A 121,896-nucleotide genomic window follows, 5' to 3' on the forward strand; every position below is an offset into this window, starting at 1 on the left:
TTAACAGGGTTTCAAAACTAGATACATTCATGGAGGTTAGGTCCATCAATGGCTTTTAGCCAAGATGGGTTGGAATGGTGTCCCTAGCCTCTGTTTGTCAGAGGCTGGGAATGGCTGAAAGTAGATGGATTATTTGATGATTCCCTGTTCTGTTCATTCCCTCTAGTGCACCTGGCATTGGCCACTTTTAGAAGACAGGATATTGGGCTAGATGGACCTTTGGTGTGACCCAGTATGGTTGTTCTTATGTTCTTACGTTCCCCCTTCCTCCATACACTGCAAATCTGAGCAGTGGTATTCTTCCCACTGTATTTCTCCTTCTCTATAGTTGGCCCCACCTACTCAACCATTTATAATTAGGGTTAACAGTACTTTGCAATTATTTATTTTAATTAATTTAGTTTAGTGCATCTAGCCATTGGGCCAGAACATCAGCTGGCACAAATTGTCATTAATCTATTGATGTCAATGAGGCTGATTTATGTAGCTGAGGATCTGTCTCACCAACACTATTTCTGGCACACCAATGTGCCAGCTGTGTTGCACATCCACACCTACTGTGCTGCTTCATACAGCCATTAAAGGTTTAGAGAATATGACCTAAGAAGCCAGGCTTCATGAACTGGGCTTGTTTAGTTTGGAAAAAAGAAGATTAAGGGGGGACATGATAGCGGTTTTCAAATATCTAAAAGGGTGTCACAAGGAGGAAGGAGAAAATTTATTCCTCTTGGTTACTGAGTACAGGACAAGGAGTAATGGGCTTAAAGTGCAGCAGGGGAGGTTTAGATTGGACATTAGGAAAAAATTCCTAACTGTCAGGGTGGTCAAATATTGGAATAAATTGCCAAGGGCGGTGGTAGAATCTCCCTCTCTGGAGATATTTAAGAACAGGTTAGATAGACATCTGTCAGGGATAGTGTAGACGGAGCTTGGTCCTGCCTTGAGGGCGGGGGGCTGGACTCAATGACCTCTCGAGGTCCCTTCCAGTCCTATGATTCTATGATTCTATATACATACTTGCGGAAAGACCCCCATGCACTTCAGCGGGATATGAATCAGGACCTATAGGAATGCTGGGTAGCTACCGAGCAATGTCTCTGTTGTTCACATTTCGGTCAGAGAACGGTGGATGTTTTGTGTCACTTCACATTCTGGGAAAATTAATGCTCATCTCAGAATCTGTGAAGTGATGATAAGCATGGCTGGGACTTCCAGCATGGAGGCTGAGGTGGCAATTCATGCTACTGTGTAAAACTTCCCCGATGCTTCTCAAACATCTTTGTAAGTCAACAATCCGACTGCTGTCCACGAGCTGCTAACAATTTGCCAAAGTGATAAATCCTGTCTCATATTAGGAGCTAACACATTTTTAAACACTACTTCATTGAAATATGGCAGCTAACCCGCATTTCCTCCAGTTTAGACAGGATCCAAAAGTGGAGAGGATAGGTTGGATTAGCAGCGCCCAGGGCCAGCGGGATTACTTGCAGGGCCTAGTTCAAAAGGGGCACTGCGGCCTGGAGCTCTGGCTCTGCCTGTGTGGGGCTGCAGCATCTGCTCCCCCAGCTATGCAAAGAGCTCCCAGGCCAGCAGTGCAGAGGGGCTGGGCCGCTCAGGGCACCTTCACCACTGGCTGACGCGGCAGCTTCTTCCTCTTCTCCTGTAAATGGAAGGCCATGCGTAGCCTGCAGCTTTAGGACATTCGACAATTGTCAATCGTAGCATGCAGTTCATTATGAAATGACATGCATCAGGGATGATGATCCTGCCCACATTCTCTACCATGTGTGCCACGTTCAACTCACTGCCATAGCAGCTCCTGCTGGCCAATCTAGGAATTAGCTTTTTAGCCTCAGAGCATCCCCTGCTGGCCAGTGTTGGTCCTCTGCTGGGGCAAGAGAGAGAGAGAGAGAGAGAGAAATACAATAGGAACAATACCACTGATCAGACTTTGCAGTGGAGGGAAAACAATGCTTACCTGAATCCTCTTCATCAACTGGCCAAAATAACAAGATCATCAAATTATCTGGATAAAAATATATGATGAAACATATATTTGGGGTTTGTTTTTATTAATTAACTAGTGCATTGGTTTATTAAAATATTCTTCAATGGATATCTACAATAGGCTTGCTGTAGTAGAGAAGCATTTGAATGTTTTGGTGCTGAGTGCATTATCAATTTAATTAGCAGGGGTTTGGTCATTAAGCAAACCATCAGTGAATTTCTCTCCTTAAAGATACAGTCCTTGTAGAAACATGATTTTTTCACTCCAGTTAGCAATGAGAGGCCTGACACAGCATGGACTGAATCCTGTACGTATTCACACAATGTTTCATGAATGAGAGCAGCTATTATTAATACAATAGTGAATGCCCATAGCAACTGGTTCCAGCTGCAACAAGGAGCAGACAATATAAATCGGCAAAATCCGGCTTACTTATACAGGCAGCGTTGCCCTGTGGCATGACTGATACAGGGGATGGAGCTAGGACTTGTTTATCAAGCACTTTCCATAACAAACATCTCACAATACTATGGGATGATCTCTCCCAAAGAGAGAAGGCCATTAGAAAAACTGTCTAGCCCATTTACACAGAAATGGTGTTGCATTCCCATGTATACAGGAGTAACAGAGCACAATAGTAATACAAACACTACTGTACAGATCAGAATTAAAATATTATTTTAATGTATGGGCTGTAACCATAGCAGAACCATGATGTCAGAGTTGCAATTTATATTTGTTGGCAACTAAGTTCTAACTTAGTGTGAGAGGGCATATCAGCTCCACACTGGTGCACCAAGAGTTGACCTTTCTCTAGCTAAAGAGGGCTAGGACCTCTCAGCTCTGCTGGGCATGCTCCAGCTGACAGCTGGAGCAGAAGGAGGTGTGATGCTAGCTCCAGGGAATGAGCTACCTGCATTCCAAGACAGGGAGGCCAGTTGAACAGGAACAGATTCTGACATACAGGCAGGGAAGTTCACAGAGGATTGAGCAAATGGAGGATCACAGAGACCAAAAACTCACGGAGACTCTGGTAGAAAGTCACCCAGGAAAACTTTGTGGGGAAATAGTGATAGAACCGGATAAAAACTTGGTGTGTTTCAATCAGATCTCGACTGAGCTACTGGCAGGTGAACCTGCCATGGACAGGGCCCTGGGTGGGACCTGGCGGAGAGGGAAGACCTGAGGTCACTCTACTCTGGCCTCCACCTACCCAGTGGAGGTGGCCCATCCACTCTATTGTATTGACTCTGGCTGTTGGGCCATACTGCTCTGACCACAAGGGCTAATTTAGTGACTCTAGCTGAAAAGCCTCACTCTCCTTCTATCAAGAGTGATATTAAAGGACATAGTCCCTGAGCTGCACAGCCTGGAGATGGGGGGGGGGGGGGGAGGGTGCTCCTTTGAACTTGGCCATGGTGATTTTGACACACCTCTTCCCCACCCCAAAGGCTGACAGGGTATTTCAGCACTGTGATACTTGATTATACCAAGGCTAAAAGCTGCTGCGTAGATGAGGCCTGTGACTCCATTTCTCACACATGCCCAGTCCAATAACACTGTAACTTTTCCATAGCTCACTGCCAGCATCCCAGCAGTACAATTCAGTTTATGGAAAACTCATATATGTATTTTCTTGAATAGTGGAGCAAAGTACAAGTCTCACAAGAAGCAGACTGTTTGCGTTCCAGAAGTTGTTCTGTATCAACAATACTTTCTGTGTTGGAAAGTACACACAGGTCAAATGACATATTGTATTGACTAAAATATCATCTTTAATCATTTTGGAAAATGTTGTAGAAGCATCTACTATCAACAATATTTTATTGTTACAAGTGGTTACAGTTAACACACACTCAACATTCATGGCTTCTAAGGAGAGCTGGGCTAGCTGCCCTGAGCTCTGATCCTGAGGGTTGGATGAGCTTAAGAACCCATGCTGCTGCCTGAACCATAATGCTAGTGCTAGTTAAAGCTCCATTACTGTGAGTCTGTCTACCCAGGCCAGGAGACTCTCTCTCATGCTACATTTGTACTGGGAAAGTTTGGCGATGAACATGCTATTGACAAACAAAAGTTGCCAAACGTGAAAACCAGTCAAACCAGTTTCTCTGACTTGTTGACTTTTCATGGCTACATCACTAACATCTTGTTGACAGAGCAGAGCAATGTGGATAACCATCCCACAGTGCAGTGTTGTGGGAAGGCAGAGCTGATCCCTGCACTTCTTGCAATTTCCTTATAGCTCTGTGAGCTCTTCATGATAAGGAATGTCAAAGCAGCTCAGCAGTCTCACCAGGACTGCCCACTCCCCACCCCGCAGCAGCAGTCTGCCTGCCACGGCATTCCTAGTGCAGGAAAGAACAGAAACATTCCAATGATTTGTTCATTTGTTCCCAGATGGAGCAGCTCATTCAGCTGTCAGATACTTCCTAGAGCTTTGAAAGATGTGGGTGTTTGCCTGCAGGGCAGCAGAGATCACAAAGCATTGAGTAAGGCCATCAGGGCAGGTATTGCGGGATACTGGTAAAAGCCAGTTCTCTGGACAAAACAAACAGTAGAGTCCACACAAGCTCTTTGTCAACAATAAGGGGAGGGGAAAAGACCAAAGTCTCTCCCAGGACTGGAAGTTTATTGTTGCCAAAACTGCGTTTTTCCTGACAAAATTGCATTGCAGTGTAAATGCTCTCACTGTCTTGTTTCCAAAAGGCAGTTTTTTGCTACAAAACATGCCAGAGTAGACAAGCCCTCAGATACACTGTAGACATGTTAATTGAACATAGCACTGACCATTAGATGGGGATATAAACGTTCCCATTTATCTTTCTTCAGCCAGAAAGCATATGTTTACAAATTGCACGGGATATAAGAGTTTTGTTTCTTCCCCCTCCACCCTAAGATAACAGGAGAGTTATATTATTCTTCTTTTAGGCTACAACTACACTGCACAGTTATTCCAAAATAGCTTATTTCGAAATAGCATGCCTACACCGCAAAGAAGCCTCAAAATAAGTCTGAGGCAGGCTTTCCTAATGTAGATGTGCTATATTGATTTAGAGCCCCAGGAGGAATAACTTAGAATGGCCCTTGGTAAGGGGCTATTTTGAAATAGTAGAAGTGGCATGTCTTCATGCGCCTTATTTAGAAATAGCTATTTCAGAATAGGTGTCAAGTATCAGAGGGGTAGCCGTGTTAGTCTGAATCTGCAAAAGCGGCGAGGAGTCCTGTGGCACCTTATAGACTAACTGAAGTGTTGGAGCATAAGCTTTCGTGGGCAAAGACCCATTTCGTCAGATGCATCTAAAGAAGTGGGTCTTTGCCCACAAAAGCTTATGCTCCAACATTTTGGTTAGTCTATAAAGTGCCACAGGACTCCTCGCCGCTTTTTCAGATTAGGTGTCACTCTTCATAGACTGAGGTTTATAGAAGTCAGAATAAGCCATCTGTTATTTCGAAATTATTTTGAAATAAAGGAATTGCTGTATTGATGCTCGCATAATTATTTCGGAATAATGGCTGTTATTCCGAAATAACTTTGCTGTGTAGACACACCCTAATTAAAATGAGTTAATTTTAAACAATGAAAATAACTGGTTAGCTTCCATACTAATCTCTGTTCCAATTTATTAATATTGACCATTGTACATATCATTGCAGATACACCGAGAGCATTTAAGTACATTGACTGGTCATAATCATCACTTTAAATACAGAAGAAATAACCATTTTTATACATTTGCCTTCTTATATAAACTAAACATAATAGGATCCCGTTCTGCCACCTTGACTCATGCTGAGTAATACCTTGCTCCATGTGAAGTCTCATTGAAGTCAAAGAGGTACTCCTAGGGTAAGATACTAATCACTATGCATAAGGGGGAGCAGAGTTATTCCTTCAGTGAAAAACAAAACTGTGAAAACACATGAGGTGTATTTATAAGCCAGTAAGTATACTTAAAATAAAAACCGATCAGCATAGACCAAGTAGGGATCTTGAAACCAAAGGGTATGTCTACATTACATGCCTCTGCCGACAGAGTAAACTAGGCTACCCGACATAGTCAAAGAAGCCAGGATTGAAATATCCCCGGATTCATTAAAATAAACATGGCCACCGCGCTGTGCCGGCTCAGCTGATCATCGGCACAGCACGCAAGTTAAGATGCAGATCTGTCGACAGGGGAAGCCTTTGTCGACCGCTCCCTTATGCCTCGTGAAATGAGGTTTACAGGAGCGGTCGACAAAGGCTTCCCCTGTCGACTGATCCGTGTCTAGACTCGTGCTAACGATCAGCTGAGCTGGCATAGCGTGGCGGCCATGTTTATTTTAATATTTAAATCCCAGCTTCTATGTTGGGTAGCCTAGTTTACATGCCTCTGTCAGCAGAGGCATGTAGTCTAGACATACCCAAAGTGACTGAACTGGAGGTGCTATGTGAGACAGAGGAGAACATAGATTAGACTTTCTGGGACACAGAGGGATTCCAACCACAGTCTGACAGCCTCTGTGCTGATGAGAAGAAGGAATGTCTTGGGGAAGGAGAACATCATGCTGAAGGAGATGGAAATGATCCCATAGTTGGGACTTTCCCTTCCAGCTGATGTCATGGCATCTCCTCAAACTGAGGATACCCCTCTGCCAAAAGAGGATATTTGCCGGAAATATTCCTGCTGTACTCTTAGCCGTACTCTCACTAGGTTGAGAGAGGAGGTGCGGGCTCTCGGGTGGGAATGAGGGATTTGAGTGTGGAAAAGGGCAAGAGGTTCAAGCTCTGGGAGGGAATTTGGATGCAGGAGGACGTGGAGAAGGGGATGTCGGCTCTGAGAGGGTGCTCCTGGTTGGAGAATGTTGGGGTCAGATGGAGGATTCAGGTGCTGAGCAAGCCACAGGCTTTTGGAGGTGAGGGAGCAGGAGTTTGGTTTGAGGTGTGTGACGGGCTCAGAGCAGGGAGGTTGGGAGTATGATGGACTCAGGACACAGATCTTCAGTATGTGAATTGTGCAAGAGTGTTTTGGCAGAAGACTGAGGATGTGGGGCTGCAGGAGTGTGGGGATGTGAGAGGCTCAGGACAGGAGGTTCCAGTGTATGATGGACTCAGATTTGGGGTCGGGGTACAGGAGTGTTATGATGCTGTGGCCAGGTGAGGGCTTGGCCCCAATTGTGGTCTTGTTGGCCAGGCTTCATGTTTAAATAAAATATTATGTCAAACACAAAAGGTTTCAGCATTGTCTTTATTTATGAGAGGGGCGGGGAATCTGCTTTGAGTCAGGGGTCACTGATCACAGAAAAGTCATTCAGGGCCATACAAGTGAGATACAAAAACACAACCCTTCCAAACCCCTCAAGCTTCACTAATGTGGCCCCAAATGTGCTGGTGGGGGTGGGGGACAGGATGCTTGTGGGTGCTGGGGCAGGAGACAGGTTGCCAGTGGGTGCTAGGGCAGGAGCTTGGCGCAGGGGACAGGGTGCTGGGGCAGGGTGCTGAGGCAGGGGACAGGGGACAGGGACCAATACCTGGGGATTCTGTAGCTGCGTGCCAAGGCCCAGGAAGCACTCGGGTTTCTCCCCCATCTTCCAAACAGTAGCGAGGTACCTGAAATGCTGGTCCGTCGTGCGCCTGCTGCCTTCTTGAGCAGGGGGAGGGGGAGTCCTGGATCATGCCAGCTCCAACTGCTTGGGAAGCGCATGCCTTGCTCCCCCATTCACCTCAGCAGTGTGCACTGCCTGAGTAGTTGGAGCTGGCGCAGTCCTGGACTCCCACTCCCTGCCCATCTACTTCCCCCATGCGCAAGAAGGCATCAGGGGAACATAGTCCCCAGCATGAGACAGACCGGCATTTTAGTTACCATGCCGGCTGTTTTGGAGGGGGGAAGAGTAGCCTGTACACTTCCGGGACCTGGCACGCAATTGCAGAACTCCCCCCCCCCCACACACACACCTTGCAGGAAGCCTGTACTACCTCCATTGTCCCTGAAGGTAGCATCAGCACAGCATTCACCTTGGGGGTGAGGGACAGCGAGTGAGGCCCCCCGAAAGCCTCGCGATCGACTGGTCAAGCCCCCAGGATTGATCAGTCAATCATAATCGATGGGTTGGTGACCACGGGTCTAGAAGGTTCTGACAGTCAGTGGCACTGGGCAGCCAAGAGAGTTAAGAGGTAGGAGCTAAAAGGCAGCTGAGAGATTTGTAGAGAAGCAGAGCTGACTGTGAGAAGTTGGAGGCCAGGTTGGAGCGCTGACAGAAACTGATAGAGAAAGCAACAGCAACCGAATAGAACTACAGAAGTGAAGTCAATGGACAAAGTAAGCTTGTGAGCCATAATTTTAATTATAGCATAGTATGCTATAATGTAGTATAGTATTTGTATGTGTGCATATGTCTCAAGATGTATGAGTGTAGGGAAACAAGTTTATACATGTAAAATTTAAAGTATACTTAAAACTTGCTTTCAGTGATCTGTAAGCCCTGGTCTACGTTAGGGAGTTATTTTGAAATAACTCTTATTTGAAACGCCCCTTATTTCAAAATAACAAGCAGAGCAACCATACTACCAAGCCCTTTATTTCAAAATAAGGGGCTGGTTATTTCAAAATAATAACTCCTGTTTTCTATGAGGAATAACACTTATTTCAAAATAGCTATTTCGAAATAGCAGCAGTGTGGCTGCTCCACTGCTGCTATTTCAAAATAACTGCTACTCACAGTCATTCAAATAATTACTCCTCAGTGCTTCCTGGAGCTGTAAGTCGAGGTAGCATGTCCACATTAAGGGAGCCTGCCTCAGACTAATTTTAAGGCTTTCCTGTAGTGAGAACATGCCATTTCAAAATAGTTATTTCAGGAGTTATTTCAAAATAAGTTATTTTGAAATAATTTCCTAGTGTAGACATGCCCTATGTGATTTTTCTGGTCATCACCCAGCTATTTATATTCCTAATAACTGACTCCCCCATTAATATTACCTGTCTTTTCCTAATACAGGTGACCCCCACATTTACGACCTAATTGGTTCCTGGAGAACCATTGGAAGTTGGGCCATCATAAGTTGAAACTTTACTGTCCATAGGGGCAATGTTATGAATGGGGGTTCTGTTTCTAGTCTGCTTTGCCTTCTGGGAGTTGTTGTCTCCTGGAGCCAGTGGTGCGAATGGCACCCAGAGCCGGCCAGGGGCTGTGCCAGACAGTAGGCGGTCCTGCAGCGTGGCACAAACAATGCCCTGAGCCGGCTGGGGGCTGTGCCAGGAGGTAGGTGGCCTCACAGCATGAATGGCACCCAGAGCCAGGGGCTGTGCCAGGCGGTAGGTGGCGCCATGGAGTGGCGTGAACAGCACCCAGAGACCTCTGGGGTCTTTGCCGGGTGGTAGGCAGCCCCACAGCGCAGTGCGAACGGCACTCAGAGCTAGCCAGGGGCTATGCTGGGTGGTAGGCTGCCCTGCGGCTCCCGGAGCAGGGCCGCCATAAACACAGGAGGTCGCAGGTCAGGTGGTCGTAAGTCGGGGGTCACCTGTAATGGGAGTTTGGAGTCCTTTTTTGAAGAAGTATCCTCAGTCTAGATGGGCCAAATGTTGGAAAAATCTTTTCCAACAGAAGGATCGAAAAAAGTGGCAGTGTAGCCGTACCCTGAGAGCATATAAGGGCCGGGGATAACAAGTGATGGAGAGAAGGGGAACAAAGAAGGTGGGGCCTCAAGGAAGGGGTGGGGTGGATCTTGGCTTGTCCTGACATTTAAAAAGTGATCCTGAATGTAAAAAGGTTGGAGACCACTGTTCTAGACACTTATCTCTACTGTACATGCTCACTATCAAACATTCCACTGGCTACCCATTTTTATCCTCCAGTCATAATTAGCAATTCTGTTAATCAGTGTTTACCATTTTCATGACCACGCCTCCACCTGTAATCTAATAATTGCTTATTTCATGGTGTTATGATCTTTTTACCACTATGACTTTTAGCCTACCTTTAATAACTATTAAACCATTAGCTTACTTTTGACAATGTTTCATGCCGCTTCCAATGGGGGTGTGGCTTTTGCTTATTAAATATGAAGGTCAAGAAAACAAAGGGGAGGTTGGGATGTCTTTGCTATCAATCCTGTCCTCCCTTTGATAAACATTTCCAGACTGGAGCCAAAGGTCAGGCAGTAGAATGCTTTGCCTACACTAGCATTGTTGTCTGCAAAACTTTTGTTGGTCAGAATATAAAAAACTACCCCTTTGATCAACATATCCACCAAGAGAAGCCTGGGTTGGGTAGTGCTGTGCAGGCAGGTGTCTCTCTCCCATCAACATAGCTATAACCACTCATTTGGGATGGTTTAATTATGCTTGTGAGAGAGCTCTTTCCTGCTGGCTGTAGCAGCTACTCACAAGAACTTACCGTGGTACACCTATAGCGGTACAGGTGGGCAGTGGTAAGATCCTTAGTGTAGACACAGCCTGTGTGGCAGGATATTCCCTGCTGTTTTTTTCTCACCTGTTTGTGGTTTCTTTGTTTCCCTTTTTGCTTGATGTCTCTGTTATTCTTAAATAGAAATTAAGCAGAGCATATATTTATTCCTTGCTTTAGGACAGACCTGTTTGCCAACTGCTGTTTGGAACATGAGTTACACTGCAGAGTGGAATCTGATAATTTCACAGTGTTGCCCCACATTTTTTAATGACCTGCAAATTATGAGTGTTTAAATGATACCTCACAAAGCATGCTTTGTACAAAGATTATTGCAATAGAGCGTAAAGTGCAAATACAGAGGTACATAAGAACATAAGAATGGTCATAGTGGGTCAGACCAAAGGTCCATCCAGCCCAGTATCCTGTCTGCCAACAATGGCCAAAGCCAGGTGCCCCAGTGGGATTGAAATGAACAGGTAATGATCAAGCGATCTCTCTCCTGCCATCCATCTCCACCCTCTGACAAACAGAGGCTAGGGACACCATTCCTTAGCCATCCTGGCTAATAGCCATTAATAGACTTAACCTCCATGAATCTATCTAGTTCTCTTTTAAACCCGGTTATAGTCCGAGCCTTCACAACCTCCTCAGACAAAGAGTTCCACAGGTTGACTGTGTGCTGTGAGAAGAAAAACTTCCTTTTACTTGTTTTAAACCTGCTGTCCATTAATTTATTTTGGTGGCCTCTAGTTTTTATATTATAGGAACAAGTAAATAACTTTTTCTTATTCATTTTGTCCACGCCAGTCATGATTTTATAGACCTCTATCATATCCCCCTTTAGTCTCCTCTTTTCCAAGATGAAAAGTCCCAGTCTCTAATCTCTCCTTATATTCTGTCATGAAGTAATACTAGGGTACAAAATATATAGGCATGGCAATGTAAGTCACACACAGGGGAAAGTGGCACTATATTTGAAAACATAGAATCACAGATAGTAAAAATCCTAAATGAGTCGTGGTGCCAGTGAATCTCTAGGGACAGAAATTGTATAATTAGAGTATAGTAAAAGGAACAAACTACTGACCACCTGGTCAGGATGGTTACAGACAGTGATTATGAAATGCACAGTTAGATTAGAGAAGCTACAAAAACAAAAATCCCTATAATAGGGAATTTCAACTACAGGTTGGACCTCTCTGGTCCGGCTTCCTCAGGACCTGCGCTCTCCTGGACCAGTTGACTTTGCCAGACCAGGAGAGGTCAGTTCTCTCCTGCTGGCTGCCCTGGGTTCCTGTCTGTGGGACTCCCTGTCCTATTGCCGGCCCCGCTAATGCTGACCTGGTAGGGCTCCCCACCCTGCATCCCATCTGCTGCTACAGGTTCTCCCAGAGTTCCCCAAGGGGGCTGCTTGGCTGCTGCCAGCCCCATTGCTGCAGGGTGTTCCCCAGAGTTCCCGGCTGGGGCCGCACAGCCACCCCACCCCACTACCTCTAGGGCCTGCCTTGTGGCCACTGGAAATTCCATGGGTTCCCCGTCCACGGATACCCACTTCCGCCAGCCCCAGTCACAGTCCACCAGCCGAGACTGTCCAGTCACCCCGATCCCACTGCTATCAGGGTTTCCCAGGGTTCCTGGCCAAGGCCACCCGGTCACCGACAGTCCCACTGCCGCCAGAGCTTTTCCAGCAGGGTGGGAGCTCCCCAGCTGCCACCTGGCCTTGGCCACTACCAGTCTCGGGGGTTCCTGGACCAACGCAGGGGCTCCTGAGAAGTTGCCTGGCCCAGCTGGGGCTCCCCAGCCCGTGTTGTCTCAGCTGGCTCCAGGTTCTTTGGTCCAAAAACATGCATGTCTCTGCCGGACCAGCGATGTTGCCGGACCAGAGAATCCTGGATTTGTGAGTTTGCACCTGTACTTTAATGTTGACTAGGTAGTATATGCCACCTCAGGATGGGATGCAGAGATAAAATTTCTAGACGCCACTAATAACTGATATTTGGAGCAGCTAGTTCTGGAACCTACAAAAGGAGAAGCAATCCTTGATTTACTCCTAAGTAGAACACAGAATCTAGAAGTGAAAACAGTTGAACCACTTGATAATTTGAATTACATTATGGTTGAAATATTAACATTTTTTTTTCCTAGGGGCAAAACACCAAAGAAATCCACCACAATAACACTTAAAAAAGGGGAATTACACAAAAATGAGGCAGCAAGTTAAATGGAAGCTAAAAGGAACAGTCACAAGAGTGAAGTGCCAGAAGACTGCATAAAAGCTCTCTTAAATCATCATAATAGAGGTTAAAAGTATGTGTATCCCCAGATTTAAAAAACAGTAAGAGCTAAACATATTCCACTGTGGTTAAACAATAGAGCAAAAGAGGTCATTAAAAACAAAAAGACATCTTTTAAAAATTAGAGGTCAAATACTACTGAGGAAAAAAGAAAGGAACATAAACATTGGCAGGTCACTAGTAAAAATATAATTAGGCAGGACAAAAAGAATTTGAAGAGCAACCATCAAAAGATTTTTAAAAATTGCTTATAGGTTTTGTAAGTTCATCAGAGCCAGGAAGCCTGCCAAACAAACTATCAGTGGGGCCACTGAAGGATTGCAGTGCTAAGGGAGCACTCCAAGAAGACAAAGATGTCAATGAAAAGCTAAATTAATTCTTTTCTTTGGTCTTCACTGCAGAGGAACTAAGGGAGATTCTCACATGCGAGTCATTCTTTTTAAGTGACATACCTAAGGAATCATACCAGTTTGAAATGTCATTAGAGTAGGTTTAGGAATAAATTGTTACATTAAGCAGTAATAAATCACTAAGACCAGATGATATTCACCCAAAAGTTCTCTGAAATTGCAAAATGAGTAACTATGGTCTGTAACCTGTTACTTAAATCCACCTCATGTGATGCCAATTTTTTAAAAAGGCTCTGGAGATGATCCTGGAAGTTACAGGCCAGTAATTCTAATTTCAGTATCAGGCAAATTGGTTAAAACTTCAGAAAAGAAGGGTATGTCTACACTACAAAGTTAATTCAAACTAACAGCCATTAGTTCGAATGAACTTTAATAGGCGCTACACATACAAACCGCTAGTTCGAACTTAATTCGAACTAGCGGAGCGCTTAATTCGAACTAGGTAAACCTCATTCTACGAGGACTAGCGCCTAGTTCGAATTAAGTAGTTCGAATTAAGCGCTGTGTAGCCACTTAATTCGAACTAGTAGGAGGCTAGCCCTTCCCAGCTTGCCCTGGTGGCCACTTTGGGCACAACCAGGGAAATTCTTCTGCCCCCCACCCAGCCCCGGAGCCCTTAAAGGGGCGTGGTCTGGCTACGGTGCCCGTGCCAGGTGCAAGCCTGCCAGCACCCAGCCAGCAGACCCTGCACCTGGCATGGCACGAGCCAGCCACCCACTGCCACCCAGCCCTCCGCCACTTCCCGGGACCAGGCTGGCGGCTCCCAGGAGCCTGCCCGGGGCCGCAAGAGGTGGGTGCCCGCCTGGTCTAGTGCGGAGATCGTGGATCTCGTCCAGGTTTGGGGGGAGGCCTCCAACATCCACGACCTCTGCACTAGGCACAGGAAAGTGGCCGTTTAGGGCAGGATAGCTGCCAGTCTGGCCACCAAAGGCCACATGCAAACCCAGGAGCAGGTTTGCATGAAAATCAAGGTGGTCCAGTGAGACCCCCGACCCTGAGCCCTGAGCTTAGAACATAAGAATGGCCATACTGGATCAGACCAAAGGTCCATCTAGCCCAGTAGCCTGTCTGCTGACAGTGGCCAACACTAGGTACCCCGAAGTGGATGGACCAAAGACAATGACGAAGCCATTTGTCTCGTGCCATCCATTTCCAGCCTTCCACAAACAGAGGCCAGGGACACCATTTCTATCCCCTGGCTAATACCACTCCATGGACCCAACCTCCATGACTTTATCTAACTTCTCTTTAAACTCTGTTATAGTTCTAGCCTTCACAGCCTCCTGTGGCAAGGAGTTCCACAGGTTGACTATTTGCTTTGTGAAGAAGGACTTTCTTTTATTAGTTTGAAGCCTGCTACCCATTCATTTGATTTGGTGTCCTGTAGTCCTTCTATTATGGGAACTAATGAAGAACTTTTCTTTATGCACCCTCTCCACACCACTCCTGATTTTATAGACCTCTATCATATCCCCCCTCAGTCTCCTCTTTTCTAAGCTGAAAAGTCCCAGTCTCTTTAGCCTCTCTTCATATGGGACCCGTTCCAAACCCCTAATCATTTTAGTTGCCCTTTTCGGAACCCTTTCCAAGGCCAAAACATCTTTTCTGGGGTGAGGAGATCACATCTGTACACAGTACTGAAGATATGGCGTACCATAGTTTGATACTTCCCCTCCTCCTTCTTCCCCTGGCTTCCCCCTTCCAGCTCCCTCCTCCCAGGTTTCCCCCTCCCGTTTCCCACCCTCTCTCTTCCCCTCTCCCACCTCCTTTTCCCAGTCTCCCCAGAGGCTAATTCCTCCCCCCCCCCCAGTTTTGTTAAATAAAGAGAGTTTCTATTTTTGAACACACGTGTCCTTTATTTTCTACATCAGGAAGGGGTGGTAGAGAGGGGTAAGTGGAAGGAGGTGAGGGAGGAATGGGGTATGAGCCCCCGATGGGGAGGACTGGGGTGGCTCTGCGGGCTCCTCGGGGTGGAAGCTCTCCTGCAGCCCCGATTGACCCCCCAGATGGCAGCCTGTGGCAAGTGCAGCCGGGCTGATGGCCGAGTGCTGTGATGTGCCGAGTGTGGGCACTCATGGCACTCCAAGTCAGGACTGCTTTGCTGTCCCTCATCGAGGTAGACAAGCAAGCGGGGAACTCTGAGAACTGTCTGTCCGGGGTGGGGGTCGGGTCCCTTTAAGCACAGCCCTCGGCTAGCCTGAGACAGCAGCTCCAAGCTCTAAGTCCTAACCTGATGCCCTGCCGGCACTGATTCCAGCCAGCCTTAACTTCGGTTCAGGGTCCCCTCAATGTGGACATGCTAGTTCGAATTAGCAAAACGCTAATTCGAACTAGTTTTTAGGTCTAGATGCACTAGTTCGAATTAGCTTAGTTCAAATTAACTAATTCGAATTAAGTTAGTTCGAATTAGTGCTGTAGTGTAGACATACCCGAAGAGTGTTATCAGACACATAGCTAAAGATGTCAGAAAAAGTAAGCATGATTTTTGTAAGGGTAAACTCATCAATCTATTAAAATGACCAAAGAGTCTACAAACCTGTGGACAAGAGTGATCCAGTGAATAAAGTGCACTTGAATTTTGAAAATGCTTTTGAAAAGGTCCCTCATCAGAATTTTTTCACCCAAGTAAGGATAAGAGAGAAGGTGTTCTCATGGATCAGATATTGATTGAGAGATGGGAAACAAAGGGTCAGAATAAATGGTTTTATCTTAACAATGGAGAATAGTGAGGTCCCTCAAGGATCTGCACTGGAACAAGCGCTGGTCAACATTCTAATAAATGACATGGAAAAAGAGGGAAAAGTGAAGTAGCAAAGTTTGCAGATGCTACATAACTTCTCAAGACAGTTAAGTCCAAAGCAGACTGTGAAGAGTTACAAAGGGATGTCACAAAGCTGGATGACTGGGCATCAAAATGACAGATAAAATTCCATGTTGATAAATACAAAGTAATGCACATTGGAAAACACAATCCCCACTGTACATTAAAAAATGAGGTTTAAATTAGCTGAAGATTTTGAACTCATTGTTTATAGTTCTCTGAAAATATCTGCTCAATGTGCAACAGCAGTCAAAAAAAACCAAACAAACAGAATGTTAGGAATCATTAGGATCAAGATAAGCAATAAGAAAAAGACAGAAAAATATCACAATGCCACAATATAAAGTAATGGTACATCCACATCTGGAATAGTGCATACAGTTCTGGTAACCCCATCTCAAAAAAAACAAAAAACAAAAAACACAGAATTGGAAAAAGTACAGAGAAGGCAACTGAAGTGATTAGGGATATGAAACAACTTTCATAGGAGAAGAGATTAAAAAGATAGACAGTTCAGCTTGGAAAAGAGATGGCTGAGTCCAATTATGATAAAGATTTATAAAATTAAGAATGGTGTGGAAAAAGTGAATAGTGAAATATTATTTATCCTTTTACGTAACACAAGAACTAGGGGTTACCCAATGAAATTAATAGGCAGCAGGCTTTAAAGAAATAAATGGAAGTACTTTTCATTTAACATATAGTCAGCCCATGGAATTCATTGCCCGGGAATATTGTGAAGGCCCAAAGTATAACCAGGTTCAAACAAGAATTAGATGCATTAATTGAGGTTAGGTCCATCTATGGCTATTAACCAAGATCAGGTCTGGGCAAAATATGGTCTGCAGGCCGGGCAGGATCTGGCCCACTAAGCCACTAGATCTGGTCCATGGATGCAGCAGAGAGCCTCAGACAACCTCTCCCGCCCACAACACCACTGAGAAAAGTGGCTGCTACAGGACCCTGTTTGAATAGTTGCGAGCCCTGGGGAGGGGAAAGAGCTTCACATGCTGCCTCTGCCCACAGCACAATCCCATTGGCCAGCTTCTGGCCAGTGGAAGCTGCCTGTTGTAAAGCACCCTCCCGCATTCCCTTGCAGCCAGTGTGGGGGCGGGACAAGCAGGGTGTCTGCCTGAGAAAGCTGCTGGCCAGGAGTCAAGCAGGTAAGTCTCCTGGCCAACTCTGTCCCCGCACTTCACATAACCCAAACTCTCTGCTCCCACTCCTGCACTCAAATCCCCTGCCCCTTGATCACAACCCAACTCCCTGCCCCCCACCCTAATCCCCTGCCCCTGGTCACAACCAATCTGCCCAAGGTCACAAACCAAACTCCCACAGCCCAGTCCCCTGTCCCAGGTCACAACCACCTCCTTCACCCAAACTCCCTCCCAGACTGCACACCCTCTTCTGAACCCCAATCCCTTACTGTAAGCTCCCTTTCTGCACTCAAACCCCATACCTTCTCCATTAATATAATGGAAGAGTGTGGCCCTTGACCACTTTCCAAAATCTTGGCGTGGCCCACCCAAACAAAAAGTATTGTCCACCCCTACCCAAGATGGTCAGGGACTCAACATCACACTTCAGTAGACCCTATACCTCTGGCTCCTAGAAGCTGGGACAAGATGACATGGGATGGATCGCTGGATTAATTGCCCTGTTCTGTTTATTCCATCTGAAGCATCTAGCAGTGGTCACTTTTGGAAGACAAGATACTGTACTAGACTGAGCATTGGTCTGGCCCAGCATGGCGGGGTCTTATTCAGAAATTTTTTAGAACACACAAGTAACTTTAATTAATCAAGTTTGCTGCCAAGATTCAGAGATTTTGGGACAAGATGTTGAAGTTAATACTGAGAAAGGTGAGGCAGAAGGGGGGGAACCTCCAGCATACTGTCCACATATGGTTTGTCCAGGTTAGCCACGGTTGAGCCCCCAATCACTTTGTTTACCTGAACGTCCTCAGACACAGAGCTCTGCAGCTCCCAGTGGCCTCAATCTCAAAGCACAGAATCTTCTCTCCATAGAAGATCGACAACTACAACATGTTCAGTGGCAGTGCAACATCCCCCTTTCTACTAATGAGTCTCACTTCTTGAGGATGTTTGACTTATGGTTTGGTAACTAGCTTATTCCTGTGTCATTCAATGTACATCCAAACTATAAAAGCTGTTTTAGAAAGCTGCATTTTAATGACATTTTTGATCAAGCACTAACCATCATCTCCTGCCACATAAGTCACTGAAAGTTTACCAGATGTCTATCAAAATGCTTTTTGATTTATTTTTTTTAACCAGGCTGGACCAAGTTTAACCAGTGACCTAGAGCTGAAAGGCACTATGTGCAATTACAGGTTGGACCTCCCTGGTGTGGCACCTTTGGGACCTGAGCAGTCCCAAACCAGAGAGTTTGCCAGATCAGGAGAGGTCAAGTTTCATCTCTGGCCCCAGGGACTCCCAGGGTCAGACTCCTTAGGCTAAGACTCTCCAGCTGCTGCTAACTCCACTGCCGCTGGGAATTGGTCCCCCCACTCCCACCCCGGTTGCCACCAACCCCACTCCCACCAGGGATCTTGTTTGGGGATTCCTCTTGACAAGTTCTGGTTCCACTACTGCCGAGGTTTCTAGCTGGTATTAGAGATCCCTCTTGGCTGCTGCTGACCACCTCCCACTGGAGTTCCCGGCTGAGGATTCCCCAGGCCAGCACTGGCTTTGCTGCCACTGGGGTTCCTGGCCAGGGCCGAGGATTCCTCCAGGCCGCCACTGGGACTCCCCAGGAAAGGATTCCCCAGGGCTGGGCTTCCCACTCATTGCAGGACCAACCCTTGCTGGCCTAGCTGGAGTGCCCCAGCACCTGCAGGACTCCTAGGTGGCTCATACTTCTTTCCTCTGGGGCTCTCTGGTCCGGCAACATTGTGGACCTTCTGGACCAGGACAAGAAAATCATGGATATGGGAGGTTCAACATGTACTCTTTCCCTAAATTCAACTCCTTCTACAAATAATAATTTCATCTCTTTATATGTCTAATCTGTAAAACAAGACAGCCAATTGTCTGAACTGTTGCATTAGACAGAAGTAGTCAGAGAGAGTCTGGTCATCCACATGGTGGAATGTAGTACATTACTGTGGAAAAATAGGGCCAGATCTTCTGGCACCGTAAATAAACATATAGCGTCATTGAAGTTAATAGGCTATGCCAATTTATACCATCTGAGGATCTAGATTATACTGCTTAAGAGTTAGCACATCTCGAGGATGATTTTGTGTTTCAGGCAGTGGGCTGAAGTGGGAAAACGTACCAAAGGTTCTATTCCTCGGTCTATCACAGATTTCCTATATAATAATGGACAAATCACATAACTTCTCTGTGCTTCAGTGTCTCCATCTTTAAAGCGAGGATAACAATCTCCTACATTGCAGATAAGTTGCGAGTTCAAGTCATTAATATTGTGGTGTATTTTCAGATCCTGTGAAGGTACGTTCTACATACATGCAAAATATTACTATTAACATATACATAAGAATATAAGAACGGCCGTACTGGGTCAGACCAAAGATCCATCTAGCCCAGTAGCCTGTCTGCCAACAGTGGCCAGCACCAGGTGTCCCAGAGGGGGTGGACCGAAGACAATGTCTTGTGCCATCCATCTCCAGCCTCTGACAAGCAGAGGCCAGGGACACCATTTCTATCTCCTGGCTAATAGCCTTTTATGGACCTAACCTCCATGAAATTATCTAGCTTCTCTTTAAACTCTGTTATAGTCCTAGCCTTCACAGCCTCCTCTGGCAAGGAGTTCCACAAGTTGACTACACACTGTGTGAAGAAGAACTTTCTTTTATTAGTTTTAAACCTGCTACCCATTAACTTTATTTGGTGTCCTCTAGATCTTCTATTATGGGAACTAATAAATAACTTTTCTTTATTCGTCCTCTGCGCACCACTCATGATTTTATATACTTCTATCATATCCCCCATCATTCTCCTCTTTTCTAAACTGAAAATTCTCAGTCATTTTAACCTCTCTTCATATGAGACCCGTTCCAAACCCCTAATCATTGTAGTTGCCCTTTTCTGAACCCTTTCCAAGGCCAAAATATATTTTCTGAGGTGAGGAGACCACATCTGTACACAGTATTCAAGATGTGGGCATACCATAGTTTTATACAGGGGCAGTAAGATATTCTGTCTCTTATTTTCTATCCCTTTCTTAATAATTCCTAGCATCCTATTTGCCTTTTTGACCGCCGCTGCACTGTGTGGGAGTTTTCAGGGAACTATCCACCCAGTCACTTTCCAAGATCTCTTTCCTGATTTGTCATAGCCAAATTAGCCCCCATCATACTGTATGTATAGTTGGGGCTATTTTTCCCAACGTGCATTACTTTACACATCCACATTAAATTTCATTTGCCAGTAATAATAATAATATCCAATGCTTTGTGATTTCTCAAATTGATGACTCATATATTGTTGAACTGACTCATGTGGCTAGATGTTTCCAGATGGACCTGTTTCCCTATTCTATCATCATAGTATTTTATTACTCTTATGTTTCATCACTGTGTTCCCAGCATCTATTTCCCATATGTGCTTTTGGAACTGCAATCCAGTCTGAGTACCACATCTAAGCAGTTTTCCCCCTGCGTTTATAAGTGCAGATTATTTGGCACACACTGAATTTTATATAATCTAATGATGCTTGAACAAAGTTAGTGGATGTTCCTTACCTGTACGTTTCCATCTAGAAAGGAAATATGGTGAAATGATAACAGTTTGTGCTTTTAGAAAACAACCCAAAAGAACAAGGATGGTAGAAAGTCTATACAGAAGGAATGCCATGAAAAAGTCAGAAATTGGCAAAGATGCAAGTCATCTGGACAGTTCTGTGACAATTAAACAGATTGATTTAAAACGTGTTTACATCCTCATTGATTTCTAGGAGTGCAGTTCACATCTGTCAACAGGACACACATCAAATGTCTGGTTTTTGGTGGGGTTTTTTTTTTAAAAGATTGCAACAAATATGTGAAAAAAGAGAATATGTTATGCAACAAAGATATAATGTGGAAATATATTTGTAACCATATGTTTAGCAATGTTGCTTCAGGAGACTTCTAGATATCTGTCATTTCTATTCTCACATTTAAAGACAAGGAAAGTTATGGGATAACCCAGTCTAGTATTTCAGAAAGAAAGCAAGACCACACACAAATACTGCCCAATATTCAGGAAAAAAATCTCTCTCCCTTTTCTCAAAAAGTGGTGTTTACTACAAGAGTGGCACATATGGAAACACAAGATACCATTATCCACAGCCAGTTCTCTGCCTGGAAGAGTTCTTTCAAAAGATTTAATTCTATCACAGCATGCAGAAAAGAATCAAAGAAAAAATAAATTTATTACTGCATGGTAATCTAGAAATGGAGTACAGAAATGGATTACCTTCAAGGGTTAGAAATATCAGGATTCCACCTTTTCATTGTAGTTTACAGGTCTCACTAATTGGGGTGTGTGTACTCTGCACCACTCTTTCAAAATAACAATGCGAGTGTCTACACAGCCATTCCGTTATTTTGAAATAATTTTGAAATAACGGATGGCTTATTCAGACTTCTGTAAACCTCATTTTACAAATAATGATGTCTATTCCAAAATAGCTATTTCAAAATAAGGCATGTGTAGATGCTCCACTGCTACGATTTCAAAATAGCCCTCACCAGGGCCATTCTAAGTTATTTCTCCTCAGTGCCTCCTGAGGCTCTAAATTGAGATAGCACGTCTATATTAGGGAAGCCTGCCTTGGACAATTTTTGAGGCTTCCCTGCAGTGCAGATGCACTATTTTGAAATAAGCTATTTTGGAATAACTTTTCTGGAATAGCTTATTTTGAAATAAGCGTGCAGTATAGACATACCCATAGGGAAGTGTGCTCATTTTATTTTCTTGTCCATTCATTTGACAAAGTTATTTTGGAGAACAAAACACAAATGAGTATCTTCTTTGTATCATTCCCACCTCCTGAAATGAAATGGCTAATTAAACCTCAAATTACATTTACAAGTTACATAGTTGCCAATCTAGTGGGGTAAATGGTTGCAATATTTCATTTCTCTCAGTGTTTGGATATAGTAAACACAGCATATTTTAACATAAAATATGTATGTGTTCACTTTCAACTATTTATTTGCTGGACTACATACAAAGATACACAGAAATGCAGGTTCAAAATCTAGGCAAATTAATGTGCAACTGATTTTTATGTTTTAATGATGAATGAGCTAAGGGAATGTTAATACTGTGAGTAATTCCAAAAGATAGCAGTTGAAAGAATTGAATGTAAAATGAAAAATTCTTTAAGTAGATAAATTAACCCTCTGTTATTCGGTTAGGATCTGACAGTAAACTCATTGTGTTAATGACTTCTATTGGAGCTAATTGAAGTGGAAACTCTAGCAATACGGTATGGTGAAGGAGGGAAGAGGGACACCATGTTATGGACAATCCAGCCATTCAGTTAACTAAAGTCTTTACATAGTAGTGTTAACTCTTTAGAACCTAACTCTAATTGACTTGTCTTTAAGGGTTAAAATTATAGACAGTCCTAGAGGCTACATCTACACTGCAGTTATTTTGGAATAAACTATTCCGGAATAGACATTCCAAAACAGCATATCTACATTAGGGACAATTGCCTTGGACAATTTTTGAGGCTTTCCTGGGGTGTAGACGTGCTATTTCAAAATAAGCTCTCTCAATTTAGAGCCCCAGGAAAAAGAACTTAGAATGGTACTAGTGAGGGGCTATTTCAAAATAGCAGAAGTAGAACTTCTACACACCCCTTATTTCACAATAGCTATTTTTGGAATAGGTCTTATTCTTCGTAAGTGGTCCGTTATTTCAAAATTATTTTGAAATGACGGAATTGCTGCATAGATGCTCACATGATTATTTCAGAATAGTGGCCATTATTCCAAAATAACTTTGCTGTGTAGACATACCCATCCTTAGGGAAACAGGAAATGAGTTGGCAAGAGGCCAGGAGAACCAATGAAAATAGAGTAGAGGCTTTTGAATTGGGAGCAGCCCTTCCTGTTCCTGCTGTAGCCAGAGCAGAGCCCCTGAAAGCACCTGTAAAGAGACAGGGAACCAGGCATGGAAAATTCAGTAGCATCCACACCTAGGGAAGAACTAAGTCATGAAACTACAGATATGTGAGTAGAACAGGGAATGTTGAGTTATATGCAATCAAGTTATTTCCTTTATTTTTCCTTTCCTTTGGACTTCTCTGTGCTGCACACATTTAACTGCCCTGTAACACTGTGACTTTCAGAGTCGAATGCCAGGGAAGCAATTCTCTGTGTTTTAAATAGCTTTTTTGTTCACTTGTTGTGTAAAACTTAGAAACCAACCAATGCTTCACCAAACGTATTTTTCTTTAAAAAAAAATTAGAATCACCCTTATAGGAGCAGATTCCTGTGTCCTAGAAGACAGGTAGTTCAGTGTACACCCCAAGAGATGCCACTGAATACACTTTTTCAAAAGGACTGGACAGTATTATGTGCAGGAAGGCAATATGGATGTTATTACTGGTTATTGCTAGATTGCCTTGCATTTATACTAGAGTGGTAATGGTCCTCCTGACAGACTCAGGTCACAGTTTTCAGTCATTAGTTTAATACCTTTCTTTGGGAACTGAGTAGTGCAAGATAGGCAAATTAAAACCTGCAATATATTTATTTTGTAACATACACCTTTCATATAACACAATGTAATTTTCTCATTCAGAGGTTTTGTGTGAAGAGTTGGGTAAAAGAATTGAGACAATACATTTATATGGATATAATATCTTAGGCAATGTCTACACTCTTGGGTTTTTTATCCCGGAAAAACTCTGCCACATCCAGAGAATATGTCTGCTCTTCCGCTCTTCTTTGCAGAAGAGCAGACGCACTCTTTCGGAAGCCCCTGTCTTCCTTCTTCCGTGAGGAAGAAGGGCTCTTCCAAAAGAGGAGTTTTTTCTGAAATTTGGCCCAGTGTAGACAGGCCAAATTTTGGAAAAGCCTTTTTTGAAAAAACTATAGGAAAATGGTACACAAATTGCAGAGCATACTTTTTTCCGATAGATCAGTGTAGTTTAGACAGAGCCTCAGCTATGTAGATGTGTGGGGACGTGGGGGTGGGGGAAAAGTCATCAAATTCCTTTGTTGCCCAGATTTTGTAATTTTGTAAACTGGATTTAGGTTTGTTGTGTAATTTACCAAATGCTTGATATAAACTAGTTAACACTAATAAAAACAACCTCACAAGAGATAAAATTTAGGAAAAAATTACGAGTACATAAAACCCTTCAGAAGTAGGGGTGAAAATAACTTACATTTCTTACAGGTATTGTCCTAATACAACCAGCCTCAAGGCAGGGGAGTGAGAGAGTTGCAATATGATAGTACGTGTAAGAAATTTAAGGGTGGGTGAAGTTCAGGGGGCTTAGGGAAGAGAGTTGGGATATGGGGGGGTGCAGGAGTCAGGGCAGGGGGCTGGGAGGTATAGTGGGAAGTGGCTGGCGCAGTCCTGATTGCTGCTGGGTTACCTGATTGGTGGATGGGTCCCTGCCTTGCTGCTCCTGTTCACTGTGCTGCCACAAGGGATCTATAGGCCAGCTGTATGGGGGCACTGCTGCAGGGAAACTGGTGCTGGTGATGCAAGAGACCCCTGGCCTATTACAGGAGCCCAGCTTGGAGCATGCTCACATCCCCTACCACCCGGCCCTTGCCAGTCTCTTTCGCACCTGCCTGCCTCACCTGGCTGCATGCATGGGGCAGCCAGCATCACCCTGTAGCAAGACCCCTGGGAGTTCAGCTGAAAGAGTGCACCACAAGCTGCTTCAGGCACGCCTACAGCAGCACCCCCAACCAGCTCTTGCCAGAGCAGTGCACTAGGGTGCACGACCTTATTTTCTACTCTGGTCAGAGGTTGTTAGAAGCAATAAGGGATGATTTCAAATTTCTAGCTCCAGTTCCCACCCTGAAACCTGGAACACTGCCCTAGGCACCCTTGATAAGCAATACTTCTTCACTTGCAAAGAGAACATAATTAGGGAAGAGAAAGGGGGGTGGGAGGGAACAACAGGAAAAAAAATCTTAAGAAAACCAGCAATTAATAAAATCAACAATATATATAAGTTAAGGTTCCTATGCCCACCCTGATGGTATCTTAACAATAATCCCAACCTAATTTCAGTATTCCTCTTGCAGTCGTGAGTGGCTAATGTCTTCTAGCCACTTTCCTCCTCCTCCTCAGTACCTCACTCATAGTTTGTTGTCCAGGGTTGGTGGAGTCCAAAAATTCAGGCTGGTTGGTCTCCAGTCCCAATGGGAAATGCTGCCTTGGTAGCTCCAAGGGTTTTACCACAATAGCTAGCTGAAGAGATTTCATATTTGATTGCTGCGTCTAGAGGCCCACACAGGAGTCCTTCAGGTAGGCCTTTGTTCTCTGTGGCTTTGATCAAAGCCACCTAAGAACCATCAACTGCCTTGGTGCTGTCTCCCTGCTCAGTTCAGCTCTGTCTGCATCTCAAAGCCACCTCAGGTCCACTGTGTCTTCATTTGAAGACCACCATGACTGTCTATTGCCACAAAACCTCCTCAGCTCAGCCTGTTGGTTTAAAACCATCTACTGCTATAAAACTACCACTGTGCTGAGCCTGTGGAGATTGTTTAGTGTCAGATAGAACTTTGTAAAGGGTCATCAGGGAGGCATTCCCATCAGAAAATCAGAATACCTCCCCCTCCCCCCACCCCACTGATACATTGTCCACTCATGACTACTTTACAGTGCCATACCCCAGTCTCAGGATGACTCTTCACCCTCAACATATTTGGTGCTCTTCTCTTGTCCTTTCATTTCCCAAAAGGGGCAACAGCACTTTATTGCACCCAAACTCAAAACTTAACCCTAATTTAACCAAAATGCTCCACACTGTCACAAGTGAAATTCAGATAAAGTCTGGGCTATTCAGTCATTTCCCCTTATTCACCAACAGAGCATTCCTTCCATTATAGAAGCCCTGCCCAAATAGAAGTTTCAAGAAACACTGGGTTATGTCTCTCTCTCATTTCACCAACCAGAGTCAGTAGTGAGCAGAACTCACTATTCTCTATTTTAGGGCTTCCAGTCATAAAACTTACCAAAGTCGATGGAAATTCTTCCGTTGATTTCAGCGGGCTTTAAAGCAGGCCACGGGCATTAAAGAGATGAAATTCTCTCTTTTTCTATCTATGCTTTGTAGTCCTTCAGAACAATCAGAAATTCAGCTAATGGCATAGCTGAGACTCCCAAATGAGTAAGAGCACACATACAAAATTTGTGGATGATACCAAGCTGGGAGGAGTTGCAACTGCTTTGGGGGATACGATTGTAATTCAAAATGATCTGAACAAACTGGAGATGTGGCCTGAGGTAAATAGGATGAAATTCAATAAGAACAAATGCAAAGTACTCCACTTAGGAAGAAACAATCAATTGTATGCATTCAAAATGGGAAATGACTGCCAAGGGAGGTGGACTATGGAAGGTGTCATAGTGGACCACAAGCTAAATACGAGTCAACAGTGTGACACTATTGCAAAAAAAAAAAAAAAAAAAAAAAAAGGAGACATCATTCTGGACTGTATTGGAAATACTAGGCTAAGCAAGGCACGAGAAGTAATTCTTCCAATGTATTCTGCAGTGATTAGACCTCAACTGGAGTGCTGTTTCCAGTCTGGGTGCCATACTTCAGGAAGCATGTGGACAAATTGGAGAAGGTTCAGAAAAGAGGAACACAAATGATTAAAAGTATAGAAAACATGATCTACGAGGAAAGATTTAAAAAATGGTTTTATTTAGTCTGGAAAACACCATAAGGGGTCATCACAGTTTTCAAATACCTAAAAGGTTGTTACAGGGGGGCAAGAGAGAAATTATCCTCCTTTACCTTTGATGATAGGTCAAGAAGCAATGAGCTTAAGTTGCAGCAAGGGAGGTTTAGATTTCACATTAGGAAAAACTTTGTAAATGTCAGAGTGGTTAAACAGTGGAATAAATTGCCTAGGAACGTTGTGGAATCTCCATCATTTGAGATTTTTAAGAGCAGGTTAGACAAACACCTGTCAGGGATGGTCTAGGATTAGTGTTCGGTCCTGCCATGAGTTCAGAGGGCTTGACTTGATAACCTCTCGAGACTCTTTCCAGTTCCATTGTTTTATGATTATGATTCTATGATTCAGTAAAACTCTTATATTACAAACCTAAGTACCAAAAGGGTATCAAATTTCCTTAGAAAAGGCACTTTGCCTCCCCCCTCTCCACACTCACCATGGCAGCAGGAAGCGGAGCACTTTACTTCCTGCTGACATACTGAAGCCAAGCACAGCAAGCTGAGGGAGGGCAACGGGGCGGAGTGGAGCAGGCTGCTGGGTCACTCTGGCTCCTGCCACCACAGTGACTGCAGGCCAACTCCTGCAGCTGTCTAATGCCAGGTCCTCAGTAATCCCCCAGCCCACCTGCATAGGATGGTTGAGTAGCCACTGCAGGTCCCCCAAAGTGTGGAGCCTGAGGTGGCTGTCCCACACTGTTCTGTGGATGGGACGGCTTTGACAAACATAACCCCAGACTTACCTAAATTGATTTTTTCAGCCATTTTGCTCTAAGCCAAGCCCCAAATTCATACAGAACAAGATTAGAAAATGATTTGTCTGCAACATAGATTGGGCCAAATTTAACTCATGTGCATGCCCATTAAAGTTAATAGAATTACACGGGGTTTGCATTTATGTCCTTTATGTCTGGAAGAGAACTTCTATCTGGCACTGTGAGTTTAACTAAAACAAAGAGAGAATGGGATTTATTGTTTAAGCATCAAGTCTGAAATATGATAGCTTCACGGAACTATAGCTTAAAATCCTGACCGTGCCAACTTGGCCTTCATTCTTCCAAGATAGACAGTTTGGTTCTACATAGTTTACTACTATGTTTGGTAGGCATGAGAGATATCTCATGCATGAGATATTAAAAACAAGGTTCTGTCTTTATGAAATGGATATTAAAGATTCTGTGACATATTTCACAAAATTAGAACTTTATTCTTTTGTCCTTGCCCAAAACTCTCCCTTTATGGCTCTACGGCATTGTATGCATCTGCTTTGGGATCCTTCAGGATGAAGTCATTCTATTAATGCAGGGTATAATATGAAGGGATTTGTAAATCCTGCGTAAGTTCTCTGGTAATGTAAAAAATGACAACCACAGCTAAAGTGTAAGCCAGGGAAGCTACTCTGTTTAGAGCAAATCAGTTCTAATTAAGAAGCAATACCCAGCTGTTTATATTTTAAGACTATAACAAACCTTAGCAGTACAAATAACCCAAGAGTAGAAAATGAAGCACTGCAATATCAATGAGTCATATTTTAGTGTGACAACTTCTGTTTATCTTAATGTTCTGTGGCTTTAAAAATGAAATCTAAAAGGAAGCAGAAAGACAATTTAGTCTTCAAGAATAACTGGCGTGAAAGGAAGGGAGGTTCCCTTTACTCTGTGAAAAGATAACTTGCAGAGTCTTGTCCTTTTTCAAACTGTACTTTAAAACATTCGTGGTAGCTTACTAAATATCCTGACACTGAAGTTTTTAAAACAAAATATTTATACCAATAAAAGTTGTGTAATAATTTTAAGTATATACTATTATGCATGGTGGAATGCTGGGCCACTGTGCAGTGCAGAATTTGGACAGAATTAAATGTTCAGTGCCACATTTCCTCCCCCCCCCCCCCCCGCCCCTCCCACATGCATATCTGCTGGGCACCGCTAGGGGTTGCTGGACCTGGATGAGCCCAGCTTGCTAATACGAGATATTGCCAAGGGGGAAGAGGAGGGAGCTGGAGAACTGGCATGTCCTGAAGGAGGGATGATGATCTCAGCTTTTGATGGGTGGAGACAAATCTGGGACTTCTGGAGTTAAATACATCCGCCTCTACTGCATGGAAGGAGGGGACGTGCAGAAATTCCACTCAAACCTAAGACCTAGCTTTGGGTTGTTTTCTCTCTGGATCCCTGGAATCAGAAAGGATGAGGAGAGTGTGAGTGTCTGGGCTGGACGCTCTCTCACGTTGGCCTCTGCCACTGGCCTCTGGAAGGAAGAGGGGGTGCAAGTGTCTGGACTAGGAAGGCCCTGCAGTTGGGTTTGGGGGGTTAAAGGATGTGAGTGTCTGGCACCCTGGGCTGGGCTGGGCTGGGCTGGGCTGGGCTGAAGAGAAGAGAGGAGAGGCCAGAGAAACAGGAACTGGGTTGTCTTAAGAGGTTTTTAACTCTCTATTCCTGGGGGAATTTGTGTGTGCGTATTGTTACAGACAGAGTTGCTGACAGATATTTTGGAATAAATACCAAAATAATTGAAATTGACACGGTTATATAATGTTGTTTTGACAAATAAAATGTGCAGCATTTAAAATTTCTGCACACGCTACTTAAATATTTTGGCATAGAACTCCACAGGAAGTAACATAAGGCTCTGTTTAAAGAGAGGCTCCAGTGACAATGGGCAAGGTTACAATACATAGCTCATACAAATCTGGAGCTATTTGATGGAATTACATGCATGTGGATTACCTGATTGCTTTGCAATCCATTTTATATTATCATCTGTTTTGACTGGAAATTTTCAAAAGTCATCGTTGCTCTAATGCGTCATACGCTCAAACAAAGGATATACATGTATTTATACGTCAAGATTCATGGTTTTAAAGTGTATTACATTTATCAGTTTATTATCAATTTCTTGAAGAGCAGATTTATCAAACGCTTCAGGTAGACAATTATGCATATGGACAATTGTGTTTATTTACATGAACAATAGCAATAGGTATGAATGTGTTTTAGGGATTCAGCTTACCACCTACACTTTCAAATCTCACTAACAATATCTAATTAACTAGTATGTAACAGACTCACAAACACAAAGTCAGAGTTATCCAAAGCATCGTTCCCTTCATTATAATAAAAAGTTGTACATTTGTGCTAAAGTTCAACTCACACATTTATTCTCTTAAGGGTATGTCTACACTTGCTCCCTAGTTTGAGCAAGGGATGCAAATGTAGGCAACTGAAATTGCTAATGAAGTGGGGATTTAAATATGCCGTGCTTCATTAGCATGATCTCGCCGGTGTGTTACTCAGCTCAACAGCTGTTTCGAAAGTGAAAGCGCGCGCCAGGACGCTCTAGTTTGAACCAAACTCCTTGGCTCGAACTAACATTACTCTTCAAAAAAATAACGTTACTCCTCATTAGCAATTTCAGTTGCCTACATTTGCATCCCTAGCTTGAACTAGGGAGCAAGTGTAGACATACCCTAACTGATCAAAATTAAGACAGCAATTTCATCAGCAAAATATATCTGAAAGAAGATTTGAGGCAACTTTCTAATAGCTTTGCTAAAACTCTTCTCAGAGGGGAAGAAACTGTTTTGCTACATCAATACCATAGTTACGCTGAAGACATTTTAACAGTACCTGAGAATTGATTCAAGTACAATATAACAAGTTGATATTATCATGCATGCATTTGATAGCAACACATGGTGTGAAAACAGCTTTTTGCGGGAAGCAGGGTGCTCAGCACAGGGCTGGGAATCCTGCAATCAGCATTCTGTTCCTCTCTGTCACTGACCAGGTCCACACTATGGGGGAAGGTCGGTTTAAGGAATGAAATTCCAACTATGATAAATAAAGTCAACATACCTTAAGCGGAACTTCAGTGCCATCCTCACAGAGGGAGGTTGATACTCACATCCACTTTCCTTACTACTCGCGAAGTAGGAGTACCGGCACCAATGGTGATATCTACCTATGTCATTTAAATAGCTGTAGCAACCTTAATTCATTAATGCATTGTAAGGTCCTCCAATGGCCTTGCTAGTTCTTTCTTTATGATAGACAATATCTCCCAGTCAAGGATCATGGAATCATACTAATGTAGAAGTGGAAGAGATCCTGACAGTCACCTAGTCACTTCCCTGAATTGAAGAACTAAGTATTAGACTACTCCTGCCATAGCTATTTTTTGTCAAGGTCTATGTATCTTGGTCAAGGTTTATTCATGGTCCTCCAGACACCATCTACTACTAGAGAAGTTAAAGTTCAGGAAGGTGAAACATCAAATCTAGGCAGACACATAGAAATAGCAAAGAAAATTAGAATTTGGATTTGGCTAGGTGAGCTCTAAATGTTCAGTGCAGACACAAAACATGTCTGCCACAGTGTCTGTGTGGGGAAGTACGGGCAGCCAGCTTCAGCAATTTTATGGCATCAATCTGTGTGAGCATGCTATAAAATCATGACTGGTATGGAAAGAGTTATTTACACATTCCTATAACACAAGAACTAGGAATCGCCTAATGAAACTAACAGGTAGAAGGTTTAAAACAAACAAAAGGAAGTATTTCTTCACACAATGCACAGTCAACCTGTGGAACTCCTTGCCAGAGGATGTTGTGCAGTAAAAGATTATAACAGGTTTCAAAATAGAGCTAGATAGATTCATGGAGGATAGGTCCATCAATGGCTATTAGCAAAGATGGACAGGATGGTGTCCCTCCTAGCCTTTCTGTCAGAAGCTCGGAATGGGCGATAAGGGACGGCTCACTTGATGACTGCCTGTCCTGTTCATTCTCTCTGGGGCACCTGGCATTGGCCTCTTTCAGGAGACAGGATACTGGGCTAGATGGACCTTTGGTCCGACCCACTATGGCCATTTTTATGCTCACTACAAACCAACCATCAAATCTGTGGGAAAGGGGGCACCTGAGCCTATATGCCCTTCCATGCATTACCTCTTGCTCAGAGACAGGACAATTAAATTAGTACTCATTATATTAAAGAATCCACCATTAATTCCTGCTGTGAGCTGTAAATCAGAACGTTGCATATAAATTGAGTTGCCTATTTGATTCAGCCAAATATTAACTGACACGAACAATTTATTGAACTAAATTGCCAGTCAGTACTGAGAGTTTTCAACTGAGAACATTGGTCTCCACCATAATTAGTGCACAAATCTGAACTCAGGCAGTTGTCAGGACTCCTTTGAGCTATTTTTTAAGGCTCATTGAGTAATGGCAGCGATATATACACAGAGCTCACTGTTGAGGATAGAAGGCATTGGGGTTTTAGAAGAAAAGGTAGAAGAGCCCTAAAAGGAGAAGCTAAGGGTGCGTCTAGACTGGCAAGATTTTGCGCAAAAACTTGCCAGCTGTCTACACGTTAAAAGTATTTCTGCAAAATCATGCCAGTCTAGATGCAGCCTAAGAGTAAATGGTGGCAGAGACTTCAGAAAATGGGAGGAAGTTAGTAAAATGACAATATGACAAGTGAGATGGGATCATGAAAGCTAAAAAGAAACCTGAACAAAGGATGCCAATCATTTGGAATAGACAAAGTCCAATTGAGAAAGAAAAGGTAGTTGAAAAAATATTTTTTACTGGGGGATATTTTCAAATTCTATTGGGGAAAGAAACAAGGTTTAGAACTCCACAGAACTGAGGAAGAGCTAAAAAGCTTCTGTCTTTCAGAAGTTGATCCAGTAAAAGATACTCACTCACCCTGTCCCTCTAATATTCTGTGACCAATGCAACTACACCAACACTGCAAACAATAATTAATGTTCCATTGTCATGCAATGATTTAGAGATGGTGAATTTCCTCAGGCATGAGGGAGACCCCCATCTGGCTTCAGTCCTTGCTGCTACCATTATAGTTGCCATCTGTGGAGTCAATATGTAGGCAGGCTTTTCTTAACAATACAAAACAGAACCAGCTCAAGCCCCACCCAGTAATCAGGGAAAATTAATTGCCACACACACCCCCGACCCCGCTCCCCCAGCTGCTAATGGGCAATACTTCCCCCCATGCAAGCACTGAGTCTGTGTATAAGAAAAAGAAAATAAACTTTTAACAAAATTTAATTTGGGACAACATCCACAGCCATGATTAAAAAAACATGTAGCTATAAGCAAACACCCACCCCACCGTCCAGTGTCCTTTAGCTCAGTTTCCCACAATGTGAGTCCAATGAAGGAGTATCCTTTTAACATGTTCTCCCTTTTCCCCCTTTGAACCTCCACTCACAGTTGGTTGGCCGTAACTAGTGAAGACTAAGGGTACGTCTAGACTAACACGTTTTGTCAACAGAAGTTTTGTCGACAGATACTGTCGACAAAACTTCTATCAACAAAGCGCGTCCAGACTACGGAAGCAATAGACAAAAGTATAGACAAAACTTTTTGCTTTGTCGACAGAGAGCGTCCAGACTGCAGGACGCTCTGTCAACAGAAGAAAGTACCTGGAACTGCTTTGCCAGGTCACAGGGGCAGCATGTACTTCCTGGTGTTGCTGCCTGCACTTTGCAGAGACGCATGCTAAAAGGGGCACCCCCCCCCCACCCCGACTAGCCCTTGCTCTGCTGCTGCAGCTGCCTAGAGGGATAGAAAAGGTTCTGCAGTGCCTGTGTGGAGTGCCCTGCTTTCTGGCACAGCACAGCAGTGTGGGGGGTTTTTTTTTTTGGGAAGGTTTTTCCTAACCTTCGTTTACCATGGAGCGAGAGCTTCCCTTGGCCAGGCGCTGGCCCCACTCCACGGTGCTTCAAATGCTGCTGCAACTGCATGAGATTATCATGCTGTTAATGCCTGGTCCGGAACCTGAGCCCAGACTGGAACCGCTCCTTCAGGATGCGGCAGCACTGTTCCTGCCTCCGAACTTTTTCCCGGACAGGCGATGTTGGAGGAGGGAAACAAGTACGGACTGGTGGGACCGGCTCGTAATGGAGCAGTGGGATGATCAGGCTTGGCTCCAAAACTTTAGGATGCAGAAGTCCACCTTCCTGGAGCTTTGCAACTGGCTTGCCCCCACGCTGCAACGAGAGGACACCCACCTGCGCCCTGCCATCCCGCTGGAGAAGAGGGTAGCTATTGCCCTGTGGAAGCTGGCCACTCCTGATAGCTACCGGTCAGTGGGACACCAGTTTGGTGTGGGGAGATCAACTGTTGGTGCTGTGTTGATGGAGGTAAGTCCCTTGGGGATGGGGGGAGGGCAGTCCGTAAGGGGACTGTAACCAAAAAAGGGTGGGTGGGGGGCAATGGAGGGGAGGTGGTGGAGGGCTCCTGTGTCTTACACCATCATACTACTAGGAGCAATCACTGGGGGGGGGGGGGGGAGGTCGCCAAAGGACTTAGGCAACCCCTCTTACTTCATAATCTGTGTGTGTTTGTATGTGTCTATTTTTGCAGGTGGTGAGGGCCATCAACTCAGAACTGCTGAATCGGATTGTCCGCCTCGGAGACCTAGACACAATCATGGCTGGTTTTGCAGGGCTGGGATTCCCAAACTGCGGAGGAGCGCTCGATGGAACACACATTCCCATCCGTGCACCACCCCATCGAGCCGCCCGGTTTATCAACAGGAAAGGGTACTTTTCCATTGTGCTGCAGGCCCTGGTTGACCACTGTGGACTATTTATGGACCTTTGTGTGGGGTGGTCGGGCCGGGCACATGATGCTCGGATCTTCCGCAATTCACACCTGTACGAAAGGCTGCAGACAGGAACCTTCTTCCCCCAGCGAACCTCTGCTATTGGGGACGTAGAGATGCCGGTCTGCATTGTGGCCGATGCGGCGTACCCCCTCATGCCCTGGCTTATGAAGCCATACACAGGGCATCTGACCCCGAGCAAAGAAGTGTTTAATGCGCACCTGACACGCGCCTGTTTACAGGTAGAATGCGCATTTGGCCGGTTGAAGGGAAGGTTTAGGTGTCTGCTAACTCTCCTTGACATGGGGGAACACAATATCCCAGAGGTGGTGGCAGCATGTTGCATCCTCCACAACCTGATGGAGAGCAAAGGGGAAGCCTTCCTCCCAGGTTGGGGGCCAATGGCTGAAGTGGAGGGCAGGCGGTTTGCGCAGCCTCGGACAGCTGCCGTTCGCCAAGCCCATCAGGCAGGGGTTCGCATCCGGGAGGCTCTGCATGAGCGCTTCTCAGCTGGAGCCCTATGACTCCCCAAGGTATCCCCAATGGGTATCCCCTCTGAAAAGTTAAGGTGCACACACCATGTTAAACTTCAAAAATATGTTTATAAAGGAGTAACGTAAGAAATTAGATCTGTAATACAAAATAGAATTGTTCAACAACAGTGAAAAATAAACTTCTTTTTTTAACTAATAACGTGTTTATAACTGAGGTAGTAGGGGGGATTTCAACCTGGAGGGAGGGAGGGAGGGCAGACACCTTAAGGGTAATGGCGGCCTTGCCTGGGCCGCAAGGCTTTGCCACCCCTGGTCCGTGGAACCAGCCGTCCTCGGGCTCGAGTGGGGGCTGATAATGACTCTTCCCTAGCAGTGGGGGGGAGGGGCAGGGCTGGAGGGGTGGCAGGGGCTGAGGGAGAGGAAGGGGTGGCAGGGGCGGAGGGAGAAGAAGGGGGGTCAGAGGGGGCTGGGGGGGAGGACGGGGGGTCAGAGGGGGCTGGAGCTGGATGGGCAGGAGGAGTCCCCAGGGGGAGAGGACCTGGCACAGCCAGGGACTCCCGGACGGTGGCACACATACTCCTCCACTCTGGGAGGAAGTCCTGCAGCAGGCAAGTATGCCACTGAGCCTCCTCCCTCGCTCTTTCTGCCATGGTCTCGTGCATGTTGGCCATGGTCCTTTCCATTTTCTCCATGGCCTCCACATGACGCTTTAGGAGGTCATTGTAGGTCCTCCAATGCCTGCGGGTGCTGTGGGACCGGGTGGGTGGTGGCACAGGGGTTGCGCGGCGGACAGCAGCAGCAGGTCCTGCTGTGGAGAAGAAGAGGGAGAACCGATCAGTGTTAGCAATTCACACACAAGTACATACAACAAGGGATGGGAATGTTGTTACTGGTAGGCCACGTCTGGCCTTGCCAGCCGCCTCAGCTGCACAGGGGACCCGTTGTGGCTAGGACAATGTCCACCTCCACCCCCTAGATCCTCCCGCCCTCCACTGTGGCTGTCCAGGCCAGATCAGTGTGCAGGCACAGTAGGACAGGGGCCTGCTGCACCTTGGGTCTCCCATGCCCCCCACCCACATACCCACCACCTGCCCGCCTGCTTATACATGCACAGAGAGATGCAAGCTGTCCAGGAGGGAGGACCAAGATGTGAACACTGCTCTGCATCCTCTCTGCTCCCACCTCCCCTGTTCTGTGTCTGCACTCACTTGATGTTCCTTCTTCAGCGTCGGACGGTGCCTGCGAGGCTTCCTCTGAATCTGGGACAGGCTGCAGACTCAGGGTCAGGGTGTCCTCCGTCTGCTCCTGTGCCGCCTCCTCCTCCTCCTCAACATCTTCCATGGGGACCTCCTGCTGGCTATGCTGCACCGGTGTGTGCAAGCCTGTCTGCACAAGCACTGATGCAGACATTGGTTCCTGGCCTCCCAGGATGTGGTCCAGTTCTTGATAGTAGGTGCAGTGCACTGGGGCTGCACCGGAAGCCGAGCTCTGCTCTCGGGCCTTCATGTACCCCCGGCGCAGTTCTTTGACTTTTGCCCAGACTTGCTGGAGTGTCCTGGGATGGTGCCCTTTATCGGCCAGCCCCTGAGCCATGCGGCCATAGATACTTGCATTCCTGCGCCGGGTGTGCAGGGACTGAACTGCTTCCTCCTCCCCCTACACTTCTAACAATGTCAGGACCTCTGTCCCTGACCACGCAGGGACTCTCTTTTTTTCAGCAGAGAGCACCTGAGATGGCTCCCTCGAAGGTCCTTGGGGGCCTCGTGGCGCTGGAGCTGCACACATGGCCACGTGCAGGTTACGCTGGGAGAGCTCTGGGCTGACAGAATCTCTCTGTGGCCAGCTTCCTGCCACAATGCCTGCCAGGGATGTCTGTGCCTTTAAAACATGGCTACAGACAGGACCAAGAAGAGGTTTTTCCTAAAGAAGGACTCTCCAGCAGGGGGCTTCCCTGGAGGTCTCCTTCTGTCGACAAAAGGAACCCCTGCGTCCAGACTACCCTTTTGTCGACAGAACTCTGTCGACAAAGACGTTATGCCTCGTAAAATGAGATTTACCAGCGTCGACAAAACTGCTGAGTTCTGTCGACGTTATGTCGACAGAACTCAGCGGTAGTGTAGACGCTGGTATAGTTTTGTCGACAAAAGTCCACTTCTGTCGACAAAACTCGGTAGTCTAGACACACCCTTAGAGGTCAGCAGTGTATTCACCTGGGTCTGCCTTTCCCAGAAAGCTGGTGGGCACCAAGCATTGCCTCTACTGCTGCCATCATCTCTGTAACTGTCTCGCTGCTGCTGCTGCTCATTCCTTGCTGCTACTGTTCAGGGGCACTGGAACAAAGGCAGCCAGGGGACTATGGCTCCATCACCTTTTACTGGCCTTGAGGCGAGTGATGGGGGCAAGTGGCAGAGAGGAATGAGCTGGGGGCAGGGTTTTGGAGGGAAGAAGCAGGGCAGGGACTCAAGGAGAAGGGCTGTTAGGGGAAGGAGCAGGGCCACAGTTCAGGCATCAATGGCTCCTTCCCCACATTTTTAGGAAACTGCTACCACTGTTATGTCTGCTCACTACCACTGGTTACTTACTGCTTGCTTGAGTCAAAGTTATCCTATCCAGGCTGCCTAGTGCCCCTCCATGACTTCATCCTAGCCCTCCAAGAATGCGGTGTAGTGTGTGGGGGGAAGGAGGAAATGACTGCCCTGCCTGTTTCCTAAAAATTCAGGGGGCATAAGGCACACATGAGCAAAGAAACTGCATAGTTAGCTCCCTTTGAGGCCTACGAAAGCTCATGATACTATACATATTTTTGTTAGTCTCTAAGGGTATGTCTACACTACAGCAGTAATTCGAACTAACTTAATTCGAATTAAGCGGCGAGGAGTCCTGTGGCGAGGAGTCCTGTGGACCCCTCGCCGCTTTTGCAGATTCAGACTAACACGGCTACCCCTCTGATACTTAATTCGAATTAGTTAATTCGAACTAAGCTAATTCGAATTAATGCATCTAGACCTAAAAACTAATTCGAATTAGTGTTTTGCTAAATAGCACGTCCACATTGAGTGGACCCTGAACCGAAGTTAAGGCTGGCCGGAACCAGTGCCGGCAGGAGATCAGGTTAGGACTTAGAGTGTGGAGCTGCTGTCTCAGGCTAGCCGAGGGCTGTGTTTAAATTGACCCAACCCCCACCCCGGACAGACAGTTTTCAGGGTTCCCCGCTTTCTTGTCTACCTCAATGAGGGACAGCAAAGCAGTCCTGTCTTGGAGTGCCGAGTGCCCGCACTTGGCACATCACAGCACTCAGCCATCAGCCTGGCTGCACTTGCCGCAGGCGGCCATCCGGAGGGGTCAATCAGGGGGCTGTCAGGATCCAGGAGGCCCTGCAGGAGAACTTCCACCCCGAGGAGCCCACAGAGCCACCCCAGTCCTCCCCATCGGGGGCTTGTGCCCCATTCCTCCTTCACCTCCTTCCACTTACCCCTCCCTAGCCCCCCTTCCTGACGTAGAAAATAAAGGACACGTGTGTTCAAAAATAGAAACTCTCTTTATTTAACAAAACTGGGGGGGGGGTTAACCTCTTGGGAGACTGGGAAAAGGAGGTGGGAGAGGGGAAGAGAGAGTGTGGAAGAGGGGAGGGGGAAACCTGGGAGGAGGGAGCTGGAAGGGGGAAGCCAGGGGAAGAAGGAGGAGGGGAAGTATCAAACTATGGTACGCCATATCTTCAGTACTGTGTACAGATGTGGTCTTCTCACCTCAAAAAAGATATTTTGGCCTTGGAAAGGGTTCAGAAGAGGACAACTACAATGATTAGGGGTTTGGAACAGGTCCCATATGAAGAGAGGCTAAAGAGACTGGGACTTTTCAGCTTAGAAAAGAGGAGACTGAGGGGGGATATGATAGAGGTATATAAAATCATGAGTGTTGCAGAGAGGGTGAATAAAGAAAAGTTCTTCATTAGTTCCCATAATAGAAGGACTAGAGGACACCAAATGAAATGAATGGACAGCAGGTTTAAAACTAATAAGCGAAAGTTCTTCTTCACACAGCACATAGTCAACCTGTGGAACTCCTTGCGACAGGAATCTGTGAAGGCTAGAACTATAACAGAGTTTAAAGATAAGGTAGATAAATTCATGGAGGTTGGGTCCATGGAGTGCTATTAGCCAGTGGGTAGGAACGGTGTCCCTGGCCTCTGTTTCTGGAAGGCTGGAGATGGATGGCACGAGACAAATTGCTTGGTCATTGTCTTCGGTCCATCCCCTCCGGGGTACCTGGTGTGGGCCGCTGTCGGCAGACAGGCTACTGGGCTAGATGGACCTTTGGTCTGACCCAGTATGGCCATTCTTATGTTCTAAACTCAGGGTCGGGGGTCTCACTGGACCAACTTGATTTTTATACAAACCTGCTCCTGGGTTCGCATGTGGCCTTTGGTGGCCAGGCTGGCAGCTATCCTGCCCTAGACGGTCGCATTCCTGTGCCTAGTGTGGAGGTCGTGGATGTTGGAGGCCTCCCTCCAAACCTCGATGAGATCTGTGACCTCCGCACTAGACCAGGCGGGCGTCCCCCTCTTGAGGTCCCAGGCAGACTCCTGGGAGCCGCCAGCCTGGTCCTGGGAAGAGGAAGAGGGTTGGGTGGCAGCGGGTGGCTGGCTCATGCTGTGCCAGGTGCAGGGTCTGCTGGCTGGGTGCTGGCAGGCTTGCAACTGGCACGAGCACTGTAACCAGACTGTGCCCCTTTAAGGGCTCCAGGGCCGGGAGGGGGGCAGAAAAGTTTCCCTGGTTTGTCCCAGAGTGGTCACCAGGGCAACCTGGGAAGGACTAGCCTCCAACTAGTTCGAATTAAGTGGCTACACAGCCCTTAATTCGAACTAGTTAATTCGAACTAGGCGTTAGTCCTCGTAGAATGAGGTTTACCTAGTTCGAAATTAAGCGCTCTGCTAGTTCGATTTAAATTCAAACTAGCGGTTTGCATGTATCACCGCTATTAAAGTTAATTCGAACTAATGACTGTTAGTTCGAATTAACTTTGAAGTGTAGACATACCCTAAGGGTGTGTCCGCACAGCAGGGCTTAACTCTAAATAAGCTATGGAAATTGAGCTGTCAATTGCGTAGCTTATTTCAAAATAGTTTATTTTGAAATTGAGAGCATCTACACAGCACTTATTTCAAAATACAGCACTCTTCCTCTGACTTCCCTTACTCCTCATACAATGAGCGTTACAGGAGTTGGAGTAAGAAGTTCACCAGCTTGACAGTATTTCAACATTATTTCAAAATAACTGCCTCCTATGTAGACATTGCTGTGTAGATAGATGTACCCTAAGGTGTCACAGGACTACGCATTGCCATTTGAGAAAATTGTAGAGGGTCCAGAGAAGAGCAAGAGAAATGATTAAAGGTCTAGAAAACATGACCAATGAGGCAAAGCTGAAGGAATTGGGCTTCTTTAGTTTGGAAAGGAGAAGACTGAGAGGGGACATGATAGGGGTTATCAGGTATCTAAAAGTGTGTCATGGGGGAGGAGGGAAGGGGATTGTTTTCTTTGATTCTGATGATAGGACAAGAAGCAATGGGCTTAAACTGCAGCAAGGGAGGTTTAGGTTGGACATTAGGAAAACCTTCCTACCCGTCAGAGTGGTTAAACACTGGAATAAACTGCCTAGGGAGGTTGTGGAATCTCCATCTCTGGAGATATTTAAGAGCAGGTTAGACAGACATTTATCAGGGATGGTTTAGACCAGCAGTCTCCAACCTTTTTACGTCCAAGATCACTTTTTAATTGCCAGAACAAGCCAAGATCTACCGCCCCATCCTTCCCCCAAAACCCCACCCCCTCGTTGAAGCCCCACCCTCTGTTCTCCCCCTCTCCATCACTTGCTATCCCCAGCCCTTATACGCTCTCAGGGTATGACTACACTGCCACTTTGTTTTTTTGATTCTATCTAGACTGAGCCAAATGTCAGAAAAACCCCTTCTTTCGGAAGCCCCCTTATTCCTCATGGAACGAGGAATACAGAGGTTACCGAAAGAGCATGTTTGCTGTTCTGCTAAAAAAAGTGGAAGCACAAACGCATCCCTGGACACAGAAGAGTTTTTCCAGGATACCTCTGGAATCCCAGAAAAAATCCTGCAATCTAGCCATACTTTCACTGGGTTGAGACAGGAGATGCAGGCTCTGGGGTGGGAATGAGGGATTTGGGTGTGGGAAGGGGTGAGAGGTGCAAGGTCTGGGAGGGAATTTGGATGCAGGAGGAGGTGGAGAAGGGGATGCTGGCTCAGGGAAAGGGCTCCAGGATGGGGCGTGTTGGGGTTGAAGTACTGAGCAAGCCACATGCTTGTGGATGTGAGGGTGCAGGAGTTTGAGTTGGAGTATGTGAGGGGCTCAGGGAAGGGAGGCTGGGAATAAGATGGGCAGTGTGTGGATGGTGCACATTTGCAGGTGTGTGGATGGTGCAGGAGTGTTGTGGCAGAAGACTGAGGCTATGGGGCTGCAGGAGTTTGGGGATGAGAGCGGCTCAGGATAGCGGGTTCCAGGGTATGATAGACACAGATCTTGGGGGGGGAGGGGTACAGTAGTGTTATAATACTGAGGCCAGATGAGGGCTTCTTGTTGGCCAGGCTTCATGTTTAAATAAAATATTATGTCAAACACAAAAAGTTTCAGCATTGTCTTTATTTATGAGAAGGGCGGGGAATCTGTTTTGAGTCAGAGGTCACTGACCCACAGAAAAGTCAGTTGGGGCCACACAAGTGAGATGCAAAAAAATAACTCCTCCAATCCTCCCCCCCTCCCCCCGCCCACCTCAGTAATGTGGCCCCAACTGTTGTGGTGGGAGCAGAGGACATGGTACTGGGGAAGGGTGTTAGTGGGCACTGGGGCAGGGGACAGGGTGCCAGTAGGTTCTGCAGCAAGGGACAGGGTTCTACGACAGGGGACGGGATGCCAGTGGAAACAGGGTGCCAGTGGGTTCTGCGGCAGGGGACAGGGTGCCAGTGGAGACAAGTTGCCAGTGGGTTCTGCGGCAGGGGACAGGGTGCCAGTGGAGACAAGTTGCCAGTGGGTTCTGCGGCAGGGGACAGGGTGCCAGTGGGGACAAGGTGCCAGTGGGTTCTGCGGCAGGGGACAGGGTGCCAGTGGGGACAAGGTGCCAGTGAGTTCTGCTGCAGGGGACAAGGAGTCCCCAGCATGCACCTCCTCCGGGGACACCTCCCCCTGCAGAAGAGGGAAGTCTGGTCGTGTGCCTCTTCTTGGGACTTCTAGCTCCCTCCCCCCCCCCCCCCCCAGCACATGAAGAAGGGAAGCCCCGGTGCCACAGAGAGTCCCCGGTGTGCCACAGACCTGCTGTGTGGTACAGCGCCGGCTGTTTGGGGAAAAGGGAACAGTCTGTGCACTTCCTCAAACCCCGGAAGTAGTACACAGCTGCTGGACTTCCATCCACCCAGCAGGAAGCCGGCACTACCTCCCTTGTTCTTGGAGGTAGGTAGTGGGGCTTCTTCCAGGTGGGGGGAAATTGAGGGGGAGGGGTCCTGAATGCCTCGCAATCAACTGGTTGGGGCTTCACAATCAACAGGTTGGTGACCATGGGTTTAGACTGTGCTTGGTCCTGCAGTGAGGGTAGGGACTGGACTTGATCTCTAGAGGTCCCTTCCAGTTCTAGTATTCTCTGATTCTATGATTTGAGCTGGCTTTCTATTGAACTGCCATCTAAATTGAGAGTTGGGCTCTCTAGCTCTAGGCTGACTCACAGTGGCAGGAAAATGCCACTTCTGAGGAGAATTAGGACATCGGCCGCCAGGGCTGCCAAACTAGTAAAATGAAACTTTGCAATTCTTAATTTTTCAAATGGGCGATGCAGTGAAGGTGTGTTTGGTTTTGTCTGTCTGTTTGGAAGTTTGACATAAAAGGAAGGTCTGAGGCAAAACACCCATGTGGTGCGCACAGTCCAGCTTGCTGCTGCTGGCTACAGAGTGGTGAAATGCATCCCTGGTACCTCATCTCCCAGGACTCCACCACCTCTCTGGGATCCTATCCTGCACCTGCTGCACTCTGGGAGGCTGTGGGGAAATTCTGTCATTGGCCTGACAGTTCATTCCTAGAGCACCTGCATACGCAGCCCTGGAGAGGGAGCTTGGAAACAAGAGCCAGACTGGAACAGGGATCTAGAGCTGCCCTGCAGTGAGGAGGAGGAGTAGAGCACTTGGCTCTGCTGGACCCATGGAAGGATGATGCTCCAGCGTCCCAGCTGCCAGGAATTGCCTCCTGTTTTACCACTTTTGTTCCTGCTCTGGGCAAGCTTCATGCAGCAGCAAGGTGGAGCCAGAGCTGCTGCCATGCAGCCCAGGAAGCTGAGAGGAGTTTGCTCAATCACACGGCAATGGCAATTCCAGACCATTGCGCAGGCTGCCACCAGGAACTGTGGGATTCACTTGGGGGACTCCCAGGACCAGAGTCAAGCCAGGGCCACACATACACAGGAAACAAATAGGATTTGGACTACAGGTGTCAGCTCTTCATGGCCTTGTGCCCAGGCTCAGATGTAGGCTCCAATTGCTATGTAGTCAAATGCTAGGGCTCTTTCAACAGAGCCTATAACATCAAGCACTATCAGAGAGATGTAGTATTTCATTATAAAGCCTGTTGTAGAGTGAACTGATGAAATGATGCCTTGATCCCCATGCTGCTTGAGTACCCAAAACTTCTGCTGAGACCTGTTTTATATAAAGCGCTGAGGGGTGACAGTTGCTAGGTACATTGTTTTTTAAATTGATTCCTAGAAGATTTACCTGCTGTTGCCTGCATACTCAACTCAATTAATTTTTGTTTTTCTTCATTTAAACCATTGCTCTGGGGTGGGGCGAGGGATGTGGGGTTCAGTATGCAGGCTGCCCTGGAGAGAGAGGACAACAACCCCCCCTAGCACCACCACAGCAGCTGGGGGCCAAGTGAGACGTGCCTCTCCATGGCCATTGCAGCTGCAGCAAGCACAGCTGGGGGAGGGGCACCTGTCGCCCAGCTGGGACACATCTAGTCTCATCTGCCCCCTGCACTCCCCAGCCACAGTAAGGAATGCAGCAAACTGTGCACTTTCCCCTGGCTCCCTGACAAAGGGGAACAGCCAGCAATGTTCCTGTATGAATTAGGGAGGGAAGGGAGGAGAGCTTCAGCCCACCCCCGCACTCCTTAGAGGACACTTGGGGGGGATAGGTGGCTTGAGGCTGATGCAGTCCCAGAGAGGGGTGGGAGCATCCCCAGCCAGCTCCTTTCACCTGGTGATTCTGTTTCTTTTCTATATGATTTTGAGAAGCAATCCCGTTGCGGGCACATCCCATTTTCCTGGCACAACCAAACCTGTATCTTGCTTTAAAGTTATGATAAGAAGCAGCAGCATCTTAGCTCTTACTGTTTAGGAGGAGTTCTTAGACAGACTCTCTTAAATATATAGTACATTGCGCTTAAAGGGTCATGGTATTTCAGATCTAAATTAATCTCGGTGGACTCAGCATGGAGTAAGAGCCCACAACTAAGGACGTGGATGATTGGGACAAAGTAGGCAGCTAAAATGAGCAGCCATGCAGTAAGCTTTTGGCCTCTCTCACAAGTGCAAGAACTAACCACCGCTATACCAGAGTCCATTGCTGACTCTTGCCTTAGGCTGCAGGCACAAAAATCATGATGTGACACAAAACAAAGGATTTCCTTTGATCAAAGCAGGCTACATTCCCCAGCGGCTTTCCCCCTTGCCCCTCAGCCCTGGAAAGAGGCCAGCTCCCTTCCTTCAATCCCCTACTGTGTCATGTGGCAGGCAGGCAGCCCCTAATCCTTTCCTGGCTGTTTCACTCTGCCACACATTCCCTAATCCCATTTACACAGGTGTAAATTGGAAATAAATCAGTGGATTTATGCCAGATTTACAATTATGTAACTAAAATCAGAATATGCATCAGTTTTTTTCAAGATCCCAAGAGATTATTGCAAGCGCTAGAGTGTAAAACAACTGCTAAATAATTACTACACAGTCTCTCTAGATGCTCCTCAATTATGATTTTGGCAGATTATCCTAGAGCTGTTGTGTGTGGAGACTCTGTTGATTTTAATAAGAGTTCTGCACAGAGGTTAGCTTCTATGTGCATAGTAAACAGTTTTAGTGTAATTGCACAATGAAGGTAGTCAAATTTAATGATGGCCAGTCATTGGTCTTGAAAAGATAAAGGCTCAGTTTTCAGAGATGCTAAGCACTTGCAATTCCCTTTGCTTTCAGCTAAAAATGTGCATGCTCAGCCCAGCTCATTTTCTTTTCATGCCCTCTTATCAGAAGTGCACAGTAAGATCTCAATATGTATTTCACAACATAATGTTATGGCAGGGTTTTGAGTGACATTATTAGGAAAAGCATTCACCATTTGGATAAGAATATTCTATCCTGAACCAGGACTTTTTCTGGAATTCAAAATATAGTGCAGTAAATATTCTAGTGCAACTATTCTTTCACATTTGGTTTATATTTTCAGTGACATCTTTTCCACGAATGTTAAGATGAATTCTCTACTCTTTGACAAGCCATTTCAAGACTGGTAGGGTGATAAATTTCCCCCAACACCTTACCAGTTATAACAGAATTGAATGTCAGGACAAATATTCATAGAAGTCCTTGTTAACTGTATAACACAATACAGCTAATATTACACCCTGGAGAGACTGACACTGGTGATTAACAAGGACTCAATCACACTGTCTAACCAGTGTTCCTCAGAGTAAGCTTATAACCTCCTTATAGACTAAACCAACATTTCGCTTAAGAATCTCAGGCAGGATTTGAAATATAAATAATAGCATGTCAGGTTTATAGACGCAGCAGTATGCTTCCAAAAACAGATTAAAATGTGGAATACCAGAATAGTTTCAACAGTGTATAAAAACAAATAAGATATTATGCTGAGAAAGGTTTCATTTCCTTCTGCTTCAGTAAGTACCATCAGTTATTATCCTGTCTACTATATATCCTTACTGGGAGCAATACATACCAAGTTAAGGCAATTTAGGTAAAAACAGACCAACTTTTCAAGGAGACCTGGCAAAGCACATCTAAGCTATATCCCTCTTAATCCCTTGTGAAGTAATAAACAGTACACATTTCAGCCTGAAATTTGAAACTTTTCTTTATTTCCTCCAAGAAGAGAAAAAGATGGATGAGGTAATAAATTTTATTCCACCAACTTCTATTGGTGAGCCAAACAAGTTTTCCAGCCACACACAGCTCTTCTTCAGGGCTGGGAAAAGTACTCCCATGTCACACAGCAAAGTGGAATAGACTGTTTCACATAAGTAAGTATTAGCATGTATATTAAAAGATCATTCAGAGTGAAGTGCCCCACTAACTCCTCTGCAGTCATAGGACAAAAAGTGGGGATTAGTGGGTTACAGATTGTTGTAATCAATGATAAATCTGTGTTTCTGTTGAATCCACACTTTTCACATCTAGCAGAATTGACCCAATAAAAGCCATTAGTTCATCCATCTAGTCTCTCTGGGTATGTCTACACTATCCCGCTAGTTCGAACTAGGGGGGGTAATGCAGTCATCCGCAATTGCAAATGAAGCCCGGGATTTGAATTTCCCAGGCTTCATTTGCATGAAGCCGGCCGGCGCCATTTTTAAATGCCGGCTAGTTCGAACCCCATGCCGCGCGGCTACACGCGGCACAGAGTAGCTAGTTCGGATTAGGCTTCTAATCTGAACTAGCTGTACTCATTCCACGAGAAGTACAGCTAGTTCGGATTAGGCAGCCTAATCCGAACTAGCTACTCCGTGCCGCGTGTAGCCGCGCGGCATGGGGTTCGAACTAGCCTGCATTTAAAAATGGCGCTGGCCGGCTTTATGCAAATGAAGCCCGGGAAATTCAAATCCCGGGCTTCATTTGCAATTGCGGATGACTACATTACCCCCGCTAGTTCGAACTAGCGAGGTAGTGTAGACATACCCTTCGATATCCTAGGACATACCCTTCGATATCCATGGTTACAACTACACTGCATTTCACAAAGAAGGTCAGTTTGCTGTGAAGTAATTTTTCATTAACAGAGAGAAGGAAAAAAGGCTCTAGAAGGCTCTAGACCAGGGGATGGCAACCTCTTCAAACTAAAGAGCTAAACTATATCAAAATTCAGAACAAGTGGTCAGCAAAGAGCCATATAAACAAAGAGCCATGTGCATGACTGAACATATACAACTTAATATTATAGATCATTGACAATGATTAATAGTAGCACTGAAACATTGTACTCACAGACTTTATTTAATGGACTTCTGCTGCTGCATTTTTTCCCACACATTTCTTTGAAGTTTACATCGTAACTTCATGCATGCACTCAGGCCGTCTTCTGTCAGTCTTATGGCAAGGAGCACGGGGTGTGGTGGTGCAGGAGTCTGGGTTGGAGTGTATCAGGAGCTCAGGGCACAAGTTTTGGGTATGTGGGGGTGTAGGAGTTTGGGAATTCTGGGGTATGATGGGCTCAGGACAGTGGGTTCAGGTGTATGATGGGCTCAGAGCAGGGGGTTGGGGTGTGTGCAGAAGTCTGGGTATGTTGAGGTTCATGAGTTTGGGGATGTGGGGATATGAGGGGCTCAGGGTAGGGCATTCAGGTGATGATGGACTCAGGGTTCGGGTGTGTGGGGGGGTGCAGGAATGTTATGGCAGGAGGCTGGGAATGTGGGGATATGAGGGGCTGACGTGTATGGAATGGGCTCAGGGTTGGGGTAGGGAGATATAGGAGTGTTATGATGCTGCGGCCACTTGGGGCCTGGGCCTCAACTGGGGGCTTGTTAGCCAGGCTTCATTTTTAAATGAAGTGAAATATGTCCAGCACAAGAAGTTTCAACATTGTCTTTATTTATGGCAGGAGTGGGGAATATTTTTTGGATCAGGGCCACTGACCCACAGAAAAATCAGTTGGGGACCACACAAGTGAGAAGTTAAAAAAAAAACACTTCCGAAACCCTCAACACTCACTGATGCGGCCCCCCAACTGAAACACCTCACTTCCCATGTGCTCCAGCCCCATGGTGGGGGGGAAGGAGGACTGAGGGTTCCAGGGTTAGTGGATTTTGTGGGCTCCCATAGGCTCTGGGCTGGGGCCAAAATGAGGATTAAGTGTGCGGGGCAGGGCTGCTAGTGAATGAGATAAGGATGGGGGTGCAGGATCTGGGCAGGAAGGGGTGAGGGGGTGAAGTCTGGGTGGGAGATGGGGTGCAGGAGCAGGCTGGGAATAGGGTGTCTGGCTGGGGGCGCAGGATGCAGAAGTGAGCTGGGAGCAGGCTGTCTGACCAGGAGACAGGAACAGGCTGGGGGCAGAGTGCCTGGCCGGAGGTCTGAGTGAGGGGCTGGGAGTGTGGGGGATGGGCACGAGGGGGTGGGAGGCACTTACTTGTTTTCACACGACATTGCACCATTTAACATGGCTTCCTGCTGCTCCCATGTACCGGAAGGGAGCCTCCAGGAAGTGTGTCTTGGGGGAAAGAAAATAGCCGCACGCACGGAGGCATTTTTCACTTCACTTGTTTCCCAAATGCCGGATCTTGTTGGGAGCCTCGGAGCTGTCTCCCACAGCAGGAAGCTGGCGGGCATCCTTTACCATAGTGAACCCCCCACCTTTTACATACAAACATTTACAATATTAATTAATGCCTATAATCTACAACCTTCTTGAATCCTATAGTGCTACACGCTGAACACATCTAAAACAACTATTTCCAAAGAACTTACGATACAGGACAGTATATGACAACTTTAGCCAAATGAGTGTACCTTGTCATGTTAACCACTGCTCCAAGGGACAAAGAAGAGACCCTACCCTCCAGGGTAGAAGAATCCACTGGAGTCAGGGTATTAGACTGGGACTCAGAAGCCCTGGTTTCTGTTCTTTGCTCAACCACTGATCTGCTCACTTCACTTTTCTTCTTCCTCATCTGTCTTAGCCAGAGATTGGCAACCTTTGTCACATGACCTATGAGAGTAACCTACTGTCAGCTGCAAGACAGTTTGTTTACGTTGACCATTCACAGGCATGCCCCCCTCCGCAGCTCCCAGTGGCTGTGGTTCACTGTTCCTGACCAATGGGAGCTATTGGAAGTGGCACAGGCTGCAGGGGCATGCTGGTTGCTGCTTCCCGCAGCTCCCATCGACCAGGAACGGCAAACTGTGGCCACTAGAAGCTGGAGGCTGTGCCTACGGGTGGCCAACATAAAGGAACTGTCTCGCAGCTGACCAGCATATTACCCTGATAGGGCTATGTGCCAAATGTTGCCAACCTCTGTCTTGCCCACTTAAATAGTCCTTGCTCTGAAGAGCTTGCCATATGTTTGTACAGCACCTACCAGTATGGGGCTGTGATCATGGTACTACTGTCATACAAATCATCATTAATGCTTGCAGATAGGTGCAATCATTGCAGTGCTAGTAAGTGATTAAATCCAATTCTGATGGACTTTCTTGTATGAAAGGAAGGGTGAATAGGCTCCTTTAGTGTTCTTAAAACAAAACCCCTTAAGTAGCAATGTTCTTTGACTATGCAGAGAAAAAAAATCTTTTTGCAAGGTGAGGTATCCACAAGGAAATACATAAAACCCCCACCAGTTTTCTTTTATCTCTACTAGATTAACATGGGTAAACTAGCATCTATGCCATGGACTAAAATAAGGCACACAGAAGAAGAAGGCCAGAGCAGTAGGAATGGAAGATTAGGAGAATCATTAATGGAATGGCGCTCATTAGAAACTGAACAGAAGTTTGCACAGCAGGTACTGATTTGTCATTTCCTCCAACAATTTTTGTGCTCCATGCTGGTTTAAAATCCTCTCACAGGAAACAGTTTGAAGCCACACTTTCTCCACACAACCAGACAGCCCTCTGTCTCTGTGGATTAAGAGCCTAAAAACAGTGCTATGTGCATCGCTGAGGAGAACTGGGAGAGATGGCTTTCTGAAGTCTGCAACTACTTTGTTCTTAGCTGCCAAGTTTTGAACAACTCTATAGGTGACAGAAAGAAAAAGTCACCATTTGCCCTCTGTAGGTCCTCTGAGCAGTGGGAGCCTCGCTTTGAGAAGCATGATCCTGTTAATTACGTACCCCAGAAGTGGTGAGGAAGAGGCAGCAACAATGTATGTGTTTCATTTTACTTGTAATTTCAAAGTGTAATAGAACAATAAGATAAAGACTATGGGACAGATCTTTCAGCCCTGTTCCCATTCCTTTGGGCTGCTGGGAAGCTAGCATAACTACAGACGTCCCTGAGTAATTTAAAGACAGAATGAGTGGCCCCATATGGCCTCTTCCTGCCTCCCCTTTTAGTTTATCAGACATTCCAGGATGCATTGAGACAATTAAGAGGAGATGGATGGAGGTGTGCTCTGGCAATTCTAGACTGGTAGAAAAGCCCCATGGAGCTGCTTCAGCTGAAACAAGTTAGAGCTGCCCTAGGGCTGTTCTAATTCATTCAAGCACAAAGTCACTTCCTAGAACTGGAGAAAGGAAATGGAAAAGTGGAGGAAAACCAGCTAAATCCCACCCCAAAGCATGCCAAGCATTTCTCATTCAGGTGCACCAAACTCCAAGGCAGCATAGCTTTAAATATATTGATAACATACTTTTTCTCGTCTATAACAAACAACAATCTCCTTTTTCATATTTTCTTCCCATTAAAGTAAGCACAATGGTCCTCCTCCTTCGCAGCTACATTATTAACAGCACCCCACCTGTCACCTAGATGCTATGCACGTGGCACAATTTGGTAGAAAAGATGGGCAAAATCAAGGACAGATTCCTGACTCCAGACTACGTCTACACTTGCAGCTTCTTGTGCGAGAAGAATACAAATGAGGTTAAGCGTGGAATATCGCTGAGCCTCATTTGCATACCTAATGAGCTGCCATTTTTGCAAAACAGGCTCTTGCACCAGAAGGAGCTGTCTACGCTGCCCCTTCTTGTGCAATGCCATTATTCCTGACAATAATCAGCAGGGCTCAATCCGGAAGAGCCGGGTTCGGGCGATCTGCACATGCGCAGAACGATCTGCGCATGCACAGATCGCTGGACAGCGCGGCTGGCGAGCCCTGATAATCAGCGTAGCAGCATTACGCAAGAGGGTTTTTCTTGCAAGAGAAGGGGAAGTGTAGACAGCTCCTTCTGGCGCAAGAGCGTCTTTTGTAAAAATGGTGGCTCATTAGGTATGCAAATGAGGCTCGGCAATATTCCATGCTTAGCCTCATTTGCATATTTCTCACGCAAGAAGCCGTGAGTGTAGACATAGCCCAAGAGTTTACAATCTAAAAGGCCCAAGACAGTCAGAACAATGAACAGATTAAGTGGATTTTAGATCTGTTTTTGAAGAAAGTAAGTCTCAAGAGGTCATCTAGTCCAGATCAGCCCCATGTGCTGGGGCAAGACCAACTATACCTAGACCACAGGTGACTTGTGGTAGCACTCAGCAGGTGGAGCTTCCCTGCTCCTGCCAACATTTTAATTGCTAAATGGGGTTCCCCAATAGGTTCCTTTCCTGCCCTTCTGGGTGGCCCTCCCTGTACTCCAGCCCCACAGACACCAGTCACCTAGACAATCACAGACAGGTGTTTGTCCACCGTGTTCTTAAAACCCTCTATCGATAGATTCTATACTCCCCTTTAGAAGTCTATTCTACTAACAGCCTTATAGTTAATATCTACATTAAATCTTTCTTATCACAGGTAAAGTCAATTTCTTCTTATGTTACCTTTGAGGACATGGAGAATAATTGGCCATCAGTCTCCTTATAACAGCTCTTAACATAGTTGAGAACTTAGATTGCTCCTCAATCTTCTCAAGACTAAACATACTATTTTTTTAACCTTTCCTTATATGTTTTATAAACCTTTTTATTATAACTGTCATCCTCTGCACTCTTTCCAATTTGTCCACATAGAATCATAGTATACTAGAATTGAAAGGGACCTGGAGAGGTCATCAAGTGCAGTCCCATGCCTTCACAGCAGGACCAAGCACTATCTAGATTATGCCTAACAGATATCTGCCTAACCTGCTCTTATATCTGCAGAACCTCTCGAGTCCTATATACACAGGGAAAATGAAACACCATATAGGGCTTGTCCAAGCCTCCTCCTCCCACCCCAGCTGACATCAGTACCCTTCCAAGCTTGGCCTGACCACTGTGAAAGCCCTGCCTGCTCCCATGCACAGGCCAGCCTTGCCACTCACTCCCCCTCCATATTCCTCTACACCAGTATCCCCTGTATGCTTAGTGCTTGGGCAGATGCCCAGGAGAAACTCAAATGACACCCAGCTGATGAGCAGAGCGCCCATGGTCTCCCACAGCATGTGTTTCTTCTGGTGTTGCACATCTGCACACACCTCTGTGCACATAACAAAATGTATTCTGCACATGATTAGAAACATTAGAGGGAACATTGCTCTGCACCCACTTTATTTTTTCAACAAAAGTGGGCATCTGTCCCATTTGCTTCTGATGAGTTGACAAGAGCAAATGAAACAAATGCCCATTTTTACCAAAAAGATCAGGCTGACTAGGTCGGGGCTTAAAAAAGGTATTGTTCCTCAAAAACAGCACTCCTATTACTTCTCCCTGGAATGATATAGTAGCCTTTTTAGCAACTGCATCACTGTGTGGTAGCTCATATTTAATTTGCAATCCACAAAAGCCCAAGACACTTTTCAGCAGTACTACTGCATTGCTACTCTAATTTCTTATTTTGTTACTGTACATTTGATTTTTACTTCCCTAGTATTTTACACTTGTCTTTACTGAATTTCATCTTGTTGATTTCAGACCTGTTCTCCTTTGTCAAGTATTGTCAATTCTAACTTTGTTCTCCAAACTGCTTGCAACCCCCCTCAGCTTGAAATCAGCCAAACATTTTATAAGTATACTCTACACTTACATATTATATACACACAATATCTATATACAAACACAAACAACACACATTCCCAAACATGATATGGATATATATTATTTGTAATATTTATTTGGATAATGCAGTAAAATGATTGTAGGAAGTATTATGTATTTATTTAAAATACATATAATCCGTTTTGTTTGGAAAAAAATCCTTTCCCACAAACTAAGTTTTCATACTGACATAATACAACTGTCTTACAATTATAATTATTTTCTATTTCAAAGAAACTTGTGCTTCCGCTAAGATAACATTAGCAGAATTATATTAAAGGAAATTCTTTGTTTTAATATTTTTGGGACTGGAGTACCTCAGTCTTAAAATCAACGAAGCCTTATAAAGAAATGAGTACAAATGATTTTCCTAAAACAGAATTTTTGTTAGGCCAGAAATATAAAAGTTCAAGTCAGAATAAACACATCTAAGGAATAAACTGCCAAATGTATTCAAAAACATAGTATGACTGTACTGTCTATACTAAAACTACTGTGGAAAAACACTCCCAAACATTCCTGTAAGTGGCAACACTACAGTATGGGCCCCGTTTCAGATGTGTCTTTGCAACCTGAATCTCTTCTTTACATCACGGGCTGAAAGCTAATGCTTTGATATTTGCAAAGTTCCTAGTGTGTCCACATCTCATACCCCACTAGCTTGGGGATATCTGTGCAGCGTATGACTGATGTTTGGAGATGGATCCAGAGTTCCACTCTGGGATTTTGCTTTAGGCCCATCTCTAAAACAAATCCAACAGGGCAAAGTATGAAGTGAAATAATATTACTTTATTTACATATGCCAACCAACTTAATCTAAGGATGGAGTGAGTGTGGGGGGGAGGAGGAGGGAAGGGGGGTTTAAAAACAGGCTCATTTAAAAAAAATCAAGACCATCTGAATAGGAGAAAAAAGTCCTTTAAATATGTAAACATGGAAAAAGAACTCTAGGAAGTAGAAAGACCATGTGACTGACATTGTAGGATGTTGTCCTTTGGCCATGTCCATGGAACAAAAACAATATGCCTGAGTTACCGTTATATGATTTGGAAACTTGCTCTCTCTGGCCCAGGGTCTGAGCTAGTGGATCCAACTGCTTGATCAGGGCCATAATCACCAAAATGGTGATAAGACCAAACATACCCAATACTTACCAAAGGCAGAGGAAGACACAATATTGATCCTGAAGAACTGATAATTTAAAAAGACAAAAAAGACACATGATACGTATGGACGGGAATATAGCATAAAAGCAAAATAAATGTAAGGATACTCTTACATATTAAAATAAATGAACCCTGCAGCAGCATGTTTCAATACCTGGGCTGCTTCCTGAGACTCACATTTTGGGGCTGAAAGTAGCCCTGTAGCTATCTGGACTCATGCTGAAGCCCAGGTTCCCAGAGCGGATTGCCATTTTTTGTCCTACAGCACAAGCCTTGCAAGCCCAGTGCCAAGACGTGGATCCAATACTGCTGCAGGGTTGTAGGTTTTTTGTTTTGTACATGTACCCATAGAGAGAATACATACACATAGTGTTAGTTCCAGGGATTTTCTTTAAATGAAGGTTTGTAGGTACTTGCTCCAAGTTGACTTTGCAGAGACACAAGTTCCTTTCAGTCCTTAAACATTGCTGGAAGGTAGAGATGGGACCCTCTCATATCCTCTACATCTAAAGGGCACTGTACATTAGGACACCATTTTCTGCCACTCACTGGCCAATCAGTTTGCAATGCAGCCCAGCCTACACCTGACAAAGAGTTGTCTTTACAGACCTGCATCTGCTCCTACTCACACTTAAGAAGACACAGAAACAGAGGATGTGTCTACACTTGCAGCTCAGGGAGTGATTCCATCTTGAGACAACAAACTCATGTTAGTTCTCAGCAAGCTGACACCTTACAGAATGTATCCATGGCAGAACGAGTTGTAGGACAAGCTAACTACTCTGAGAGCAAGCCCAGAGTCTTGGATAAGCATGTAGTTTGGGGAGACTCACCTATCTTGCAATTGCAGTATTTTCTTTTCAGCACCCAAGGGCTACATCTACACTGTGGGTTTTTTGCGGAAGAGGAAATGCAAATGGAGCGCTCATTTGCATATCTTATTCCAATCCTTTTTATGGAAGAGGTTTTTGCGATAAAAAGCCCTGTGTAGGCACGGCCATTTGTCAGAAAAAACCCATTTTGCGCAAGAGCCTGTAAACCTCATTTTTTGAGGAATAAGGGCTCTTGCGCAAAAGGGTATTTTTCTGATAAATGGTCCTGTCAACACAGGGCTTTTTATCACAAAAACCTCTTCCACAAAAAGGATCAGAAGAAAATATGCAAATGAGAGCACCAGATATGCAAACGAGCACTCCATTTGCATTTCCGCTTCTGCAAAACAAACAGTGTAGACATAGTGTAGGGCAGGGGTGTCCAAACTTTTTTCAAAGAGGGCCAGATTTGAAGAAGTGAACATGCGTGAGGGCCGTCCCCGGACTCTCAGCCCCAAGGCGGAGGGCCCGCAGGGTCGGAGGCGGGCGGAGAGCGCAGGGCACGCCGGCCTCACAGCAGCCCGGGGGCAGGGCGAACCCGCAGCCGAGCGGGGCTGCGGACGTGCCCTACAGGGCAGGCTCTAGGACCGCGGAGGCCATTGGCGGCGGCACGGCCGGAAGCGGCGCGCTGGGCGCGCCAGTTCAAAAGAGCGCCAGGGAGCCAGGAGAGGGGGAGGAAGCGGGGGCCGTATTAAATCGGAACACGGGCCGCAATTGGCCCGCGGGCCGGACTTTGGACATGCCTGGTGTAGGGGGATGAGAGCTAGTGTGAGTACATCAACTCAAGCTGGGAAGGAAACCTCACAGTTTGAAATGTAGACTTACCCTAAGATGCGAACTCCTCCAACTGGGCTCGACTCTCATTTTATACTTTAATCCAGGTAGTTCTGTAAATTAAGAAAGTTACTTATATCTTCTACACACATTCTAAAAAGATTTGGATAAAATGGAAACTAGTTAGCTCTTTTATCCACCTGTCAAGATCCATGTTTCTCTAATTTTTCCATCCATGTGTGGAATAAATTTTGTTACGTGTACTGAGAAATGTGCAGACATGCACCACCAATAGAAACACATGCTGTGGAGACTCTGACAATCATATAGGTGGCAGCTGCCCAAGCGCTCATCTTCCAGGGAACACTGGTCAAGATCCCAGTTCACATTCTATGCTACATGTATTTACAAATATTAGAAAAATAAACCAGTAGCAGATTTTGTTCTTTTCGCCTACCCAATCTGACAGGATTTTCAGCCGCCTCCCTAGCCCAGCTCCTTCCACCAAACCTGGGAGAACAGTGAGGCCTAGCAGCCTGCTACTTTTGACTCAGGCTTTTGCAACCTAAGAAGAATCAAGTTCCAATCTCAAGGAGTGAACATACCTAGCCTTTGGCTTTGTTCCTCCTTCAGGCTGCTCTGTCAAAGGCTGCTGTAGCACACAAGGCGACGACAATCTCTCAGGTAGCCAAGAGAAATGTAGGGTTTGATAGGTCTAACCCAATGGTCCCCAACCGGTGGAGGTTGCCGGGCACCAGGGGGCGGGGCCCCCCCATAGCCGCGCGCCCCCCCCCCCATAGCCGCGCCCGGGGCCGGCACCCCCCTCCTCCAAGCGCCGGGGGCGGCACCCCCCCTCCTCCTCCTCCAAGCGCCCGGGGCCGGGGCCGGCGCTCACCATGTGCCTGGAGCCGGCTCCGGCACTGTGCATGCGCCACGTGCCCAGGGCCAGGCCAGCCCCGAGCACGTGGCGGGTGCACATGAATGCCCCCGCGGGCGCCATAGTGCCCGCGGGCACTGTGTTGGGGACCACGGGTCTAATCTAATACTTGAATTGTGCCCAGAACTAATTGCCAGCCTGGTTATATCATGGAATACAAGTGTGCTCCAGTTGGTTACCTGTTGTGAACAGAGTGTGATATATAAAAAATATTCTCAAGTTTAATTCTACCATTAGTTCTGCACTGATTAAGTCTCTCTAATGGCCTAATTTTTGAGGGGGCTACAGTAAATTCCATTGGCGACAGCACTTTCTTACCAAAAATTTTCTATTAATAATATGTTTCCTGTCCTGCGATTAAATATAACAAAAAGATTTTTTAAGCGTGTGCATACTATCTTCATTTCCTAGTTGAACACTGAGGCAAGTGGGGAAGGTGATAACTTTTATTGGCCCAATGGCAGTCAGTGAGAGAGACAAGATTTAGAGCTTCACAGAGCTCTTCTTTGTGTCTGGCAAAGGTAACTAAAGTGTGATAGCCACAAACATTGTGGCTCAGATTGTTAAACATAAAGGGATAACACATATTGCAAAAAACTCACTTGAAATTGGCAATTAATACCTCCTATCATGAGACAAACATATCACAAAATTTTATATACACAACTATTCATAATAAAAATGTATAACATTCATCAATCAAAAATGTACAACATTTACCAAGATGCCAAACTACTTTCCCTTACCTAGAATAGGCAACAACTGTGGTATGTTGGTAAATGTTGACTTTTTAAGAAGGCAAGCACTGTGCGCAGTCAAGCTGTTAGCATTCTGTGTAGCCTGGGGGAGATTATGACTCAAGCAAAATTAAGAGTGACAGAGGTGGTTTTGCACTGCAGATCTCATGCATTTAGCTTCCTGAGGGTTGCTATGGTGAAGCATCTTGTCACAATTGTAAACTCTTCAATATCTGGTTAGTCATTACTAGTTTCACAGAAGATTCCAGCTTTCCCAGATACAGGGAAAAAACAGTAATGCTAGCTTCTGTGGATTAGAATAAATCTAAATCTTTGCAACCTGGATTTGTTTGTGATTATTATTTGGCAGCATCAGAAAAGACATAGGAGGACTACCTGTAACTAGGAAGCAATAGTTTTATAAGGTTAGAGAGCTCTTATGTGAGCAAAGGATGCATTACTAAACTGCAAGTGTTAAATAAACTTTGAGCAGTTCAAGATATTTGAAAAAACAGTGTCCTAATGCCACTTTCTCTGAGCTAGTAACTTTCATAATAATGGTGATACTTGTTTCTCCAGTTCTCTACACATACTCTAGTGTGTTTTTTTTAATCCAAATCATAATCTCAGAGAAACTAACTTGCTATCATCATATAAACAGCATTGGGGAAAAAAAGCATGAAGTTCAAACTAAAAGTCTAGGCAACACACAAGGTTTACCTAATAAAAATAAAGCATTTTCAGGGCGCACACTGTCCTCTTGTGTACAACAGAAGTATTACCATTTGTAAGGGAATTTCTACACCACATTTTTAAAACACAGATATATTTTGTTACCCACTTCTATAAAGTAATGTCTTACAAATAGTTTCAATATTTTCTGTTTTTCAAAATATGTACTTTTGGAGCCCAAAATTTCCATGCTAGATCTTACATTCTGTAGGATGATTTGGGATTTGTAATAGTTAAAATGGATTTTGCACCTGTGAGCTACTGTATTTGGCAGTACGAAGGCATGCCTTGATCAGTTTCTTACATTCACATTCGGTATATTTTACTCACAAGTATAAATTTCTAAGCAAATTAGAGCCAGATTTTCTGATGTATATTTCTGAGACAAATTCCATAGTTGCAGAATGGAATCACTCTATTCAGAGCACTGACTCTATTTTGACAATTATAAAAAGTGTACTTGCAGACACTGCTTTGTTTCAAGAGATTTTATATTTTCCAAAAGTAATGTTAAGGCAATACAAATGTGTCTGTTTTCTAGACAAAATTTGGCTAAGAAATTCAATTTTTACTGTCTTTGTATATTCTTCAAAGAGGAAGTGGGTCTGGCCCACGAAAGCTCATCATCTAATAAACCATCTTGTTAGTCTTTAAAGTGCTACATTGTCCTGCATTTTGCAAAGAGTTCTCAAGGCTGAATAAAACTTTCAGTAGCTTTTGTAATATGTTATGCCATGGATAGGAAAAAAAACAAGTACAAACACAGTGCTTACATTGCATACTCAAGCACAGCATGATATTGCTGAAATAGAGTCTTTATTTCTGAAACATTCCAAAACAGCAGTATACACAGTTGTAATCAAATATTAAATCATATGCCATTATAAGAAAGCATAGATTAGTGCAATTGGATTTGTAAAAGGTCTATCAAAAAGATTTATTTGCATTAAAATTCATTCATTTCCCATAAGCAACCATTATTAAAACATTACAGTTTTATTTTTTTTGTAACAAAGTATTGAAAAACTAACTGTAATTTAGTGACCATTGCACCTTTTAAGTGAAATGTGGTTTGTCCTGCCATTATAAATACAAAACACTATGATAATAAATTAACATTTGAATAAATGGATGAAAAACAAAATTATGTATGGCAGTTTCCAGTGAATGCTACTTTTTTGTGCTTCTGGAACATAAATATTACTTTTTAAATATTGCCCATGGTATGTTTTTGAAAGGATATGTTCCTAGTGCTAAAAAATAGTGCATTACCAGAAAAATATTATTTATGGCACACACAAAAATTAAACTCTCTGTGTTGTTCAAGCAAATGTGAAAGAAATTAAGTGCAAAAAATAAAATTCTCAGAAACACTTAAAAAAAATCCAAGTGCATAATGTAGGCCCCCAAATTTGCAACAAAATGCATAATATCTTTACAAAGTACACTGAATAAATTACCCTATTATATGACAAAGCTGTTTGAAATAGTGGCATTTTTTAGTTCTCTCAAAGAAAGTAAGTCCGGTAGTTTGAACATTTATAAAAAATTCTTAAGTTCTAAATGACAATACTGCAACTGTTTGTTAACACTGCAGTTTTCCAGGCAAATGACTAAGTGCAATATTTAGTTTTTAATGTTCATTTTTAAAAAGTGACAGGGTATATGGATATTCTTACATATTAAAATTCAATGGAAAACAGTGTTGTGGGACCCTCCCTTCCTGTGACATAGCTACCCAGCCCGCTGGGTAATAGAAACCACATTATTTCTTTTCCGTTGTTCAGGGGCAGCTGACATCAATAGCAGCCATCTCTCCAGTTTCCATCTCGTAGAGTACTAAGAGAAGAAAGAGGCTTTGGAGGCTGAAGAAAGCTGTTTAAAAAAAAAAGCCATATTTCAGGCAAGAGAACAGGAAGGTATATATTAGTCATCTATATAATGAAGCTTGCCTTGTAGGGGATCCCATAGGTACATGCATGCACATTCTTCCACGGCACACTTTCATCTCTATGCTAATATTTTATAAATGGCAGAACTAAGGACCTGGGGTGAAATCCTACCCATACTGAAGTCAGTGGGAGTTTTGCTAATGACTTCGATGGGAGCAATATTTCAATCCTAAACCAGAGGGTGTGGCTCTTTTGACTTGACACAGGAACAGTATGGTCTGGCATAAAAAGGTAAATCCTGTCAATCCTTCTTTTCCGACTCATCAACTCTTCTCTTTTCTTCAATATTTTGCCCTGTTCATCCTAGTCTTCTCCACATATAAAGAAAAAAAGGCTCATTTCTTGTTTTAGCCCTCTCCCCACTGTTCTCCCCACAAGGCACAAAAACTACATCCTTCTCACTAACACCAGTATTGAAAAAGATCTGCAAAGGCAGCCCTCTCCTGTGCAATCTCACCTCTTTTAGGAAGTTCACACAGGTGGGACAGGCTGGGGACTTAGTAACAATTCTGTTGGCGATACACAAGATCAAACAAAACCTCCCTCCCTCTCTCATAACTATTTTGGTTCTGCAGCACTACAGGTTGTAGCTCCTTAAACTGGGACCCTCTGGTCCAGCAACATCCGCCAAAGAGCCCAGGAACAGGGAAATCAGGAGCCTGCAGCAGGGGATGTCAACTCAGCTGGAATCCCTACGTCAGGGGTGGGCAACATGGAGGGGAGTTCTGGTCCCAGCAGGCTGGTCTCAGCCAGGGTGCTACAGCTCCGGCTGTGGAGCTCCAGTGGCAGGCAAGAAGCACCAGCTCCAGCTTCAGCCAGGGAGCCCCAGCTTGAGGAGTCCTGGTTGGGCAAGTGGCAGGGGCTGGAACCCTAGTATAGGGGCAGCAGGGGTCATGAGAGGAGCGATCGCCCCTGGTCCAGCAAATCCCCTGATTCAGGACTGGTCAGGTCCAACTTGCAATAGGATTAAAAATCAGTGCAAATACGTTTCTGTTACCAGAAACAATAGTGTGTGTGTCAATACAAACAAACTGCAAAAAATAATTTCAGCTTAAAAACAGAGGGATATGGGTATATTCCCCCACATAAAATGTTGTGCTCAATATGCATTTGAAAAATATCAGTATGGGGTTTTTTTCTGTCAATGGCAGCATATTGTCCCTGAAGAGAGAATCTTCCTGAAACTGGCTTATTCCAAGTTTTAAAAACTTCATCAAAAAAGAAAAGCTGGGCAACATTAGCGGCATAATGCAACCGATAGTTAAATAACAGATATTTATTATTAATTCCTTAGCAATTAACTATTCCTCAAATCTTCAAATATGACTGAAGACAGCTACTTAAAATGAGATTTAAAGAGAACCTGCCTGGAACAAGTAGCCTGACACTGTATCCAACTCTGCTCGATCTGCTTTTTTAACCATTTCATGGAGGCTATATACATTTTACAAACCCCATATTTTGATTACATCACTTTGCTAAAATTAAATGGGGGAGGGGGCTAGGAGGCTGCATCCCAGGGGTGAGGCTGGAAATGTCAGTGGATATGGTGATTTGAAATCTGCCAAGAGAGCCACCAGCAACAAGCACTGGGGGAGTCATAGCCTGAAAAGTCAGTTTTCATCCTCTCAGATCCTGATTCTCTCCCTTTCCTGCTCCCCCACTAGCCACAACTATTGCTGAATCTGCAGCCTCCTCTCATGTCAGGAACCCTGAGATGCATGAAGGGGGCAGCCTGCTGCAAGAAAGATTAAATCAATAAGTAAACAGCAGACATGAATATTTATTTTTGCTTTGCTCTGCAGACAGTGGTTCTGGTCATTTGCAGTAGGCTGAAACAGCAAGAGCTCTCCCTATATCATTACTAAGAGGTGGAACTGAGCTTCCGTCAGTTTTCTTTACTTTCATAACCCCGTTTGGCTTCTCTCACACACTTTTCTCCCTCTCAGTGTCCAACACCGTAGGGTTCCCTGCTCCCTTCTGGGTCCTTTGATAGAGCCTTAGGGCACCAGAAAAGAAAATGTATCCCTTACACACAAGCTCTTCCTGGCAGCTTAAGCATTTCCAACACCATTAATTCCCAGTTTATGTTGCAACAAGGCAGAAAAGAAGGGCTGAAATTTAGAGTAAATTATGTGAACCATTGGGGCTAGGTAGGAGAGAGAGGGCTAACCAACTACTGTAGCGTACAGTTGAGCTACACCACATTATTTCAACTGTCAACAGTATTAGAAAAGATGCAGAACTATAAAATGGCACTTTGTATAATGAAACTAATCACTTAGAGCTCTCTCAAAGGAAAAGCTACTGCCATAACTAACAGCCTGCTAGCAGCGCTAAAAGCATTTACATATTTTGTAAGTAGGAAAGAGATGCTTTTATTTTCTCAAAAATGATTGTTTACATAAAACATACTGGCTGTAAGGCAGAAAGCAAGCAACCCAGCTTCTTCTCCATGAGGGGCTGAGAGGGAAAGCAGTTCAGCCAAATGCTTACTCCCCTCAAAGAAACCTGGGAGGAGACAGAAGGCCATTAAACTTCCTCTAAGGGCCAACAAAGGGAAGGCTCAAAGTACTTGTGGCAGGCTATTTGCTTAGCAGGGATAGGTGAAGACTCAACAGCTAGGGTCATACAGCATGAAGCCAGTACTGGTAGGCCAGGAAAAGTTACCACACTTCTGTCTTAGGTAATTCTTTTGCACAGTCTTCCTCTCTTGCTTTTGGTCAAAATAAATCTAATTAATTAGGCTTTCCATTTAGACACAGAGCTAACATGATAGGATATAAGCATGGAAAGAGGTAAAAGAGAGTAAGAATTATAACAATACATAGACTGGTTACACATCTGTGCTGCTTTGTTTTTTTATATTTTCTTATTAATTTATTTAATTGTGTTCAAAGTATTTAATCAAGAATTCTGTTTGTTTGATTTTGTAGCTGATTTTAGTAAGCAGTATCTTCATACAATATGGGTGACTCATCTCCGTTTAAGAGTATCCTTTGCTAGTCAATTCTAGCTGCCAATACTACTGACAACCATGGCTTCAGCAACTTTAGCAACTCATACTTTAACATCTTCTGTCCTGAAGTTTTGCATGCCTTAGGAAACTGAGTTAAAAAAGAGAATGTGAAGTTGGGGGAAAGAAAACAAGAAGACAAAAAAACCTTGTGATGGGGCGTACTTGCACCACACTAGGGATGAAAAGGATAAGAAAGCATTCTTGGTGGCAAGAGCCATGCCCCCTTGCTCTTGCTGGGCATGCTCCAACTGTGGCTGCAGTATAAAAAGGGAGCAGCCTAGCTCAGTCTGTGCTGACCACAGAGGAACAAGGATGCACTTTGCCAGCTCCATCTGAGGAACAGCCAGGATTCTGGATTGTGACAGCAGGAAATACCGAGACCCGGACAAACAGCCAGGTACCTGTGGATACCCCAGGGAAATTACAGACACCCCCAAGATCAATTGCAGGAATCACAGTAGGAAGTAGCCCAGAGAGGGACCAGCCAATGCTCCTGGAGCAGTCGGCATGTGGATTCCCCACTGACTTAGTGGTGAACCCATCTGTCATTTCCCAGGCCCTATGCTAGGACCTCATGGAGTGAGGAGGACCCTGGTCACTGTATCCCTCCATCCTCTTTGAGGGGCAGCCCACCAAACCCTTTCCTATTGACTATGGCCACTAGGCAGCACTTCCCTGCAGCCAACAGGTGCCCTAGTGAGTCTGGCCACTGAACCATGCAGCTCTAAGGCTAAGGGCAGCCATATTGATTTAACTGTGTCCTTGCCCTACCTCCAGAATGAGAAGTTTACTTGCCCTGTGACAGACCTATTTCAGTTTCTATTCTAGAAAAGAGAGAGAGAATCCAGCAGGGAACAAAGAAGCAAACAAAGGCTACATTGTAAATCTAATGGTATATGCTTCACTGAAAAGGAAACAGTTCTTTTTTCTTCACATCTCCTTTGTACCAACACTCAGCCAAACAGTGGAATTACGAGTGTAAATAAAAACACTAACGGAAAACTGTGAATCAGCGGTGTTTTTCTGGATCTAGACAATATCTAGTTGAGATTTGGGCATGGATCAGAGTAAAGTGGCCAAAGCCTACGTCAAACAAGATCAAGGTGATATACTGTGAACTGTAGGAAGCAGCTGTAAGAGACGGCAAAAGTATCTGAGGGAATCCATCCCCCCCATCAGTCATAAGAGTTCATAATTTAAGGTTTATTTTAGATCTGCACCTGGTGTAGGATGATCACATCACAGTCTTACTTAAGCTTATTCTGTTGCTCTACATGGGCTATCCCTTAAAACCATTTGGAAACGTATGTAGGTCCAGAATTTAGCAGCTCGTACATTTATCTCGGAGCAAATGACATTAGGGCTCTGGATCTGCACTAATTGCTTACTGGTTTCTGCAGTCTGGAATTTAAAAGGTATTGGTCATGACCTACACAGCCCCAGAAGGTGTGGAACCTAGCTACCTGACACACCATATCTTTCACCGAGCCATCCTGCCACAGCTGCAGTCAGAAGTGCAACCCCATTGCTTTAAAAAAGAGGGAGCTCTCAGCAAGCCATTCTCTGGGGAGACTCTGGGACACTGGAATTTGCTCACACCATTTGCTCAATTACCTTCGAGGCACATTGCACAAGCTATTATTTTAAACAAGGTTGGGAGAGGGGAGGCTGTGATTACTTAACACTACTGAGTGGTTATCACTATGTAAGTTTAGTTAATTGTTAGGTTCATTGGGGTTTATGAGTGGGCAGTTTTTATTGGAGAGAGAAAGGCATGTACAGAGAGGACAGAATTCTGTGCAGCATCAGTAACCTGTAAAGGAAATACTGTTTAAAAGCCTTAATTCAGACTTCTTAAAAAAAAAAAAGAAAGAAAGAAAGAAAGAGAAGAGTCTCCAAAGCCAAAGCGTCTCCAAAGCCAAAGCTAGCCACATGTAAATGAGATGCATTTAACTCTTTGCATTAATAAAGAGAATTCTCTTACCTTCGAACTGGCTGTGCAATTTTACTTCTGGGTATGCTACTCCCACTTAGGGCTAATGAGGGTCTTGGAAGAGCACTACGTCCTACAGTCCCAGGATTCGCAGTCTTGTTTGGCATTGGGATTCCAGTATTAGAATATAACTGTAAGTTACTGGATAAGGGAATACTACTGCTGCCTTGTACAGTCGGGCTTACATAAGCCGTAGCTTTGAGAGGCTGTCTGACAGACACAGGAAAATGTCCCACGCTATGGACTCTGTGCTGAAGTTGTCCTGGAGATGGAACTGGGTGGTAACAAAAGAAGTACACAATGTCAGCACATAACACATAGTACCAAGTATTAGCACTTATTTCTAAAAAGTCTGTACAGTGGTGCATCTTTGTTTTAATCAAACCAGCTGTAAACAAGTTAAACATTTAGATCTAATACAAATAAACTGGACTAACAGTTGCAGTGTGTAAGTAAAAATTTAAAAACTCTACTACCAAAGAAAAATAAGAGCATCAGACAAAAATCCTATTCTCTACTTCTCGCTCCTCTTTTGCTCTGAAATGATTCTAGGTAACAACAAACTATAATTCTCTAATGTAATTAAAGTTTTAACATAATAGATTAGCTGAACTTGTAATTTACTAGAAGATTTACCCAGTGTTGCTCAGGTTCTTAACTCAAATTTTTCTTTTAATCTCAAATATACAGTAAATATGTTGCAAAGCTTTTGCCAGCAGATGGCTCCCTATTAGGGATGTAAAATCCCATTTAATTAGTTTGACTTAACATTTAACTGATTAAACAGGGCAGGCTGGAGCAGTCTCTCCAGCAGTGGCTGCTCCAGCCCCACAGAAATGCTGGAGGGGGCAGCAGCAGTGGAGGGGGCTGCTGGCTCCCAGCACAGGCAGCCTAGGAGTCATTAGCCTCACACAGGGGGGAATTAGCAGTGGGGGGAGAGGCTGCCACTTCTGGCATTTGCACGGGTTGGGAGCTGGCAGCCCTTCCCGCCCTCTTCCCATCCCACTATGAGGCTACTGACTCCCAGCCAACCCTGCACTTGCAGCTGGCCACTGCATTAAAAGGGTGATGCTTACTGGGTAACTGGTTATCCATTCACATCCCTATCCCCTACCGCACAAAATAAGATCCTCATTGGTTGGGTCCTTAACTCAACTAATTTTTGTTTTTCTTCATTTCAATCAGTGCTCTGAGCATGAGGGGTTCAGTATGCAAGCTGCCCCAGGGAGAGAAGACAACCCCAGCTGTCTCTCACTGCAGCAGCTTGAAGCCAGGTGACAAGTGCCTCTCCATAGTTGTTGCAGCTCCACCAGACTATCCCTCCTCTGGCTGTGCATGTCCCCCGGCTAGGAAGGGCAGGTCCAGGTTTGTCTGCCTCCTGCACTCCCCATCCAGAGTGAGCAATACAGCAAACTGTGCACTTTCCCCTGGTTCCCTTATGAAGGGGAACAGCCAGCAATGTTCCATATGAATCAGGGGGAGGCAGGGAGCTTACATATCCTTCCTCAAGGGCTCCTGGGGAGTGGGAAGCTTGGGGCTGGGGCAATTCCAGCAGGGGAGGGGTGTGCCCCCCAGCCAGCCCTTTTCACCTGCTTGGTGATTATGTCTCTTTTCTTTTGGATTTTATAAGAAGTAATCCCATTCTGGGCAAATCCCATGTTCCTGGCACAACCAACCCTTTACCTTGGTTTAAGTTATGGTAAGAGGAAGCTGCTGCATTCCGAATTTAGTGGCCGTAGTTCTTACCATTTAGGAGGAGTTCTTGAACAGACTCACTCATGCCCAGACAGACTCACTCAAATATATAGTAGAAGATTATTTTCCCTTATCACTAAAAAGTCAGTCATTATCAATGCTACTTTTCCCATACTAACACAATTGTTTTGGCATTACAAAAAACATTTGTATAGGTCTATGTTTCATGAATAAAAATAGCCAAAAGTTATAAAAAGCGTCATGAATATAACAGCACTTTCTACATGCAGTGTTACACAAACTATTATTTAAATCAGTGCTGAAAGATCCACAAGCTTTATATGGATTCTCTACACAACTCTGCCCTCTTGTGTGCATCTTGTGGATTTTATGATCCATGAGATAGAAACTAAACACCAAAAGGGCATCATTCATTTAAAACACCTAGACTATGTCCACACTGAAGGCTTTTTGCACAAGAACAGCTGTTCATGCGCAAAAACTTGCAGAGCGCTACACTGACGCACATTCTTGCGCAAGTAAATTTACAGTACAGTGTCAGAAAAAGAGGGCTTCTTGAGCAAGAGTTATTCCTCTCCCCATGAGGAATAAGCCTTTTTGCACAAGAGCTCTTGCGCAAGAAGGCAGTGTGGACAGGCAACATGGATTTCTTGCGCAAGAAACCCCTATAGCTAAAATGGCTATCAGAGCTTTCTTGCACAAGAGAGCGTCCACACTGCCATGGACGCTCTTGCGCAAAAGGTCATGGCAGAGTGGACACACTCTTCTGCAAGAATTCTTGTGCAAAACAATTCTTGCGCAAGAAGCCTGCAGTGTAGACGTAGCCCTAAGGTATTGTTTCTAAACCAGGCTAGGTGTACATCAGGTCTTCCAGATATCTTCCTAGTTTTACAACAGGCTATATAAAAAAGCACTAGTGAAATCAGTAAAACTATAGTTTCATACAATGACTTGTTTATCGTGTTCTATATATTTATACACTGAAATAAAAAGTACAATATTTATATTCTAATTGTTTTATTTTTATCATTATACGGTAAAATAAGAGTAAGCAATTTTTCGATAACAGTGTGCTGTGGCTGATTTTGTAAACAAGAAGTTTCCAAGTGAGATGAAACATGGGGCATGCAAGACAGATCAGATTCCTGAAAAGATCACAGTAGTTTGGAAAGGTTAAGAGTCACTGATCTTATGACCATTCAGCACCTGGGAACAAGCCTCCCAGCCTGGGTCCACAAACTCATGCTAGCAGGTCACTAAAAATAAATTGTTCTATAGATGCTGCCACTTGGGCTATGACATCTGAGGGTGTGAAGTCAAAGCACCACCTACAGCTTTGGATAAAATATTTCACAGCTGCAGAAAGAAGTAGGTTGCAGGACAGCAAGGAGCAGAAGAAGACATATACTTACTGCAGGACTGTATTTTGGAAATACCATTACCGGCTCCATGTAAGTTGGAATCAAAACTTTGACTGTTCCTCACAGAGACTGGAGAGCTAGCATTGTTATTAATGGTGGGAGTACTTGGCATCCGAGCTAAGTTAGGCATGCTTCTTCTGAGTTTATCTAAAGCAAAAGCAAACCATAGTCATGTCAAGATTTCCATCACAAACATCTGACTTCCACAGACAGTTAAAATTAGAGAAAAAATTATTTCAAAAAGAAGAAATGTGCTGTCTCCATGGTAAATGGCATACATTAAATATTGTTTGTTTACTGCATGAACCCTTCTGATTAATCTATTAACATAGCTAACCAATCAAATATCATTCCATATCAACTTAAAAAGAGTCACGGTGTTGCAAAGAAAAGATGAAAATTAGTTCCTCTTATTTATCTCCCAAGACCTGTGTTTAGAATTCCTCACTGCATCAGGTACAGTTATGACACACTTAATATCTCAAGGTATGGCATCATCAACTGATACAAGAGTTACAAAAAACCGTTACAAACACAGAAGACGATGATTCTCTGAATGCCCATTACCATGAGTCACGCTGTTACCCTCTCTCTCCAGTGAGACAGGGATTTGCTTCTGCCTGAGTGTCAGCTTCTTGATACCTGCAGCCTGTTAGCCACTAAACAGCTTCCTCTAGGTTTGTCATTCTAACAAGGCTCGGATACACTCAGCAAAGCCACACCGGGTGCATAAATATAAGAGGTTTTATTGCCACGGCATATTACGCCTCACAGCCTTCACGTGTTACTAAATATGTGCTTCTCACTGTGGAGAAGCAAGCAATTAAGCAAGCAAGCAAGCAAGCAGTCAGGCAAGCAAGAAAGAATCCAATGTTTACGCCCCTTTTGCTACAGACAGTCCCGGACCCTCCGTCCATATTCTCAAGGGCTAGCAGCAGGCACTGCTCCAGCGTGGTGAGTTCCTGGGCACCCACACGACCTAGGTCCACAGGTGAGACTGTTCCCCGGATCAGTGCCTTTTGGCCGTCTTATAATTATTCCTTTCTTAGGGGCGTAAACATCCACAGGCAGATTCCAGCAGGAAACACCACTGCTATCTAGTTCTCATACCTCAAGTCCTTAGACCTAATTATTTCACAATTTGTTTATGTTGCTATGGAGGCCCTTAGCAACATAAACAAACATCACTGGTTGAAACTGCCTCACCGTTGTCTCGAGTCGGACCATCTGCGATAAGGTAAAGAGGTAACTGACAGTCAGCCCTGACAGGGCTATACTATGTAAAGAACAATCAGTTTCACACATACAGAATGGAAGCGACTGTCTAGGAAGAAGTCTAGGAAGAAAGAATGTCTAGGAAGAAAGGAATCTAGGGGTTATAGTGGATCACAAGCTAAATATGAGTCAACAGTGTGACGCTGTTGCAAAAAAAGCCAACATGATTCTAGGATGCATTAACAGGAGTGTTGTGAGCAAGACACGAAAAGTCATTCTTCCGCTCTACTCTGCGCTGGTTAGGCCTCAGTTAGTGTATTGTGTCCAGTTCTGGGCATCACATTTCAAAAAAGATGTGGAGAAATTGGAGAGGGTCCAGAGAAGAGCAACAAGAATGATTAAAGGTCTAGAGAACATGACCTATGAAGGAAGACAAAGAATTGGGCTTATTTAGTTTGGAAACTAGAAGATTGAGGGGGGACATTATAGCAGTTTTCAGGTATCTAAAAGGGTGTCATAAGGAGGAGGGAGAAAACTTGTTCATCTTGGCCCCTGAGGATAGAACAAGAAGCAATGGGCTTAAACTGCAGCAAGGGAGGTTTAAATTGGACATTAGGAAAAACTTCCTAACTGTCAGGGAGGTTAAATACTGGAATAAATTGCCCATAGAGGTTGTAGAATCTCCATCTCTGGAGATATTTAAGAGTACGTTAGACAAATGTCTATCAGAGATGGTCTAGACCAGTGGTCCACAATGCGGTTCCCACGGGCACCATGGCGCCTGCCGGGCCATTTCTGTGCGCCCGCCGAGTGATCGGGGCCAGCCCCGCCCCTGGGCACGTGATGCATGGGCGGGGCCAGCCCCTGGGTGTGCAACGTATGGGTGGCCCCGCCCCCGGGTGCACGGTGCAAGGGCTCTACCAGCCCCGGACATGCGGCGTATGGGCGGTACAGGCCCCTGGGCGCACGGCGTATGGGCAGCCCCACCCCCGGGTGCGCAGTACATGGGCTGTGCCGGCCCCAGGCGCATGGTGTATGAGCATTCCCGCCCCGGGCACGTGGCACAGGAGCGGCGCTGGCCCCAGGAGTGCAGCACATGGGTGGTGCTGGCACCAGGCAGGCAGCGTATGGGCGGCCCCACCCCTGGGTGCACAGCGCAACGGCTGTGGCGGCACCGGGCTCGTGGCGTATGGGCAGTGCCAGCCCCTGGGCACACGGCACAGGCATGGCGCCAGCCCCGGGTGTGCGGCAGGTGGGTGATGCCGGCTCCAGGGCGTGCGGCACAGGAGCGGCGCCGGCCCCGGGAGTGCAGCGCATGGGTGGCACCGGCACTGGGCACGTAGCATATGGATGGCTCCGCCCCCGGGTGCCCGGCAGCCCCAAAAGTTTGGGGACCACTGGTCTAGACAGTACTGGGTCCTGCCATGAGGGCAGGGGACTGGACTCGACGACTTCTTGAGGTCCCTTCCAGTCCTAGTATTCTATGCCAGCCCTTACTTCGTCTTGCAGGTTAACAATAGCGAGACTTGGGCCGACAGCCTTGCCAGGCCTCTGGGCAGGTGGGAGGGGGACCCTGCATCACATTCCTGGAAGAGCAGAGCTAGGGCTGGGCAGTCCTCAGCACCACCTGGAGAGGGCCATGCCCCTCTTCCCAGCCAGCCTTCAGTTGCGTTGCACTTTGGCAGTGACCCGGTGTTCTGGTTGACAGGGGCTCTGGCCCCTTTTGTATCATCGCGCCCCAGGGCAGTTGTTCCCTTTACCCCCTCTGTTGGGAGGCCAGACCCCAAGTTCCTTCAAAGTATTCCCCTGTAGTATTCATCTCCTATTCTTCTCTCAGAAATAACAGCTTTACAGCCCCCAAGGGAAGAGCATACATACGCCAGCTTGTATGATTCAGTTTGGGAACAGTTCATTTTTAATACCACAAGTCTGAAATACATTTCCAGTGAAAATGACAAGTTTATCATCAAAAGTCATAATCTGAGAGACAAAGAGTAAGGATAATGGAATAGCAGCTTACTAGAGATTTCTAGAGACTAAATAGGCTATCCTGAAGTCTACATAAATTCAGCTTACCACAAATGCCCTTCGTAGTGCTTCCAAAAATGTAGCCACAGGGCCCAATTACTTCCCAGGTGCAGGATAAGAAGGTGCTTTCCTTATCCTCCAGTTATAGTCCAGTAACACTTTCAAGTGCACCCCCAGACAAGGTTCTTTTCCCTCAGCTGTTTTCCTGTTAAATCTCATAATCCTCCATCTGCATTTGGCACAAACTCAAGATTGTCAAGGAGACAATACCCAATTAACATTACAACAGAAAGATGGGTGAACATCTCTGGTCTGGCAGGAAACCCAGTTGTTCACCTGTGCTGGGGACTAACACGTTGATTCAAATGATAAGAACATATTTCCAGTATCTCTCTCATATTATATAAATGTGTGTATGCACGTGCATGCGTACACATGGGCATGCGCACACACACACACACACGAGAGATATATATGTTTTTCACAATGATTGTGGCTTTAATTTAAGACCACATAGTACTCTAATGAACTAGACTGCTCATACTGTTGTAAAGCAGGCTTTTTCTGTCCACGGCCTTCGCGTATAGCCCATCCTGCCACACAAAGCCCCTCACACAAAACCCAGATATCAGAGGAGCATGGGAAGCACAATGCAGTTTTTGTGAATGGAATTTGACCTTACAGGCATCCTGGAACTCAAAGGCACCAGAAAATAGGGAGGTGAGCATGACTAGATAGTGCCCAGCTGCATTTACAGATAAGCCTCATTTGACCGTAGCTTGACCGGTCTTAGAGGCAAGAGAAAAAGAAAACATAAGGTAATAAAACACAACTGTCTCACACTAACTATGCCCCATCTGGTCCTGTCCATGAGGGGATCACGCATACATCACAAAAATTCCTATAGGGCAGTATTGTCATACTACCTCATCACTAGCCTATCAGGCCCTGCCAAATGCAGACCCTAGCATGGCATCAGACACCGAATTTTTGTATAAAAGACCCTCAATCCCTTTGTTTGACGGAGGTTCCGTGTATTGAGGGCACGTGTCTTTTTTTGCCCGGCTAAAGGATTGATCACCCTGAGGCTGCCTCCCCACCCTTCAAGTCAAATATAGGGGTGCACGAGTCCTGAGCATGCTCCGAGTTCTAGTGTGTCTTTGTGTTATCGTTGCTGGATTTGTAAGTATTGCTTAAATGTATTAGTTATTGGTTTAATTAATAGTTAAATTGTGTTAATTTCACTGTGTAATTCTGTAAAGTGTATCTAAGTTCTGTTAACCACACTGTGTAAATTGTATAATCTTGTGTTGTGTATAGTGTGGTATTTAGGTTAAGTATAAGTGTTAGAAATAGAAGTTCAGGAGTTGTTAAGTTGTAAAAGTAGATTTATGACTAACTCCACCAGCTGCCCTAAAATAACCATACAGGGGCTGTGTGACGGGGCAGCCCCCGCGCCCCGCACTCACCGGGAGCCGTTCCCGGCTTGCTGGGGAGAAGCGGCGGCCCCGCGCCAGTTCCTGCCCTGCGCGGCTTGTTCTGCCACGGGCGGGGCCGAGCAGCAGCCCGGATCAGCTGTGCCCGACTCCACCGCCGCTTCCCCAGCTGTGCCAGAGCTCCGGGCGCTGACACTGCCCGTGGCGCTGACCTGCGCCGGTGCCTTGGCAGGCCAGCCGCCCCCACGGAGTGGGCGGGCCAGCCCCACTACGGAGGACGTCAGGGCGGCGGTACGCTTAAAAAGGGCGCCGCCGCCAGAGACCAGGGGGGAAGGCTGACACGCAGCCGGGAAGAGGAGGCCCCGACAGAGGCACCTCGGACCCCGTCTGCATAGACCCCCCGAGACCCAGTCGACACGGCGGCCCGGCAGCCGGGGAGGTAGGAAGCGACCCAGGGCAAGGTACTGGAACCCAGGGGGTTGGTGTGTTTAGGGGGTTCCATCCCCCACCAACCAGGACTGAGGGGATTGACGCATCCCCCAGACCTTAGGGCCCTGGGTCGGGGCTTGGAGTGAGGGAGGGCCCGCGCCCCCCTACTCTCCCCCCCCCCACGCCAACGCGGACGCCTCTCGCCGTAAGGCGAGCATGGACAGACCCTGCCAGACTCGGGGCAGGGCTCTTGGGTAACTGGGGAGCACAAAGAGGACGAGACCTCGGGTGAGGGAAACCGGAGGGGCGGGCGGAGGACCCTGCGTGGCCCTCGGGGAGGGCCGCGCCTATGCCGCGCCTCTCCACACGCTGGCTTTAGACAAAGTTTTTATTATCATTATATTGTCTTTGTTTTTGTATTTTTGTTAAGCAAATTAGAGACAGTGATTTGGTATGGTTGAGTTGTAATCAAAGAAGTTTGTAATTAGTTAAGTACAGCTAAGTTTAGAGTTTTCTACCCTGTAAAAGCATTGGGCAATTACTAATTTAAAAAAACCATTTGCTAATTCTTAGTTTTGATGAAAAAATCATTCCACTTAATAAAAATAATTTGTTTCACCATCATCCAGTAGTTTTCACTGGGTAGTCAGCTTTAACCCTTGAGGCTCCCATCACATCACCGAACCAAAGTGTAACACACACCAGGATCGAACTATCTTTATAATCCCCTTTTCCAGTTGGCACTGACAGGTTCTTATGGTCACACTTCTCCACTTGTGCCACCATTTTCAATAGCATTTTAGAGGCTACTGGGATACATTACTTTTTCTTCTCTTACACAGATTCCTGAACTTCGAGTATGCTTTCCCTACTCTCTTTCTACTGAACTGTCTAGACCAGTGTTTCCCAATTTTATTTGTCCATGGAACCCTTTTCAGCTTTTCAAGGAACCAAAAAAAAAAAAAAAAGTGTGTGTGTGGGGGGGAGAAGAAGAAGTACACTCACCAATGCATGAAAATCACATTCCTTCCCCAAGACCTCACCCCTTCCTTGAGGGGCCCCATCCTCTTTGTTCCCCTCCTCTCCATTACAGGCAGTCCCCGGGTTACGTACAAGATAGGGACCGTAGATTTGTTCTTAAGTTGAATCCGTATGTAAGTCGGAACTGGCGTCCAGATTCAGCCGCTGCTGAAACTGACCGCCAGTTCTGACTTACATACAGAATCAACTTAAGAACCCCAAGCGTCCCCAAGTCAGCTGCTGCTGAAACTGATCAGCAGCTGATTCCAGGAAGCCCGGGGCAGAGCAACTCTGCCTCGGGCTTCCTGTAGTCAGCGCTGGTCAGTTTCAGCAGCGGCTAAATCAGGACGCCTGGGGCAGAGCAGCTGGGGTGCTGCTGGGTTGCTCCAGTAGCGCCGCTCCTCGGCACTACTGGACCAACCCAGCAGCACCCCATCTGCTCTGCCCCAGGCGTCCTGATTCAGCCGCTGCTGAAACTGACCAGCAGCGGCTGAATCAGGACCAGAGCAGCTGGGGTGCTGCTGGGTTGGACCAGTAGCGCCCAGAGCGGTGCTGCGGGACCAACCGGCAGCACCCCAGCTGCTCTGCCACAGGCGTCCGGAGAAAAGCCTAGTCTGCTGGGGTAGGGGGGGCGTACTAGCTGCGCCCCCCCACCTCAGCAGACCAGGAAGACACGGGCGGCGGAACGAGACGCACCGCGGTCCCGCCGCCTGGGTCCTCCGTGGCTTTGCTCCCCGTCTCCCTGGTCTGCTGGAGACCAGCAGACCAGGGAGACTGGGAGCAAAGCCTCTGAGGACGCCGGCAGCGGGACAGCCACGGGGCGTCTGGGCTGTCCCGCTGCCGGCTTCCCCTGCGGCTTTGCAAAGCCTCGGGGAAGCCGGCAGCGGAGCAGCCCAGGCACGTCTGGGGTGCCCCGCTGCCCGAGCCCCCCCGCGGCTTTGCAAAGCCTCGGGGAAGCCGGCAGCAGAGCAGTCCAGGCGCGGCTGGGCTGCCTTGCTGCCCGAGCCCCCCCCCCCCCCCGGCGGCTTTGCAAAGCCGCGGGGGGGGGGCAGGTGGGGGGGCTCGGGCAGCCCAGGCACCCCTGGGTTGCCCGAGCCCCTCCGCGGCTTTGCTCTGCGTCTTCCTGGTCTGCAGACCAGGGAGACGTAGAGAAAGCCCCAGAGTACACGGGCGGCAGGACCGCGAGGTCCCGCAGTCCGTGTACTCTGGGGCAGCCGTGTTCGGAATTGCGGATCCGACATAAGTCGGATCCGCGTAAGTCGGGGACTGCCTGTACTTGCTATCCCCACAGCCCTTATATACTCTCACTGGGTTGAGACAGGAGGTGCAGGCTCTGGGGTGGGAATGAGGGATTTGGGTGTGGGAAGGGATGAGAAGTCCAAGCTCTGGGAGAGAATTTGGATGCAGGAGAAGGGGATGCTTCCTCGGGGAGAGGGCTCCAGGCTGAGGAGTGTTGGGATCTGGTGGAAGGTTGGGGTGCTGAGCAAGCCACAGGCTTGTGGATGTGAGGCTGCAGGAGTTTGGGCTGGGGGAATGTGAGGGGCTCAGAGCAAGGAGGTTGTGAGTATGATAGGCTCAGGACACAGATTTGTGGTGTGTGGATGGTGCAGGAGTGTTATGGCAGAAGACTGAGGATGTGGGGATGCAGGAGTTTGGGGATGAGAGAGGCTCAGAACAGGGGGCTCCAGTGTATGATAGGCTCAGATTTGGGGTCAGGTGGTGCAGAAGTCTTATGATGCTGCAGTGAGATGGGGGTTTGGTCCCAAAGGGGGGCTTGTTGGCCAGGCTTCATTTTGAAATAAAATATGATGTCAAACTCAAAAGCTTTTTGGCATTGTCATTATTTACAAGAGGGGCGGGGAACCTGTTTTGAGTCGAGGGTCACTGACTCACAGAAGAGTCAGTTGGGGCTACACAAGTGAGATGCAAAAAAAAACAAAAAACAAAAAACAAAAAAAACAACAACAAACAACAACAAAACCAAAACCCTCCAAAACCCCTAAGCCTCACTAATGTGGTCCCAACTGTGCTGGTAGGGGGAAAAGGACAGGGTGCTAGTGGGTGCTGGGGCTGGGAGAGGGTGGTGCTGGGGAGGGTGGCAGGATGCTGGGGTAGGTGGCAGGGTGCTGGGGGCAGGGACATGGTCCTGCTGGGCACTGGGGTGGGTGGTAGGGTTCTGGGACAAGGAACAGGGTGCTGCTGGGTGCTGGGGTGGGTGGCAGGGGGCTGGGACTGGGGCCAGGGACAGGGTGCTGCTGGGTGCTAGGATGGATGACAGGGTGCTGGGGTGAGTGTCAGGGTGCTGGGGCTGGCGACAGGGTGCTGCTGGGTGCTGGGGCCAGGTACAGGGTGCTGCTGTATGCTGGGGACAGTGCTGGTGCGGGCAGGGGACAGGGTACTCGTGGGAGGGTCTGGACAGGGGCAGGGACAGAAGAAAACAAGATGAGATGAAGAGCATGAAAATTAAAATAGCCCAGGAAGAATACCCAAGTTCAACATAGACACATAAACCTCACATTTGTGTCATAACAAAATGATTTCTATTTATTGAACAATGTGAAATGGACACCAGTTTACTCTTTTTAAACATGATGATTCAAGTGTTGATTACAGGGCGTAAGAGAAACCAAATTTAAAACATTATTGTCATTAATAAGTTAGCAGCTCTTTAAGTTGTTAATCACAAACTTTTTCAGAGTTTTCATTACTCAGTTTTAAAAGACTTCATGAAATGCAGAATTAAAGCAGGTACACAAATTAAGCAGCTGTTCACTTGCAAATAGTTCTGTCCACCACCTGCCTTTGTGTACAGAGCTTTGGTACATTATCAGACACACAGCAATTATCTTCATAGCATAAATTACTGGATTAATTAAAACAGACCCTGAAGAGTATTCCTTTACTCCTGTGTCTTTCAATTTTTTGTCTTTCAATGATACATTAACAGATCAAAATGTACTAATTTAGAGAGAGAAAGAGGCAGTTCCATTGAAAAACAGCAGCATCACTGCTTGCTGCCACCAACAGTCTTCTCCTGGCGAAGGCTGAAGACCCAGCCAAACTCCTGCTAAACCACTGGATTGGAGGCTAAATGCCATTAGTCTTCCTACAGTTATCTCGTGGAATGTCAAACTGAATATAATGCTACTGGTGGATTTACTGTCCTCCTTATGTATCTGGCAAGGACTTGAAAGCCACAACAGCATGTGCATTCCCAAACTGAAAGTGCCAAATCACAGGTAATTCTTGAGAAATGCAATCTCAAGTTCTGCAGGCAGCACTGCAGTTTCCCTTTGCTAGTTAGCTCAGCTGCTAGCCTTGTAAGCCAGCAGCTAGTCTGCTGACTTCATGTGTAAGAGCACCAGCCATGCTGCTTCAGGCAAAGGGAAGGAAGGAAACTTTGCTGACCTGCTGCTACATAGCACACTGCTAATTCAGTTTTGATAAATTATGTGCAGTGCTGGATCTACCACACGCAGCTTAGTTTGCCAGTGTTTTCCTCCCTTACATCGCACTCTCCCAATATCCATGGTATCCAGTAAGTGACAACATGCTACAGACTATGTCTAATACTGGTTTGACCCTGACAAATGCTTATTTGGCCCACTGCTTGAATTTCAAAAACTTGGAGTGCTGGAAAGAGAATGAAATCATAGACAGGATTTTGAGAAAGGCTGATGGAGATATATGGCCACTACACTACTATTTAACTCTTATATTTTGCTTTTCAGCTTTGTATTTCAAATCAATTTACGAAGGAAGACAGATAACATTATACCTTTTAACAGAAAACAATTAAAAGCTGAAAACCTCTCAGAACAGATATTTACTCACTTATTTAAGAGTCATATGCTGAAGGATATACCACCTGAAACAGGAGACAGAATTCAACACTACACAAGCTTCAACATATCAACACTGCTTTGAGACAGCAAAGCATTTCACAACTGATTGAAGCAGTATCTTATTTGCAAAGTGGCACCTAGCAGATCATGCAGCAAGTCAGCACTCTTGGACAGGACGACCACCTACATGGTATTGCTGGCATCACCAAGTGACTTTTTCTTTTATTAGCTAGAAGGCATAGAGGAGACTTTGCTATAGCGTCTCAAGAGTAAATGGTTTAAGGCATCCTTAACCTTGGCATGGAACATGAAGCAGACACTGCCAAGGGATTTGGGGTGCGTATATATTCAATGGGTATAGCTCTATAGCCCATGCACATTCATCACTGATTCCATACACACTTCCTCTCCATTCCTAAGTCACTCGTTTATGTTAGACTTTCAATGCTGACTCATAGTCTTGAAAGTCCTTAACTGTCAAAAATAATCAAATTTGAAATTAACCTGATATGTTAAGTTGCAAAAATAAGCAACTAGGCCACTTAATAATGTTGTAGCCTCATCCTTCTCTTACACGCTCCCCACTTCTCTGTTATCCTTCCTGTGCCACATCCAACTTGAATTTTAAGTGCTTTTGTCAGAGACCTGTCACAGGCTATTTGTCAGGAAAGCAACATGTGCACCTGTGGCACTCTATGAATAACTATTTTGGACACAATGTTTGTTTTCTTGCACAAGGGAGGGAAATAACCTCGGATGCTACAAATAAGAACCTGAATGGAAACTGGACAAAGTTTATTTTGAAGCAGAGTGGAGGGGATGCAACAGCACCATTATCAAGACAGAAAGAAAAGGTAGAGGGAATGATAGGGAATTTCAAAACTTAATCTTTCGGCATGTCCAAAAAACCCTCCTTCAGAGATTCTGTAGGACATCAGCCTTAGGCATGGTACAAACACAGTGATAGCTGCTGGCAATTTGGGAATAATAAACACCAGTTATTAACTCATGTCATCAGTGCTCCCTGGAATGCCTGAAACTCAGGGTACGTCTAGACTACCGGGTTTTGTCGACAGAAGTTTTGTCAACAGTATCTGTCGACAAAACTTCTGTCGACAAAGAGCGTCCAGACACATTGAGTTCTGTCGACAAAGCAAACTGCTTTGTCGACAGAACCCTGTAGTCTAGACGCAACCCTACAGGCAATAAGACCTTCTGTCGACAGAACTCTGTCGACAGAAGGTGTTATGCCTTGTAAAATAAGGTATACCAGCATCGACAAAACTGCTGAGTTCTGTCGACGTTATGTCGACAGAACTCAGCGGTAGTGTAGACGCTGGTATAGTTTTGTCAACAAAAGTCCACTTTTGTCAACAAAACCCGGTAGTCTAGACGTACCCTCAGAGTGAAGAGCAAAGGGCTGAATACAGTGGAGCCTTATGAGATAACACCATGCAATTCCAAATGGCAACAATAATAGTATCATGAGTTTTCATGGGCACAACCCACTTCTTCAGATGAGTGGAGAAAGTGGCCTCTTGCTCCACTCATCAGAAGAAGTGGGTTTTGCCCACGAAAGATCATGATATTATATAAATTCTTTTTGTTAGTCTCTAAAGGTTACGTTTAAATTACATTCCTCTTTCGAAAGAGAGATGTAAATTAGACATATTGAAATTGCAAATGAAGCTGGTATTTGAATTTCCCATACTTCATTTGCATAATCATGTCATGGCTTTTTTTGAAAAACGCTATTTCGTATAGGCACGGTTCTTTTGAAAAGAAAAGCATTTTTTGAAAGATCCTAGAAGACTCATTTCTTGAGGAACAGAGGATCTTTTGAAAAAGGCTTTTCTTTTTGAAAGAACCGCGTCTAGACCACGGTTTCACTTTTGAAATAGCATTTTTTGGAAAAAAAATACCATGACGCGATTATGCAAATGAAGCGTGGGAAAGTCAAATACCGGCTTCATTTGCAATTTCGATATGTCTAATTTACATCTCTCTTTCGAAAGAGGGATATAATCTAGACATAGCCTAAGGTGCTACGGGACCACTTATTTAAGTTTTTTCAAGTTACAGACTAACACAGCTTTTCCTCTGAGACTTTTAAACAATAATAGTGTTCTTCATTATAGGCAGAGTCAGAAGATAAGGAAAGAGAGTAATAGAAACAGAGGAGGAAATCAAATCAAGAGAGAACATTAAAATCTCCTTCAACCTCATGCTTTGTGCCTCTACTTAGAGTATTTCAAAACTGTTTTAGACAACCATTTTCATGACTTGGCCAAGAATTAGATTCTGTATCAAGTAATTTAACAATAACCTCCCTGAAATAATTCTGTCCACAAAGATCAACCATCATGTGATAATAATTCACTGAAAGATTTTACTGCTGCAATTCGGACACATTTCACTGGTTTATTTAATTTGACCTTTAAACCAGTATTACAATTTCGTAATGCACAGACGGACAAAGAAAAAAAATACTAATCAGAAAGGCATGTAACCTACCTCCATTAATCCTATTTGGTTGCTGCTCCGGAGTTTGGGCTTGAGGAGAATAATACTGCTGCTGATAATTACTTGAAGGGAAATACTGTGATGTGGGGCTTCTTCTGCACTCCCGAATACTGGAAAAAGTTTGAGAGTGTGGAATTCCTCTTTGAAATGGTGAGCAGCGTGTGAGTCGGGGCTGTGGAGGGGGTAAGTGATCAAACTCTTCTTCATCCTCAAGACTATAGCGATCATATTCCTGATCACTGCTCGTCCCTTTCTTTCCTGAATGCAGAGATACACTTGAGCTGTGTCTTGATATAGATGCTGAAGTAGAAGCATAATCTTGTCTGAGACCTATAAATGTTAAGAAAATGATTTTTTAAAAGTAGATGATCCATATTTGTAACTGAGCTGTACTTAGAGTCAAAATCTAAGTGTAAATTGGTAAAGTTTCAGTCAAGTTAATGGGGCTACAACTTTCCACCATTTGAAGATCTGGTCTTTAGTGTTTTAAATGGTTATCATTAAGCTTTTAAGATAGCGTAGGAATAATGTTAACAAGTAGAATAATAACATGTGTAGAAGTAGCCAAATGAGTATTCTGGAGCAGTGGCTCTCGAACTTTTCCGTATCATGATGCATGCCAGGAAATTCTCCTAACCTCAAACAAATCCTTTCTAGCAACCACGCAGCACACCTCCATCATACTCATCCAGAAGCCCACCCCTGCAATCAACTCCGGTGGCCAACTCTGTCCACACATCTATACAAGCGATATCATCACAGGATCTAACCACATAAGCCACTATATCAGAGGCTCATACAATTGCACATCCACCAATGTGACTGATATATGCCATCAAGTTCCAGCAATGTCCTTCTACCACGTATATTGGCCAAACGGGACAGTCTCTACAAGGATTAATAGACACAAATCAGATATCTGAAATAGTAACACAGAGAAACCTGCTGAGGAACATTTAAACTTTCCCAGGCACTCACTAATGGATCTAAAAGTGACAATATTATTACAAGGCAATTTCAAAAACCAGCTGGAGAGAAAAGCTGCAGAACTTGATTTAATTTACAACTTTGACACCTGCAATAGAGGTTTAAACAAACACCTTAACTGGATGACCCACTACATTCACACCATAATGACATAAAAAGGTAAGCACGGGTACTTAGAGTTCATAGAACCCACTCTATCAGCCTAATTTACACTCCGATTGACAATATATTTTTCCTTCTCTTTTCCTCCAAACCCTTCTCTTTCTCTGCTATTTATTTGTCCCCTGGACCTCTTAACATTCATCTGAAGAAGTGGGTTGTGCCCATGAAAGCTCAGGATACCATCTACATTTTTTATTAGTCTTTAAGGTGCTGCTTTTAAAATGTATTCAGTTACAGATTAATACAGCTACCCCTCTGAAACTTTTCCAGAATGTTTACCTGTGGCCTGATTTTGGAAGTGTGATTGCTTTCTCCTATTTTCTCCACCCTTTTCTTGCTCATTCCAATCAGATTTAATTGAGTGTTGTTTTCTACATGATACCTATGTTCTCATTTAGCATTCTTTAGCATTACTCCCACCTGGCTTTCACCACACCTCTTCCCTAAATTAATGTCTCTTTTTATTCTTTTTTTTATTGTTTCTAACTCCCTTTCTTTCAACTACCCATCTCGACTGACTCAGAATAGGGGGTGGTACAATGCTACATGTATCGCACAATGATTTTTCACATATAATTTATTATTAGTTATGACTGAATAGAGACAGAATAGATACGGGAAAGGGATAGCTCAGTGGTTTGAGCATTGGCCTGCTAAACCGAGGGTTGTGAGTTCAATCCTTGCGGAGGCCATTTAGGGATTTGGGGCAAAAATTGTCAGGGATGGTACTTCTGTGGAGGCAGAAGACTGGACTCGATGACCTTCAAGATCCCTTCCAGTTCTAGGAGATAGGCTATCTCAGTTTATACTTACTTTCTAAACTTCTTGTAGTTCAATTTGTAATCTAAACCTACCATGCTGTGTCTTTGGGGCTTGGACATAAATCACTACAGTGCACTCCAACCACAACTTCATCTCTGAATATCCCAAACGTTAGGGTTAAGGGGCAATCTATTTCAGAACTTCACACGGTAATAAAAAATCCATTAGGTGTATTTTCCTTCTTTCTTCAGATTTTGTCCATGACGGGGATGATTTAGTTGCCCCTTCAACTCCCCAATCACAAACACTCCAACACTGTGCTGGATTAAAATAAGAGATTAAAAAACATCTAAAGCCACTCACTCTCTTCCTGCAGTCGAGCCATGATCTGAACATCAGTGAGGTCCTGTAGTTTATATCCCATGGAGATAGAATCATCTTCCAGTTCAGAGGTGCTCAGTTCACTGTCTATTGATGACTGGGGACTGAGAGGAGAACTTCTGGAAATGTAACCTGTACAATAAAATAGATTATTTAGTCAGTAATTATGTACAGTATCGATGTCATCCAAAATGTATGCAGTCCAAATATTTTTCTACGATTGAAAGCTTATAGAAATACTACAAAAAGCTTTGTATTAACATTTTTGCTAGTTAATTTATTGCTCTTAAAAAGGTGAAGATAAAACCATAGAATGCAAATCTCTCTACTGTACCTACTTTCAGAACAAAAGACAAGGAACAATTAACCCTCTGCAGTTTGAATGACTGGACTAGCTTTTATCCCAAAACACATCAAACACTTGAGCCTTCCTATTTAAAGTGTAGTTCTACTCAGAAAAGTAATCGTATAAATATATCACCAGCTTCAGCAGACTGGCTCTTTGAATGGATTCCCAGTCATATTTGTGTACTTACATTTTATAGTTTTTTGAATTATTTATAATCATAGTAGCATCAAAAAGCAATAACAATCGGAGCCCCACTGTGCACTGTGTACAAACACATAGGACAACACTCCCTTCCTCAGACCTCACAGTGGGAGAGGAAGCTGGATTCTATTTCTTCCTGTGTATCAGCAGAACTGTTAGTTAAATTTCCAATGTACATGTGTGTACAGGAAATAGGATTGCATGGGTGGAACTGAGGATTTGACATGCAGAACTTTTATTACTAAATAGAGAGGTGTGAGACAGTATCAACTCAGCTTTAATCAGAGTCAAAATGAGCTTCCAAAGCTGAAAAGAAAAAGTATAAACATTATTTTACCCATAAATCAAGTGCATTTGACATGGAAATCACTGAGTTCAAGCACAATGCCATTTTTATTAACTTTTTCAGAGTACAACCACACTTTAAAATCCATTAAATTATACTATCAGTTTATATGCAACAAAAAGATATTGAACAAAAATTGGCCTTCGCAACACTTATAAAGTTGTTCCATGTTACTATTTAGAATATTGAAACATTTTCACATTTGAAGGTTTAATGAGAGGAATCTCACACACATAGCTTATTTTGTAAATCTCCTCAGTGAAGGGGGAAAACATCCCACAAACTACTGAAAAACCATTACATTGATTTTAAGATGCTTTGCAGAGGGTATAGAAGCATGCTGTGTGCATTTTTATAATACATATTGGAAAACAAGAGATATAAAATAGGCCCATCAGGCCTTCGATATCTAATTAATTTTGCAACTCATTGGTAATTGTTAAATAGTTATGTTTCAGTGTTTGTGAGACATTCATGAAATGCAATAGTTTCTCCTTGCTTTGAACTCAATCTTGTAAACACCTAAAAACCTGGAAAGGTATGCATTGACATGTTTGCAGTACGTAGGTCTTAATTTAATTATTGTTACTATTTTTTGCCCAAGATGACTGAATATTATCATCAAATTTTCACACATTTTTTCCAAATTCTTAACTAATCTGCTTTATTAGAAAATATGAATAACGATGCAATCAATCACCTTTACCTAAGCTATATAATCAAGAACATCAGCAGAAATAATTTTGTATTATTTTTGTCAGACAGTGGCTGCCTTTTGTCTGCTGCCTGACCCTAGTCAGAACAAAAAAAATAAAAAAATAATAATAATCAGCAGAACAAAACAGAACAGTAGTAGCACTACCTGCCAGCCTTTTTTCCTCCAAAGATGGAGGCAATACACTGCACACCTGAAGAGAAAGATGTACACAAATGATGAATGCATTAATAGGCCATGGTCCTTTCCCTCAGAAAAGCAATACTCACTTCGGGGAGAAAAAAAAAACTGTTATAGGATAATGCACCATGAATCACATGTGGTCATTCACAGAACAAACTCTGAATGGTTCTCACATCACTAATTTTGTTTACAAGTTGATTATGATGTGGTGGGGCATACTCAATATTTCTATGAGCAGCATGGCTAGAGTCCGTGAGGGGGTTTATTACTCTCTTTGTAGTCACAGCTTATAGATCATAGTAAGATTTGTGGGGCAAAGCTAGTTTATTTGCCACTTTGTAACAATAGTCAATCACCACCACTACTATGTTCTCAGCCTCAAACTAGCTTCTCTTGTTCCTATTTCCCAAAATTTTAAATTTCAAAACTTACACATTTTCTTGAGTAGTTTCCTCAGAGGGAGCTATTACATAGACTACAAAGGTCTGTAGTGGGGAAAAAAACCCAAAGGGCCTACAGTTGACAGAAGGTAGTAGGGTCAAAGGGGAGCCTACTTCAGCTGAAGCAGCAAAGTAGGTGTTTGAATCAATTCTCTCTGCTTGAATCAGTGCCTTAGTCACCCACAGGACATCTGCCTGCAACTGCATAGCTACAAGATGGGCTATTGTCTGTCACTGTGTAACCACAGGTGCCCATTCCTAACATGGTTCTCCAGTATCCAGTCATGCAGAGCAAGAGTAGGAGGTCACTCTCTAAAAGGCGCCATATTTCCATCAGTGAAAAGAACTAATACACGCCACCGCCCTTGTGACAATGACCCTCTGCACTCTCCAGCTCTCTGCACTAGCCTGACTATGATTTGGGTAATCTTAGGAAGAGAAGCCAGTGCAGATCAATATGCCCTTCTGGTGCTAATCCCCTTGGCCTGCAGCTATCATACCCTTCCAGCAACATGTTCAGGTCTCATTCCCAAGGGATTATCTCCTCAACTCCCAATGCAGCTTTGTAGAAGAACTACTCCTGGTCCCTACACTGAAAAAGAAACAACACTGTCCTTTCACCACTTGCTCTTTTGGCCACTTAGAAATGCAGTTATGTACTTCTGAAGCTTCTCTTCCCCAACAACTCTCACTTATTCACTCTCTTTTCATGGGGGATGACGAAGTGGGCACAAACGTTTTGGTTAGGTAAACTAGTTATGGTGAAACTCTGCTTATGATGAGGAAAGCCACCTTGCTATAACTCATTCTGTAAAACAGAATGAACTCCATTAAATGATCATTTTACAATTAAATTAAATTAAATTTTAGGTCTAAAATTCTTGAAATCCCATTATTACACTGACAGCCTGTACATCCTAGTGAATTGCTGTTAAAGTACCGAGAGATAAGATTTAGTAAAGCAATTTTTTAAGCATCACAGATCACTAAAAATTTAAGGATTACCTGGCCTTTCAGGTGTTAGTATTGCTTTATTGGTGGTTTTAGAGAAGCTGGGAGTATTAAAGCCATTGCTATATGGGGTGAGTCTTGCAACAGGACTATAGGGAAAAGCCAAGGAAACAGGTGTAGAGAAGAGACTCCGCCATCGGCTAGCTGTTACGGATGTAGAAAAGAACAATATTAGGTTATAAATAGAATATTGTTTTAAGGAGAGAAAAAAATCATAAAACCATAATCTGTTCATTCTATTTTGTTGGTTTAAGAAGGTATGAGGAAAATATTATGTGAAATTCAGTAGCAAAACAAAGAATTAGCAGAAGCCTTCAACATCTAATAATAGGACTGGGGTTTCTGAAAAGGTCTGAAACAAAAGCATCCCATATTAAACTCTCTAATATATCATTTTTAGTATATATTTAGCCTTCTGTATGCCAGCACATTAACAGCCTGAGGAAATCAAAATCCCTGCAATTAATAAAACAACTGAATTACTAAAGAGATTTGCAAAGTTCCTACAAAGGATTGATTCTGGTAATTGTCATACAACTAAGATAACAACTATGAGAGTTCAGATATTGAATACTATACTACACCTACCAATCAAGTGTTAAAAAGAACTGCAATTCCCTTCAAGGCTTTTAAGCTTCTTGTCATACATTTTTCTTCACTTTACTGTATTAAATTCCTAGCATGACAATTTTTTTTGAGGATCAAGCAAATTATAAAATAGGCCACCTATTTTTCTCTAAATTTCTTAACAGAGATTGCAAGGTATGTGATCTGCTCAGCAACTCAGAGGCCACAGTAGGCAAAAGCAAAAAGACTTATTCAGTACAATTTAAAAAACCACTTATTTAAGAAAATTTAATTCAATTGGTTTGGGATAGGATTCTTTTTTGTTTGGTTGTTTTCTGAATATTTTTTTTGGGGGGGGGGATGTTTGTTTTGCTTGAAAACTAGGGAAGTTAGGTATAGAGTAACTGAACAGTTGCGTTACTGCAAGAATTCTTATTGGAGACACAACTATTTGATAGTCCCTGGTAGCAGGGCTGGCAGCCACTGCACTCTGACCCCATCCCCAGGGAGCCCTCTGCCAGCCCGTGCTGCTGCCTCCGTACCAGAGGCAGTAGTACGTGGTGAGAGGAGGAGCTGGTCTGTGAGGGGAGCCAGTTTCAAAACCTTGGAAACTGAACCAGGTTGGAGAGGAGCCTCAGTGGGACTGAGAAAGGAAGAAGAGCATAGGAGGGGAAGCTTTGAAGTGAAACTAAGGTGAAGACAGACAGCTGGAGCAAACAGCCCCACAATACACAGTAGGCTAGAAAAAAATCCAGTCAAAACTGCAGAAAAGTTTGAGTGGTCAAAGGTCCCTGTCTGGGCAGTTTCTGCTCCTACTAGCTGGAGTCTCTGGCTGGCTCCTCTCTACAGTTTTGTCCCACCGCCACATGGCTGAGGAAGGGGAGGCACTACCACAGTAAGTTTTCACAGGCCTCTGCCTATTGTGATTCCACCCAACCCATTGAAAAAAAGGGGACTTTTGACAATCAGAAAGTCTATAATGTCTAAAAAAAACCTATTCAGCCCATCCACTCACTATCCTTGATAGCTCAGACAACAGGAAACTATTCTGCAAGGGCAGAAAAGTCATATGATGCAACTGCATTTCCCCCTCCTCAGCATAGCTACTGTAGGTTGTTAATGGGGTGGGAAGAAAGTGTACCAAGTTGAGTGACTTTCAGTTCTCTTGCTCAGCTCTACAAGTACAAGTGGCTAGAGAGCTGTACAAAAGTGATTCTCCTCCTCTTCCCCAGTTTCCGATCTCCCATCAAAAGGTATTCTTGGGCCATGTAAGGAACTTGGGGTCTTCTGAACCACACCCTGGGGCCAGTATTAAACCACACCCTCTAAGGCTGATGATGCACAGAAAAAATGGTTATTTACTTCGTAACTATTGTTCTTCAAGATGTGTTGCTCATGTCCATTCCACTTAGGTGTGCACACACATAAGTGGAATGGACATGAACAAGCACTCGCAGAAGAACAGAGGCTAGAGAGAGGAAAAAAAACCCAAACAACTCATTATTACCAGGAAAGGATCGAAGAAGTCTGGAATGGAGGTGACAGATTTGCAATGCCCAAAGGTCCCTTTCTTAGTGGGTGAAAGCTAAACTGCAGAATGATCAGGGCATAAATAAAGTGAAATCCTGCCCCCCTCTATCATAGGGGAATTATTACTATTCTCTCCCCTTTGCATGATTATACGCTTCTTCTGACCCTCAAAAATTTAAATTAAAAAAAAAGTGCTGAGGTCATAGATGCATCAGCAGTGTCACATACAGAATATTGAAAAATACCTAGAAACATCAATCCTAGCTCTTGACAGGCTAGTGCAACCAGTCCTTAGCATTAGTTACTGAAATCTCTCAATTTCACTCACAATTATGCAATAAATCTACAAGAAAAGGTACAAAGCAGCAGCACCTGTAATTTTTAAACCTTCTCTAACATTTAGTACCATGGATTAAAAGTTATTGTTCAATAGCAAAGGCTTACATTAATAGTTCTTGGGATTCTATTCTCTTGCCTAACAAAAGATACTGTTTTGTAAGAGTTTGAGCATTTGCCAGGCCAATTTGCTGCCTGTGTGTTCTCACCCACAGATGCAGTCAACAATACAGCACAAACAAACAGCATTCATTACTTTGTACAATAACTACTGTTAACAGTCCCACCAAGGACAAAGCTACAACTACTGCAACTCTGAGGTTAGAACTCACAGTAAGAGCACAATTAGTATTTATGGCAAAACAAGATGATTCCACATTACTCTTTCCATGTGTGACCTCAGGAAAAGCGGGGCGGGGAAAACAAACATTTTAGACAGAGACAGGTCAAAAACTAATATTGTTTGTTTTGAAAGGCTTAAGCACTATATGCTAAAATAATTTTATGGCCTTCAAACTTCATTAGTAAGCACCACTGTTTAGAAAAACAGTGTTTACAAGCTTACAAAAAGTTTTCACTACCGCTGAATTTAAAAACAAATAAAAATAAAGCATACAAAATAAATATGTCCACAGTACTCACAAAAAGACAACAGAACAAGGTTTAGAAAACACACATACCAAACTGAAGTTATGGGCATATGAATTAGGAGAAAGGATTATGTAAGCGTGAGAATATGCAAAATTAATGTAAAAATGTATACACTCACAAAAAAGTGGAATAGGTAATAATTTTACAGTAGACTGATTCTGAGGCAGCACTGATTAACATAATAAATTAAAAAGCTACTACAGCATGCAGAAATTTTCACTTCACTGTTTCCAATAGGCAGTGTATCACCCCCAGAATATGAGACAAAATATGAAATAGGTAAATGGAGAATGGTTAGTCTCTATCCTGCAGGTTGAGACCTGATGACTGATGAAGCTCTTCTCACGATATAGAGATTAAAGAAGTTTAAGTACTGTAACTAAATATTAACCTCAAACAAGAAAGTTCAAATTAAACTCGAATTTACAAATTCTTTGGGTCTGAGGTTTTGGCTTTGGCCTGTATTTAGCAGTATGAAAATGACCATTCATAGGTTATTCATATTTTATTGGAAAGTCTTCCATAAAATGGATTTATCAAAAGATCTAAACATATAATCATGAAATGGAAGACTTCCCCTAAAAACCTTCCCAAGCAAATTTTAAAGAAACATGTAGGTAAAATATTTTTCCACAACTTGCCTGAAAACCTTTCGATGCTAAAATGGATTTTGGTAACAAACATTGCACACAAAATGAAAAACTACAGATACATAAATTTCTGCCACATTTATTCCTGCTAGTAAACAGCATTTGTTAAGAACTGAGGCCATAAATCATCCAAAAAAATCTGAAAAATGTAAATAAATGTTCTCTCTCTCTCAAATGAGACAGAACCAAGAGGAAAAAAAGAATCAAGGGGAGAACCAGGCTACTATTCTTTAACCTATCTAGACTGATTACATTGTTTAAGAACAACAATGTTTCACTTAGCCTATACTGAATAACAATCTATGTGCCAGCACCATAATCTTGAAAAAATGAAGTAGAAATGTGCTACTAATCAGAATGTTCAGAGATGTATGTGAGTGGGAACAGCAGATCTTGGCCCAAACCTACCACTTTGTTACTCCAGTTTTACATAGATGGAAATCAATGAAGTTACACTAAGGAAACCCAATGTGTAGTCGATTAACTGATAAGCTTGAGTCTGTCAGTTAATCTTGTCAACTACTTGCATTTCCGCCCCCCCACCCCTCCACTGAATCTGAGGCAGTGAGGAGGGGAAGAAAGGAGGGAGAGCAGGAGCCGGTGCTGGGGGAAGAGGGAGGGAAGGAGGCTTAAAAGCCGGCTCCCTCCAGCACTGGCTCTGTGGTGCCACCTGCCCCCTCCCTATGCTGCTGCCTCTATCAAACCCCAAAGGAGTGTAGAAGGCTGCGAGTCTGTGAGATTCTGGACAGGAAGAAGTCCTTCAAACCAGGGGAGAAGAGACTTTCAGATACAGCCGCTCCCCAAGTGATGAACAAGTTATGGACCAAGCGTTGGCCCCTAACTCAAAGTGTTCGTAACTCGGATCCCATAGAGTTACATGGTGACCGCGCTGTTCATAAGCGCGGATCGCCATTTGTAACTTGGATCTGCATTTACGACCGCTTTGGTCGTAAGTGCGGATGGTCATAAGTGGAGGTGGTCGTAACTTGGGGAGTCCTGCTGGACTCTACATATCCTGAAGGGAGTAAGGCACTATGTGAATCCATTTGAGGGCTGTGCCTCTAGAACAGGGGTGGGCAATAACTTTTGGCGGGGGGTCACTTCAAAATTTTTTTAAGTGTCCCTGGCCCAGCGAAAAGGGGTGGGGCCTAACCGGAAGTGGCGGGCCCAGGATGCTTCTGGGTTACCCCACCCACAGACCATGATTGGTCTGGGAGTGGGGGAGCCTCTTTGCCCCCTCTTTCCCACTAGGCACCCACTGTATCCTGCCGCGTGCTCCTCGCATGGCGGGGATAGTGCAGGAGGCGGCTTCGGGCGCTCCCTCCACCCCCAGGCCAATCAGGGCCTGGGGGCAGGGGAGTGCTCCAAGCCTCCTCCCGCCCTGTGATGAGCAAGTAGCACTTTGAAGTGCCAAGCGCTCCTTGCAGGGCAGGGCAAAGGAAGTTTCATGCAGCTCCCCTGCCCTGATTTAGGGTTAGGGTCTATTGTTGTGCTGACAAAAGTATATATTTTTATAAAATGCTTCTGCAAAGCACTTATGTTCCATAAAGTATCTCTGCCACTTATACCCAAAGAGCTAAACCAGTCTCTCTCAATCTTTCCAGTATTCTGTACCCATTTGAGGTGTCTGATTTCTCTTGCGTACCCCAAAGTTTCGCCTCACTTAAAAACTACTTGCTTATAAAAATCAAACATAAAAATATGGAAGTCTCACAGTACAGTATTACTGACAAATTGCTTACTTTCTCATTTTACTTTATAAAATAAATCAACTAGAATATAACTATTGTTAAAAAAGTAGTCATTTCAGTGTATAGTATGTAGAGCAGTATAAACTAAGGATGTTAAGGACTAGCTGACTAGTCAACTATCCAATAAGCAAATGCTCATTGGATAGTCCAGTCGACTAGTTGATTCCCCCGTCCCCTGGCTGCCTCTATTAGATAGTGGCTCTAAAGGGGGTGGAATAGAGGGTACTTCAAAGCAGCAGCACCATGGCATTTCAAAGGGGCAGTGCTGCACAGAGCCCGGGGTCAACTGAGAACTATCTGACCCCGGGGCTACATGAAGCACTGCTGCTTTGAAACCCCAAGCAGAGCCCAGGATCGGCTGGGAACTCCTCCGCTGATCCTGGGCTCCAGTGCGGCATTTCAAAGCACGCAGAGCCTGGGGTCAGCTGGGGAGTCCCCACCTGATCCCAGGTTCCACAGAAATGCCATGCAGAACCAGGGATCAGTCCCCAGCTGACCCCGGGCTCGGTGTGGCATTTTAAAGCAGCAGCTCAGAATGGAGCCTATGGTCAGCTGACCCCAGGCTCCATGTGAGCACTTCCACTTTGAAATGCACTAAACTCCCTGCTGTGGACTCTTGTACATTTCAAAGCTGGCACGACACATACAGCTCGGAGTCAATGGGACTTCCCATTGGCCCCAGGCTGCACATGGAGTTCCACATTCCTCCTTTGAAAAGTACAAGAGCCCCCAAAGGAGGAATGCAGAAGTGCCTATCGACTAGTTGAGTAGTTGATGGAAATTCCATCGACTACTTGACTAACACATTACACGTTATTTAACATCCTTAGTATAAACAAGTATTTGTTTGTACTGACTAAAACTTTTTAGATAGTCTGTTGTAAAACTGGCAAATATCTAGATGAGCTGGAACACCTTTGCATACCCCCAGGGATATGCACACCACTGGATGAGAATCACTGAACTAAATGTATACACCAGCAGGGAACAGAGGATAGAACTCTAGGAGAACATGCATAAGCTATTGGAGGGCTGAGGGTTAGTTCCAGGGTTAAGATCATGTGAGTCAGGTAGAGACCCCTTCAGGGAAGCTAGCCCCCTCGATTTATCCCTTCTGTCCCCTACTCTGCTAACAGGAGCCACAAGCCTCCCCCACCCAAGTGTTCCCTCCCTCAGCCGGAGGACCCATTGGCTGGCTGAAATCCTGCAACCACGAGGCCAGCCACAGATGTAGCAATGCCTTCCCCCCCTACGCCAGACCTATGCCACCTGGAGAAAAGTGTCTTTTTCCTCATGCTTTCAATATGCCCCACACAAGTTTGGAGGTGGCTGAGGAGATGGTATTTGCTACTTATCTTCCTGGTTCCCCAGTAATCTCTTTGGTGTCCCGCAAGATTACTGCTGAACCCAGGCAGCTGAACTACACATACCTACTCCACAGCCACCCCTAAACCTACAAGGGGTATAATAAAGCAAAATCTTCAGCACCAAAACCTCCAACCAGGGGCCTGGAAGCCATGGCAGCACCTCCACTGGCCTATTATACTCAACACCCACGGACAAAGCAACTGGCCTATGTTGTTTTGCAAACAAAAGAGATATCAAGATTTGGGGGCTGCATCTGGGAAACACAGCTGAGAGAAGTAGGGCTAGGAGCAATAATAATTATGATTACTTATATTGTCTTATTGCCTAGAAGACAGACACAGAGTGTGTGATATAATGTGGAATCCAGAGGTTGGGTCCAATACAGCAATCTGGTCACCATCCACAAGGGCTTTTTTTTTTTTAATTTTGGGTTTTCCAGATTTTTCTTTACATCTATGAGTGCTAGAGACTTTTTTAATGGAAGTTTAGATTCTCGTTAATTAAATGCCTCCATGGGCTAGGTCTTTAAAGAGAAAGACAGCAAAGCATTGTGAAACTCATGATAAAAATGACTAGAGCTGCTGTTTGCAGACACCAAATTGCACCTGTAAAACTGAAAGTTTACATAGTGAGTATTTTATAGCTAGAGGTGGTGTTTCCAGATGTGGTAGCCTTTATGCTTTGTTTTAGAAGCTTATTCAGTAATTTCATAACCATTCAGCAACAATTTCATCAGCAATCCAGTTAGTGGTAGGAACTTTGCCATCAGCAGAGCGCCACATTTCAAATGCTTCATGCACATTCACAGTCACTTTGAATTTTATCATTCTGTCCAACTCTCTCTGCTGCCCATACAACCCCCTTGCGGCTTTCCTTGCTGTTGCTGTCTTTTCACTTTTTTGTTCAGAAGATGCAAAGTGCCTTTTTTTCCCCACTGGATGGCAGGCTCAAAGAACTAAAATAACCCTAGCATAAATCTCAGACGCACTATATGATACTCTGATGTGTGTCTTCTTCCAACACTCTTGGTAAAGACGTTCTACTCATTAGTAAATAACTGAATACAAGTTGGGTCAGTAGAGACCGAGAATAACTTTGTTGTCCAGTTGTTAGGGCACTCACCTGAGAGGTGGGAACTACCTGTTCAAATCTCATCTCATTAAGCAGGGAGGCGTGAACTGTGGTCGCCCACAACCCCAGTGAGTGCTTAAAACTACTGGGCTAAAAGGTTATAAGAAAGGCTGCCTCTTCCACCCATGTTGTGTGGAGTTAGTTGGCCTCTGAGCACACCTATGAATCAGACCTTGCCAGTGAGCTACACAGAGAAATGCATATCTTCATCTGGCTTAAGGATCATACAGGACCTTCATGTGAGACAGGCATCCAGGTGCATGCCTGAGGCAGCAGTGCAATTGCTCTGAAGCAGAAAATTAGGTGACTCAGGAACTTTTACAGCAAAAATTGATAGCCCCATTTTGTGTATGTCTCACTGCCAGAATCTACTGGAAAAAGTTACGCAAATTGCACTCCACAATTTACGTAGCTTTTTCCAGTAGTTTTTTTCGGAAGAGGCTTTTTCAAAATTTGGCCCCTCTACACTGGGCCAAATTTCAGAAAAGACTCCTCTTTCGGAAGAGCCCTTCTTCCTCATGGAAAGAAGAAGATAGGGCTTCCGAAAGAGCATGTCTGTTTTTCCTCAAAAAAAAGCAGAAGAGCAAATGCGTTCCCTGGACGCAGTGGGGTTTTTCCGGGAAACCTCTGGTATCCCAGAAAAATCCCACAGTGTAGACATAGCCTGAGTTTTGTAGATCTCAGACCCATGAAAATCTATAGCCATGTATATATTACAAGCTTTATTCAATGCAAATTGCATCAAATTTCACTCATGCAGGTACATACTTGCCTCCTTGCACCAGGAGTGCAAATGCTTGCCCAGAGTGCTTATGTCAATGCACAGTGCAGTACACTATGAATATGTCTCCAAATGTTAAGTTTGCCAAAATCCAGCACACTTTCTTTTGGGAAATATGGGCAATGCATAGCCACGAAGAGATGACTGGGAGGAAGAAGTCAAATTCCTATCAGGAGAAATGCCATCCCTATTCTATAATTTGTTTCTCTTTTTTGTTAAATCCCACAAACCTACACAGCACTTGTCACTGTTGCGCATACCAGACAGAAGCACAAAGCCTGCAGAGCCCTGCATATTTTCATGAGTGCTGAAAACACAGAACACACGATCCTCCAGTATCAGCAGAGCCACAAGAACCACTGCAGCAGCAAGGAACATGACCATTTCATGGAGGAGAGATCGCTGTGGAACACAGTTAAAACTAATTCAGGGTTGCTGGTGGCATTAATGGAGCTGCTGCAGACACTGGTTTGCCACTTCTGGCCTGAGAAATGAGCACAGACTGGTGGGATTGCATAGTAATGAAGGAGGGCAGATGATAAGCCGCAGCTGCAGAACTTTCAGATGCACAAGGCCACATTCCTGGCTTTATGGTGGGCCAAGCTCACCCCAGCCCTCCTGCACAGGGACACCACAATAAGATCGGCACTGACCATTGAGAAATGAGTGTTAATCACACTCTGGAAGCTTGCAACACCAAATTGCTACTAGTCAGTGGGAAATCATTTTGGAATTGGAATATCCACAGTGAGGTCATTGTCGTGCAAGTGTCCAGGACCATCTCTTGCTATGCAGCACTGATATTCTCAACTACCTGCAGGACACAATCAATGGATTAGCAACAATGGGGCTCCAGAACCATGGTGAGGCAATAGCAGATTACCACCCTAGTCTGGTACCAATCCACAAAGTACATCAATAGAAAGGGCTACGTGTGGTCATGCAAACGTCAGTGGATCTCAAGGGATGCTTCGGGGACGAAAAAAAAGTTTTAGCAGCTTAGGGAAAGGGCATGGTGCCTGAATCCTTCAGAACCCAGGTCTTTTCAGACAGCTGCAAGCAAGGACATTCTTTCCCAATCAGCAAATTTCCTTTGGAGAGTTTGAAATACCCATCGTGATTCTAGTATACCCAGCCTTCTCCTTGCTCCATCTGGTTCATGAAGTTGTACACTAACCACTACAACAGCATAAAGGAAAAGATTCAACTACCAGCTTAACAGGGGCACAATAACAGCTTGGATGCCTATTTGCTAGACTAAAGGGACACAGATGGTATTATCCCACAAGATTGAATCTCAATTCTGAGACTAATATCCCAATATCACAGCTGCTTGTAGTGCCCTACATAATATCTAGGAGGCAAATGGGGGGAAGTTGCTACTGGGGTAAAGGAAAGAGGTGGAGAAGATGTTGGCTGAGTCTGAAAAGCCAGAAACAAAGGGCTATTAGAAGAGATCAGTGTGGAGCTTTGGGATTGAGGGAATTCTTGAAAGATCATTTTAACAGTCAGCCACAGTAATGACTGTGTGGTGGCCATGTTCCATTTTAGGCCATCTATGTCAGTGTCACCTTACTTAAATCCATAGCTGATGGCTAGTTGTATAAGGCCTCAGAGTTAACTTGGAGCAGAAGTTCTCAACCCATGGTCCACGGGCTGCATGAAGCTCAAATTAGCACACAGCTGGAGCCCAGTTCAGTTCTGTGCTTAACTGCCTCCTGGCGCAATGGGGTCTGGGCAGCCCCAACACCCAGATTAGTGGGGTTGGTCCTGCCTGCCCACACTACATGTTAGGAGTCTAGGGTCAAGGCTACTGGCCTACCCTATGTGGCAGGTGTCCAAGGCTCCCTCCTGTCCCTATGGGGGCAGGTCGGGGCTGCTGCCATGCCAGTCAGCCCTAGTGGCCCAGACAACACATTGTGAGTCACATATGCAGCTCACAATGATAAATAAGTTGAGAACCACAGACTTAAGAGTCTCAGCTGGTGCAAACTGGTGTGCCTTAAGTCCATGGAGTTACAGCATTTTATACAAACAAAGGATCTGACATAAAATACATAAATATAGCACTTTTGGAAAGGTACAATCAGAATGTCGGTCTAAATTGTTATATTTGTGCACCTTTGTTTGGCACTGCATAGCAATACATTCAGTGGTGTTTCTGGAACTTTTCAGTTACTGCAAAATTCAAACCTAATGAGAGTCAGGAATGTGACTTCTCAGAACTATTTCTATTAGGGGCTTTTCCCCTGCCACATCTCTCCCTCCCTCCTCCCATGTTTTAATCCCACTAGATAGCATTCAGGACAGCAGTAGCAAGTGTTTTCCAGTTGGTATAGTCACTTCCTCCAGAGCTCCAGAGGAGGTTTCTCACCTATAGCAGTAACTGACATTCTTCAAGCTAGGCGTCCCTGTGGGTGTTCCACAGTAGGCATCGGTGCATCTCAGTGCCGCAGACCGGACTATTCAAAGCAGTGCCGGGGGGAGGGGAGAGAGGAGCGCGCCACGTGAGCACCGCATGGTACAACTAAGTATCCATGGCTACCTTCTCTCAGTTCCTTCTCCACCCGGAAACCAGGTCTGCACAAAAAAAAAGGGGGGGTCTCTAAAATAGAGGGGGGGAAGGTAGGGTGGTAGAGCACCCACTCATCTTGAAGAACATCAGTTACTACTAAAGGTGAGTAACCTGCTCTTCGAGAGAGAGATGTCCCTGTGGGTGCTCCACAGCAGGTGGCTGTAAGGCAATATGCCCGAAGGATCTGGCAGGTAAGCTGTGCACACACCGCCTTGGCAACCTTAGCTGAAGAAAGAGGTCCAGGAGAAAGTGCGTAGTGCTTTGCAAAGGTCTGATCAGAAGCCCATGTGGCTGAAGCGTACATGTCCTTGTCATGACCATGAGAGATGGCCAGCAGCCTGGGGACTAAGGGGTTAACTATGTCACTTACCTAAGCCAGGTAGAGTCAGCCAATAGGAATGCAGGTAGGAATTTCAAACTGGGACAATGGAATTTTGGGGGTTTTCCCTCCTTTGTCCCAGGGCAGTTTCTCTCCAGCTACTGAGGGAGACAGAATGTCTCCCTTCAAGAATAGACTCTTCACTATGTGTAAGTAGGGTAAAGTTGAGATAAATCCATTAGGTTTTATTGTTTTATGGTTTGGGAAATGGGATCTGATGTCTGTGCATTTTTAAAAATGGGTTTTGCCCTTCTTTGTAATTAAGTCTTGGCCCATGGTGAGTATATTAATTTGTGACTTTTCCATCTAGTCATTATGCTTGCAACAGGAATACTGTGGTGATAATAGAAGTTCTCTCTCTTTTCTTTTTATTAACCTGGTATTGGTTAATTTTTGTGTGTCCTGGTTTTTACTTTAGGGCTGAGATTTCCCAAGGGATCTCTCTCTGGTTTTCATATTATTACTTGGGTGGCGACAGTGGATTTTTATCCCCAAAAATCTAGGTTTTTAAGATTTGGGGAGGAAGTTTTATACCAAAGCCTGGAAAGATAAGGTTTTGGGGTACTTTTGCGGGCCCCCACTTCTGCATTTATCGTGCCAGAGTGGGGAAGGAGCCATGACAGTCCTCAAGAGGGATCTTGCAAAGGTAAGCTATGGAGCTGGCCACCTCCCTGGTGGAATGGGCTTGGATGCAGGTAGGTGGAATAAGCTGACTGTGCTGATAGCACAAGGTTATGCAGTCTGAAATCCCAGTGAGGTAGTCTTTGGGGAGGTATCTGTTGTCCTCTGTCACGTTCTGCAATGGATATGAAAAGTCTGGGTGAAGCCCTAAAAGGCCTTGTCCTGTGAATGTAAAAAGAAAGAGCCCTGCAGATGTCTAGTGTATGCATCCTTGCCTCAAAAGTATTGGCATGAAGCTTAGGGAAGAATACAGGTAAGTGAATAGTCTGGTTTATGTGTAAGGAAGAGCGCACCACGGGGAGGAATTTGGGATGTGTACGTAGTGTGACTTTGTCTCTAAAAAAAGATAATGTATGAGGGTTCCGCCATCAGGGCCGCCATTTCTCCCTCTTGCCTAGTGGATGTAATCACAAGCAAAAATGCAGTTTTTATAGAAGTGTGCAAGTGGCCATTGGCTTGAAAAGAGGGTTGGTGAGCGCAATAAAAACCCAGTGAAGATCCCACAGCTCTCTTGACAAAGTTACATCAGGATATAATGACTGGAGGCCCTTCAGAAAACTCTTTGTCATCTGATGTGCAAAGACTGTGCTATCATCTATTTTTGCATGGAATGTGGTTACTGCAGCTAGGTGCACCCTAATAGAGCTTTTAGAAAGGTTGGATTTGTTTTAAATACAAGAGGTAGTCAAGTATGACAGGCAATGGGGCAGTCTCCAGAGAGATGTTACGAGAGACAGCCCAATGTGCAAAACAGGTCCATTTATCAAAGTACGTTTTCCACATCAAGGTAGCACAACTATGTAAAAGTACCTTGCATACCCAAGAACCATCCAGGTACCAGGCCTTCAAGTGGAGTCTGAGGAACCATGGGTGTTAGGTCTGTAGGCCTGGTTGGTATATCAGCCTGCGGCTATGTGGCAAGGAGATTGGCAGGAAGAGTGCTATTCTACTGAGGAAGGGGAACCAGGGCTGCCTGCGCCAGCATAGGGCTATTACAATAACTCTAGCCTTGTCTCGCCTATCTTGAGTATTGTGCAAAGAAGGAGGGGAATGGCAGGGAAGGCGTAGAGGAGTTGATAGTCCCATTTCATGGTGAGAGCATCTCCAAGGGAGCCTTTGCCTATGCCTGCCATGGAACAGTATAGGGGGCATTTTTTGTTGGCACAGGTCACAAAAAGCTCCATTAGAGGGTGACCCCAGTACATGAAGATTGCCTCTGAGTATTGTGATCTGTCTGCTGCTCGTGTTGTTGAGATAGTGATCTGCTTAATGCATCGACCATGGTGTTCAGTGCGCCTGGTAAATAACGAGCGCTGAAAGTGATGCCGTGGGAAAGGCACCAATTCCACAATGTAATAGCTTCTGTACAGAGGACGTGGGAACAGGCATCCCATTTGTTTATGTAAAATACACTGGCAACATTGTTGGTGTATATCTTGACATGCTTGTGTGCCATTACCAGAAGGAAGTGTTGGCAGGCTAGTTATACGGCTCTTAGTTCCAGTACGTTTATGTGGAGATACCTTTCTTTTGGTGTCCAGAAGCCCCGTGTTGTTAAGTTTCCCATGTGTGCCCCCTGCCCCAGCCCCTGTTTGTTATAACAATGGTGGAAGGCTCTAGCAGCTAAAACAGAATTCCTCTGCATAGGTCTGTCTCTCTGTCAGACCTTCATGGTGATAATAGGCTCGTACACACCAGGTACTTTAGCCAAGTCCTGGTCTAAGAGTAAAAAAAACTGCAAGATACTGAAACAGGAAAGAGAAAAGCCCAAGATCCAAACTAGATGAAGTCTTTTCAGGTAGGCAAGTCCTAGACTCTTTAGGGGTTAGGCTACTACCAACTCAGACCAAGGTTAAAAGAAATATCATGGTTCTCCCTAGGAAACACCATCAATTATAAGCCTTTTGCTCTGTTGGTGCCATTGAAATGTCCTTTTGATTTGTACTCAGTCTCATGCCTTTCCTTGCACATGAGGCCTCCCTGCATAGTCAGAGAGCTGTATGGGAAAATGTGCATCTCAGCCAAGGAGGTGGCTTTCCTCATCTCTATTAGCGCTACAATGACATTAGAAGTAATAGCTTTAGCAGTGATAAAAGCATTAGTCCCTCTACTATTTTTTAAAGTATGGTTAGCATTACTATTGCTATGGGCGGTCAGACCTTCTTGCTCCATGGTATTTTTGGAATTACCAAGAAAACTAAACCCCAGCAAAGTGGTGAGTTTGGATTAAATGCTGTATGTGAATAAATTAAGAGAAGGACAGAGAGAGAGAGAGAGATGGGAGATTGCGCAGGATCTGAAGCCCAAGGTAAAATACCAGCATTATAGTATCAATAGCGATATAATACCATAAGCAGGGGGACTCCCTGTCCTTCTCTTAATTTATTCACATACAGCATTTAATCCAAACTCACCACTTTGCTGGGGTTTAGTGTTCTTGGTAATTCCAAAAATAAAGTAACAGATCTCTGCATAAGCTTTCTCCCCATACATAACTGTTCCAGAACATTCCATGCACATCAGTTCCAAGTGACACACTCCAACCAGCCGCTCTTATGACTCAACAAGAATGATCCAGCATCTTTACGCAAGGTTCAAGCCCCTGACAGCAAGAAAGCTTTGAATACTCTATGCAGGGTTTTGGCATCTGCCACCTTGTTTCTCACAAACATTTATTTTTCTATACAACACTTGATGTCTCTGCCAAACCAGATTGCAAGAGTTAGAAGTTAAACTCAAATCAAGGTCAACATACAGCAATGGTACTCTCAGTGCTCCTGGGCTAAATATAACCAGTGTCAGCATGAAGCACTTTAAAAAAATTACTGTATTCTCTCATAAGGTTCAAACTGGGCAATGTGCATAAAATGCAAATCCGCTCTAGAAATGTCAGAAAAGAAGAAGATTCTAAAATATGTGATTTTCATACTTCTAAACATCAAACAGTGAAAAATCATGAAAATCTAGGATAAAGAAAAAAAGGTTTGATGGCTACAATGACTACGAAATTTAGTGAGACTGTATTTGAAATGATGCAAGTACAATCTAGTTTCTCTCTCTGAGCACCATTTTCAAGTCATAAGTATTCATGGAAAGAAAGACAAGAGAAGATCAGAGGGATGAGAAATGGCATGATCATAATTTGTATTGTAGCAATGCCTAGATGTTCTCATCTCATTGTACAAGGCACAGCATAAAATATGTAACAAAGGAACAGTCAGTCCCCAAACCCAAAAAGCACACAGTCTAGTCACAGGACAAAAGAGAGGGGGACAGAATAGCTGGGGAGCCCAGTGTAACCACCAGACTGTCAAAATATCACAAAGTTCCAGCACACCAGCTGCAGAATATTGTCAACTCTTTTGCAAGCATCATACATTTGATAAAGTCCATGTTAATGTTTCTGCTGTCCAGCTCCTGACGTGTATCTATATAGCTAACCCTCTTGCTCTAGTGACAGTTCCTGAGAGGAAAGCCACTCTGCAGTTTGTTTCAAGGATGTTTTAAAATTATCACCACCAGAGTGTTTCTAGTCATTTCCAGTATGACTAGAGATGGGCCTGAGCTAAAAACTATAGATTCATAGATTTTAAGGCTAGAACATAAGAACGGCCATACTGGTCCATGTAGCCCAGTATACTGTCTTCCAACAGTGGCCAATGCCAGATGCCCCAGAGCGAGCGAACAGAACAGGGAAGCTTCAAGCAATCCCTCCGCCACCACCCATTCCCAGCCTCTGACACGGGTTAGGGGCACCATTCCTACCCATCCTGGCTAATAACCATTGATGGACCTAACCTCCATGAATTTATCTAGTTCTTTCTTGAACCCTGTTGAAGTCCTGGTCTTCACAACCTCCTGTGGCAAGGGGTTCCACTGGCCGACTGTGCGCTGTGAGGAAAAAAACCTTCCTTTTTTTCTTGTTGAAGCTCTTCACAGTCTGCTTTGGTTTTAACTATCTTGAGCAGTTTAGTATCATCTGCAAATTTTGCCACCTCACTGTTTATCCTAAGGATGTTAAGTATTGACTAATCAAAAATTCAATGCATTTTGCATTGACTATTTGATTAGGTGAGAGGGTGCCTCGGCCTTTGAAGCATAGCACGGAACTCGAGATCAGTAGGGGGAGTCCCAAGCTGATCCCGGGCTCCACATGGCGCTGCCGTTTAGAAACATCATACGCAGCCTGGGGACACCCCAGCTGGCTCTGGGCTGCACATGGTGTTTTAAAGCAACAGCACCACATGGAGCCCGGAGTCTGGCCCCAGGCTTCAAGTGATACTGCCACTTTGAAGTACCCTCTCTTCTTCCCCCCTTGCTGCCTCTATCTCATTTGCTTATTGGATAGTCGACTAGTCCATCACATCCCTAGTTTACCCTTTCCTCCAGATCATTTATAAACAGGTTGAATAGAATTGGTCTTAGTACAGACTCCTGAGGGACACCACTAGTTACCTCTGCTTTCTGAAAATTTACCATTTATTCCTACCCTTTGTTTCCTGACTTTTAACCCGTTATCAATCCATGGGAAGATCTTTCCCTAATCCCATGACAACTTGCTTTACTTAAGAGCCTTTGGAGAGGGACCTTGTCAAAGGCTTTGTAGGAATCTAAGTACAGGCAGTCCCCGGGTTACGTACAAGATAGGGACTGTAGGTTTGTTCTTAAGTTGAATCTGTATGTAAGTCGGAACTGGCATCCAGATTCAGCTGCTGAATCTGGACACCAGTTCTGACTTACATACAGATTCAACTTAAGAACCCCAGGCGTCCCCAAGTCAGCTGCTGCTGAAACTGATCAGCAGCTGATTCCAGGAAGCCTGGGGCAGAGCAACTCTGCCTCGGGCTTCCTGTAGTCAGCCGCTGGTCAGTTTCAGCAGCGGCTAACTTGGGGACACCTGGGGTAGAGCAGCTCAGGTGCTGCTGTGTTGGTCCAGTAGCGCGGCCGCTCCTCGGCGCTACTGGACCAACCCAGCAGCACCCCACCTGCTCTGCCCCAGGCGTCCTGATTCAGCCACTGCTGAAACTGATCAGCAGCGGCTGAATCAGGACTCCTGGGGCTGAGCAGCTGGGGTGCTGCCGGGTTGGTCCAGCAGCGCCAAGGAGCAGTGCTGCGAGACCAACCGGCAGCGCCCCACCTGCTCTACCACAGGCCCCGGGCTTTGCTCCACATCTCCCTGGTCTGCTGGGGGGGGCACTAGCTGCGTCCCCCCCCAGCAGACCAGGGAGACGCGGAGCAAAGCGGCGGAGGACCCGGGGCCGGACCCATGGCACTTCCAGCTGATCTGGACCCGGGGCCGGACCTACGGCCGCTTCCAGATCAGCTGGAAGCGCCGCGGGTCGGGCTGGGTCCTGCGTGGCTTTGCTCAGCGTCTCCCTGGTCTGCAGACCAGGGAGACGCTGAGCAAAGCCGCGCAGGACCCGGCCCGACCCGCGGCGCTTCCAGCTGTTCTGGAAGCGGCCGCGGGTCCGGCCCCGGGTCCTGCGCCACTTTGCTCAGCGTCTCCCTGGTCTGCTGGCTCCCGCAGCAGACCAGGGAGACGGGGAGCAGCTTTTCTCGCCCCGGAGGAGGCGGGCGGCGGGACCAGGTGTTCCGCCGCTCGAGTCCTTCGGGGCGAGAATATCCCCGTTCATAACTGCGGATCCGACATAAGTCGGATCCGCGTAACTCGGGGACTACCTGTACACTATATCTACTGGATTCCTCTTGTCCACATGTTTGTTGACCCCGTCAAAGAACTCTAGTAAATTAGTAAGGCATGATTTTCCTTTACAGAAACCATGTTGACTTTTCCTCTACAATTTATGTTCATCTATATGTCTGACATTTTTGTTCTTTACTGTAGTTTCAACTAATTTGCCTGGTACTGAAGTTAGACTTATCAATCTGTAATTGCCACAATCACCTCTAGAGCCCTTTTTAAATATTTGTGTCACATTAGCTATTTTCCAGTCATTAGATACAGAAGCTGATTTAAAGGATAGGTTACAAACCACAGCTAATAGTGCTGCAATTTCACATCTGAGTTCTTTCAGAATTCTTGGGTGAATGCCATCCGGTCCTGGTGACTTGTTACTGTTAAGTTTATCAACTTGGTCCCAAACCTTCTCTAATGACACCTCAATCTGGCACAATTCCTCAGATTTGTCACCTAAAAAGAATGGCTCGGATTTGGCAATCTCCCCAACATCCTCAGCCGAAGCAAGGATTTAATTTAGTTTCTCCGCAATGACCTTATCGTCTTTGAGTGCTCCTTTGGCATCTCGATCATCCAGGGGGCCCATTGATTGTTTAGCAGGCTTCCTGCTTCTGATATCCTTAAATATTTTGCTATTAATTCTTGATTTTTTTGGCTAGCTGTTCTTCAAACTCCTTTTTGGCTTTTCTTATTATATTTTTACACTTAATTTGACAGAGTTTATGTTCATTTCTATTTTCCTCACTAGGACTGAGCTTCCACTTTTTAAATGATGCCTTGTGTGATCATCTAGTCTGACATCCTGCATAACAACAGACACAGAAATTCCCCCAAATAATTCCTAGAGCATACCTTCAATTGTGATTTAAAAATTGCCAAAGACGGAGAATATCCTATAACTCTAGTAGTTCCACTAGTTTTCAACCTTTTTCATTTGCGGATCACTAAAAAATGGTGAATAGGGGGGCAGATTTCTTATAGAAAGCTAAAGCATAGACTTCAGATCCCTAAGGGCTGATGGATGACATGTTGAAAACCACTGAAATAGATCATTACTCTCACTGTTAAAAATGTACTCCTATTTCAAGCTTGAATTTACCTATCTTCAACTTCCACCAAGTAGACCTTAAAAAACAAGTAGTCCTGTGGCACCTTAAACACTAGCCAAAATATATAAAATTATGAGTTTTTAATGGGTAAAACCCACTTCCTCACATGAAATTGGAGTGGAAATAACAGAAACTAAGGGACATATATAACAGCAGAATTAGCACCTGTCAATTGTAGGATCCAAGTTAATGAGGCTAATTAAGTGGGCTGGATGTGTCCCACACAAAGCTTTTGATGTGGAAATGCAGAAAGGAAGGAGAAATTGGCTTTGTTATGCGCCAACCAGTTCATGTCTTTGTTCAAGCCCAGGGTAAGGGTGTCAAATCTGGAGATGAACTCCTGTTCTGCAGACTCTCTGTAATTTGTTTGTGAAATTCCTTTGTAGAAGAATGGCTATATGTAAATCCATGACTGAGTGACTAGGCAGGTTAAAATGTTCCTCTACAGATTTGTGTGTTAGCATTTCTGATGTCTGATTTTTGTTACACCTTTTTCTGCAAGACTGACAAGCCCATTATCAATTATGTGTTCCCTACATAAGTATTTGTAGAGTATAATCAAGTCACCCCATAACCTTCTCTTTGTTAATCTTTTCTAATTCTTTTTCTGGAAAAGCGCGTCTACATTGGCCACGGACGCTTTTCCGCAAAAAGTGCTTTTCCGGAAAAGCAATCTTCCAATGCAGACGCGCTTTTTCCGGAAATACTTATAACGGAAAACTGTTCCGTTTTAAGCATTTCCGGAAAAGGGTGCCGGTGTAGACGTAGCCAAAAAGTGTACTCTTTATACCATTATCCAAATCACTGATGAAGATATTAAACATAACTGGACTCAGAAACTATTCCTGTGGGATCTCACTTGATATGTTGTTACAGGACTATGAACCACATTCCTTACTCTCAAGGAATGGTTTTCCAACCAGTTCTGCACCCACTTTATAGTAGATGCACTGAGGTTATATGTCCATAGTGTATATATGAGCAAGTCATACAAGACCGTAAAATCAAGATACACTATATATACTCCCCACTACCCCGCAACCAAGAAGGCTTATTATCCTGTCATAAAAAGCTATTAGATCGGTTTAACATTATTTTTTCTTCACAATTCCATACTGTGTGTTATTTATCACCTTATCTGCTATATGTTTGCAAATTGATCTCTTAATTATTTGCTGCATTATCTTTTTGGGTATTGAAGTTAAACTGACTTGTCTGCAATTCCCCAAGTTACACTTATTTCCCTTTTTATAAACGTACATTATATTTGTTCTTTTTCAGTCCTCTGGAATCTCCTCCCTCCCCCCCACCCTCGCCCTGCATCTACCATGACTTTTCAAAAGATAATTGCCAATAGCTCAAATCTCCTCAGTAAGCTCTCTGAGTATTCTAGGATGTATTTCATCATCAAGCCTTGTTGACTTCAAGATGTCTAAGTACATTTTAACTTGTTCTTTCCTTATTTTAGCTTCTAATCTTACCTTATTTTCACTGATATTCACTGCATTCGACACTTAGTCACTACTACTACTAAACTTTTTGGTGAAAATTGAAACAAAAAAGTAATTTTGCATCATTTAGATCATCCATATTAACAGGGATACCTTGTGTCACTTTGACAGTTCAAAAATCTCGTCAGAATTTTCTAGTTTTCAAGCACAAAATGATGACATTTAAAGTGCTTAGTGTTGTGGGGCATTCTGCCCCTTGGCACTCTCTCTGCTGACCTAGTGTGATGCTGCAGACACTCCCAGCCTTGGCTTCTCTTCTCTTGGGGCTCCTTAAGAAATCAACACAGTCCATAAGGATGCAACACAAAATTGCCTTGCGTGGGGGTTCTATTTTTTATCAAAACTGAAGTAGACTTAAAATAAATTCTCTCCCCTTCTGTTTCGAGATTGCACAGTCTGTCATAAGAATAATGGATTCTGATTTTTTAAAATTTGATCACCTTATATTTTGGAATTTTTTCACATAACTGGGCAGATGATCACTGTCAAAACAATGTCACATCAGAGCTTCAAGTCCTGACAAGTTAATTCCTAGTCTGCATGCAAGACTAATAGAAGCAAGAAATCAACATTGCCACCACACAGGACAGATCAAGTGAACCCTTTGAAAACGTAATTTCCTCTAGTGATGGTAAAATCTCTCATTTATCCCAAGTTCAACTGCATTTACAAAAAACAACTGCAGTATGGAAACTACTATGTTCAAATGTCTTCAATTATCACAGTACGTTCCTTTTGCCAGCTATATGACCGTGACACATTTTTAAGAAAGAGATGGGTAAATGGCCCTTAATCAACCTCTAAATCTGTGTACAAATATCTTTGTGTTTTTACAGAAGAGCCTTTAAACAGATTTTATTTCTCTCAAGTTATTTAAATAACTATTTCCAAACTGCAATAGCATCTCTGTTCTGCACAGAGTTATGCTATACTGCTATAATATATTTCTAGCAATTTATAGTCCCAGGGTAGCACTATTTAGCATACCACTACCAAATATTAAGGCTCTATCAAGGTTTGGAGTAACATGTGGAGTATAATGAGTAGTCCAAGACTACCATGAAGGCCTAGCAGAAAGTCAGAGAGAAATGGATTAGAAAGAACTCAGCAGCAGAGAAAGATAGCAAGAAAAAGACAAAAAAAATCATCAACCCAACACCCTACTTCCCTGGCTGTAATTTCAGGCAAAAGCAGAGCTAGTTATGCAAAGTAAAGGGGAGTAAGGAAATCTTCTGCAGCTACACATGGTGATTATAACCCCTTCTGCCACAAGAACAAGAATTAAAGGATCAGATTCACCAGTGTACTCTGCCTGCTTTGAACTACACCAGTGCTGCAAGGGAGATATAACTCATGTTATCTAGCCAGGTAAACTAAATTTCTAGATGCTTCACTTTCCTGGAGCGGCCCAGGTAGTCAGAAGATACCAGTGAATCTAGCCCACTGCCTTTTTAAATTTGGCTTTGCACAAGCTTTCATCATGGAAGCACAATATAAAATAAGATCCAACCCATCAGCTTTGTACCATTTCTTCAACTTTCCACAGCAAAATGCCCAGATAGAGATTCCAAGAAAGTTTTTTTGAATTTCAACATTTGATTTATTATTAGGGTTGCCAGGCATCTGGTTTCCAACCAGAATGCCCAATCGAAAAGGAATCCTGGCGGATCCAGTCAGTATTGATGACTAAGTCATTAAAAGTCAGCTGGCCACCCACAGCAGAACAGACACCCAGCCACAAAGCAACCAGAAGCTTCCAGCACCTCCCTGTGTCTCCTGGGGGAGGAGTGCCAACAGTGGCCCTGCATGCCTGCCCAAGACCACTAATAGGGTTGGGTCCACCTTCGAATTTACCAGTGGCAGCAATGGGAAGCAGAGTGACCAAGCCATAGTCCACTTTGCTTCTCTGGCTCCCGGGTGCGCTGCTCCACTTCCTGCTGGCAGTGAGTATGGGGAACACTTCCACCCCTTCCCCAAAAGCCCCTCCACCAAGCAACATGGCTGGGAGAGCAGAGCAGGTTGGGTCTATGTTACTCCGCTTCCTGCCACTACTGCCGGTGAGTGCAGGGCCATATCCAATAGGGCCCTGCTATTTCCATGCCTTGCTGCTCACAGCTCCTGTCCTCACATCCACGATCAAAGCCCCTTCCAGTGTCCCCTGTAAGCGAAGAGCCTGGGTGCCCACCCAGGAAAGATTCAAATGCTGCTCAGCTAATTAGCTGAGCACCCGCAGCCAGCAGTCTGTGTTTCTACTGGTGGTGCACATCCACCTATGCCTTGGCACACACAAAATTTATTCTGCACATGGATGGAAAAAAATATAGAGAAAACAACATCCTCCTCCCCCACAGAGACTTGCATAGGGCACCAAAACTTCTACGGAGAGTCCTGTTGACTGGAAATGCTGGCTTGGCCACAATGTACTATGTCTTACCCTTTATATCTCTATGTTAACTTAAAGATTTCCCAATGCTGTGTTCCACTTCACTAATGAAACCTTCCGTTTTGAAAGGCCTTCCTGGTGTCACTACAAGTAACTGCAGAAGTGCATTGGTCCTTGAAGTGTATACGACTCCCAGTCAGAGATCTGAACTCAGCTGGAGTCACTGGGCAGAGCGCCCAATGTACTGTCTTTTATGGGGGAGCATCTCTAAATTATAAACTTTCACAAGCATATGCCCAAGAACTACTAGAAAGTGAGGCATGAGACAGAACCAGTGAGCTCTGCTGTCTGAAAGACTGAGTTTAAAGCCCTGTAGAAAAAACAACAGAATTCCCGTAGAACTGTGGTTCTCAACTGGTGGTCCATGACGACTTTTTCAGCAGTCCACAGGAACATTGTCCGAAGTCACATGGCGTGAGCAGGCGCTGCCATTAGACTGTTTTATGTCGTGTTCACAAGCACACGGCACGTCATCCATTGCGTCACCTATGATGCAACCACGTTGTGTTGCCAGTAACTTCTGTCTGAGGCTCTGAGCATCAGTGTAGCTGCCACCATTGTGCTGAGCGATTGCTGTGTTGTTCGTCCTGTGCTACATGTGCTGGAGGTGGTCCATGAAAATTTTTTGATTGGCCTGGTGGTCCGTGGACTGAAATGAGTTGAAAACCACTGCTGTAGAATGTCCTTGCTATGCCTCTCAGTTCTTCAATGTATCCACTTGGCTCTTTGATGGCATGCTACTATAGTACAATAATATGCCAAATCCTCACCTGTTGTAAATCAGCATAGGCAATGGGAAACTTGCCGGTCACATCTCTCTCCTCAGAATTCAATAATAAATAGTAGCTTCCCAAACCTCTCATCATTTCTAACAAAACATAAAAGATTCTTCCACACTATTAAAGCTAAAATTTTTCCCTGATGACGTGACAGAATCAAAAGGATGGAGAGCCGTGTTAAAAATGAAAGTACCAATTTAAAAATAGATTGCTGCAGACCAGACAAAAAGGAAATCAGGAAATCACCAAACAACCAAAGGATCAAAGAAGAATATTTTCTTGTGAAAATATGACACTAACTCTGCTTTTTCCTGGTTTCTCAGAATGCCTCTTCCTTGCCCATCTATCCTTTCAACCCACTGCATCAAAAAGAGAATTCATACAGAGCTTTGCCAGTACCATGCAATTCACTGGAATTGTTCAATCCTATTTTTTTTTCACATTGTTGCCCTTTCTGCACATTCCACTTTATGTGTTGTGGGCCACTGTCTAGGTTAGAAAAGATTCTGCAGGATTCTCCCAAATGAGAAACAAACACACACAAAAAAGAAAAAAGTAAGGCAAGCAAATGAGACACTAAAAGGAATCTTATAATTCAGCCCCACATGAAAACTTCTACTAGAAATCTGGCCCCAAACTCAAACAGTCTTGAGTTGGAAGTCTTCCACTGCTAAGCATCTTAGACAAATAGAGCATAAATGTTTGATGACGTGAGTGAGGTTCAGCAGTTTCATGTGCACAGCTTGAAAATGCTCTTTGAGCTACTGCCAGTTCTTAGGTTTGGGCTCCTAAAGATTGATTTATTTAGCCATCAAATTATACAATCAAGGAAGATATAAAATTGCAGCAAATACTCCAGAATGTGTCCTTTGCCATGACTGCACTACTGGCATTTGTGTCTTGAGAACCATACATCTCCCTCAGCCTTACACCCTGTAGAACTGGAGCATTTGTTTTGTAATTATATTTTGGCCAAATGGCAAATCTCAGCTGGAAGAGTACTGTTCAATCCACTCCACCCATCTGGTACAGTTTTCTGACTGACAAATCAGCACGTGTAACAATTTAACTTGAAATATGGAGAAATTTATGAAGCACAAAAAGGTAGCAAGGCCTGAAAGCACAAAAGGAATTAGGTGTCTAAGCCCCTGTTTTTGGCACCTAAGTCTCAGTTTAGGGACCACTGTGACGCACAAAATCCCACTGACCCCTGGAGATGACTAAACTCACTCAGGGCTCGTCCAGATTACATCCCTCTTTCGAAAGAGGGATGTAAATGAAGCACTTCAAAAGTGCAAATGAAGCGGGGATTTTAATATCCCACGCTTCATTTGCATAATCCCGTCCCAGTGGTCTTTCGAAAAAGGGTACTTCGAAAGTGAAACCACAGTCCAGACGTAGTTCTTTCCAGGAAAAAAAAAACCCTTTTTCAAAAGATCCTGCATGCCTAAAAAAATGAGGAGTACGGGATCTTTTGAAAAAGGATATTTCGAAAATGAAACCACAGTCTAGACGCGGTTCTTTTGAAAAAAAAAAAAAAAAAAAAACCAACCAACAACAAAAAAAACCCCTTTTTCGAAAGACCACTGGGACGGGATTATGCAAATGAAGCACAGGATATTTAAATCCCCGCTTCATTTGCACTTTCCAAGTGCTTCATTTACATCCCTCTTTCGAAAGACAGATGTAGTCTAGACATAGTGTATGAGCCTAAGTCTTAGCAGTAAAAGTTCCCTAGATGCCTAACTTTCTTACTCTAGGCATGCAAACTGATGTTTTACTGTAGGTATTCAATCACCTACCTCCTGCTAAAGCCCCAGAGTGATTCACAAGCCAGGGAAATACAGATTTTCTTCCACCTAATCAAGTTTAAAACCCAATCCAGTAGGCTTGCCTAGAGGGCACCAACTAAGACAGTGATTTAATTTTTGCCACACAGTTTTGCCTTGTTTCTCCTTTATCCCTGTTATTACAGCCCATGCTTCTAGAGAGTCTAAAATTTAACAATCAGAAAACAGTTATGTAAAAAGTTCACAGATCTTCTCCCCATGAGCATCCAGTCATACCTGCTGATTTTACTGACAAAAATAAAAGTTTGCTGCCTTTCATTCTGTTATCACTATAGTGCTAACATAGCTATGGTTGGCTACATGGATTCCTTTCTGGCTCATGGTAAGTAAACTCCAATAGCAAACTATTTCAGAGTACAGATTTGCACATTGTCACTGCACATTAAGTACACACTAATACTCCTCAGTTAAATCAGGTTTACTGGCAATGAAGCACAAACTAGAAAGAGCACAACTACATTTTCTGATACCATGGTGAGTTTGAAGGGCTGGTAGCTGAGGGGAAAAGTTGTTACTTTTAAACTGAACGAACTGTATTATGTTATCATTTAGAACAACTATTATGGAAATCCATAATGCCATTTTACAGTACTAAAATTTGATTCTTCCTTAAACATTATAGAAATAAAAGAGACCATCAGCAAACAGGGATACAAAATATAATGAGACAGACAACTGACAGTATGCTAGTTTTACTTTATAAAACAGATTTACTAAATTGTTTCAATTGTTGCCTCCTGCTCCAAAACAGTGGGGAAAGATTTCCATAAAAGCTAATCCTACCTTGTAACAATTTTTAATATTTAATACCTGGCATTTGTTGATTAACTAGTAATTATAGGAGAATGGCCCAATTAAAAAAATTCATATCCGAGCAAAGGCAGTTAATTAGTAACAACTAAACAATTTTATTATAAAACTGTTGCAATAAAAACATTTGAGACAATTTTCTCCATGAACACATAGCTCCCAAGTTGAGATTTACACAAGGCCTTTGAAGAGAACATGAATCCTCACACTTAAAAAAATAAAATAATAAAAAAAAGGAACTTCATGGAGCAATAACCATAATTAGAATATGAAGTAATTTTTACCCTGTCATACCTTTGAATAAAATATTACAATATACATTAAAACTTGCTATGATGTCTTAGATACTGAAAAAATGTTCAAACTGAAACAAGACAGACAGCAGTTCACTTAAGTTTTAAATATAAAGGAAAAGTATGAAAGCAAATTGCTGTTCTAGTAAATGTAAATAATGCCTTAGGAAAAAAAATAGATCACCCATCTGACAGGTTTTAACACTAAATTAGTGAATGACATTTTATGAGTCTGTAGTCTTACCTTTGAGAGCCTTTATTGCACATTATTATTTAAAATTAAGAATGGCAGCAGAAGACTGTTTGCATTGCATCTGTATTTTTAATTTTTTAAGTAAAACTAGTAACTAAAATGTGCTCTATTATGCTTTCTTCCAAAACCAAAATCTAAATTGGATTCCTTTCCAGCTCATCATCAACATAACTGTTAAGTAAACTGTTATACAGGGTACAAACAGCCTGAACTGATCCATTAGAACACTACCTTGTCCTATTTCCAGTATTTCCCCAACATTTAGTTAATGATTTAGCGTGCATGCACACACACATTCAATCAGCAACTAAGTATAGATAGGCTGAAGGATAGTCAGGAATGGCTAATATTTTATTTTAAATGCATATATATTCAAACAATTGGAAAACACCAAATTTAAATATGGGTCCCCATCCTGTTCCCAACGAAGTGACCAGTAAAACTCCCATGGACATCAGTGGTACAGGATCAGATCCAGAGGCTCCAGTTCATCAAAGCACATAAGTACATGCTTAATCTTAAGCATGTATGTAAGTGCTTTATGATGCACTGCCATAGCTGGTTTATAACACTATATGGTTATATTTACATTAACTATGTCTGCCTTCCTTCTCTCCCCCTCTCCCCCATTGTCCCCCAATTGTTTGCTGCATTCCAGTGTCAAGTCTTGCTTGAAATTGGATTATCAACTCTTTGGGGCAGGAACCACACTGTAATCCTAACTAGGGTCTGGGGTGGATACAAAAATGAATAAAATAATTAATAATAATGTAGATTATTTCTATTTAGAATTGCAATATATATCCAGGGAACCAGATTCACCACTGGTAGACATGACTCCATTCAAAGGCAATTGGCACTGAGCACCCTTATGCCCACCATGAACTTGGCCCCCCAATATCTGAGCAATAGAAAGTCCTCCACAGTATTATCCATCAAGTTAGATTTTTTGTTGTATTTCCTATAGATAATGAAGTCCTGATTCTACAGTGTGTTCAGTTAGACCCTATACCCTGTGTACAGTCCCACTGCAACATATAAGGCTCTGTACAGTCACAGCAGTGCATTCGTACACGTCTCTTTGCAGGTCTGATATTCTAAATTGGGGCCCAAGACTTCTCCAATTCAAATCTATGGGTCCTTGCTTAGAGGAAATGGGGGCATCTGAAAAGTAATAAAATAGTTAAAAACTAGGGTTTGGAGAGTGGAGGAAAGAGGGGAAAAGGCAAAGAAGATTGCTTTAAAATGTACACTAGGCAAAAACTAAAAATATAGCTTCCCCTCATGTAAGAGAGAGAGTTGTGTATACTTATATTACAAAACTATGCATCTAAACCATTTCCTAAACATGGAAAACTGCAGAAAACAACCAGCATACAGAACTTTAATCAGTTAGCATCTTTGCTTAGCAGTTTGGTTATGAAATTCAGAGAAATATAACAAATGTAAAGATCAGAGGATTACCTTGTTCCAGTCTAAAGCATAGGGAACGTTTGGCAGCTTCTATCTCTGGAGTTGGATGATCCAGAATATGTCTACACCACTGCAGAGGACTCAGTAATTTCTCTTGGGGTGTGAGGGTCTTAGTAGGCGAGACATACAACCTCAATTAAAATATGCAGAAATATTAGCATGTACTCAGTACATAAATTTTAAATTTTTGTATACTTGATTGAAAGGGTATTAAGAATTCCTGTTTTAACATGAACATTTCTATAATACTTTATTTTTAAGAGCAAATAAGTCCCCAAGACCATATTAGAAAAAATTACCCCAAATTTAGGCAAATTGTGTCAATAGTAATATAATATTACAGTTTTCATAGACAGTACATATACCCCAAAGAGACAGATTTTATATTTTCTGTGGATATTTAATACTTATTGTAGATTTAAAATTTGCAGTGCTTAACTTTGTATTTAAGAACTTCACAGTAACATCTTTTACATTCTTAACTTCAGTGATTTCCCCAACCATGTCAGAATTGACAGGGTATTACAGTTTTCATGAGTAGTATCTCTCCCACAAGATACAAAAGATTTTGTATAGCATACTGTACATTACATACAGATCTTAGAAATTTAAAGTTTGCCAGATGATTATGATGATTTTTACGTTTCTGGATCCATCCAGATGAATCAACTTGCAGAAATAGAGGTGTAGGAGAAGCTGTTCTATTTTTGTCTAAGCTTGGAATATAATAGGAAGCTAACCAGAGACAAGTGTATTTGAATATCTAGTAATCTCCTGTGCCCCTAAGACAAAGTTTACATTTCTACTGGTGCTTAAACCACCACATGGTAAGAGGCTTGATGGCTTTGACAGCTAAATTCTCAAAGCCAGTGCCCAGACTGTTGGAGTCCTCCCAGATTTTGACAAGCATGCAGACATGGGTTCACCTGGGAAGTACACAACTTTCCGGATGAACTATCATTAGCTGCTTAAGACAACTCTCAGCTTCCTCACTGGACATCATAGCCTGCTTGTATAACACCACTGTGCATTAGAAACAAACTCTTAAGTAGGATATCAAAAGTAGGACAAAAAGGCACACTGGCCATGAAACAGAATGTGAATAGCAGCCATAAAAAGGCTAAAGTCAACACAAAAGGACAAGTCTCAGATGATTACCAATTAGAGACAAGAGTCCTTTACAGTTCAGTTATTGGTGCAAAAACCTGCTCAGCTCAGTAGTGAGCTATTATTATGTAATGCCTGCCAAGTAGCTTACTGTTGGGGAAAGAAATTGGTACTTGCAATTCAACTCCTAATGGACCAGTGTCATCATCATAACTGGTACCCTTGTTTGCAATCCAAGCAGAGTTCCAGGACTAAATATTTCTGACAATAGGGCTAAATTCCCCTCGCTTAATATAGTGGTTGGATACACAATTAATACTCATAATTAAAAACTATAGTGAACCACATATGGACTGAAAATAACATCTTAAATTCACTGTTAACTTTCAGCAATATTTTGAAATTAAAACAAGTGACTGATGAGTTCTTAAATAATTTGATGTTTACACAGAAAGATGACAACCAAGGAAAGTTTTGACTTGTTTGTAACAAAGGGTTTTTTTTTCTTTTTGAACTGCAATTTTTAGAATATTACAAAAGCAGTTCGGATCCAATATTTTTTTTAAAAAATCAATAGTGAGGATTTTATTGGCCTTTGGCTTTCTAGATTTGACACATTATTTTAAAAAGGGGATGTTTTTGATGATCTCTTAAAAAAGATTAACAATAACCACACAACAGCTAACTGACAAACTACCGCTGACCTGCAATGAAAATAACCAGAGATTTATCCCTGAAGGAAATATGTAATGCACCCTTAGTTTTATTAATTTTAAACAAGTAATTGTTTTTCAGAAGCACACCCAGGGTTAAATTCCACATCTCAATAAAGTACATACATTCAGTTCCAACTGATACCATATGTAGGCAGAATTTGCCCCCAAAATAGCAAAATTCTTTCCAAAGAGCAAACCAAAGCTGACATTTGCACTACAATATCTGAAATAATATTGATCCAATACAGTCCTAAAATGTAAGCATATACAAAACAATTTTAAATGTGACTGGCCGAGGAAAATGGATACCCCAAATCAACTAAATAAAACCAGAAAAATAACATCCCCACTACATTATCTGGCATGAACAATAAAGGAAGTGTGAAATTATAAAACTGATTCATCCCAGTCATATTCCCAAAACAGTCCATTACAATACAATGTTCTGCAGAATCAATTGGTACTTATAAGTCAAATATGACAATCACTTATATCCTATTTATCCATAATTGTTGGTGATTCCCACGAGAAGAACTTCAAAAGAGCTTCTGTTATCTAAAAATCTTTATAGAGATAGTTACATTTTGGTGTGTCTTAAGACCCTACCTACTTTACCAAAATAACCATGTTTAAGCAAGGTTCTGGCTCAACTGAATTGTATCAGGATATGCTCTTAGCTGCATGGATTTTAAAACTATTTTAGAACATGTTAAGGAAACATTATCACCTGGATAGATACCCAAGCTAAAATATGGCTCTTAGACATAATTATAACATGTTTTCCCCAACTAACGTTTTCATACAGTTGAACTATAACCATGTTTAAATATGGTTAATTTTATAGTGCTGACCATTCCAGGTCATTTTCTGTAGTATTTATTAGCATTCCCGAGGATTACTGCACAAGCTAGTGAGATATCCAAGTTACAAGACACTAAACAATTCTGAGTATCTTTGGTCTGACAGAGTGGGTGGTAATATATTTTATTGGGCCAACTTACATTGATGAGGGTTCTTCTTCGGCTGTTACTTCACTCACCCTGGCTCTTTAATACACTGGGACCAACACACAGCTACAACAACACTGAGTCTCTTTTGTCCTTTCATGAGCATAAAGAAACAGCCATAAATATTCCCCTAGTTCAATTTTATTTTTTGCTTCTTCCAGTTTAACAACACATATTCATGCAGAAACCATGCACATAAACAAACAACAACTGCATGACAAGAATGCCCAAAACTCTAAAGCTCTCCTATATCGCTGAAAATTGAAATTCAACTTGAGAGAGGGTAGTGTTCTGAGAAAGAGCATGGCCAGTATAAGGAGACTTGAAAGCATTCCTTATTTTTAAAAGAAGGCTGTTAATTTACTACATTGTAGGAAGTGCTAACTGAAAAGAAACAATAAAAGGCTTAATATGAAAATTAAAAGATGATATATTTACCAGTCATGTTTCTCTTCAGTAATAGCTTGTCACTACACTTTAACCAGCTAAGTTTTAACCTAAACCAGATTTGTCCCTTTAAATCTTCCTTCCTGACATCTACCACTTCATAATTGCACATTTGTGACAGTGTTAATTTAATGTCTTGAATGAATGGCTAGTGAGGTCACCAAATCTTAAAGCTCACTCAAGTGTGAGAGCAAGGAAGACAAATGTGTTTAGTAGGAACAATAAAATTCAACGCAAAAGACTACACCCTGATTTTTTTTTAATCATTACTGAGTAGGTTTCAGTTGCAAAGACCGCCTGCTCTACCCAAGGGATAGATTCGAAGTCAGCCGTGCAAAGGTGATGGAGCGGGGCGATTAGGAGATGAACTCTAGCCTTGAGAAGCAGTCGACAACGGAGGTCTCAAAACAGCTCCTTTCCATTGAGAGAGTTAATCAGACAAGCCCAGATGACACATTTAAAAAAAAAACAGATTTAAGATGCAACAAAACCAGATCAAATGGATTTTAGGGTTAATGCTAATCAGGGAGTTGCAAGCACCAGCTGTAAAAGAATTAGGGAAGACGGCGGTGGGACTTAGCCAGGCTGCACGGTGAGAGCCGGGCTCTCCATGCTCAGTAAGGTTCCCGCTATTCCCCCCCCCCCCCCCCCTCCTCTGATAAAGCCCCTGGCGCTCTCGGTGAGGGGACACTGCCCTGGGGCGGCCGGGCCCGGGCTGAGACAATAACAGGGAGAGAGGAGCCGCATGTACCATGTGTCCTCGTCCTGGCTGCAGTCCCCGTCCTCCAGGTCCAACACCTCCACCTCGTCCAGCACCGTGGCTGCCCCCGCAGCGGGGATGCTCCCGGCCTCCTGCCCGCCTCCTGCCACCGCGGCCAGGCCAAGGGCAGGCTTGAAGTAGACGAAGGGCTCCGGCGGGCCCAGGCTAGCGGTGCACAGGAGGGTGGGCGGCGGGCTGGGCATGCAGAGGGCCCCGGCGGTCGGCGCGGGGGTGGGCGGCAGCAGCAGGCGGTGCGGGCTGGCCGGGCCCGGGGGGGCGGCGGCCGCGGCGCGGCTCCGCAGCTGCTCGTTCTGCTTCTCCAGCTTGCGCACCAGCTCCTGCAGCTTCTTCACCTCCAGCTCGGCGCTCACCACCGAGCCCGCCCCGGGCCCCTCCGCCGCCATGGCCGGCGGCTGCAGCCAGGCAGCCTCCATCCGCCCCGCCCCGCGGGCACCTGCTCCCGCACGGCTGCCGGGCTCCCGCTGGCGCGTCTCTCCGCGTCGCTCGCTGGCGCGCAGTCTGCTCGGCGGCAGCCGCCTCCCGTCAGCAGCGCCAGCCCAGCGCGGGGGCTCCCCTCCCACCGGCGCGGGAGCGGCCCCCGCACAATGGGAACAAAGAGCGGCCCGGCTCCAGCGCCCTGCGCCGCGGGGGGAGAAGGCGCGGGCGCCCGAGGAGGAGCGGGGCTGAGGAGAGGCTGCTGTCGTCCCCCTCGCCGCGCAGCGTAGCTGGAGCCACGCCCGACAGCGGCAGCATCCTCGCCCACCTAGGCTGTGTCAGCAGCCCGTGCGGGCGTGGAGGGGCACTAGGGGGCTCCTCTCCTTCCTCCTCCCCCGTCTCACCCAGCGGGGAAAGTGACATTTCTCTGGGGTGCTGCCCTATTGCAGCCTGTGTCCCTGCCAGCTTTTACATAAGCTCCCTGCTGGCTTTTGCCGCAGTTCAGCCAGCTCTTGCCGGAGCGGTGCACCCCCCCCTTACTTTCACCTCTGGGCTCACCCCGAACACTGACAACAGCAGCTCTATCATAGGCACAGGACAGTGGTGGGAAAGACAGAGCTGCCTCTGATCCAGCTTCTGCCCCATTTACACTCTGTGCCCCTTGCGGTTGTATCTAGCACGTGAAACTTCCACACACACAGCCCCTGCTAAGCAATCCACCGCTTTTTTTATTTTATTTTTTTTAAACACCCTGAGCCCTCACTCGGCCAAACTATGTGGTAGTTTAAACTAGAATGAAATGGGTCCCACGGATGTGGGAATGCATTCACTAAAACCCAAGTCTTTCAACAATAGGTGGTGTGGATCCAGCTGTGATAGCTACTGCCTGAGTCTAATTCTGAATGGGGTGGCTTCTGTATTGGCATTCCTTTTTTTATAAAGCCATGTAATTAAAGTCTGGGGGTGTTGGGATAATAATTATGCAGTTTTAGCTGGGTAGGAATGAAAAATCACAAATTGAAACCTTTATTTTGAAATAAAGGTGTTAACCAGATGTTCTTTAGTCATTATATAACCATATAGGTGTGTGAGAACATATGTATCTGTGAGCCTGTAGTGAGTTGAGGTGTTTGGAGCTGATAATGAGAAAAGTGCAAATATGTGGTTGGGAATATATAACAGCCATAGATGATACTGGAAAGACATTTAATCCAGTCTGAGTGAAATACAACTAACTAGATAATGAAACAACTGTTTATACATTTCAGAATCATTGATTTTTAAAGCCTCTTCCCTTTGAGATAGATTTCCTTCCCTTGCTCAACACATTTTGATTATCTTATATATTTTGAATCTTGGTTTAATAATGGGATAATTAATTATTTTATGGAGCTGAATTTTGTCAGAGTTTAAACAAAACTGTTGGCTGCTTAACTGCTGATAGTCAGAAAAGCCTGAGTGAGTTATTTCACATGTTGCTCATTCAAAATGGAAGTTAGCGATGGACGAGAGTGAGTCTAATAAGAAAACATCTAAAGAGAACAGATACAATACTAAACTAACTCCAAGGTATTTACTCTGAATAGTTACGGTAACAGTAACAGTTACTGGTGCATTGTCACTTAAGCTACAGTAAAAAATAATTTTGCACTTAAATGGCACTTGACCTATTCAAATCACTGAACAAACATTAAACTAATTGTTCAGCATAATATCTTTCTTAGGTAAGTAAGGACTACTATGCCTATTTCATGGGACGACAAAGCAACAACAGTGGTGTTCTGTGCCCAAGACCCCTAAGATGTTACAGAGCCAAGGACTCCCTGACTTTCAGTTTTGTGACATTTTCTTCAAACCCGATCTATTACTATAGGAGCAGCTAAATGTTGCCTAAGTTAGGGAAAAGGAAATACAAAACCAAGATTTGCTGAAGTTAGTGAATTTTCAAGTGTTAGTAATTATTAAAACCAGTTAAGTGGCAGCTACCCATTCATTCAATTCCTCTTTTTTGATAGAATAGCAGGGGTAGGTACTCTGCAATCACAATGGTATTTTTATTTTAATCTGCATGTGGTCAGTGTCAACTCCCTTCCTGGGATTTGACCTGAGGACCTAGTTTCCTGTCAAGAGCCAAAGCAGACATTGGACTCATTCAGTCCAGCACCATTTTGTCTTATTTAGACTCTTTGGAGCCAAATTCTCTTGATTTATGCCTTTACGGCACCTTGCACAATGAGCCCCAGATCCTGTTTTGGACTCCTAGGTACTCTTGCAATGCAAATAACAACAGTAACTATAATTGGCAGGAAGGGAAGATTCCAGCAATAGTAAGTTTTATCATTATAGGATGAATATGATGCGCAACATACAAAGAAACCCTTTAAAATGAGCAACTGAAAAGTTTTTTTTTCCTGTACTCTGTACTCCTAGGGAAAGAGCATTTCAAAATGTTAATAATATAAAAAAAATTACTGAAGCCCCAACTCTTTCATCTTTATTCATAGTGAATAATACATTCTAATTTTCACC

The 121,896-nt window shown here is 44.3% G+C and overlaps 1 protein-coding gene across 3 annotated transcripts; it reads right to left on the bottom strand.

Moving 5' to 3' along the window:
• Positions 1–58,911: 58,911 nt before the first annotated feature.
• On the bottom strand, positions 58,912–119,985 carry SLAIN1 (SLAIN motif family member 1). Of its 3 annotated transcripts, XM_006116450.4 has the most exons (8): positions 118,924–119,985; positions 114,887–115,026; positions 86,271–86,420; positions 83,014–83,163; positions 80,731–81,069; positions 68,235–68,390; positions 65,098–65,380; positions 58,912–60,017 (listed from the first exon to the last, which is right to left on the bottom strand). In XM_006116450.4, exons 1-8 carry the CDS (start codon positions 119,364–119,366, stop codon positions 59,942–59,944), a joined length of 1,737 nt encoding a protein of 578 aa, XP_006116512.3. In that variant the 5' UTR covers positions 119,367–119,985; the 3' UTR covers positions 58,912–59,941. The 3 variants fall into 3 exon arrangements, with proteins under 3 accessions (XP_006116512.3, XP_014425652.2, XP_025037152.1); XM_014570166.3 differs by lacking the exon at positions 86,271–86,420 and having other exon boundaries at positions 118,924–119,948; XM_025181367.2 differs by lacking the exons at positions 86,271–86,420; positions 118,924–119,985 and adding an exon at positions 118,164–118,500.
• Between the last annotated feature and the right edge of the window lie 1,911 nt (positions 119,986–121,896).

Source organism: Pelodiscus sinensis, chromosome 1, assembly GCF_049634645.1.
Source record: "Pelodiscus sinensis isolate JC-2024 chromosome 1, ASM4963464v1, whole genome shotgun sequence".
In the NCBI taxonomy this organism is placed as follows: Eukaryota; Metazoa; Chordata; order Testudines; family Trionychidae; genus Pelodiscus; species Pelodiscus sinensis.

Excerpts from the sequence above, each read along its gene's own strand:
- SLAIN1 (XM_006116450.4), bottom strand. The coding sequence starts at position 119,366 with ATGGAGGCTGCCTGGCTGCAGCCGCCGGCCATGGCGGCGGAGGGGCCC. Across the intron at positions 68,391-80,730 it reads ACCAAATAGGATTAATGGAG|ATAAACTCAGAAGAAGCATG; the intron begins GTAGGTTACATG and ends CTTTTGCTTTAG. Across the intron at positions 65,381-68,234 it reads TTCCAAAATACAGTCCTGCA|TTCCATCTCCAGGACAACTT; the intron begins GTAAGTATATGT and ends GTTACCACCCAG.